This window comes from Aquila chrysaetos, chromosome 13 (genome assembly GCF_900496995.4).
Source record: "Aquila chrysaetos chrysaetos chromosome 13, bAquChr1.4, whole genome shotgun sequence".
Taxonomy (NCBI): Eukaryota; Metazoa; Chordata; class Aves; order Accipitriformes; family Accipitridae; genus Aquila; species Aquila chrysaetos.
This window is the reverse complement of record NC_044016.1, coordinates 36,024,666-36,153,019: the sequence shown is the minus strand read 5'-3', so window position 1 is coordinate 36,153,019 and position 128,354 is coordinate 36,024,666. Positions and strand designations below refer to the sequence as shown.

The 128,354-nt window shown below is 53.4% G+C and overlaps 6 protein-coding genes across 13 annotated transcripts; 5 read left to right on the top strand and 1 right to left on the bottom strand.

Annotated features, from left to right (window-relative positions):
• The first annotated feature begins 9,593 nt into the window (after positions 1 to 9,593).
• Positions 9,594 to 32,613, top strand: PLEKHA2 (pleckstrin homology domain containing A2). 5 transcript variants are annotated; one of them, XM_030034701.2, is made up of 13 exons: positions 9,594 to 9,708; positions 14,409 to 14,572; positions 15,716 to 15,772; positions 17,789 to 17,837; positions 18,746 to 18,843; positions 22,754 to 22,900; positions 25,955 to 26,101; positions 26,283 to 26,351; positions 26,514 to 26,584; positions 27,588 to 27,651; positions 28,509 to 28,586; positions 29,000 to 29,391; positions 29,432 to 32,613. In XM_030034701.2, exons 2-12 carry the CDS (start codon positions 14,432 to 14,434, stop codon positions 29,342 to 29,344), a joined length of 1,266 nt encoding a protein of 421 aa, XP_029890561.1. In that variant the 5' UTR covers positions 9,594 to 9,708; positions 14,409 to 14,431; the 3' UTR covers positions 29,345 to 29,391; positions 29,432 to 32,613. The 5 variants fall into 5 exon arrangements, with proteins under 5 accessions (XP_029890561.1, XP_029890560.1, XP_029890564.1 ...); XM_030034700.2 differs by having other exon boundaries at positions 29,000 to 32,613; XM_030034702.2 differs by lacking the exon at positions 9,594 to 9,708 and adding an exon at positions 10,251 to 10,544 and having other exon boundaries at positions 29,000 to 32,613.
• A 2,361-nt stretch (positions 32,614 to 34,974) lies between these two features.
• TM2D2 (TM2 domain containing 2) lies at positions 34,975 to 36,355 on the bottom strand. Its single transcript, XM_030034705.2, has 4 exons — positions 36,085 to 36,355; positions 35,900 to 35,987; positions 35,681 to 35,796; positions 34,975 to 35,504 (listed from the first exon to the last, which is right to left on the bottom strand). The coding sequence occupies exons 1-4, from the start codon at positions 36,288 to 36,290 to the stop codon at positions 35,291 to 35,293; spliced, it is 624 nt and encodes a 207-aa protein (XP_029890565.1). The 5' UTR covers positions 36,291 to 36,355; the 3' UTR covers positions 34,975 to 35,290.
• A 330-nt stretch (positions 36,356 to 36,685) lies between these two features.
• Positions 36,686 to 72,431, top strand: ADAM9 (ADAM metallopeptidase domain 9). 3 transcript variants are annotated; one of them, XM_041128261.1, is made up of 22 exons: positions 36,686 to 36,858; positions 51,661 to 51,758; positions 53,187 to 53,251; positions 54,371 to 54,449; positions 56,381 to 56,457; positions 57,223 to 57,412; positions 58,216 to 58,281; positions 58,728 to 58,799; positions 59,557 to 59,726; positions 61,000 to 61,081; positions 61,856 to 61,989; positions 62,209 to 62,380; positions 62,502 to 62,594; positions 62,829 to 63,024; positions 63,507 to 63,612; positions 64,375 to 64,558; positions 65,218 to 65,298; positions 66,234 to 66,339; positions 67,952 to 68,090; positions 68,575 to 68,677; positions 69,298 to 69,425; positions 70,202 to 72,431. In XM_041128261.1, exons 1-22 carry the CDS (start codon positions 36,696 to 36,698, stop codon positions 70,314 to 70,316), a joined length of 2,619 nt encoding a protein of 872 aa, XP_040984195.1. In that variant the 5' UTR covers positions 36,686 to 36,695; the 3' UTR covers positions 70,317 to 72,431. The 3 variants fall into 3 exon arrangements, with proteins under 3 accessions (XP_040984195.1, XP_029890559.1, XP_040984196.1); XM_030034699.2 differs by lacking the exon at positions 36,686 to 36,858 and adding an exon at positions 41,657 to 41,919; XM_041128262.1 differs by lacking the exon at positions 36,686 to 36,858 and adding an exon at positions 49,553 to 49,631.
• On the top strand, positions 72,264 to 96,488 carry ADAM32 (ADAM metallopeptidase domain 32). The gene is made up of 27 exons (XM_041128244.1): positions 72,264 to 72,345; positions 72,657 to 72,733; positions 72,975 to 73,036; positions 73,436 to 73,514; positions 73,661 to 73,737; positions 73,913 to 74,105; positions 74,468 to 74,533; positions 74,800 to 74,871; positions 75,826 to 75,992; positions 76,482 to 76,563; positions 76,732 to 76,868; positions 77,429 to 77,615; positions 88,663 to 88,752; positions 89,272 to 89,470; positions 90,005 to 90,113; positions 90,527 to 90,710; positions 90,957 to 91,037; positions 91,636 to 91,744; positions 91,907 to 92,063; positions 93,179 to 93,257; positions 93,994 to 94,070; positions 94,181 to 94,358; positions 95,121 to 95,186; positions 95,433 to 95,504; positions 95,653 to 95,819; positions 95,913 to 95,994; positions 96,268 to 96,488. Exons 1-27 carry the CDS (start codon positions 72,264 to 72,266, stop codon positions 96,406 to 96,408), a joined length of 3,072 nt encoding a protein of 1,023 aa, XP_040984178.1. The 3' UTR covers positions 96,409 to 96,488.
• On the top strand, positions 77,731 to 82,266 carry LOC121233742 (disintegrin and metalloproteinase domain-containing protein 32-like). 2 transcript variants are annotated; one of them, XM_041128324.1, is made up of 8 exons: positions 77,731 to 78,005; positions 78,351 to 78,549; positions 79,351 to 79,459; positions 79,788 to 79,971; positions 80,299 to 80,379; positions 80,930 to 81,047; positions 81,159 to 81,294; positions 82,061 to 82,266. In XM_041128324.1, the coding sequence occupies exons 1-8, from the start codon at positions 77,904 to 77,906 to the stop codon at positions 82,152 to 82,154; spliced, it is 1,023 nt and encodes a 340-aa protein (XP_040984258.1). In that variant the 5' UTR covers positions 77,731 to 77,903; the 3' UTR covers positions 82,155 to 82,266. The 2 variants fall into 2 exon arrangements, with proteins under 2 accessions (XP_040984258.1, XP_040984257.1); XM_041128323.1 differs by lacking the exon at positions 77,731 to 78,005 and having other exon boundaries at positions 78,021 to 78,549.
• Positions 96,489 to 96,659: 171 nt separating the features above from the next.
• On the top strand, positions 96,660 to 116,045 carry LOC115349879. The gene is made up of 18 exons (XM_030034707.2): positions 96,660 to 96,846; positions 97,668 to 97,757; positions 99,025 to 99,223; positions 100,184 to 100,289; positions 100,673 to 100,856; positions 101,108 to 101,188; positions 101,660 to 101,768; positions 104,476 to 104,600; positions 107,738 to 108,139; positions 109,163 to 109,258; positions 109,892 to 110,011; positions 110,212 to 110,330; positions 110,690 to 110,704; positions 111,175 to 111,274; positions 111,485 to 111,602; positions 112,086 to 112,137; positions 114,020 to 114,168; positions 114,895 to 116,045. Exons 1-18 carry the CDS (start codon positions 96,766 to 96,768, stop codon positions 115,263 to 115,265), a joined length of 2,517 nt encoding a protein of 838 aa, XP_029890567.2. The 5' UTR covers positions 96,660 to 96,765; the 3' UTR covers positions 115,266 to 116,045.
• Positions 116,046 to 128,354: the final 12,309 nt, after the last annotated feature.

Below are 128,354 nucleotides of genomic sequence, written 5' to 3'. Positions count from 1 at the left end.
GATGGAGACCGCCCTGCCCAGCTGAGGGCTGGGGAGTAGGTGAGCGCAGGGACGACTCCGCTGGGCTCCCAGCCCCATTACGGGTTTTCGGTTGTTCTCTTGCACTTCTCTTCTGGTGGGTTGGAAACTTTGGAGGGTTATTCCCCAATTTGGCCGCTGCAAACAGCAAGAAAGGGGTTATTCACTGGATGGAGCAGACGGGCTTGGGAGAGATCTTTGAAAGCCAACCAAGGTAACGTGTCTGGAGATGGAGAGGGTTCCCAAAGCAGGCACCGGCAGGACGCGGAGCAGAGCCTAGCCCGGCAAGCGTGGGCAGGTCCGGCCACCTCCACCGGCACCGTGCCGGTGCTCTGCCCCAATCCCATGCCCCAGACCGGCCCATGCCCTTGGGGAGCCACGTCCCGTCCTCCCCTGCTAAGATGGCATTAGCCAGGGGCTGCAGTAAGTGTGTTATCCCCAGCCCAGTGATCCAATCACCCAAGCAGATTAGCTGTAAGACCTTAAGACAAAACAGAGGCTACGCGACCCGTGCTGCACACTGCTGAAAATGTCCGCCCTGAAGACCCTCCTGGCCCTGGCCATCGTCACATCCCTGGCCGGAGAAAGTAAGTGTCCCGTAGCTCAGGGCAGTGCTAGGTGGGGTAAATGGCTGTAGCTGCTCTTCTGCTTGCTGGCTGCCCCCATCCCTGCCGCCTGCCCGCAGGCTTGCGTGTGCCTCTTGTGCCCGGGTCCGATGCTGCTCCCGTCCCTGCAGAAAAATGGCATTGGGGGGGGGGGGGATGGTGGCTTTCTTCTCCTAGCAGCACCCAGAGGAGCACCCTGCTCCTCGCCTTCTCCGGCGCTTGCACAAAGCGCAGGCATCGGTGCCCGGCAGGGACCGCGGAGCCTCCCGGTCTCCATCTCTGATGGAGCCGAGGAGGTACCTGAGCCAAAGAACAGCAGCTTCTCATCGCTAGAGCGGTGTTTCCCAGCTAAAACTTGGTTCCTCAAAGGCAGTATCACAAAAAGCCATCTTAAAAGGCGGGAAGGTGGTTGTGCTGCTCAGCAATGCCATGAAGTGTGGGCAGGTCGGGGCAGTTTCAGGATCTTTGCACCAGGGGAAGATGAACCCCAAACTGGTTTTAGCTGATGGTAAATGAAAGGTTGTACCGTGCTGCAAAGAACCACAAAGGAGAAGTTTGTGACAAGCAATCCCGGTGTGGAAGTCGGGGGCAGTGCGGGTTAACGGCAGGCATTTACTGGCATTTGGCCCCATGAAATCCCTGTTTTCCCCGAGACACTGGTTTTCTCCTTTCCCACGCCATGAAGGTGGGAGCTCTGGCCTCCTGCAAGATCCATCCTGCTGACCAGGAGCTGGGCCCTGCTTGCCACGAGAGGGCTCTGCTCAGCCAGCAAAGCAGATACCAATTTGACTCCCAACATCAATGGTAAATTAACCATCACCGTCAAAATCGAGTATTCATAATTTCAGGCAGGAGCAGGATCTTCAGGTTTGGTTGGGTTCGGTTTTTTGGGGGGGGGTGGTGCTTTGTCTGCAGGTATTTAAAACAGTGCTGTTTGTTAGTTAAAAGGTCTCTTATTGTCTCAAAGTGATAATAACGCTTTCACATTTGTTCAGCTGGTTCCTAAACTGAGCTGGCACCTCCGGCAGTTGTGCATTTTCCTCTCCTAAAGGGTCAAACAGCTCTTACAGCTATTATCAGCTCTGATGCACAGGGCGCCGGCGGAGGGTGAGGGGCTGGTTATTACCTGACATGCCTGTGGCCTCCTTCAGAGGACAATTTGGAGACAATTTGGAGATGACTCGTCCTTCCCAACACAGGAGCCTGCCCGGCACTTTGCTGCCTGTCACTGCACTTCTTCCCCTGGGCAGTGTCTTTGGGATGCACTTTCTGTGCAAAATGTTGCACGGGGGAGCTGCTGGAGTTTAAAGACACACAAATGCACAAAACCTGCTTCCACAAGTTAGATGAATCCTCTGTTCTCCCCCAAAAATGAGCATTAAAATGAAATTTGGCACAAGAAGACAAAGATTTAGTTTTGTTTTGTTTTGTTTTTTAATATTGTGTCTACCTATTTTTACTGTAAAGGGAATTACAGGACTCTCAGTGTCAGGAATTTTTTCAGAGCAAGGACTCAGAAGAGCTAGCCTGCCCAGTTTAGCTCGCATCATTTTGAGTCGCACTTGGAAGAGTTTTGGATTAATTTCATGGACAGGAGGCACCCGCATCCTGAAGCCTGCTGCGTGCCGTGGTCTTGCCGATTCCTGGCCGGCAGAGCTGCTCGGCTCTGACCGGTGCTAACCCTTGCCCGTGACTCCCTGCCCCTGTGCTGGGGGCCACCAGTGTCCGTGGAGACCCACAGACTGCAAAGGGCACTCGGGGCTCCAGGGCAGCACGTCACCGCCACTCTCACTCCTCCTCCTCCCCGTCTTCGCGCAGGTAAAGCCCTGAAATGCCACAAATGTGTTGCATCCAACGAGAACGACTGCAACAAGCAAGGCTCCCACAGCTGCCCCCAGTACGCTGACGCCTGCTCCACAATCACTGCGCCGAGTAAGTCCCTTGGCTGAGGGGACAGGGGGTGCTGGGGGGGACTGGAGGGGCTGGGGGGGGACCAGATGTGCTGGGGGACCAGAGGGCGAGGAGAAGCAGAGGACCTGCTGGGGCAGACCAGGAACTGGCTTCCTCTTGTCCCCATGAAGCAGGAATGAGCCACCTGGTTTTTTCCAAGTTTTTAGTCCTCAGAAACATGCTTTTGGTCTGAGATAATTCACGGCCCTTTCCTGACATGAGGGACATCCTTCTTGGTGGCATCTGCTCCCATCCACCAGAAATGCTTCACCACCCTCGGTGCAGCCTTGCGGCTGCAGGGCCAGCAACATGGACAGAGATGGCTCCCCAAACCAACCCCCCCTCCTGCCTTGGCTTCACTCTGTAGTCTGGGCTATATATATTTTCACATGTGGCTATAAATATGTGGTCACTATTTCACCGTGGAGCTGTGTGACGTGCTCTGCAGTGACTTGGAGCGGTGTGACCATGGGGACATCCCTTGGCCACCAGACCGCTGCTCAGCTCTCCCAGCAGTCCTGTGGGCAGGAGGGTGACCCTTTTATTCCACATCTGTAACGCAACGTGCTGGGACATGGCTCTGCTTTCCCCCTTTCCTCCCCCAGCTTAGCAGGGGAGCAGCGAAACCCCCGATGCCTGGAAGTACCTGACCCCCCCCCCCACCACGTTGCGCGTACCTTTCCTTGCAGACAGCGTCATTAAATCTTGCTCCTACAAGTCCTTCTGCGAGCAGGCACGGCGTGGCGGCTCCGGCGCGGCCACCCTGCAATGCTGCTTCAGCGACGACTGCAACGGGCCACCGCGGGGCTCGAGGAATGGCGGGGGGACGACGCTGCTGCACCTCCCCAGCCTGCTGGCCACCACGCTGGCGGGGAAGATGTTGCTGAACTGGCTGTGAGGGTCCCGGGCGAAGGGCGGCCAGCCCGGGGTAGCTGCTTGCTGCAATAGTCTAGGGATGCGCGCAGGTCAGCGGCCGGTGGGTTTGCTCTCCGCTTAAAGCGTGGGAGAGGCCAGGCCGCCATCAGGCAAATAAACGCTGCTGTTGAAAACCGTGTTCGCAAGCCACTGCTTCTCACTTACAGGAAAACCGTAACCTCGCGAGAGAACGGCCCGAACCAAACCGATTCGGCTTCCCGGCGCTCCCTGTGGGAATGGGAGCTCATCCGAGCGCAGCCACCCTGGGAGGCTTTGCCAGGCAGAGCCGGGGGGGGGCCTGGGGCAGAGCTCCCTCTCCCAGCACGCTGCCCCAGCAGAGATGCTTTTGGGCTGCTTTGTGCTAACTTGAGATTCATGGCTGTGGGGAGCGGTTTCTTTCCTCCTGTGGCTGCAGAGATAGGGACCTGGACGGACTATGAATATTTTTGGTGTGAAATATTGACCGAGCCTGTTCACTGCAGCTCTTTGCGCTGCTCGGCGGGAGGAAACCATCCATCGGGACCCCCTCGCCTCTGCAGCAAGCCCCAGACGCACTGCACGGTGGGGTGGGTTTGTTCCTAGACAAGCAGCACTATGTGTCTGCGGTTGCAGAGAGATCAAACTTTTGGGTGACTAATTCATCCCCTGGCTGTTACCACCACCTCCCGGAGGGAGATCTTGCTTTTCCTATTTCCACCAGGTTTTTCCTTTGAACGCCCTCATGATGGGCTGTGTCCCCCAGGTGCCCATTGTTACTACCTGCTAAAGTGTGATTTTATGTAGAAGTCCTCCTGCAGCTCAGAGACCCCCTGGGGCTGGTCTAATGCAGGCATGGGGGTCTGGCCCAGGAGATTCTGCAGTCTAAGGAGAAGAAAAGCGAGAGCCTGGTTGAGGTAAGGAGGAGATGAAATGTGTGGGCTGGCTGGGGAGGATGCAGGACACAGGGGACTCCGGCTGAGCTGCCCTGTGGGAAACTCAGCTGTATGTTGGGATAAGAACAAAGCTCCCGAGGCTTGTGGAGAGCAGACGGCACTCTGGTGGCACTGCGGGATCCAGGGCCAGGCAGGAGGCAAGCAAACCACTTTCCCTGTTATTTTCAATATATGATGCTTATGAACGTGAAAGCATCCGCACTGAGCAGGCAAATGCCAGTGCTCTGCTTGCCGCGGTGGCCGAGAGCACGTGGAGGAAAGTTGTCCAAGGAGCCATCGGCCAGGCGTGGGGAGGGTCCTCTCCCCCCACGCAGCTCAGCACAAGCTGGCCAGCAGCGGTTTGGGGCCGTTGTGTGCACGGGGGTGTCTTCGGGGCAGTGAGGTCCCGGGTGACGCTGGCACGGGGTTTGCAGAGGGGAGCGTCGATGTGGGGTCTGCTCTGTAGTCTGGGTGGCTGGAGTTCACATAGCTTGAAGCTCTGCTAGAAAGACCCCCCAGGAGAGCTCGGTGCTGCTTTGTTTTGTAAGGGAGAATGGTAAAGCGAGTGAACAAGAATGAGGAGGAAAGAAAGAGGAATGATGAAGGGAGGAGAGAGAGAAGGATGGCCAGGAGCATGGAGAGGCGAGTGGGAATTTGACTGCAAGAAATATAATGCAGTGCAAGCTAGCAAACTGCTGACTGAAAGCCCAGCCGCTGCTTCTCCAGCAAAGCAATCTGCTGGGAGTTTCCCATAGTCATATTGCAAGAGAAAAGGGAACAGGTACTGAAACCAAAAAGAGCAAGGTCGAACAGAAGAAAAGAAATAATTCCGCATGCTCAGATCCAGCCGTGGAACTCCCTGCTGCAGGATGCTACTGAAACAGAGACCTTGGTGAATGCTGGAGGGTGAGAGGGTCAAAAGTCCTGGAGAACATGGATATCAAGTCTTGTGAGGGTTAACACCAACCGAGAGGGATTCTTGGCTGCTGCCACTAGAGGGGAGACGTCCAGAAAGCAGATTATTTTGTGTCTGCTGTGGGCCCTGCTCCTTCCCCTGGGTACACGAAGGATGTTTTCCTGCGGGGGACCCTGGATGCTGGTGGGACCTCTGGAGGCCCTGGGACAGAGACGGGCCCTGCTCTGGGAATCCCCTCATGCCCCTACGTCTGCTAATGGGCCGTCTCTGTGAGTTCAAGGGGCTGCTGGCACCCCCAGGCAGGCTACAGCAGCAAAATATATTGAAAAATATAAGAGGAGAACTGAAAGGCTCTCCGAATAAAGGAAGAGCAGCAGTGTGACTAGCTGCCATGTGACTGTGCCCATAGAAAACGGAGCTGCTTCAGAGCCGGGCTCTGGTGCAAGTCACAAGGTCTGTAAGAGATGCCCCAGTATAAAAATACTCTATGGAACAGTTTAGTCTTTGCAAAGCAGGCAGGGATGGGGAGGGGAGGAAAAGAAGACGGGGGTTCACAGAGCAAGGCTAGAGAGAGCTCCAGCGAGAAATGCTGGGAGGCAGGCAGTGCAGCGAGCAGTGGGAAGGAGAGGACACGCGTGGGATGGATGAGGGTTGCGGGTACGTGTGGGTGAGGCTGGGCTGAAACCCCAGCGCTGAAGCTCTGCATCTTGCCTCTGCTGTTATACCCACATCTCGGTGTGCGTGTGCTGCTCCCTGCATGTGGTAACACCGAGCCTGTTCAGCCCAGGCGCAAATGTGGGTTTAAGCGGGCAAGCGCTGCAGCAGGCTGGTGGGTATCCACTGCTGAGACTTCCAGAGCTTGCCTGGACATGGCCCTGTCCTCACCCGATGGAGCGGCCAGCCCTGCTTAGAGGCAGGAAAGTTGCTTTTCCAAAGTCCTTGTTTTCTCTTTGTTTTCTTTTTTTATTATTATTATTCTAAGTATAACCCTGTTGCTGTGGCCTGCATTTCCATAACTGGTGGTTTTTCATGCTTCAGGTTTTGGTTCCCTTAAAGCATCTTCAAAAACTCTACAGTGAGCACTTGGCACTTTCAGACCCTGGCTCCATCAGTGTTTGCAGCTGGGTGAGGATGAGCTTTAGGGTCTGTGGCCATCTGTGTGCTTGGGGAGATGGGCAGTGCAAGGAATAATGCACCAGCTGCATTGAGGGATGATCCTTCCCTTAAAAGGCACATGAGGGGCAATGCCAAAATCCTGCTCTGTCACGCATAACAAAATGGGCTTCCAGGCTAGAGTCACCCTGGGTGTATCGGCTTGCAATTATACACGGTCCCGTCGGGGCTTTCTGGGAGCATTGGCAGGAGGAGATGCGGAGGGAGGTCATCACTTCTTTTCTCCTGATGTAATTAATAAATGATGCATTTTGGGCTGCAGCTTCTGCCTGGGCGTGGGGCCGGACTGTCCCCCAATGGGGAAACTGTGGAGGGATGACAGCGGGGAGGGAAGCTGCTCCTCCGACACGTGGTCACAGGCAGCTGGCAACAGTGAGGAGAGCAGCCGCGACTGTGGAGCGGGGCTGTGCATTTATTTAATGGTGCTGAATGCTGTGCTTTGAATGAGGATCGATGGGGTGAACCTGTCAGGGTCCAACAGGAAATTTCTGGAATAAAAACAGCCTCTTGTGCAAAATGCTGGGAAAGCATCACTTGCACAGTGTCTCTGAGAGCAAGGCTCCCCGTGCACCCTCGGCAGTGCCGGCAGGGCCAGGATCGGTTTCACCCCCGCTGGGAGAAAGTGCTTTGGGGCCAGATGCAGCTCCAGAGAGAAAGCAGGGACTTTCCGAGGGTGAAGCCGCGGGGAACCCATGCTGTCCTGGGTGGCACAAGGGGGAAAGCGAGTGTTTCCTGCTCTCCCAATCCGCCCTGAACTTTCCCAAGCGATGCTCCTGCAGCAACTGTGACCTGAACCGGGCGACTCATCTCCATTTAGTGCCACACTCCAGCACATGCTTAAAAGCCTGGTGAAAGCAGGACCCTCCCCGGGCCCACGCCTGCCGTGCTCCAGCACGTTCTATCTGTGATGGGCTAAAGGCTGCTCTCTGCTGTGACAGACTGTGGTTTTGTCTGCTCCTCGGGCGGTGACATGGGCCCGGAGCAGAGTCACACAGAAATGAACACACATGGTTTCAGTAACAGCGTTTGGGCAATCTTCTGCAACATGGAAGGGGAAAAAAAACTTTGTTCTAAAAATGACCCAGGCCATAGGAAATGCTGGGGGTTGAGGCAATGTGTTTACTTAACAACATTTTGTACAGCAAGTGCTGAACAGCGTGCAATTGCTCTGGGAAAAAAAAAAAAAAATCTTCAAACGAATAGCACTGGATCCTCAAAACTAGAGTCTTGCCTTAAAAAGAAAAAAGGAAAGCCCCCCCCCCCCCCCCCCCCTCAATACTCCAGCAGTGAGGGGCACAGAGCTGGAGGTTGGGGTCATTTGCATTGCCTGGAAATGAGCAAAGCTGGTGACAGTTTCTAGATGAGGACTCTGCAGAGCCAGTCCCTGAGGGGGGGGGGAGCACCACTCACCTTCTGTGGCTACATCGGCTGAGCCAGGGACCCTTTGGGTGTGGGTGATGGGCTCAAGCTAATTGACTGACAAACGACTGATTGATGCAACCATGAGGTTTTCTGGGTGATCGGGCAGCGCCTGCAAGCCCTGTACATGCCTGATTGCCCTCGGCTTTAAAATGAGGCGCAGCTTCCCCACGGCACCATGCAGGAGGTTCGTGAGAACGGCAAGGACCCTGAGACCGTATCACAAAAGGGAATAGTGACTCGCACGGCTTTCAACAGTCTGCCCACTCAAAACATCAATTGTTAACTCCAGGCTTCGCTTTTGCAACTTTCTCAGGTGCGGAGGAACCACAGGGTTGTATGAGCCCAGGCGCTGTAGCACACCAGTAACTGTTTACAGATTTCACTGCTCCCTCACTGGAGACCTCACCTGCTGCGAGGGTGTCTGCAGTGTTTTGGGGAGCGGTGCGCCATGGTTTGGGCACCCAACGTGACCGCCGTGTTACACGGCAGGATTTACCCCTCTCACCCTGCGAGGGTGATGTGTCAACCCCATCGGGTGCTTGCTCTCTCCCAGCAGCGCTGCTGTTAGTGCCGTAGGGTTTTTGCAAGGTCCGGGCTGGGGCTCATCCTCTCCGGCCTCGCTCCCTGCCTGCAGTGCCGGCTCTGAACTCCGCAAGTCTGTGTCTGTGCACAAGCAGAGATCCGGGTGCATCCTCAGGCTGGTGGGAAAACGTGCAAGCACTCAAACTGTCACTCAGGGGGAAAACTCCCAAGTGCGGTTGGGTTGACAGGACCTGGATCTGAACTACTAACAAAAATGGTGGTGATCGGTCCGAGCCCGACGCAGAAGCTGGGGCAATTAACCCCAGATGCACGCCGCTCTCACCTGCTTGCTTGTATTTGCTCCGATGCTGCCGTCTTTGACATTACACCCCACAATAAGGCCATGGGAGCGGGGAAAGGGTTTGTAAAGCAGTAAGGACGCCCCACCTAGTTTGGAAGCCCCGGGACTTTGTCTCGATGTGAGGATTAACGGTAGAGCAGGACCACTGAAGCCTGCCTACCCTGAAAAACTTCTCTTGCGTGAGAATCCACTTGCTATTTTGAGCATCTCGGCTAGTGGCACAGATGCTGCTCGTCCGGCTCTCGCCCCGGGGCAGGGTCTCGGTCGGGGTCGCTGCTCTCGGGGGTGGGGGGAGATGCAGCCGTCCCCGGGGGAGGGGGACAACCCGCAGGACGGGCCCGGTCCCCGCTTTGCCGAAGCGTCCCGGTCCCAGAGCAGGAGCTGTCTGGAGGACGTTGATTTACCGAGCGATTTTCTTGTCGGGTTTGGGGAGGGGGGGGGATTTGCCAGGAAGGACCCGGGACCGGGGGCTCTCGCAGGAGCTCTCCCCCCCCGCGGCGAGGCTGCAGGGCTCAGGGCGGGGACCGGGACCGGGCTGGCCCCAACCCCGCTCCGCGGCGGGACCCCCCCACACCCCACGGCGGCTGCCCCGGGCGGGGGGGGGGGACACACGGAACGCGGGTCCAGCCGGCCCCGGGACCGCTGCAGGTGCGTGGGGAGTGTGGACACCCACCCGCCCGCCCCTCGGGGACTCCCCCCCCCCCCCGGAGCCGCCCCCGCGCCCCGCACTCACATCCGGGGCCGGGTTTGTTAATGGCAGACGTAATTAACCCGGAAAAAAGCGACGGCGGAGCCAGGGGCACACCCCCTCCGCCGCCCGGCCCCCCTCCGCCGCCCGGCGTGTACCCAGAACCCGCAGCCCCCAGCCCGCTCCGCCGGCCATGCGCGGGGGGCGAAGCCCAGGGACGCCGCGGGGTGAGTGCGGGGGCCACGCGTGTCCGTGGGGGCCACGCGTGTCCGTTGGGGGACGCCGTCCCGGGGCTTTTTCTTTGGGGACCCGGCGGGACGGGCTTGGGAACCCTTCGCTGCCCCGTCCTCCCTCCGTCCCCACCCGCGGGGGCTGGCCGGTAGGACTCCAACCCCCCCACACCACACACACACACCCCCCCCGCGAAGGGGCTTCCCCAGCCGCGGGGTGGTGGCGGCTGCGAGGCGGCCGTGCCTGCGGGGCCCCGGGGGTCCGACCCCGAGTGGGGGGGAGCAGCCTCCGTGGGGCCGGTTTGTCGGTTGCAGGGATGCGGCAGAAGGTGCCGGTTCAGCAGCTGGAAGCGTCCGTGCCTCATCGGGTGGGAAGAGGCCTCGTTTGCAGCGGTGCCGGGCGCTGCTTCTGCTCGTCGGTGCTTGCAACGAGGGGTGGCGTGGGGATGGGGGGAGAGCTGGAGGTAGCGAGGGTTGTTCCTGCCGGGCTGGCCCGTGGCTGGGGAACGGGGTGCCCGTGGGAGATTTAGGGGTGCTGCGGGCACCCATCTCCGCTTTGGGTCTGCGGGATTGGTAGCAAACGCGCGGGGAGGGTTTGGGATCTGCAGCTATCCGGAGTGTGTTCCCCTGACGGTTTTTTTCTGTGGTGAGGTGAAGAAACGCATCCTCGCTGCTCCCAGCCTGCCTTTCAACAGGTTAATTATTTCATTAAGGCAAATGTCTGGAATTAGCAGGAGTTAGTTGCTGGGCTCTGCCTACACCGTCTGTCTCGTGTGTCAGCCGCCGGATAGACGTCGGCAGGGCGAACTCTGGAAACTCCTTTGCAAGACCAGGTAAAAGGAAGTGCTGCTGCAACCGCCGCGGCTCGCAGCCATCGCCCTTTGCGGCCGGGGCTGTTTCGGAGCTGCGTGGGGGCAGTGGGCATCGCAGCTCGGAGCCCTCGTGAAATTCGGATAATCATCTTGCGTGCCAACCGGCACCGGGGCAGCTCGGACAGAGAGGCGTGAGAGGAGGAGGAGGAAGATGCTGTGGCTGCCCGCAGGTGCGATGGGCTGTGCTGTGGAGTGAGGTGCCGAGGAGATGCTAGCGCTGCTGCGATGTTCTGAATGTCAGGTCTCCCGTTGCCTTGGCTTTTTTTGCTGCAGGGTGTCCCTGGGTCACGCTCCCGTGGCTGTAGCTGTGCCGGGAGCAGGACAGAGCAGGGCACGGGCAGCCGTGATGGTGCGGTGAAGCGCAGGCGTCCTGGGGATGCTTCCTGGAAAGTCTGGCTGTGCGGCTGCCCACGAGGCCCTTGAGCCAGCAGTGACGGCAGAGGGGGGCTTGGGTGCCCTGCACCTTCTGCCTGTCTCTGCGACGCGCTTACCTGTATCTCAGGAGGCAGGCAAGAAGGTATTTTTGCTGTAAACCTCCTTCTGTAGCCTAATTGCTCTTGTCATCTCATTAACCGAGCCAGAAAAGGGTTGTCCTTTTTGGTGGGATATTACGACTGAAAAGCTGGGAAGTCAGTTGCTTTCAGAGGTAGGGTAGAGCCCTGGAAGTCTCCAATGTGCTTCGCTACGAAATGGCATAAATTCATAAACAGGATCTGTTAATGAGATCCTGAGGGTCTGATTTGGTGCGATGCTCGGGAAGTTCAAGTTGTCGTTGGATGGCAGATGAGCCCCCGTGAATCAGGCGTGGGCATCATCCATGAATCGTAGCTCCATGTGCCCGGCGCCAGTGTGATGTCCATCACGTTTTCATAAAGGATGTCCTCTGAAGCGCCTCTTCGCTGCGAGGCCTTCGGGAACTCATCTGCGCTTTTAAATGATGCTGATTTTCTGTGAGGTCCCTTGTACTCTCCCCTCTCAGGTTTAGTCTTGTGTCCTTCCTACAGCAAACACAAGTTTGGGTCTGTCATGGAAATATTTATGACTTGGAGTTTACGAAGTGCTGGGTAAATAGTAAATGTTAGTGCAAACTGAGCATTTTTTGGCCCTCCCAGGATTTCTGAGCAGGGGGACCAAATACCCACACGCTGATTGGGCTGGAGATGCTGCTTTTATCCTTTTCCTATGGAAAAGTGCAATTCTCAGTGGCTGCAAGGAGACAGACAGGTCATGCCCTGCAGGCAGTGGGATGTGAGGGAACAGGCAGCCTGACCGGCTGGGGGGAGCACAGTCTGCAGGGCAGAGTTTGAAGCAATTGCAATTTCCTCTGCCCAAAGGTTTTTGCATATCCAAGTGCAATCCGAGGTCAGCTCGCACAGAAGAGTTGAGCTGGTTTGTGGGCTTTCAGCCAAGCCCGTATTAATTAAGGATGGCAGGGGGAACATAGGGAGTCCCGGGGGGTGTCCCGAGGGGCTGGGGGCTCATCCCTGTGCTGCCTGTGCCACACTGTGGCTCTTTCTCATCCCTCTCGTAAGCAGAAATCTCTGGACTTTTATTAGCAGCAGGAGGAAGAGTTAATTTATGAGGCCTGGTCTGAATGTGTTGGTACGGTTGAAGGTACTTGGGAATCTGCTTTCTGCGTGCTTCCCCCCCGCCCACAAAAATAACCCCACAAAAAAGCAGTAAAATGTGAGGTGCCCACATAACCTTTGCATCGGGGCAAACGTGTTGTTTTAGAACAACCTCTTCTACCGAAGCAGTACGATTTCCCTCTTAGCAAAGCCCTGATACCCATCTCTGAAACACTGGTGATAAACTCTGAGATCCTGACAACAGGTTGACTTGGTTTCTGCCACCTCTACCTTTGCAGCTGCACCACAATTCTTGCACAACACTTGCCTCTCAGGGCCCCACTCCACTGCAGCTATTCAGCTCAAAAATAGTATTTCCTCCTTTTCTGCATGAGATCTTTTATTTGTGCAGCCTCCACTTCTGGCACCTGCGCGAGTCACCCCTCTTCTACCGGACAAACCACACCGGGTTCAGCTCGCATCCTTTCGGTAACCGCCGCCTCCATCCCCGCCCGTCCACCCTGAGCCGTGGTGCGGGGGCTCTGCCCGGGCAGAGGGACGTGTCCTGCCCGCCCGCGCCTCTCCGCGCTGCTTTCGCTCCCCGTGCGCGGCTGGAAGCGACGGTGCAGAGACCCGCTCCGCTGCGGCAGCCCCGTTGCGGGGGTTCTGGGGGGCTCCCCTCCCCGTGGCTCTGCGGCGGGCTCTGCTGTGCAAGGTGGGCGGGAGCCGCTGCCGAATTAAAGCGGTGGCAACGTGCACCCACTCCCGCTGACTCAAAGCGGCCGCTGCTCCTGCCGGGTGACCGAGAGCAACGTTCGGGCTCCCCCACGTCTTGCGCCCACGGCGGGACACAAGCAAAGCCCATTTACGGGCACCGCGGCTGCCGTGCTCTCCAGTCCGGCTGCTCAGGGTCGTCGTGCCCGTGTCGTGGCAGGCTCAGCGTGGCGTTTCTCCCTGCTTCTGCAGAAGGGATTTGGGTGCCCGGGAGGTCGGTGTTGCAGCCCAGCTCTGCTCCTCTGCAGCTGCTTGCGGCCGAGGTGATCTCGGAGGTGACCTCCCGGCTCTCCCTGGCTGGCCGGCAGCACCGGGGAGGGTCCGTGCCCGCGGCAGACCTGGTGACAGGGCTTGGCCCCGCGGCGATGGGTCATTGTTTTCCCTGCTGACTCGGCATCCTGGCTGCACAGATTTTCTGCTGGAGTTGCAGATTGTTTTCCATTTCCTGGGAGTGTGCTCGGGCTCTCTCTAGCGCGCAGTCTGCTTTGGGATTATTTTTTGTCACGGTTCCCAGGGACCTGGTGTCTCGCGTCAAATCCTTTGTGGCTACTTTGTCCTCTCTCGGTGGGCCAAGCTGTGGTACGGCGTTGCCCCACATTGCTGAGCTTGGTGGGACGCGACCGCCGCTGTGACAGGGGCGGTTTGGGGCTCAGGGCTGTCACTCGGAATCGGTCTGTCGCTGCCCCGGGGACATCCCGGTGGCCGTGGTGCTGCCCTGTGCTATGAGTGGTCTCGGAGCCGGACCGGCGAGCTTTTGTTTGGTGGTGCACGGCGATTGAGTCCGTCTGCAGGTCCCGGGTTTCCAAAGTCCTGCAGTTCCTTGCTGAGCCGTTTTGGTCCTGCTCGCTGGTCTGATCCTGCCTGCACCCGGGGCCGTCACGCTGGCACCCCTTCTTGTCACAAAGGCGTGCTGGGTGACGTTTGTGTTTGGCAGCTTCCCCACAGTGCGAACATGCGGCGGTAGCAGTTTGACTTTTCTTTTTGTGTGTTAAGCCGTGGGCTGTGGAGGTCTGGGAGAGGCAGCAGGAGGTTTGGGCAGGTTGGGAGATCTGACCTGCAGGAAGCTCGGCCAGCGGCCGTGGGACGTGGTGCGGAGGAGGGAGCTGGATGGGGAGCGAAGCCCCAGCCCCTCCTTTGAGCCTCGTGCTTTTCACACCTTTTGAGCTCCCTGGCTGCAGTGGGGTTGGCGGCTCTCGGGGCGGGGGAGTGATGTGCACCTCTGTGGGGAGGAAGATGTTTATGAAAATGCCTCATTTTTCAGCAATGGGAGGCAGCTAAAGTGTTCCTTTGGACCAGCCCTGGAAGGTTGTCCCTTCCCTCTCCCTGGTGTGAGCTCAGATGCAGGCTGAGCGACTGCGCTGGCATCCCGGCACGTCTGGCACCGATGGGTTGAGATGGCTGTAGGTGCAGGAGCAGCTCCGCGGGGAGCTGGGGCTGCGGGATCAGAGCACCCACCTCTCCCTGCCTGTCCTCTCCTCTGCAGGGTGATGTGAGAAGGAGCCCGGCATGCCGTACTTGGATCGACAGAACCGTATCTGCGGGTTCCTGGACATTGAAGAAAATGAGACCTGCGGCAAGTTTCTGCGGAGGTATTTCATCCTGGACACCCAGGCCAACTGCCTCCTGTGGTACATGGACAACCCCCAGGTAGGCTCCCGTGCTGGTCCCAGCTTCACGCTGGGCATGTTCATGGAAGTTGTTAGCCAGTCTGTGGCACATCCCGGCCTTCCTGGGCCACCCTGATGGAGGTGTCTCCTCTGGGTCCCCGAAGGAGGACACTGTCTGCTGCATCGGTTGTCTGTCGGGGTCTCCCGTGGCTGAGTGTGGCCACGACCAAACTCCAGCAGAGCAGCCCCCCCGCCACTTCTGGGGTTTCCAGGACTGTCCCAGCAACGTCTCACACCACCAGGAGCCATTGACACCTTAGAGGAGCCTATAGAAATGCTGTGCCAATGTGAGGTGTTACATCTCCCTAGAGACTTAGTGTAGAGACAGGGGGTTGTCAGACATTGGAACAGGCTGCCCAGGGAAGTGGTTGAGTCACCATCCCTGGAGGTATTCAAAAATCGCGTAGACGGGGTACTCCAGAACATGGTTTAGTGGGCATGGATGATGGTTGGACTCGATGATCTTGAAGGTCTTTTCCAACCTAAATGATTCTATGATTCTATAACATGAAAGAGAAGAGGTTAGACCGGGAGCCGGGCGGCTGGGGGAGGTGGAGCCTGCCCATGTTGCGCCCGATGCCTCTGGGAGCTGCCCCAGTGCTTGCGGTCAAGCTCAAAAGAGCAAAAGGCAAAGCTGAGCTCTAGGAAGACCCTCCTGGAAACCTCACAGTGCTTGAGCACTGCTTGTAGGCTGGGGAGGCACCTGCCTTCCTGAAGAGCATCTGGCAGCAGATTCTTCATTGCCTTGTTAAAAGGGGAAGGGGAAGCACCCGGCCACCCGCCCGCAGCCTCTTGGCCAGCGTTAGCACAAACTCCTGCTCTCTGGGCCATGCGGGGTGGGAGTCGGAGCCCGTCTTGCACCTGAGGTGCTGCTGCACGGGGCGGTGAGCGGGGCAGGCAGTTCAGAGTGGGACCGAGGAGGGCACGGAGCTCGGGTGCAGCGAGCGTGGCCGGTCCCAGCTGCTTGTAGGGTGCAAGTGCGCAGAGAAGGGAAGCGGCCGAGGCTGGCAGCGTGGCTGCAGCTTTTGCTGCCTGACCCCAATGACACCGAGTGACAGCCTGACTCACCTCTTTTGCATTCTCCCTGTCATTTAACTCCCATCGCTCATTACATGTTTTGCAGAACCTGGCTATCGGTGCGGGTGCTGTCGGATCTCTGCAGCTGACCTACATCTCCAAGGTAATGTCGGGGTGGGGTGGAGAGAAAATGAATGCTCCGTGTTGTCCCCTTATCCGTGCGGCTTTCCCGGGAGAGGCGATGGCTCACCCCGGCAGCACCCGAGGCGAGGTCCTGCCCGAGCCCACGCCATCCTCCCTGGGAGAGGAGCCGGAGCGGGTCCGTGGGAAGCGGGGATTGTCCCTGCAGCGCGGCCGATCCCGGCACTGAGACCGGTGTTCGCCTTCACCCGCGGACTGGCACGGGACGGGCTGCGAGGTCGGGGTGCAGGAGGAAGAGGAACTGTTCTGCCATGAGGAAGGACACGGGGTGGCCGGGGCCGAGCGGGGACGGGAGCGCGGTGGTGGTGCGAGCAGGACGCGAAGCTGGCAATCGGCACGGCGTTGCTGCTCCGGCACCCGGACCGAGCAAGGGTTTGGGCTCGTAGTGTGGTGCCCGTCTCGCTTTGGCACTCGGTCCCCATAACCCCGGCACGGTGCCTCCCGCTGCGGGTCCTGCTGCAGCCCCAGGTCTGCGGGAGGGTGCTCATCAGACCCAGCGAAGATGGGGAGGTAGAGACCGTCCCTTTTGTGATGGGTTCAGGGGCACCAGTAGCTCTCCCCTTCTGCTTAGAGGGCAGGATGAGACCTTCTGGAAACTGAGCCTTTTGTGTGTCTCGATGGCATTATCCGGCTTCCACGGGAAGGCAAAAATAGTGCAATAAATGACAACTGTTGCAGGGCTGGTGACTGGAGTGCATGGAGCCGTGGCTGCGAGCGCGGCCGGGGAAAGCGGAGCTGCAACCGTCCTTCTGCCGCGAGCTGCCCCTCGGCTGCTGCTGGGGGGAGCGGGGGGGCTCGCGGCCGCTGTGCCGGGCTCAGCTCCGAATTGGAGCTGGATAAAGAAACGGACAGATCTCTCTGTTCCTGCTGAATCATGATTTATAAATTAAGCGCAGATGAAGCAACACTGGGAGGTTGAGCCTTCCCCATTTCGGAAAGAGCCTTACTTCTAAATTATATACGTTTTAGTCTAAATGAAAATTGCTGTAGGACAGCATTTGGTCACAAACTGCAGGACTGGGTTATGCCAGCGGCTTTAACTACCAACGGTAAATATGCCAGAAAAATGGAGGTTTGCTTGAGAAAACATATTTAAAGCATTATAGGCTGGCTCCGAAGGAGGAAGCCTGTCAGAATAAATACTCCATGAATGCTGTGCTTGGAGCCCTGGGGAATATTATTCTTATATAAATGATTCCTACTCTTTAGGGAGAAACCACTGCTATTTTCCCTCAATTTTCTTAATTGCTGACAAGAGCGACTGCGTTAGTCCAGCAGAAACTCGCGTTTTCAAGGCCTTTGAAAGCTTTCCGTTCTTTGCTTTACAGTGCAGCCAGCGCCGGGGGGGACAGCGGGAGATGAAAGCCCCGTCTCCGCGCTGACCTTCCCCTGGGACCGCGCGTTCGTTGCCGCATGTGGTCTGCGTTACGCCTGACACGGGCCAGTTCCCGAGAGCTCGCGCGGCTGCGCTGCAGCTCCTGGGCTCGCGCCGTGCGTGTCGTCCCCGTGGGCACGGGACGTGCCAGCGTCCCGAGGGATGCGCTGCCCCTCGGCCCAGCGTCTGTACTGCTGGGGGTCCTGCCCGGCCAGTCCCAAAGAGCCTGGGGTGGCACGCAGCACGGGGAAGACGTGCCCGCCGGCCACGTTCATTTTTCCCCTGACTTGAGCCGGCCGGCTCTCCTCCTCGTTTGCAGACGGGGCTAATTGCAGGGCTGGGGAGGGCAGGCGATGCCTCCCCTCGGGCCGGCCAGCGTAACAAGGCTGCAGCCGCATGCTCGCTGCTCGGCCCCGTGCTCTCGCTGCAGCATCGGTGCTCGACTGGGGGCTCAGAGGAACTGGGAGCATGGACTGGGTTGGAGCCTGGGGAACACCGGCTTCCTCTCCGCCACGGGCACGTGGATGGAAACTTCCAGCTCTCGTGCATGCCGTTAGCATGTGCTGTTATCTTTAACTTTTTCTTTAATTTGCTCTGTTGCAGGTTAGCATCGCCACCCCGAAACAGAAGCCGAAAACTCCGTTCTGCTTTGGTGAGTGAGGGGGACCGTGCCCGGCATGTCATGCCAGAGGGCCGGCGCAGGGCTAGTGTGAGCCACAGCCCCGTATGGTGGTCCTGTCACTGCGACCCCCAATGCGAGATGCACGGGCAGAGCTTGGTGAGGGAGGCAGGACACTGTGGGTCCTATCCGTGATGGTCCCCTGCTTTTGCTGTGCTCCTGAATCCTTTCCACGTGTCCTGTTGTGCTGCACTACCTTGTGCAATACAGTTTTTTTTTTTTTTTTCCTTTTTAATGCCTGCATAAGCTTCTGCTCCTTTTGGTGCAAGGAAGGGGTGTTTCGTATCGAATTCCCCCCCACCCAAATGGCCTCAGCCCAACCCGGTCGGCCTCAGTGCCTCACATGTGAGCCATGAACTCAGGTTTAAAGCAACAGAAATGGCGGCACAAGCACATACTTGTCCCAGGGGAATGGTGTTGCCTTTGCAATATTTTACTACAAAGGATGTAGCCCAAGACAAAGACCGGAGCGCACGGTGCAGCCCCACACGGGGGCTCGCACCAGCATTTCGGATAAGAGTTAAAACCCGAGCGCTGAGCGAAGGAAGTCCCAAGGGGCCCTCAAACGCCCCATGCAAGGGGCTAACTTCAGCACTAGATTAAGTCCTAGTTTGGGCCATGCCACAGCCTTGGTTTAAGCCTGACTTCAGCCCTGCCCTCCCTACGCTCTGGTGCAAGGATGCATCCAGCTGACCAGCTGCCACGTCCCTCCTCCACGCCCCTCGGCCGCTTTTCCATGCGAGAGGTTACGAGACCGCTATCTGCAAATCGCTCTGGGACTGGGAGTTGAGGGATGCTGTCTTGTTGATTTGTTGTTTAATTTATTTTAATAATGCTAAGCACTGTTCCCTAACTCTTCTTTTCATTCCCTTCTTTGATAGTTATCAATGCTTTATCTCAGCGCTATTTCTTACAAGCCAGCGATCAGAAGGACCTGCAGGACTGGGTGGAGGCACTGAACCGGGCCAGTAAGATTACGGTAGGTTGCATTATGCTCGTCTCTGGTGTTGCTGTGTCCTGCCTTGATGGGCCGCTCGATAAGCGTCTGGAAGAGCTGTGTTTTTCCTTCTCGCTGTGCTCTCCTCCTCCGTCGCCTTCCCGGTCCCACCTGAGGAGCAGCGATGGTGGTGGCCGGGTTGTCCCCGGCCAGGTCTGTGCCAAACTTGCCAGGCTTTCTTCTGGGTTAGTGCTGAGGCTGCACTGGGGAAGGAGGGAAGCACAGCTCTCGGCTGGTGGCTGCAGTGTCTCCTCCTGTTTCTGGAGCCAGCTCTGCTTCTGGTGCATCCCTTGTTTTGCTGTTTGATCAGTCATAGTACAGGACCGTAGCTCCCAAAACCCCCTCGTTCCCAGGGGAGCGTGCCGTGGTCCCCGGGACGGCCCCGCGAGAGCAGAGCTCTTACACGGACACCCCGGGGGCTGCGTGCGGTTCTGCCAGCACGCGGGGCCGAGCTGGTTCGGATCTGAGGGAGAAATGCTGCGAGCCGAGGAGGGACGTGCTGGCGATGCAGCCTTTTAGCGTGCAGGGCTGGACGGCTTCGCCGTGTCCCTTCGCAAGGCCAGAGCTGCGTGGTGACCCATCTCAGGAGTCTGGCTTCGGACGGGAGACGTTCCCTCCACCATCACCAGGGATCCTCCTGGTCTGGGTTTATTTTGCTGCTGTTTGCTCATGCGTCTTCACCCTCCCTGCCCAGCTGCTCTGGGGGACGGCGGCTGCACCCTGGGGAAGCTCCTGCGGGAGCCGTCCCAGTCCCTGCCTGCTCCGGGGACGTTTCCCTCCTGTCACTCCTGCTGGCTGGGATTGTGTGTAACCGACCAACTCCTCGCCGCGGCTGTCAAAGGGCGTCTTTCTTCTGCTTCGATAATTTATTTACTCCATTTTTATTCTTCCTGGAACGCCGAGTCTTGTGACGAGGCGTAGCAAATGCCCTGCACTGCAGGGCATCGCGGGGCGGGTTGCGCCTGGATCCGAAGGAGTTTGTCTGCCATCTCCTCTCATTCACTGTTGTGTTCATATAACCGTAAATTAATGGTCACTGACCCAGAAACCCACGAAGTCTATGCTCCTCAGCTGCCCGGCGCTCCTGGCGATGAGCGATGCTGCTGTGCTCCCTCTCTCATGCGGCGGAGCAGGAGCATCGCCTGCGCGCTGTGTGGCAGTGCCCGTGTGCCGGGACTCCTGCGTTAGGTGTTCGCAAGACGGCTTCTTTCTGGCCCCGGGATGTGGGGGATCCCTGCGAAAGGGTCAGGAGCACTGCAGGCTTCTGTGTGCCTGGCATTAGCAGTATGGCTGATGTTTAGTGCTAGCAGGGTTTTACTAGGTCATGCGCTGATGCATGTTGTTTGTGGTTTGTAAACTAAATATAAGGAAAAATCATGATGAACAGTTTAGGAATGGGTCCTATAAAATAACCTTTTTTTCCTTGAATTTTATGTTTCAAAATCACATGGAGTGCTGTGTTGTGTCTGTGGGAAACTCACCTACAAGACCAGACCTGGCTTGTATTTTCTTTTTATATCTGCAAATACATTAAATGCGACAACCTCTGTGCCTGAAGCCACCAAACTGACTGCACAGGCTCTAGCTTGTACCTTCTCTTTTATGGGTACAGGTGATATTGGCCACAAAAAAAACCACCTCCAAAACCAGGCAGGAGTTGTAACCAGAGCCTGCCAGTGACATTTGTCTAGCTGTGCCACCAGGGTAGTTTCCTCCAGGGTAATTGCCTGCAGGCAGCCCGCATTGCTGATTTGCCAGGCTGGCTGAGGTGGGAGCTGGTGCGGCGGTAGGAAGAGATGCATCTTCTGTTTCTGCAGTAAACCACGGTGATTTTCATACCCTGATGTTGGCCAGCCCTTCCCGACTCTGGCTGTGTCCCGGCTGGCCGACCGGCTCATCCAGCCCTGCAGGGAGGAGTTCTCGCAGGCTGGCTGGGAAACACGGGGCTACCTGAATGCGGGTGACACGGCCGCTCTGCCCTGCGTGGGAAATCCCTCTCCCTGCTCTGCAGCTTCCCACAGGTCTCCATTTGTGCCTGGGTGTCCTTGGGCTGCTCTGAGTTGCAGCAGCTTCATCACCTTGGTGTGGGTGGAGGGGCACAGAAGGGCGTGGGGAGACGTTCTGGCTTTCGGTGGGGTTTGGACCCTTACCGGCCTCTGGTCTCCGAGAGGTTTCCCTCTTCCCCTGGGCTCTGCAGGGCTGCTGGGCTCTTGGACGTGGGATGCGTGGCACCAACCGTGGTCCTGTGTGCTGTATGTTCGGTGCACGCTGCTGCCGCCTGAGCCGCTCGCTGCGGTGGGACGGGAAGGATGGGGCGGCGGTTCGGGTATTGCTCCCGGCGCAAAGATCCAGGTTCAGCTTCCGCTTCTCGCGGAGACTTCTCTGCTCTTGGCAAATCGCTTCCTGCGTTTCTTCACCTTGCACGCTGTCTTTGTAGCCAGGGCCTCGGCGGTTGAAGGCTTGAGGTGTGCAGCGGGCCGGCGTGACCGTGACGAGGGGCTCTGCTCAGTTCTGCGCGAGGAGGCTCGAGCTGGTGGCAGCGCTGCCCCGTGCCAGGCGCCGAGCAGCACCTTCCCCCTCGCGTCGCCGCCCGCGGAGAGACGCGGCCCCTTCCTTCTGCCCCTGCCCCGCTGCCCGCGCGCGCAATGTCTCCGCATCCGCGTTGTGAAACCGTTTCCTCTGGCCGGGTGGCCCGTGCTGGCTCCCCAGCCTCGCCGTGCACCCGCCTCGTGCTCGCCCGCGTTGCCGGCGCGGGCAGCCGGTGCGTGCCGGTGCCCGCGGGCGCCGGCGCTCGCGTGCGGCGCAGGCGTCCGGCAGCCTGCCGCGGTCTGGCCGCTCGCTCTCGCGGCGACAGCGTTTCTGAAGCGGGGTGCGATGGCACCCGAACGTGTCGCTGCTGCCTGCTCCCTGCCCGGCGCTGCCTGCCCCATCAGCTGAGCCTGGCTTTTGGAGAGCACCCAGCAGGCACAGGCAGCGGGGCCGTGGGGTGACCGGGATCTCGTCCTTGGCCCTTCCTCCTCTCCTCCCTATGGGTTTGTGAGGTCTTAGCACAGACCTCTGCCCCGCAAGACTTAAGCCAGGTCTCAGGTTGAACACCAGTCCAGCCGTCTGCTTCGGGAGGGACTTTAGAGCAGCTGAGAGTTCTGCTCTGCCCAGCCGGCAGCCGACGCGCGGCGCGGTTTGCACGGAGAGGACCGCGTGTCCCTCCCTGTGCGCTTCGGGGTCGAAGGCAGGAGGGTGGGTTGGAGCCAGACGCCCCGATTAATGGCATTAGAGAAGTGGAAGTGCGGACTTGGGAAGGAAAACTTGGAAACCCGCCTTTCTGTCCACAGCCAGGTGCTGGAGGGAAGGAGCTGGGAGGGGGAAAAGGAGGATGCCGGCGCTGGGTCCCTGCGGCGTAGCCTCTGCCCGGTGATGCGGAGCCGCTCGCAGCGGAGACGCGACCTGCCCGGCCGCGCGTTGGTGCAGGACGTGCAGGCGTTTGGCGTGTAAAATAGCGCCCGGCCATCTGCTGCGCCCCTGCGGACGTGCTGCAGCTCAGCCTCGTTAGGCAGATGAAAGCTCATCATTAAGCCTAGCTGTAAGTAGAGCGGGGACAATTAAAGGAGCAAGTGTCCCACAAACGCATTGGGCTGCAGAGGCGAGTCACAGACTCATGTGAGTTGATGCTTAATTATTCACCACCTCTCATCTCCCATCTCAGTGCCTCCTGCAAACCGCCTGGGTGGGGCCCACACCCTCCTTAATTGGGGTGGCTTGTTCATTTATTATTTTTTAAAGGGACGTTGCTGCATTTAGGCTGGGAGGACAGAGGCGATGGTGCCCCCGTGCAGGCGTAGGGCTGCCCAGCATGGTCACGCCGGTGCCCTTCACCCCTTTCTTTCTCCCGTAGGTGCCAAAGGGCGGCAGCGTCCCACCGGCCGCGGAGATCGCGAAGCCTCCAGTGGTGCCCCAGGCCCAGGAGAGAAAGCCCCAGGTGGCCTACAAAACCGAGATCATTGGGGGGGTGGTGGTCCACACGCCCATCTCTATCAACCAGGTGAGCTGGCAGGATCCGCGCACCGGGTAAAATCCCTGCGACGTCGGCACCCCGCTTTTGGTCTCTCTTCTCCCCGTGTTTTAAGAGCAGCTCCTAATGGGGATAAGCAGAAAAGGTGGCAGCTTTCTCCGTGCGTAGCTGGGCGAGGGCATCCCCGTCACACCCTGCTTTGATGTTCCTGCACCTCGCTGCCAGGAGCCCTTCGGCGCTTGAGCCGGGCTTTGAGGGGTCCCTGCCTGCTGGCTTTTGTGTCTGGCTCCTGCCGCTGTCCTTGTCCTACCAGCAAGGGTGTGCTGCCTTCCGAGTCGAGCGGAGTGAGGGTGGCTGGGTCTGCAAATCGCTTTTTGCAAATGATATTCAGATTTCTGCTTTAGGAAGGGTGAGCGCAGGGAAAGCGAGTGTCGGAGCGTTGTTACTGCTTTAGCCCTCCAGTATTGAGCAGTGCAATGGGTAGAGAAATACTGTTAATACACAGCAGCGATGGGCTCTGTCATTCTCTAACCCGCGTGTCGGAGCAGCAGAGCTCGTGGACGTGGGTCTGCTGGGCTGGGGCATGTGTTCCGGGGGTCTGGGGAAGCTCTGGGGGTCCGGGAATGTCCAGCCGTGGGGCTGGAGGCAGTTGCTGATTTGGGCTGTTGGGGAGGCTGGTTTGCACTTTCATTTCTGGAAACCAGCTTGGTGCCTGCAAACCCTTCCCACTCAGGGATGTATAAATAGCTGCACTTAGCACCCTGTAGCACCTCTCCTTTGTCTCGCTCTGAAGTGTGATGAGACGAGGGGGTGTGAGGAGGAGGAGGCTATGAATCCGCTCCCCTTCCCGGCCATTCCGCACCATTCACCCGCATGTCCTGGGTCCAAATCCCCCATCGAGGTGCCCGGGGCAGAGGGACCCGGTGTTGCTGCCCCCATCAAAGCGGCCGAAGGGACTGACCCATCCCGGAGGCGGTAGCCGGCCCCGCTTGCCGTGGCTCTGCAGCCCCTTCCCTCGGCACGTGGCCGGGTGTGCACGTGGCCATCGGTGTCTCCCACTTTTGGGCGCTCATCCGGCTCTGGGTCTCACTTCAGCTCTTATCGGTGGCGGCACTAAAAATAGAGCAGAGAATTAGATCATTGGAGCCTTTTTTTTTTGCTGTCAGGCGATTTTAACGCTTCCCTGGCCGCGGGGTTTGTTGGGGTGCGGAGGCATGCGAGGTCGGTCGGGCTGGCAGCCGTCCCTTCCCGGTGCCGCTGCCCCGTGGGATGCTGCTGGACCCTCAGCCCCGTGCGTGGGGTGGGGAAGGGCAGGGAAGGGACGGCTGTGCCTCCCCCCTTGCTTCCATGCAGCCGGGGCAGCCTGTTTGCAAACAAGTGGGAGCAGCCAGCCCTGTGAATTTTCTTTTTTGTTTCAGTGAGTTAAAGCTGCTCTTTCCTCTTGACTCTGCCTGCCTCTCCTCCCCTGCCACCGCCTCCCGAGAGCCAGGAGCTCCATCCTCAGCCCTCGCGCAATTTCTTTCTTTCACTGAGGGGTTTTTTAGAGGTGGTGCATCAGCTGCTGGACCATTTTCCGTGCTCTTGCAGCTCGCCCCGTGTGTGAAATGGCTATTTTTCCGCTGCAGCTTCCTGGGCGCGTCCGTGGTTTCCTGGCTCTGCCCTGGCCGGCCGGTGCTGCCCCGCAGCGGCTCTGGGACCGCAGGGGGAAGCCCCACGCTCCGGCTGCACCCCCAGACTGGCCAGCAGCATCACCCCGGCTCCCGGGTGTAACGCTCCCCATCGCAGCAGCATCCCCACCTCTGGTTTTGGACACGTACATCCGTAACGCTCGGCAGAGCCGACGCATCCCCCAGGCGAGGGGAGCGGGCAGCCTCCCCTTCCCGGCTGGGCTGGAGCTCTGCTCCGCCGCTCTCCAGAGGTTCTGGCTGGCAATTTGGGGCCAGCCAAATGGCTGCTCGTCTCTGACCTGGAGAAACCAAAGCAGCCTCTCGAAGGTGCTGGAAGGAGCATCGCAAGCAGGTTGCTGGTTAACCACACCGGCAGTCGCACCGGTGCGGGTGCCATATAAGGCTGGCGGCGATGAGAGCCACCCTGGCTGCCATGGCAATTCTCAAACCTCAGCGCGGGGCTGGAGGAAGGGGTTGGAGGGATGGGGGAAGGAGATGAGCACAGATGTTTCATCTCAACCATCCTCGGCGCTGCCAAGGGGGAAGGGAGAAGGGAGGGTGCTGCCCGGGGAACGGAGCGGGGTGCGGAGGAGGGAGGGGGTGATGCCGGCAGCGGGGAAGGGTCCGGCCCTCGGGATGCGCTGGGAAGCGCTCGGGGTGAGCCAGGGGATGGGTGCTGGGCGCACGGCCACGTGCACAGCCCATCCGCGCTCGCAGCAGCGAGCGTTGGGCTTGGGGGGAGACAGCTTGGGGCCAGAGGAAGCACAGTTTTTCTACCTGAACTCCAAACCTCACAGTTTCTTTTGGGAGAATTTGGCTGTGAAAATGTGGAGTGGAGACTTTACAGCTCTCCTGAGCCGTTTATTCCCATGATATATTGCCTTCTCCAGTTGGAAAGCATGCCTGCCTTCTAACTTGGGTTTGTCTGGCTCCAGCTTCCAGCTGGTGGTTTTTGTTTTGCGTCCCTCTGGCAGGTGAAAGAGCTCCTTGTACCTTGCGCTTACTCCGGCGAAGGTCTGTGGTGCAGTTGAGTCACCTCTCGGTGTTTGATAAGCTGGGCAGATGAGGTTCTTTAACTTCCCTGCTGCAAGGGATTTTCTTCAGCCCTCGGATTGCTTTTCTGTAGCCTTTCTAATTTCTTAACGTTGTTTTTAATGTGTGGGCGCCAAAAAGGTGGCTAGCACTCAGGCAGCAGTCTGAAAAGCTGCATGCAACGGATAAAATCAGCTCTCGGCTCTGGTTCATTCCCCTCCTTGTGTCCAGGCATTGCAATTAGCCCTTGGCGTGCAGCGCTGTGCTCAGGGCTGGCTTCGGGTTGCTTTTCCCTCCAGCTCAAGGTGTCCTGCCTTCTAGCCGGGAATTCCCCCCACCCTTCTCTCTCCCGGCTCCCCAGTAACTCTGTGCTCTCCGCTTCCAGAACGGAGGGGACGGAGGGGAGGGCAGCGATGTGGCCGCCCACCCGCTGCTGCGGCGCTCGCAGAGCTACATCCCCACCTCGGCCACCAAGCCGCCCGCCGGGCCCCCCATCCTCAAGAGCGGCTACTGCGTGAAGCAGGGGAACGTGGTGAGTACCGGGGGTCCCCTGCGCCGCGGGGAGCGGGGCGGCTCAGCCGGGTGCGTGGCTGTGGGCTGCCCACTGCCCCGTGGGTTGGGGATGCTCCAGGGATGCTCTGGATGCAGGACCACGACAGCGTGGGGAGAGCGCCGGCGCCCAGCACCGAGCTGTTTCCTCCTCTCTTTTCCAGAGGAAGAGCTGGAAGCGCCGGTATTTTGTTCTGGATGAATTTTCCATCAGTTACTACAAGTGCGAGCAGGTGAGCAGCCCCTGCCGCCCCCCCGGCCCCCGCCTGGGACCGACTGCTCCCGAGCAGAGGTCCGGAGCTGCTGCGCTGCCGTGCCGGCATGGGAGGCACATCCCAGCGCTGCCAGCCCCAGGGGCCAGCCAAGCCCATCGTCGTCTCCTCTCGTCTCCGCAGGACAAGGAACCCTTGCGCTCGATTCTCCTGAAGGATGTCTGCAAGACCCACGAGTGCCTGGTCAAGTCTGGGTAATGCTCCCAATCCGTGTTTCCCTGAACTGCATGCAGCTCCTGCTGTAGCCCCGGGTTGTGCCGGGGCCGGAGCAGCTAACGGGAGCTCCGGCTGCTCCGGCTGCTGGTGGGAAGCGGCTCCCCGAGGAGCTGAACCGGAGGAAGGCAGGAAGAAAACCCAGTTCCTCCTTCGGGGAGCCCAGAGGGCCCCGAAAAGCAGTGACTGCTGCCGCGGGCCAGGGCCAGGCTGAGCTGTGCTGCCGCTCGCTTTTCTTTTACGACCCTGTAACCCAAATGTCTCCTCTTTGTTCTGCTTTTAAGAAATTTCTTCCCCTTCAGCTCCATGAGCAGGTTGGGGAAATGTGGCTGGATGCAGGATATCGTCCATCCTCTGTTCTCCTGGCACTGATAGCCATCTCTGTTGGGCAGGCGTGCTCCTACAGCTCTCTTATCTCCCTAGATTAAGGAGTGTGGGGCCCTGCACAGTAAATGGCATTGTATGACGGAAGAACAAAGGTGTTCATAAAGCTGCTGAAAGCCGCATATAGGTGTTTTCCTTAAACTAGCACAGGTGGCCACACAGTGTCTTGGGAACAATTTATTGCAGCAAATGCTGATAAAATCAAAGTAACTTGAAGACTTGCAATGAAAAATGAACTAAGAAAACAAACCTCATTAGCTAAAGTAAAAATATAATTTATTAATATATCTTTGAATTGTTTATTCTTAATAGGTAATAGAAAGCTCATGAACTGTAAATGAGATGGATTATGGGTCTGGGGAGGGGCCGGGGTTTGCCTGCAGATGGCAGAAGCTGGAGTGTGTGTGTGTAGCTAAAGGTCTCTGGGGAGCTGGAGTCATCTTCTCAAAATCCCGATGAAATCCAAGGTTTGCCTTCAATATGTTTTTCACCAGCATAGTCTAGAGATGAGGATAAACACAGATTTTTTTTTTTTTTTTTTTTTTTTTTCCATCCATGATGACTTCTGGGTAGTGACCATCTTTTTCTCGCTGTTTCTAGTGACCTCCTGATGCGGGACAACCTCTTTGAAATCATAACGAGCTCCAGGACCTTCTACATCCAGGTGAGGCAGCCGAGGCTGGTTTGCTTTTCTGGGCAGTGAGTACAATCCTGCAAACAGGCTGTTCCCCAGCAGCCTCTCGGCCAGCAAACGCGAGCAGATGAGTTTGTAACAGCTTCGCCTGGTGTCGGGGCACGGGCAGCGAGGGAGAACTGCCGGGCGGTTTCACTTCTCCCCTTGGGTTTATTTATAATAGCCACTATTTGTGTGAGCAGGAAAAAGCAGAGACAAAAGCACAGGGCGATCCGACGAGCATCCCGAGTGCGTGGGGCTGTGTCTGCACCTTCCCTGTCCTGCAGATTTGGCCAGCCCTCTTTGCAACCTGCGGGGATATTAAGTAATTCTCCCTGTTGCATCTGAGCTGGGCAGGAGGAGGCAGCAGGCAGGGGATGCCATGCACGGGGCTGTCGGCACGACCCCTCAGCACTTGTGAGTCCCCGAAGAGCAGCCAGCACGGCGTGCCGTGCCGTGGATGCTCATCCCCACGTGCACGGGCAAAAGCCCCGAATCCTGCTGCCCAGAGAGCACGGCCCCGGGCACGCTCGTGGCGAGATGCAGACCCCCGACCGTCTGCCGCTGCAGGGCCAGGGCTGGTCACATCCCGACAATTTTTTGTTCCTTAAATGCTTTATCTATTCCTGATACAAAAATGCTGCGATGTGGAGAGTGGCTCCCCTTCTGCAGGGGATGATAGGGTGGTGCAGTGATTTTTGAGCAAGAATAAGTTAGTAGCAAATATCCTGGGAACCTTGGTAGCCTGTCCATCTGCGTGTCCACGCTTTGCTGTGGCGGGGATCAACTCTGGCTGCACCGGGGGCTTGCAGAAGGCAAAGTCTGTTTTGGGCTGGTGTGTTTTGCAGGCAGACAGCCCTGAGGACATGCACAGCTGGATCCGAGTAATCACAGGGGCAGTCCAGGCCCTGAAAACTCGCCCGAGGGTAGGTCATGTCCTTTCTGCTTCATATATAGTGTCAAATGAAGATTATGCCAATGTACAAGGTATTTATTTAGTGGCTTGTGTAAGCGCTCAGTTAGCCCGTTTCCAGGATGAGATCCCTGCCCTCTCTGAGTTTGTTTACCAGTCGCTGGAAAAGTTTCCCTGAAAAGATTGAAAAGTGAGATTCAGCCATCGAACTGGACCTGCATGAACCCTGCTCTGCTCCGAGGCACAAGCGAGAGCCTGACTGATGGCAAAGGGCCATTTAATTCAGACTTTCAGTTTGCTTAGGGTTTTGCTTTGTTTTTTTCCTTTCTGCAGAGCCTGGTCCCCAGAGCTTTGCAAATTGCTCGCAGCATTCCATGCACGAAACCCCAACCTCAGCCAGCGCTCACCCTGTGTCTGTCCTTGCAGGAAATGTCCTTCATGAGATCCACCTCCATGGTGAAGCCCGGGGGCTCCTCGGCCCTCTCCCAGCAGAGGCAGGCGGCAGAGGAGAGGAGAGCGCTGTGCAAAGCCCCTTCCACCTCCTCCTGGCAGCCCTGGACGCCGGTTCCGCAGGCAGCGGGGAAGCAACCGGTGCCGGAGGAGGTGCCCGCGCCGCTGAGAGACTCGGTGTTCGTGCCGGCCTTCACGGAGCGCGACGCCGGCGCCGTGCTGGGCAAACGCGTGCGGCACAAGTCGGAGCCGCAGCATCTCAAGGAGAAGCCGTTCGCCTTCGACCTGGACGATGAAAGCATCCGGACCTCCGACGTCTGACCGGGCACCGAGCCATCCCCCGGCTCCGCGTGCCGTTTCTCCGGCTGCCGGGGGTCCCCGCGGGGCGGCACGGGGCGCGCAGCCGCACCGTGTCCGGGACGGTTGGTCTCCGTGTATTCGCTCAGCGCCTCGGACCGAGCTCACCCCGTCGTCTCGTCGGGGGGTGAGGTGGCCCCTTCCCTCCACCGCTGCTCTTCCCTGCGATACAGGATCCGGCCGGACCCGCGTCCCGGTGCCTTGCTCTGCCGGGAAGCGGAGTCCCTGCCTGCTCCTGCCTGCATTTTGCCCCGGGCGGCTCCGTGTTTTGGAAGCTGCCTCCGGGCAGGGCGACCTGCGGGCACCTCGCGCTGCCATCGCTCGCCGTGCAGGGTGGGAAGCGCTTGCTCCTGGCACGGCTTGGATGAGGGGGCATCCTCCTCTGCAGCCGCATAATTTGCCCCCAAAACCAAGCCTGGAGGAAGCGGCAGGAGGTCTCGGAGGCCTGAAGGGGAGCGTGGCCTTTCCTGTGATTGGGAAAACATTTTTCTCCCCTTTCACGCTGCTCAGCCTTTCCCTAGCAGCTGGGCAGAGCCGGGGAGACGCCAGCCCTCAGCTGCCTGTACAAGGGACACGCTGCAGCTTCCCGTTTTGATGACTTTTTCCCTAGGAAACCAGCTCTTTACGCTGCCTGACTAATGGCGTATCAACAAATCCGTTGGCTTTTAATTATGTCTTTTTATACCTGTAGCCACTGTTAAACCCCGGCACTGGCAGGTTCCCCGCTCAGCCCCTCCGAAAGGTTTATTGGTACTTTCTGAGCGTGAGCCTGGGCAGGCAGCCGGTGCGACCGTGGCTCCCAGGGACGGGAGGATCCTCAGGTACGGTGTTGGTTTTGCACTGTGTACATCTGGGCACCAGAAAGCCGTGCCCGGGTGGTGAAGTGCTTTTAGCAAAAAGCAGTGAAAGCCGAGCATTTAATGAAACTGGGAAGACTCGTCCAGCCAACTTGCCTGCTGCCTGCCTTGAAATGAAAATGAGTGGAAGTTTTTAGAGCAACGAGAACTCGTCATTTCCATAACCAAATAAGCTCCTGTAGGAGTTGTGATAAATAGCGTGTAGAAAATTCAGGTATTCCCTAGGCAGCGAGATCGTCTGATATCCTCACCCCGAAATGTGTGTGTAATCCTTGGGTACCGAGCGAGGACACACCTCCCCGTCCTTGCTTGCTGTCAGCAGCAGGTTATGTCGGTGTGACTTTGTGAGAGCAGCAGCAAGCCCATCCAGGCGTAGGTGCTGCTTCACCCTTCGTTTGAGGGCTCTTACCCAGACCCAAGGTGGCAGAGTGAGGAGCGTTGGCTGGGGCGGTGTCCGTGCACCATGGAAAGCAGCACGTGTTTGGGTAGGAAAGCTTTCGTCCGGAATTGCGTTAAGCTGAAACCAGAGCAAGCGACGGCATCCCTGGTATTGAGCTGCTGTGCTCTGCCGGCAGCCCCGGCTGCGGTGCCCTGCGGGCAGGAGGCAGCAGCAGCAGTGCCCTGGCTGGGCACCGCAGCCCCGGGCAAGGCTGCAGGAGGTGCCCGGGGCTGCCCCTGGCTCTTCTGATGGGCACGTGGGTTTTTAAATGTGCTTGCTTTGGCCCAGCTGCACTGCCGTGTCCCGTGTCAGACACAGGCACGCTCTTTGCCATCTCAGATGTACTCCAGCTGATAAATCTGGCTGGCTGGTGTGGGAATGGCATTGCAAGCTTAGCAGCGCATGGAGTGGTCTGGAGTTAACAAGGCTTCTCTCTATTGAGGACTAGTTACTTGTTCTTTTTCTTCTTTTTTTTTTCTTCCTTTTTTTTTTGGCATTACATGTTCCTGCTCTGCAAAATCAGCTCAACGTGCTCCCCAGGAGCAAAAAAAATCTGGTTTGTCCCTGCCCTTTCCAGCTCTCCAGCTGTTTGACAGCTGTGCTTCAGCTAGCTCAGGCTCAGCCTGGGGATCGAGCAGAGCTTTATCGGTTGAGCTCCAAGGCGTTGATTAGCCCAATGGATCTTAACAAGATTAAAATTGCATCTTCCTGCATCGATCCCCTCCTGTGTCGGAGGGGCTGCTCCTCCAGCTGGGCTCCGCGGGAGCCCGGGGCAGGCGCAGCCGAAGGGGCCTCGGTGCAGCCGGGGGGAGGCGGTGACGGGACCTCCCAGGTTTGGGGCTAAGAGTGGCTTCAAGGGGGATGTGTGGAGATGCTGGGGAACACTGAAACTATGAAAACCAGCGGGAATCGATGCAAACGGTACAGGGCGAGTGTTAATATTTGTTATTTAACTGTAGAAACCTAGATCATGCTGTTCCTTTTCCTTCTTTTTGCTTTATTTGCACTAGTGTTTGAAATCTTTTTTTTTTTTAGGCTGACTGTTTGGCTCATAACATGGGGTTTCAAAAATGTTTTAATAGTTTGGTAAGCCTATCAATCATAGAGTCACTGTATTTGGTGATAGCGCTCTGACCTCATTTCTGGAGAACATCAAATGCAGAGAGACAATGGTTACTTCGTGCAAGGCTTCAAAACCATGGAGTACCAAGTATTTTTGTTGCTTGATAATTGCAGTTTCCTCGGGCCTGGGATGGTAAAGCAGAAGCTGGTTGCACAATTAGGGTTAATTATCCAGGAGGAGAAACTACGAGTGGCTCCAGCACTATTGCAACATTCCTGTTTCTCATTCCCACCCTCCCTGCATCCCCAGGACAGCGTAAAGGCTGAATGTGAGACTGAAACAAGTGTGTTCAAAGTCAAGCTGGGCTCCAGACCCATCCGTGATGCAGGTGGTGTTGTGGGGAGGAATTTCTCTCCCATCCCAAAGGACCAGGTGGATGCAGCCAGACCTTGATGGAACTTTGCAGCAATTTTTAAAGCAAACTGGTATCCCCTTATCTCTGTGTTTGCCGCCTGGCTCTCCCGCGTGGGGATGAACGATCCCCCGTAGCTGCTTGCTTTTGAGAATGAAGCGTGTGCTGCGAGTTTCCCTGCTTTCCTAGAGATGCGTGCAGGTTCGAGGTATCTTCTGCGGAAAGAGTGGTGCGAGAGATGGGTGTGCTCTTTTCTATGGAAAATCCCAAGCAGTTTCAGCTGTTTCTGTGAGTGCTGGCTACGGATTTCAAGTGCTCTTAGGGCCGGGGTGCCTCGTGCGGGCGATGCTCCCTGACTCCCATGGTGTCGGTTACCTGCCTCCCACCCCTCGCCTGTAAATGCTGGCTGCAGGAGATGGAACCCCTTTTCCCCTGTGTTTTTAAATAAAGAAGGAAATCCCAGTTGCTTTCCCAGGCTGTCTGTTTGCATGGTGTATTTTGGGTAATGATTGCCAGGGAGGGTTGAACGCCGTCCCCACCAGGGCTGGGAGACAGGGCACAGCGGCTGGGGGGGGACCGCGGGGTCCACTGCCGGGTGCTCCCCCCACGTGCGAGGGGAGCAGCCCATCATGTGCTGGGGGAGCTTTTAGGGATGCTGCACTGAGCTGCCAAAGCCCAGCCTGGTGTCTCTTGTGCCACACTTATGGCTGGAGCCCCTCGGAGGCCCCCGCTGCGGAGCTGCAGCCGGCTGGGCTGCCCACCCCACTGTATCCCACCGGACACCCTGGCCCCCCCAGGCAGCTTCAGCGGGAAAGAGCACCGAGGGGAGGGCAAAGGGCCATCGTGGCCTCTGCTTTGAAGAAGTTTTTGATCTTGTTTGTCACTGCTAGAAAAAGAGGGGACAGAGACTAACAGGGAGAGAAGCATCCTTTGCTTCCAGGGCGTGTGTTTGGTAAGGAACATGACTGCTTGGAGCAGAAATCGTCCATCTCCAGGCGGTGTGCATCCTCCCAGCCCGAGGTGCAAGTTGAATTTCATTGCTGACAATGTTAAGACAGCTCTAGCTATTGCTCATCTTGAGCCCTTCCATAGGTAAGCGTGTCCCAATAAAACTCTTGGTTTAAACACTTTGTTACTTTTCTTTTTTTTTTTTTTTTGCTTTCAGTGTCGTCATATTTTCCAGTGAGAACTGGCTGAGCACACTTCTTGTGTGAAGTAAGCACAGATGCTGCTGCCCTGCACACAGGTCGGTTCTGGGTGTGAGAGGGGGTGAGTGCATGGCGGTGGCAGGGAAGTCACAACTATCTTTGCCTTTCTGGATATGTGGGCTGGAGGAAAGCTGTCGGACCAATACCCTGGTTTTCCTCAGCGTAGTCCATGACTGCCTCGTACACAGAAGGAATTTGAGGTCCTGCTGTTAGCTGGCAGCTGCTGGGCTGAGGACATGGGGAGATGTTAATGACGATGGGCTTTTGCACATGGGATTTTTTTTTTTCTTTTTTTTCTTTTCTGGCTCGCTGCATAATTCCACCCTGCCACCCGCCCCCGTGGGTTTTTCAGCCCTGTTGTTCCACTGGTCTGAAGAATGTGGTAGTTTCACGATGAAGCCTCCCCGCCACCCTACTGCCCTGAGACCTATTTGAAGCTGCCAAATTCAGATTACTTGTGACCGAAATGGGATATAAACCCCATTCCCCGAAGAGGAGGAGTTGTTGCAATAAACCACAAACCAAAACTGGAATAGGCAGAATTCCCAGCCAAACTGAACCCCATTGCAGTGCTATTGGAGGCAGAAGTAGAAGTAATGCAGGCAGAAATTAGCCAAATGGAAACAGCTGGAGGGTCCTCGGTTTGCAGAACTGTGTGAGAACGGAGAGTGTATGGTTGCTGTATTTTACGTCAAATGCGACTGGACTTTTGCAGATACGGATTTTGTGTCTGCTTCTGGCTGTGACTTACTGCAGCTTCCTTTTCCCGTTTTTATTCAGCTCGGTAAGTTTTCAGACTGCATCTGGTGGGGCTTCCTCTTTTGGGTGTGTGGTTGCTTGAAGCTCCCACTCATTTTGGTAACGCATGCGCCCCGTGCTGTGGGCTGGAGCCGGAGAGGTGACCAGCACGTGGACAGGAGTTACCCCTTGGCATCTCTGGCCCTTTCCCAGCTCTCCGACGGGTCCCGTCTGTTCCCTGCAGCTCGGGGTGGAAATGAGGCTTCCATCACTAATGAGGCAAGGCTGGTATTTAACAGTTTTGTAAAACACAAATGGTTGCCACTGAACGGTCGTGACTTTAAAGAATACGACTGTCCGGCAGCAGGGAAAGGGAATGCAACCTGCTGCCACGGGCAGCACAATGGAGTATGTTTTGGAAAGCATGCTTATTTACTAGGTAGGGCAGGGGCCAGGAGACACAGGTAGCTTTAAAATAACACATAGAGTGGTTGCAGTGTCATACAGATGATGTTTCTGTAACATGTGCATGGCAGGGAGACTTACATCAATAGACGCAAGTGCTTCTTTGGAGAGGCCTGAATAGTAACTTTACCTGCTGCACTGTGACTTTCCCTGCCTGCGAGAGGGGAAAGTAATGCTCTCCAAAGGGTGCAGTTTCTCCTAAATCTAACCCAGCTTCCCCTGCAGCCAGTGAACACAGTTTTAAACAAATAATGTAGAATTAGAGCTCGTGGCTTCGCCACAGAGTCTTTGTAACATTGTGTTGGTTTACTCAACCTTAAAGGTTTACAAAGTCTAGTAACACAAAACCACACGCTGGTGGCCTGCGTCTGTGTGGCTGTATGTACCCTACAGATAGTGAAAGTACGTGGAGTCAGCTCCTTCCAGGCTTTATTAAGATTTGTTTGACCACCTCTGTTCGCAAGGTCTGATTTCTTAAACTGTCCCTGCTTGGGGCAGGTGGAAATCCAGATTATTTTAAACAAGCAAAGTATACACCGAACAATTTTGCATCCAAGGCTTGCACAGAGGAATCAACAAGAACGACTGTTCCGCGCGTTAAGTTACAGCTTTGTAAATCCACGTTTGCGCAAGGCAGAAGTCCGCTCTGGCGCTGCAGAACAAGCGGAGGAGTCCGTCTCCCCTCCTCGGCGAGGCCGTCGACCTCCGTGGGGGCCAGCTCAGCCCTCTCAGTACACCGTGCACCAGTTGCTGCCGTCGCTGGGCATCAGCCCGCCGGTGATGAGGAGAATCAGATCCACGAACCACCAGATCCCCAGTCCTCCCAGCGTCAGCAGTTTCCCCACGGCGGTCCCGGTGTGGCCCAGGCAGAACCGATCCACTCCGAAGCAACCCAGGAAAAACGAGTAGAGCAGCGTGGTTATGAAGTAGTGCCCAGTGTACCTGCAATGGAAGGGGTCGGGGTGGGGGGGGGTGCAGGGGCCCGGGTAAGCCGCCGGTTCCTTACAGCGGGGCTCCCTCCCGTGGGGGCCGGGAGAGGCGCAGGGACCGGGAGGAGGGGATGAGGGGTTGTGGGGGGGGAGAGGAGCCCTCCCGCCCCCCCGGAGAGCTCATCCTACTTGACGCAAGGCCTGCTGCCCCGCAGGAAGCTCCGCGGCTCGGCGCACTCGATACCGTCCAGCGCTCGGCACTGCACCCGGGTACGGTCCACCTCGCCGTAGGCCTGTCCGCCGAACTGCAGGCAGAGCGGGTGCCCTCAACCGAACGGCAGCGAGACCCGGGGACCAGGCCGAGCCGTCCATTCCCCCCGACCCCTTCCCGCCCGCCCGGCTCCGCACCTTCACGCAGCCGTGACCCAGCTCCTGCTGCGCCGTGGCGTTCCCGCCGTGATCCACCGGCTCCTCGCACTCCACGAACTCCTCGGGGCTGAGGGGAAGGAGGGGGAGCGGTGAGGGAGGGCGAGGCGGCCGCTGCTTCCCCGTCCGCCCCCCGCCCCGCCGCCGCCGCCCGGCCCGGCGCTCACAGGTAGGTACAGAGGACGAGCGGCGCCCGCGGGTCGGTGTAGGCCCAGATGGAGGCGGGGGACCCCGGCCCGGGCGCCTCGGCCTCGGTACCGTTCTGGGGGAGGCCGCGGGAGGAGCCCTGCAGCAGCAGCAGGTTACCGAGCAGTAACGCGACCTGCCCGCCCAGCAACGCGTAGCCCACCGGCCCGCCGCGCCGCGGCGCCATGGCGGCGGCCGCTGCTGCTAGGAAACGCCTCGCCCGCCCCGGCCTAGCGGGCCGTCCCGCCGCCGCCAGCCAATGGGAGACCGCCGCCTCGCCCGCGGCCAGTCAGAGCGAAGGCGGAAGAAACTGCGGGGAGAGGGCTGCGAGGAGAAGAGGCGGAAGAGCGCGCCAGGTCAGGAGGCGATTGGCTGCCGGGGAGGCCCGCCAGCCTATGGGTGAAGGAGGGGGGCGGGGGCACCGGTGCTGGGCGCGGCTCTTCCCGGCCCGGGTCTCGCCTCAGGGGCGGCCGCCCGCCCCGCCGTGAGGGGAGACCGGGGGCGGCGGCGGTGGTGGTTGCGCCGTGGGGGCTCCGGTAGGGAGGGGGCTCGGGACGCCGCGGTCCCGCTTGGCGTGAGTTGCTGGTTGGCGATGGGAGCCGAACGGCGGCGGCGGCTCGCCGCACGGGAGGCGAGCGGCCCGGTTGCTGGCGGAGCGAGGCCTCGCTGCCTCTCGGCCGCCCCTGGCCCTCGCCCCGTGCCCGTCGGAGGTGCCGTTGGTGCCCGTCCTGGTAGTCGGGGATTCCTCCCTACGGGTGGGCGCACGCCGTGCCCTCCCAGCCGCCGCTACCGGGAGAGCTGCTTCTGCGGCGGCCGCTGCCGCCTGCTGTCAGCAGCGGGGAAGGCCTCGCCTCGGGCTCCGCTCCCGGGCGTCGGAGTGTTGCTCGGTAGCAAGCAGAGCGAGCTCGGCCGAGGGGTTCGCAGCTTCCCCCGGGCCCGGGCTCAGCCCTGGGGCAGCAGCTCCGGCAGGTACGGAGAGCCGCTGCTTCTCCCCGTGCACTCGGTGGGAGAAAGGGTTTAGGCAAACGGCTCCCCCGGGGGATTAGGCCGAAAGAGCCCCGTGTGCCTGGTGCAGGGCGATGCCACCTCCCTGAAGGAGCCGTGGCTTGGCCTTCGTCGCTGGCGGTTCGGGCTGGAGAGCCCTCTGTGGTACTGCTGGAGCCGGATTTCCCCTGACCTGTGGCAGGAATGGGTTGGTCCGTTGGATGTGATGGCCAGCTGTCTCATTAAGCCCTTCTGTAATGATTAAGAGGCTTCCAAGCAGCTTTAGAAATAGCTTAAAGATTGCATAGCATGTGGGCTGGCTGGCAGTGGATTTGGTTGGCAGCGCTGAGGAAGGCAGAGGAAAGATCACACATCGAGTGTGTGTTTTACTCGGGTTTCACACCATTCTGTCAGTGTAAAGCATCTTGGAAACGGGTGTAAATGAAACTCATGCTTTAGGGCCTGATGTTTCAGACTTTACCACATTAATTGCTGGGGGAAAGGTCATGTCTGAAGGGGCTGGGAACGCTGTTGCAGGCGAGAGGCGGCAGCAAGGAAATACCAGCCAGGGCAGCAGCAGGTCACGGTCCGGAGGGAGCTGCACAGCCAAGTGCTGCTTGGAGCAGGCTTAGAGCCAGGAGGGGTGAAATTGTGGCTCTGTTCCCTTGAGCTCCCCGAAGTGTGACTCTGGAAGTCTTTTGAAAATAAATGGGTCTCGACCCCTTGAGCAAACTTCCCATTAACAGGAAAACAGGGAAGGGATTTCAAGAGTTGTCTAGACCATGTCCCTGCCTAGAGGAGGAACTAGTCCTGCTTGGATAGTCAAGTAGCAGAATTTTTTTATCCTAACTGCCCTACCCCTTGTACAAGAGCTCTACCTCTGAGTGCTTTCTGGATGAGACTCAGTGATTAATTGAAGAGAACGGCGCACTTGGCTATATAAAGGTAGAGGGTTGGAGCCTGGGATCCTGCTATTGACCCTCTACATCTGGACAAGCTGCTGCCTGTTTCCATCAGTTTTCTTCTGCCTCATTTTCTTCTACCTCATTTAATGCCCCCCACAGTGTCCTGAGGTCATTAGATTGGAAATGCCAAGCGCAGCTGGAGACAGGTACGTGGCAATCATTAAGTCCAGCTGGAAGCCAGGCAAAACATGTAATTTGATAATCATGCATTTGGGAAAGAGCCATTAGCGGGATTCGTAGGTGCCCATCAGCCAGCGATCACTGGTGCAGTGTTAACGAGTGTGCTTCCTAAGCCAGCTGGACTGTTGCTGGTGATGTCAGTGAAGTCCTGACTGCATCCAAAATCCTTAATCTGTCTTATTTACAGTGCTTATAAGCAAACACCATGCACGTGGTACGTGGAGAGGATGTAGGAGCCAGCAGGGTTGAGGTTGGAGGGAGAACATGACACGTCTGACTTTGCTATTTAAAACCACTGTTACATGCTCAGCCAGTTTAGTTGGAGCCCTCGTACCCTTCAGTCTGCCAAAGGTAGATGTTTGGCATTCACTAGAAAAGGGAGTGTAATGGCCAGCCCCATCATGAGGATTTCTGAGAAATTTCTTTTCTTGCTGATTCTACAGCTTTGTTACAAAGAATTGTGAAAATAACTGACAAACAGTAGATGCCCTTGGGGAATTCACTCCGTATCCTCTCCCCTGCCCTCACTGCTCGAGCGCAGTGTGGCTCACTAAACCACAGCCTGGCAATGTCTGTCGTCCAGCTCACAAAATGTCAGTGAACTCCGTGAGCACCCACACGTACAAGATTTACGCTCTGATACACTGGACCGTACTGCTGCTCATGTTGTACACCGGCCTTGCTCCCTTTAGAAACCAGTCTAAATATCTTCTAAAGCCTCCAAAGGGGATGGGCAGTGCAAAACGCAAAGGAGGAAATGCCTCTCTGTGTGGGCTTTCCTTACTGCTGCAGAGGAGATGCAAAGGTCCCAGTTCTTTGCTGGTCATTACATCTCTGGTCCCATACCATCCCCTTCACCGTGTTTCTTAGGAAATGGGGCTGCTGTCCCTGCTCTGTCAAAGGGTGATAGAATGCTTTTCCTTGAAAAAACACCAATTTTTACTCCTTTCCCCAGGCATTGAGTGAGGTCCTTTTCAACATCTACCACATAAGCTTTGTTATCACACTGGATACTGCTTTGCCTTTGGTGTAAATAGTTGGCTTTGCATTTTTTGGCTCAGCAGCCACATCAGCGAGTGATTTCAGCTGGCCTGGCAGCTGTATTGCATGGCTTACTCTTGTATTACCAATGTCCTGTGCAAATGAGATGTCCAGCACACATATTTGGTTTCCATTTGTGTACATTTTTTCTTAGTAAATTTACTTTGAGATATTTCCTGTTTCTGCCTTTTATGCCTATTTAAGAGAGTATCTCTTATTTAAGCCTTTGAAAGAATGAAACATCCTAATTTTAATATCAAGTAATCTCTAAGGCTCTTGCCTGCAATGGGTTTTCTCACTTTGCCTTTTTCTAGTCATAAAGTCTGTGCTGAAGACAACTAACGGCCTGAATCCCAGTGCTTGCCTTTGAGGTTTCAGTTGTGGCTTAAGACATTGCAGAGCTCCGGGATTTATTGGTTTGTTTCACCTGGTTCTTCTCGAAAAGCATCCTCCACCGTGTCTGAGCGATAGCTCTGCTGATGTGGGCGTTTCAGGTGTGTTTCAACTGGTTGATCGGATGAGCGGTTCTCCAGATTTTTTGTTTCCAAAGTTGGCAGGTTTGCATTTGACCCAAAATGTGGGTTCAGAGGCTGTCCTAGCTTTCCAGCCTCGTTTCTGGTTCATTTCCGGAGCTTTGAGGTATGTTGTCTTCAATTCCTTGTACTGCAAGGCTGCGACAGTGGCGGTGAGTGACAGGAGAGGCCAAGGGAGATGGATATGGCTCTTGCTAAATACGGACCTGGGAATCTCATGCCCCTCAGGCAGGAACCACTTATTCATGGGATGATTCATGTTTGTGTGTTATTTCTACAGTGCACAGTGGTATCCATACTCGATCCATGATATTATCATCATCCATGGGAAGCCTCCTGTATCTTGGGTAACGCCCAGCTTATGGGAAGCACAAGGTATGACCTGACTCAAAAGCTATGTGCAGCTTTCATAAGGGTTGGCGATACATAACCTCTGTGTTGTTTCTAACATCAGGTGGGAGTAAAATCCCCTGTCTCACCTTGCAGTATTATACAATTTAGTGTGCCGGCTTCTTGCATAGCTTTGTGATTTGGTTTGTTAGGATACATAAAACTGGCTTCATAGAGTTGAGTTGTTGCCTCCTTCCAACAGGAACAGGAGGTTTTCTGGTTGCTGGAGGCTGCGAGGGAGGAAACCTGAGTTGCAGGTCGTCTTCCTACAGCTCCTGCAAACGTGGATGCAGAGTTTTGGAATGTGAAGGACCAAACGGCTCTTTCCTCTAATTGTTCACCGTAGCGACAGCAGTATGAACCTCTTACAAAATCTTCAAGACCTCATCGTTGAGGAGAGGGGGAAGACTTGCGCCAATTGCTCAGCCTGTTAGGTGTTTATTAATGGCATCTTTTGCATTATGTGCATTCAAAAGCAATTTCTAAAACATCGTAGATATCGGTCAGACCCCTGTGAGTGAGCACTTGGGTGTGTACGGATGTTTCTGGCTGATAGTGCTCAAAGGCCTCTCATGTCCTGTTGTCTGTTGTTTGTGCTGATGAGCTGTGTGTGGCCTTTGGTGTAGGTCTGGCTCTGCACCCACGGTGAGGCATTTTGCTGCATCTGTTTTGTTCAAGAGCAGCCACTTGCCAGGGAAAAGAATGTGGACGCTCAAAAATCCCTGTGAAGTACCACACTCAGAAAACCGAGAAAGGTTATCGGTACCTGAGCAGTTGTTGGTAAAACTGGGTCTTATTTGTCTAGGCTCTTGTACGTTGCTTATCGCTATAGCATGAGGGTGCTTCTCCATCACCCCTTCAGTAATGTGACTGATGTGTCACACGTTGTTTATTCCTCCTTCTCCCGGAGGAAGACGCCGTGCTCCACGGAGTGCCTTGGCAGGGCGTTTAATGGGTCAGAGCAACACGTATGACGCTTGGAGCGGAGGGTGAAGCCTGCAACGGTGTTCCGTTCTGGAGAGTTTTTGTCACGCTCACCTGTACCCTGTGGTGTTGCAAGGCAGAGTGCGAACGCGAAGTTGTATTTCCATGCGCTTCAAATCCGTAATGTGGGGTTTTTTTCGGAAGGAAAGGCCAGAAGAGTTGTGGTTGTCTGCGGTCTGTGCTGACACCAGTTCCCTTCGGCAAGCTCTTTCTTCGGGACTTGCTTGCTCTCGGGACTTTGCTGCTTTCCCTCTAAAAAAAAAACCCTTGGAAATCCTAGGGCTGGCTCTCATGAGGACGTGGTTCGGCTCTTTCTGGAGCGCGGCCCTGCCCCGACCGCCCCCCCCCTCCCTCCCGCGGGGCCGGGGCGCGACGACATGTCTCGGGTGGGCTCCGGCACGGCCACCTCTCTGCGGCCTTGCGGCCCGTTGATGTCCCGCATCCGAGGGCCCGCCGTCGGGGTCAGCCGGGCCGGGGACCGGGACCGCCGCCTTGTCCGCGGTGCTGCCGGGCGGGCGGAGCGGAGCGGAGCGGCCCCGCCCCGGGGCGGCGGGCGGCGCGGCGCAGGCCCCGGCCCGGCTCCATAAGGCCGCGGGCCGCCGGCCGGACGCAGCGCCCCAGCCGGGAGGGGCGATGCGGACGCGGAGCGCCATGGCCTGGGCCAGGGCCCGGGCCCGGGCGGCGCTCAGCTGCCTCTGTCTCCTGCTGCTGGCCGCGCCCGGGCAGCCGGGCCGTGCGGGTGAGTGCGCCGGGGCCGGGGCCTGCCGCCGGTACCCCCCCCCTCCCTCCCTTCCCTCCCTCCGGGCCCGGGCCGGGCTGGCAGGCGGCCTCCGGACCCAATTCCCGGCCCGGGCAGAGCCCCCGGACCCCTTCCCCGGCCCGGCCGCGAGGATCGGGCCCCCCTCCTCATTGCCCCCCCCCCCCCCCCCCCCCAGGGCTCGGCCTGGCCCTGGGGGCCAGCTGAGGGGGTCTGGCGGCCCCCGTCCCTTCCTCGGAGCTGCCGGGGCCCGGCCTGGCCCCGAGGGCTGGCAGGTGGGGTGGGAGACACCCCCCCTTCCCTTTGCTAGAGCAGGGGGTCCTGCCTGGCTGTCCCCGTCTGCCCCCCCCCGCCAATGCAGGGGGATTTCCCCCTGTACGGGCAGCGCTAGCGGTACACGGTCCCGGCGCGGGGGTCACAGGTGTCGGAAGGAGGGTGCTGTGGGGGGTGACAGCCTGGGCCCTGACCGGGACCGTCTCTGCCAAAATGTGCCTGGTAAATGTTGTGCGTGGTCAGAGCGGGGCCGAGAGGACAGCAGGGCCTTTGTCTTAACCCTGAAACGCGAGGAGGCAATCTCGGCCGGTGAGCTGGGGGGGTCCCATTACACCTGCTCGAGTTTGCAGGCGTCCGGGGAACGCCGTCGCTTTGCTCTCCAGCCCTCCTGTGCCAGGCTAGGCAGTCTGCTCTCCAGATGCTCTTCTTACGAGGCAGGTGGCAATCCACGTACAGGAAAGCCTGTAAAAAGTGCAGTGGGGTTGGCAGCCTGTTCACGGGTCTCCCAGAAGTTTGTGCGAGCAGATCCCGGGTACAACCGTGTCATTTCCCTGCCCGGAGGGTGTTGCGTTTCTCTCTTGAGGTGACAGAACACCCACATCGTTTCCATTGCTTTTCAAGGGACACGTGCAGGGACCTGTGTCTTCCCCCTCTCTCTTTGGGTGACCTTAGCCATCATGGAGCCAGAGCACTGCCTGCACTGGCAGAGCCAGGCACGGGGCAGGACCCCGGCCGGCTGTTCTGCCCCAAGGAGGATGGAGGCTGCATACTGGGGCAAGAACTCGGGCACATCACGGTGTCATTGCTAACGGCAGTGAACGCACACCGTGCTCTCCTTATGGGCTTTTAATGAGTTGACACTGTGCTGTCTTTATGGGCTGTTCGTGAATTGAAACCGTTCTGTTTATGGGCTTTTATGATGCTGATTCTGATGTTAAATATACATGATAGGCAGAAATGTCTCCTCTGTTGTTGTTTTCCTCCTCCTGAAGGGATATATGGGCTGTGTTAAACTTCTGTGTTTATCATTAATGCATAGTTTTATAGTCAGGACTTCCTAATTGAGGAATCTTTTCTAAAACTAATATTGATGCTTTAGGCTGAGAAACAGTGCTCTTGTGGTGGGTGTCTCTCCCTGAGGGATTCTGTGCTGCGAATCTCTTGCCTCTCACTTGGTGTGTTGTTACTGGCAGTTGTGAGCTGTGCGCTAGACGAAAGCCAAGCTTTGAAAGGTGGCTGTTGGCTTGTGGTGGAGGTAGCACGGCATGTTGGAAACTGCCTTGCCAGAGCACCGAGGAGCAAAACCTTAAGTGACGCATCTCCAGGATTTTGGATGCTTGTGCTTCCAGTGAACTGGTCAGTGTTTTCAGGAGTAATATTTTAGTTTCTACCTGTGGGTGGGAGGAGACGCAGGTCACTGAGTTACTGATGGTGGGTGGCAGTTTTCCTCTCTGCCTTCTCAAGTCTCTGTCCCAGCTCATAATGCCAAATCTGTGATGAAAGATAACAGGCCTCCTTTGTCTCAGGTCTGAGCATGAAGGAGAGGGGAGAAACAAGTCACCTCTTTCAGTTTATCCAGGAACTTCCAACTTTTGGGTTAGAATATAAGTGCTTTGGACACTCCCCAATTAATAGGGATATGAGGCAGAAATGGGGTGTTACAGGAATCTACTAATTGAAAATTCCTGAATGAACATAATCTTATAGTGATGTGTAGCCTTAAGGGATTTGTATAGTGTAGATTTTCCCCTCCTGTTTGTGTCCGTAGGAGGCCTCAATGTTTGGCTGTATAAATTCATAAAGAAACCATCTGGCATTGCCATAGGCAGGAACTGTGTTTCTTGCTATATGGTCTCTTCCCCGATACTTGGTGTCATACACACACCAGGATGTTTTAGCCACGCTTTACCAGTTTTTAAAGGAATTCTTAAAGTATCTAAACACTTTGGTTTGAATTTCTGGGGAGATGCAGTGTTTGGTTAAGATAAGTCCTTTGTTCAGCTCATGAAAAACACAGCACTGCCTCACCCATATTTCAGCAAATCTGGGACAATCGTTCAGCAGAGTAAAGAGGGTTTTTGTGGTTATTTCCTCCATGTGAGAATAAAAAGAGGAAAGAAATTTCAGTGTAGCTAATGTTGCCTCTTGTAGTGCTTTGTTTTCAGAAAAAGGAAGTTTGAAACATGACTTTGTAGTTTTTGCATGTCTTGATCATTCTCAGTTCTCAAGCTAAAATTAAAAAAAAAAAAAGTTTATTTGCTCAACTCTCTGTGATTGAATTTGTATTGCGTGGTTTCCTTTGGCGGCCAAATTTAAAGATAGCAACATCTCCAAAGAGAAGCATTCCCACGAACCTCCACTGTGTGAAGTGAGCTGACATCTACACAGCTGACGAGACGTGGAGGAAGTGAGTGGGCTCTGTGTGCGAGGAGCTCCTCTCCATGGGCAAGGCTGTCATGGATGGGTGGGCAGAGACTCCAGAGCCATTGACACAGGAGGAAGGATGTCCAGGTGAGATTAATCATCTTGCACCCAAGGATAGTGTGGCTTGGCTCTTTTTCTCCTTGTAAGAAGGTTCCAAGGTGGAGAGGATGTTGTGACAGTACCAGAGAACAAGAACCATAGTCCTTTCTGTGGAACAAGAGTAGCTGTTGTCTTGCAGACAAATTAGTGTGGCTTTAGAAAGGGCAGAAGGAATAGTAAGAGTCTAGACAGGAAACACTTACAGCATAGGTCAGGATTTCAGCAAGAGGGAGGTAAGAATATTCTAGGAAATATTGCTGTAGAAGAGCTCAATGTCCTCATTAATGTCCAACACCCCCAGTAAAATACTAAGAGAAATTACATTAACCATTCTTGCCAGCTTTAATGTTAAACAAATATTCCAGGTGAGCAATAAATCAAGTAGATGAATTTACTTCTCTTGCCATGATAGTTGGTCATCTTTTCCTACCTTCTAAAAAGGCACTGTGACACAAGGAGACCCGCTTGGTCTGAAGATTTAGAGCAAGGGAAGGAGGAGACAGAAAGAGAAGTCACGAGGAGGAGTACCCTGTAGAAGAACAGCTGGCCAGATGTTCCCGGGTGCTTTGGAGATGGAGCACTACCAAGGCACTCTTTAGCGTTTGAGGTATGGGAGGAACTGAAACTGCTGGCTTCATAGGAAATGTTCCTACTTTTAGCAGAAGATGTGTTAGCTTGGTGTTTTGTATAAATCTCTAAATATTTTTAAGTGGACTTGGATAGTATTTACATAGTGAAAGTGAAGGAGATTTTTGCTTCCAGTAATCCAAAGAGTAAATCTTACTACAGCTGTCATCTTAACGGACAGGTCAACTGCACCTAAAAATGTTTTTCCTACTATGTAATCGATTGGAGAAATACACTGAAGAAGTAATAAGTGGTTATGTGTCATTCTGGAAGGACGTCTGTAAGCCAGTTCACAGAAGTTTCTCCTCAAACAGATCCTGCTTGGCAAAGTCCTTTATGATTTTGAAAATGGGATATAGAGAATGCATATTGAGTTTGCAGTTGGTACCCTTCCAGTCAGATAGGATTCAGGCTCCTTAAATAAAGAGTTAGCAATCCCAGTAATGTGGACACATGAGAGAAATATCTGGCAGAAAGATGCAGCTTTGAAAGGACGGGTGCAAAGTGTTCTGCTGAGGTGGAAATAATTGTCTGCACAAGTACAAGAGGGTGAAAAACAGGGTGCAGGAGCATGTGGGCAGGAAAGGAAATGAGTGTTAGAGTAGGTTAAATGACAAGTGAATCAGCCATGCTGTCTGTTATGGAAGAAAGATTAACTTGTGGAGATACATCAACACACAAAGCATGTGAACCTTGATACTTGTGAAGCCTCGCTGGACTGTTGTGTCCTGTTTTGGATCCTTTTTCAGGATAGGTGTGGTCTAACTGGAGAGTAGAGCCAGTAGAGCCTCATGTGAACAGTCAGAGATCTAATAGGGTCCACAAGGAAATATTGAATATTGGCCTTTATTTAGATGAAGGAGAGGAGAGGGGAGTGTGACAGCATACTTTGGAAATGTAAAAATTTCCAGCCAGCCAGGAGTAAATTGTCCACCTCCTTTGGGGATTAGAGATACGGCTTAAAACACAGCGAGGGAAATCCATTGGACATGAGGGACGCTTGTTGGAGATGCTTTGTGTGAAATTGATCCCACCCTGGGACCCAAGGAGGGACTAGATGGCTGCGTAAAGCTTTTATCACTTCTTCTAGTGAGCAGTCTGCTGCCTAAGCATCAAATGACTGGCGCAGCTGACCTCATCTATTAATTGTAATCGATTATAACAATGGTGAATTTAATGAGTTTGTGTATTTAATGCTTTAGCAATGTGCATCTTTTGACTCAGACATGCACACAGCTAATAGAAGATTAAAACTCGTTGCTGCTAACTGATGCTCTAGGTTTAATATGGTTGTGGTTAAGCCTTTACATTTATAGTAAAACGGCTAAAAGTTGCTAGGGTGGATGCACGCATGGAATAAATCCGAAGAGAACGTTAGCAATATCTTACTTCTGTGCAGTGCTGATTTTTTTCCTGGCTCTGTTTCCATGCTCACTTAGGGATTGAGTAAACTGAAGTAGGCAAATACGAGTAAATGGTCATGTTGGGTGTCCTCTCTCCAAGTTTCGCTGATAGACAGCTGTGAACAAATTTGGGTAGTATCAGAGGATTTTTAGTGTTTTGCTTATTGTACAGAATGATGCTCTTTGGTATCATTTGTGATGCTGAAAGCAGTGGGGGATCCGAAAGGGGTGATCATAGCAGAGATCGAGCGCTGCAGCCATTGCTGACAGTCCCAGTGCACTGCTGGAGCCTGTGATGCTGCAGGTGGGATGGTTTTGAGCCTTGTCTCCGCAAATCCAGTCCTCTTCGGTGTGGGAAGGGTGGTTTTTTGCATGTTCCTTGTTAGTGTCTGTCTGCAGTCTGTGCTGGTCACATGCTGATGAGCTTGTTTTTATGAAATGAGTTTTTGTGGTGCGATAGGAAAGTTTAGGCTGTAGCCTATTTCTCTTTTTTTTTTTTTTTTTTTTTTTTTTTTTTTTTTGGTTCTGCTGAAGAGTGTATCTTTGACCTCACTTTAGTAGGCTTGGGAAAGAGTCATGGTAAAAGAAGGGTGATAATCGGGGCGAACTGTTCAGTGTGGGTGGATGTAGCTGCATGCTGTATTTCTGTAGCTGAGCCAACAATCTGCAGGCGTGCCAAGGTCTATGAAGACCGGAGATGCAGCTTGACTTTTGCTGAATATAGATCTTACCTGTCGGGGAGTGAATACCCTAACAGCTTACCTCAGCGTCTGGAAAGCCGTAACGGCTACAACACGTTTCGATGGTTTTCAAGCTCCTGCACGACATGGAACGTACATGAAATTCCTACTGTGGATTTGGGGCGGGGAGGGGAAGATGATTCACATCTTCCTAGTTGCCTCCAATGCTTGGTAATTAAAGGCAGTCTTTAATAAGACAAGATAAATACAGTGGATGCAATTGTTTTTTTTCTCCTTGGAAATACAATCTTAACTAGTGCTACACCCAAGAATGAACGATAAGAAGCATATTCTCAGTAGTGACATGTAGCACAACCCAGATAGCAGCCTTGGCCAGTGGCAGGAAGCACCTGAGTACAAGAAGTCCTGTAAGTTACTGAAAAATGTATTGCAGACTACTGTGCTTGAGAACCATACTTACTATATTGCAATGAAGTTTCTCAAAAGGGGGTGGAGGAAAAGCTACAAAAAATAGCGTATCTTAGGAAAACAGAATATAAATATCTTCTAACGCCTTACGTGGAAAACAGCTGAGTATCTGGGTTGGGTTTTTGCTGTCACTTCTGCCTTTCCTTAATTGCTATGAATTAAACCACCTTTACTTTGTACTGAAATTTATGGGTGAATTCTCATGGATAGTAACCATCTTGACTGGAGGGTAGCATCTTAACACCAATGTGGTTGCAGGAACCTATCTGATAATGCCTTCACAGCATGCTGGAACCTAGTGCTTATCTAGACTGCTGCGATAGCTGCAGACTGCCTTGTCCTTGCTAGAATTTCACCTAGTGCTAATCAGGTCAGGCTATGTTTTTCTTCACTGGGTGAGATAAGGTCTGAACGTGTCAGTCACTAGAAGGAGCATTGGGTGCTAGGTGGGACTAGGGTGGCTGGCCAGTGTATTATGGGATTAAGGACATATCTCTCAAGATTTGTGTTTCTCGGTAGGAAGAAGGCCTGTCCCCTAGTAACTAGCCTTTTTAGGAGGAAGATTTAGGAGCAGGGTTGTCTCTTGCATGTTCTAATTTCTGCTTCGTTGCACTTGTCCCTTTCATTGGATTTTTGATTAATTAGTCTGGTGCCCTCTTTGAGGGTTGCTAGTGATGCGTGAAATGTTGCATGGGACAGTCAGCATGGCAATAGGTTCTTTATAAAGTGAGGGTCAATGCCATGGAGATACCTGCCAGAATGGATGCTTTTGTCCTGGGCAGTGCCAGTGAAGCGGTGTGCTGCACTTTCAGCCACTGCAGAGCAGTTTTGTCCCGGTGAGAATCCCACAAAACAAACTCTTCTGTACATCAGCGGGCTTGTTGTCAGTTTGATCTGTACTGAAACGTGGGGTGAGAAAGGACATCTTTGCCAGAAGAGGAAAGAGAACTGAAAGTTAAAGGGAAAGCTGTTTGCATTAAGTTCAAACTTTTAATGTGAAGGCTGCTTTTCTCTTTTTAGTTCCACTAGAAAGGAAGGTGGTGCCTTCCTACCCTTATATTTTAGCTTGTAGTAATCGGAAGCACTTTGTTAATCAAGACAAACACGCCCTCCTCCTCTGATGAGTTGTGCCCACAATGAAGGGAAGAATAAGGCATTGTACCTGAAATCACCTCCCAAACGGGTGGTAGTGAAGGGAGGGAAGGAGAGCAGAAAGTGGGGGGAGAAATGTCAGAGTATTCAGAGAGTTGAAAATTGTACTCTTTCAGTGCCGTTTCTCTAAGAGGAAGCCTCTTGGTGTTGCACTCTTCCCAGAAATCCCTCCCAGTTTTCCTAGCTTTGTATGATGATTCACTCCTTTGTCTTCTGCTTCCAAGCTGCTTTTGGGGAGGCATGCCCCTTTCTGAGCGCTGCGAAGATTAACCATGCCCTGCCGTTTCTGTAGCATGTGTCCCAAGAGAGTCTCCAAAACTCTGTCCAGATGTCACCGGGTCACATCCCCCCCTAATAAAGGCACTTCTGGATGGCAGTGGGGAAGTAACAAGTGCAGAGCAGCGACGTGCAAGAGCTCGAGACCGGATACGAGCGAAATATGTCTTTGGAAATGACAAATGTAGAGAGGTGATTTGCTGGAGTATGTACTTTTGGTGGTTCATCCCAGGGAAGGAAGCAGCCCTTCCCCTGTTTTCAGGCCAAAGAGGTATTGACACTGTACTTTCTGTAGCCTGTGAACATAAGGCTATTTTCAGGAAGTTTCTCTCTGCTTTTTTAATACCTTTTTTTCCAACAATCACAGTAATTAATGAAGCTTCTGCTGCAGTATGTGTACCGTGATATTTCTTGAGAAATAACATAGCTCTGCCTGTGCTTGTGTGACAAAAGTGCTGTATTACAAGTAGGTGCACTGCAATGCATCTGTGTTCTCCAAACGGATGTACATGTGCACTGTAACAGGAGAGAAGTTGAAAGCTGAATCTAACTGCTTTTGCTTGCTCTTTGGGGATATCGGTGGAAAAAGTGCAGAAGTGGACCTGCTTTTCTTTGGGCAGTCACTTACCGGGATGCCCGTTTGGAAATGCTGACCCGAGGTGACGTTTGTAGCGTTGAGGTTGCGCGGCAGCTTGTGCTGGGGATGGGAAGAGGGGCTGCAAAAGCATCGGCAGGAGCCTGAATGTCACTGCAGCTTGACGGTGCTGGCTCAGGGAGGCTTTTGGGGAACCCATGGCATTTAAAGCCTGCGTGGGGGCTCTTGCCTGATTCCCAAATGATGGAGCAGGTCTCCCACGGAGGCTTCGAGCACACAGTGCCTTCGTGTGACTTGCGAAGCCACCGCCACCTTTGGAGTTGCAGTGTGAGTTTTGGCATTTTTTTAAATGAATGGAGGATCTTGGTCCCACTCGGAGAGTTTTTGGAGGATCTCAGAAACTAAACACACCGTCACCACCCCCCAGATTTGGTGATTGTTTCTGGAGACAAACGGTGGCAAGGAAGATAACTGTTCCCTTCCCCCTACCTTTAGGTCGGGAAGCTCAGGCTCCTCTGATGAGCTCACTGATTCCATTGCCATGAGCTAGTAAAACTGTTGCTATTAATCCTGCCTGCAACCCTGGGCGACCAACCTCCTGCTTCCCGGGGGAGCAGCTCCTGAGCCAGGCACAGGCAGACAACGGCTGTTGATGGGAAAAGTAATTTACATGTGCAATTTATTATTGTTTACATGGTCAATATAGAACAGTTGCTTGCAAAAACTGATGCCTTATAAAGGAAACTTGGACCGTAGACTTTTGTTTGGTTCAGAGATCTGTCTGACGTTGCATATGCAAATAATTTATAAAGTGATCTGCAAAAGGGCACTTTGTTGCATGCATTTGTTTCACCTCATTTGTTTTTATAAGGTCCTTAAGAGATCTCTAAGAACATAATGAGTAGTACTGGCCTTGTGTCAGAAGTTTGGCTGTGATGTGCAGGGCGAGGGCGTAACGCTGAGCTCTGCTGGGCTGGCTTTGTGCCGCCGTGCCATTAGGTAGCACAGGAACTGCTGGAGCCCCTGGGAGCTAATCTGGAGAGGCTGCATGGTCGAGCTGGTGCGGTTCTGCAGCTTTGCAGCGCAGGACACCTGGTTTTGACACTGTCTTTCTGCATGTCCTTGAACAAGTTCTCTCTGTGCTGACCTGCTTTGTTAAATGCTCTGATTCCTGCTGATAAAAAGTGGTGGTGTAGGAGATAGATACTTGTAAGACAGTAATTGGAATGTGAAGCTTTCAATTTGAAACCTTCTGGAAAATTTGGTGTCTTCTCTGCTGTTTGTGTGTTGTTTTCTCTGGCCTTTTACAAGGCAATCCATGTGTGCTTTGCTCTGAGATTTGCTCTGTGCTCTCCTGTGTGCATCAGGGCCTTTGGCTTTTTCTGTTCGGGTTACAGCTCTCTAAATACATATGGTGCCTTCTTGGCAATGTGGTGCTATGCTGTCTCTTAAAAGTAGAGCTTGTAAGTATGCGATAAGAAACGATGCCAGTCTAGTGGCAGAGGGATCTGCTCTGTGCAGTGCTGCAGATGCGTACTGAGCAGCCCAGTTTCAGGCGTCTGTGATAAGCTGGAGGCTTAAACTGGAATCACAGGCTGCCTCGTTCCTACTGACGGGGCTTTTCCTGAAATAGTGTTTTCTTCCTTGTGCCTTGTCCTTCTGATTGCTTTGTTTCTTTAGCCAGTGTTTCTGTTCTGCCTTCTAGGTTTCCAGCAGGTTTCTCTGTTGTCTTCCTATGAAGTTGTAATCCCGCAGAGGTTAGGAAGAGAACGGCGAGAGGCTTCCAATGTCTCCTCAGTACAGGTACTGGGCAGTCTTAAAAATGCCTTCAGTTTAGTATCTGCTTCCTAATGAGGTCCACCCAAAACTGACCTGAAATTCTCACAAAGCACTATCAGACTCATCTAGCAGCAAACAAGTATCCATCCTTACAAAAGGTATTACATCTAGCATTGCCTTTAGCTGAGTTACGGTAAATACCTCCCTGCTCCAGAGGTTACAAGTTGCTGCAATGGATTTTTGATCTGGGTCTAAAAGTTGTGTAATGAGAGTTTTTAAGCACTGGAACGAGTTTCTGAGAGGTGGTGGAATCATTCTCCTGGGAGATGCTCAAAGTCTGACTGGAGGAGGCCCTGAGTAGCCTGGGCCAACTCTGTAGCTGGCCCTGCTCTGAGCAGGGGTTCAGATTAGACAACCTCCAGCGGTACTTTCCAGCCTATATTATTCTGCTGTAGCCATGTAACGAAAGACTGCATGCTTCAACGTATTTGGATTAGACCAACTGTGTTTAGTCACAAATCTTGTAAACGTTGGCAGAACTTAATATTAACAAAAATGCCTTGTGGTTTATTGCAGTCGTTGACTAGTACTCCTGCTGGGATATTTAATGTAGTGGTCAGGCGATTCAGCTTATCCACTTAATATTAAGGACCCTAGTTGCTGTCTGTAGCACTTGGCTAATGCGAGGCTGTGGAGGTACTGGCTCACTGTGAATGTTCAGTAATAAAACTGTATTGTCCTTTTCCAGCTGTAACTAATGTTTTTTCTATGGAAGTCTTAGGAACAAGGGATAAGAAAACCACAAAGCTATTTTGAAATAGCTTCCTTCATGTGACTTTTCCCCAGTTACACAGGAAAGGATGCCAGGTTCCGGAGGTAGGGACAATTATAAAATAGGTTTCAGGCTCACCCACATGTGGTTATTCCTGGTCTGTTGCAACTAGTAAGATTTAAGAAGGAAAGTTTATTAGCTCAGTATCTGGCAATTTCAATGTGTGGACATGGCAGTCGTTTTGTCTGCTGGATGTCAGGGAACCAGAGCAAATCGTGATGGCTGTGGTCAGCTTCTCATTGCAAAGCCTTGTGGGCTCAGTGAAGTCGGCTAGGAACACAAGGAACACCCCCTCCCCCTGACCGGCGTTGAGGTACCAGCAAGAAGTGTGATGGCAGAGGCCGCTCAGATCAAAAGAGTTCTGCATCCCTCTGGGAGGTGGTTTAAATTTTGTTGGTATCAGCTGCATCTCCAGCAGGGTCTTTGCTGCCACAGCTGTATCTGAAAGGGCTAAGAGCACAGACTAGTCCCAAGTTACGGAAGGTGACAGTAGTGATTTGAATGCTATAGTCGTAGCAGTAATGAAACTCACAGAGACTGTTTTCTGCCAAACTTTTGTTGATTTCAAAGAATGTTTTATTCATTAACATGAGTAAAATTCAACTTTTTTTTATATTCAGGACAAGGTGTCATATGCTATTGAGATAGAGGGAAAAGAATACACGATTCATCTAGAAAAGAACAGGTAAGTGGCTAATTTCTTTAGATTATTAAATTCCATCTATTGTGTCCAAATAACAAGCTGGCAGGTAGCACGCGAGTTCCGATTCTTGAGGTTGTTTGTGAGAAGTGCGGTTACATGCTAGCTCTGCAAAATCTGCAGAGAAGGACGGCGAAAGTGGATTGAATTACAGAGTCTTGGCTATCAACCAGAAGTTTTGTTGAACTCCTGCAACCCTGGTGATCTCCTTTCAGTGAAGGAAGCAGTAGTTTGCTCGAAGGGAATCTGGGGAATCGTTGAAATGACTCTCTATTCACATCTAAAAATAAACAAACTGAACTATATTTCAAGTAAATATTTTTGCTTTCTTCTGGGTTTTGTTTATTGTTTCAGGGGTTTTTTTTTCCTGTCTCAGTAGCACAAGAATACTAATAAATGAGGAAGCTGACTTTATATCCAAGGCTTTAATACCCATAACTTACAGACAATATAGATGTTGTCTCTCTTGAGTTTAATTTTTAAAGGGCTACTTGCAGCAACAGCAAGTTACCATTTATCAGGCTATTGCTTCTTAAAACTACCCTCATAATAGAGAAAAGAGACAGAACTATTTAAATGTAAAAGCCCCTGGGGATCTCTAGCAGCCAGTTGCCAAGACCCTGACCCTCAAAAACATGGGAATTCAGCTATGCCGCATCAAGGGATTTACCAGTATGGGTCAGCAGTCTTAATCGTGGGAGACTTTCCCAATGCACTTCCTTCCAAAACTGGGAAAGAGAAGTCATATGCAGCAGACTGAGTGCTGTGGGGTTTTTTGTTTGTTTGTTTGTTTTTTATTCTGCATGAAAGCAAGCTTTTAGCACAATTTAATGGGTTTTGATGCTTGTTTTACTATTCCAGGGTGAGGTGGTTGATTTGATTTCATTAACGGTTCCACCATTCTGATATCTTGGATTTTGCTGTGGAAATGCACAATTTCTGTGCTAATTTGGGGGGGGGGGGGTGTCCTTTTGAATGTTTCCTTATTTAATTGCAATTTACGTATTTGTGACGCTTTTGGTTAGGATCATCTTACTGCCCTGCTATAATGTCATAATCATTTCATGAAATTCCTCTTGTATTCCTTCTCCCCTTTCCTTCCAGAGAACTGCTGCCCAAAGATTTCACAGTTTATACCTATAATAAGGAGGGGAAGTTGCAATCTGAACATCCAGATATACAGGTAGGATTTCTTTCTTTTTATACCCTTACTGAAGGTGACTTGAACACCGAGCATCTACAGGTTGAAGGAGTCGTGTTGCAAAATGATAGTTGTATTTTTCGCTGGGCCCCCTTCTAATCCCATGCATGCACTGCACTCCTCCTGGAGAGCAGTCTTGATTTTGGATAAGGCTCTAGCCTGGAGCTTGTAATAGACCCGTGTTTTCTTATATGGAGGTGATTGCTCTCTGATTAAAAGCTACTCTTCTCTGAAAAGGAAATGCTTTTCTTAGATATCTTATCTGAGAGTGGTGCTGTCCTTGCCATACAGCACAGCGCAGTGTTGGTATCGCTTCTGGACACAGGCCTTGCTTCTCACGGGGACCAGAACACGCGGAGCAGAACTGGGGTGGTCTAGTAACTGAGTATATAGCTTTTACTTTTACACACAATGGTCTTCCAGATTGGTCCACAAGTCAAAATGAACAGTCAGCTGCTGACCCATCTTTTCACTTGTGTGAGGCTGTCTGTCAGTGACTCTAAGAATTTTTGAGGGTTGACAGGCTATCTGTTAGTCCAGAAATTTGGGAACTACTAGAAGGAATGGAGGAGATCAAGTCTGGAGGACCTTTGAGAGGGATGCTATCTGCGTAGCATTGGAGTTTTTCCACTGAAAATGCATTTGCAGCCCTCTTTTTCTGTACAGGAAGGCTGCCTGGTAGGTTGCCTTTGAAAATTTAATTGCTTCAGTAGAGTAAGAATAAAGAGCAGCTTGTGCAATACAAAAAGGATGAGAGTATTCCTAATGGTCTTACTCTTCTTATGTATCAATGTCGTTCCTTTGAAAGGGAAGCGTTAGTCATATATGATTCATAGGATCTCATTTTTGAAAATAGAGCACCTGAGTCTGTCTAACTTCCTAGTTAAAAGTAATTGACTAAGAGGAAAAACGCTTTTTCTGCGTGAGGTTGTGAAAGTCTCAGTGGCCCTGAAGGATTAGCGCATACCTTCAGTGCTTTCTGCATTCATTGCTGAAACAACAGGCGACATAATCTACCTGACCCCTATAATTATGTTCAAAAACGCACTTGCCAGAGAAAATGGAGTGTATTTTCCCCGTACTACCCCCTTGTCTAGTTTCCAAAATATGTACACACAGAGGACAAAATGGAAATATTCTGCCATATCAGGGCTGATGAGGGGTTTAGAGCACAACCAAAAACTTCTGGCAGCACAGCGCCTGTTGGTGAGGATAGCAGGTGTTGTCCCTCTTCTTGCTAGAGGGAGGTTATGTACAAGTCAAACATTCTGCGGGACTGTTTTCTAGAAGACTGAATGGTGATTTGGCCCAAATCAGTAGGGAGGGGCTGGCCTCGAAATATTTGAGGCAGGGTGGAGAACAGAACTTAAGAGTGGGATGGTTTATGGTCAAGTTAAGAAATCCAGTTGCTAGATAATGCTTCTAAGCCCTGCTTGCCTGGTATTGATAATGTGTTGGTAGCGCTGGCTCTGAATCCAGCTTCAGGTAGAATGACTGAGTGGGTGAGTGGGATTTTAAACTGAAATCTGTAATGAACTGCTGGCCCCATGGAGCTGTGAAGAGTATCTGCTTTACAGGATAGGGAGGTAGGGATCCAGTTGGACTGCTGTGCCCCTGTGGCATCTTGATTAGTTTCATATATGTAAGTCATTGTGGCAGTAAGGCAGGTGAGGAAATTTTTAGATGCATGTTAGCAAAGAAAATGCTGTTATATTGTGGTAGAGCTAGAAGCATGTTAGAACCTACAGACTGTAGATAAAAGGCATGTGGTAAACTTAACTTGAAGCTTATTATGTTCTCAAGTTGTAACTACTGCCGGTCAGTGGCAGGCATAACAATTACACGATCAGAGACACTGGGTGTGCAGGTATGCGTGGAATATGTGTGTAATGTGCCCTTGTTTTCCCATGTAGGATCACTGCCATTATCAGGGATACGTGGAGGGGACCCTGGATTCTGTGGTTGCTGTCAGCACTTGCTCGGGGCTCAGGTAGCACAGCTCGTCTTTTGTGTCCCTGTTGTCACGTGAGTCTCGCGGCTCACTGAACCTGAAACAAAATTCTTGCTCTGTGTTTAACTACTGTTCAGCCAGGCGGGGATTCATTGTCTGGGGCCAAGCTGCAATAGCGTATGCCTTTGTGCAGTCTTTCTGTGGTATCTTTTATTCACGTGGTTAATAGATATTTGAAATACCATTAAATAAGTTGATTAATGCAGTTTGTTATCAGAGTACAGTAAGTTTTTCTTTGATACAAATTTTGGCTTATTTTCTAGTTTACATAGATGGTCTTTACAAAGAACTGTACGTAGTGCAAAAATGGAAGCTTGAACACGAGTCTGCAAATTTTACAAAATTGGCCCTAGAGCTTGTGCACTTCAAATTTCACTGGAAATTTTTTCTGCTTTGGGCTAATTTCCATATGTTTTGGGACACTGATTTTTTTGCAGTGCCAAGTTGGACACCAGAGTGGCATTAGTGTATTTGAACTAAAGCATCTCTGTTTAAGGCTTGTGATTTAATTTCTGGGGTGTTTCAGGCTCATAAAGAACATATTTAATTTACTGTATTTGTGAAGGCCATATCCAGTGAAAGCCTGCTTTTAGGCTTGAAATGAAGCATGCTGTTTTGCAAGGACTGAGATATAGACATGCCTTTAGTTATCAAAGAATGACTGTTTTTTTGTTTTACTGTAAAAATCTGGGTAACTATCCTCTGTGCTTAATGGAAGAATTCTCAAACACTACCATATTTTAGGGGTTTGGTGACAATAGGGAACATCACCTATGGGATTGAGCCCATGGATTCCTCTTCTGGCTCTAAACACATTTTATATCGATTGGATAATGTGAAGAAAGAGCCCACGATGTGTGGAGTAACCACTGAAGACCATGAAAGGGAACATACAGAGGAAGATCACCATCCCAGTATGACTCAGCTGCTGCGAGTAAGTACTCCACTGTTTTCTCCACAGTCCCCTATAATGGGTTTTGTGAGTGTTCAGCTAAGAATATGGAAGTAGCTTATCAGATTTCCTGGGGTTTAACACATACCTAAAGGTTTCTGATTCAGAGGGCTTTCTACACTGCTGAAAAACTCAGTTGCTTCGACAACGCAGTTGCAATTTCCTTCTGCTTCTGCACACAGCAGTGAGAGTTGAGTGGCTAGTTAGATTATTCATGGGCAGAGCTTTTTGGGGCTTTTAAGGGCAGGAACACTACCCTCATTGGAGAGGCTCATTAACAAAGTATTGCATCAGAAGCCAGGAGAATATTGTGGTGTTTATTGCACCCTTCTAACCATCAGAATAACAGTTTGCTGTGAAGGTCCCCCTTGTCGTTTAAAGACTGGCTGTACAGGAACAAGATTGCAGTAAAAGCAGGAGAATGAAAAACATTGTGTTTCACTTCAAGGTTGTTGGCATTTGCTTGTTAGTATCTTTCTGCTCCTTTATAAAAGTGTATACTGCCTTTCCAAAGAAATCTGTGTGAAAAGTAAAGTTCTCTTGCTTTTGAAACACAACGAATCTTTATGCGGCTAAATTTTAGTGTAAAATACTTGCAGACAAATTGTCATTGCATTGGATTACACTTCTTGGTTTTGGCTTGTTTTTGTCTTGGCACAGTGTGCTTTGGGTGTGCCTCTCAAACCACTAGCTGTATGAAGTGAAATATGACAATGTCGTGATTTTTTTTGTTTGTTTACACTTGAATTAATAAAAATGAAGTTGGCTAAAACTTTTTTCCGCAGAGAAAGAGAGCAGTCCTACATCAAACAAGATATGTGGAGCTGTTCATAGTTGTGGATAAAGAAAAGGTAGGGATTGTGTGTTGCTTTCCCTTCCTTCTCCCCAGGAGATGGCTTGAAAAGCCCTCAGTCTTCGTTACTCCCAAATGGATTGTTGAAAGACACTGACACTTTAGCCGAGGTTATGTAAATATGCTGACCTAAAACTGAATAAGCATGTTCTACGCAATACTCTTCAGGAAAAGAGTGAACCGTCAGACATGGAGAGTTTCTATCAGCAAGGAATCTAATAATGTAAGGAAAACACATGGCAAAAACTGCCTTTGCTGTTTTCTCTTGAATATTGAGCTGTCGAGCCATAGCAATGAAGATGCTGCTGTCTTGATTAGTGTCTTCTTGACAGGAGATTTGGAGCCAGGCAGAAATGTTTTTCATGTTAATAGTCTGAAAAAGTATTGTTCCTTTTTCTAACTCTTGTCTTTATCTCTTTATGACTAAGTTTCTTTGTCTTACAGTTTGAAGATTTTGGGAAGAGCGAAACAGAAGTAAGAGAACACATGGTGCAGCTGGCAAACTTCCTTGACAGTGTAAGTTAAAGCTACCCTGAGTGTAAGTGGGAATGATGCTGTGTGCAGCAGCCCTGCAGCTCTGTTTACCTTTGTAAAATTCCACCTTGGTGTCTGTTCTGTTAACACTTTGGTGAGAATGAAATAAAGGTTTTTATCAAGCCAGGAGCTAACCTGTTCCCTCGGCCATCATGTTGATGACTGATAGAACTCAGAGTCGCGCCTGCACGTTGTGCTGAAGGAGTGCCAGAGGAGCAGGGGCTGCAAAGCGATGGCAGTAATTATTGACAGTGGGTTTTGGTGAATGCATCACTATGAAAGCTTCTCCACCTCTAAATTCATCTGCAGTCATCACTTGAGAATTAATTTAGGGAACTCTTCCAGCCTGCATTACATACAGTGAGAGACAGGACAGATTGTTGCAATTATTGCAATTCTTAAGTATTTGTCAAGGTTAGAGAAAAAGCATGTCTTTGAACTTAACTATTTCAGACAACGCTATTTGTCAGGATTGAGACTCCTTTTTATTTCTGTTTTGGCTTTTCTCATTGATCCTGTAGCTAATGAAAGTCTGAATCACAGGGAAAATGCATTCTGGTGATTTGAATTGTGTACTAAATTTTAAAAAAAAACAGCCAAACAAACAAAAAGCACACAAAAAACCCCAAACAAACCCACACAGAAAGAGTAGATTCTTGCAGTAAGATAAATAACGCCAGACCACTTGTTCTTATCTGAAGGCCTTCAGAAATACTTCTCCTTTTTTTCTCCTGCCCAGATGTACATCATGTTGAACATCCGCATTGTGCTGGTTGGTCTAGAGATTTGGAAGTATGAAAACGTAATTAGCACAGACGGAGGTGCTGGTGATGTGCTGGCAAATTTTGTACAGTGGCGAGAGAAGAATCTTGTTTTGCGCCGGAGACACGACAGTGCCCAGTTTGTTCTGTGAGTTGCAGTTCCCTCCCTTTGACTCTTAAGAAGCTTATTCTTTTCCCGTCTGCTCAGCCATGCTCTAGTATCAAAAGTAGCTGTTGTATTTCAGCAGAGAACCCCGTGCAATCTGCTTTGTTTTATGTACTTGTTAAAACATTCCAAGTCAACTTAAGCATTTTTAAGAAGGTTTCTCTGGTCCTTGAATTCAGTGTCCTCTCTGACAGGTATATTGCTAAATAACAATTTTTTTTTTTTCCTGTCCTGCATGTCCTGCAATGTTATATGTTATATTTTATAAAGTTTTCTTTCAGATAATCCTTTGTCAGGTTGTACACCAGTTAGACTTGTAACCTAGGGCTTTTTCCACATGAAAATTAACATAAACCTGGTGCAGAGAGTTGCATTTTAATGCAGAAAAAGTTGTTTCTGCAGTTGGTATCCAGAAGCTAGCTACGTGGTTTGAGCTTTGACACGTGACGTTAACGTGTCCGTCCCTACTGCCTTAAACTAGCACAGAGCTTCCTGAGCTGTCGTTTCTGCCCCGCTTCCAGGATGCCTGCCCCTGTGCACTTCCCGCTCCTGGAGATAGTGCAGTCCTTAGGAAGTCACTGCCCAAAGTAGAGAGAGGGCAGAGGCGAGAGCACTGCTTCGCACGGGACAACAGCCCGGCCTGCCCTTGTGCAAAGCAGTAGCTCCCCTTCCTGCAGGAGCTGGGAGCCTCTTTTCCTCTGAGGCAGAACAGCACCGTTCAGGTGATGAAGGTGATAATGGCTGAAAAAATATTAATTTTTAAAATTCTTTTATATGAAGTAAAATGTGGTGCACTGTGCTTTTGCACTTCAGCTTTAAGAACTGTGTAGAAACAAAATAAGAGAGTAATGAGAAGGAAGTTGACAAGGAAAGAAATTTATGGAGTTTGGCAATAATAGAAAGGCAGCTAACAGCCAATTAAAACAAATGATTTTAAGGGTGGACCACTTAGCTCTTTATATTTAGAGGGAAGATGTGGAAGAGGCTAACTTTCTCTGCAAACTCTTGTCTTAATTTAAAAAAGAACCATGAACAGAAAGATAAAGCTGAACTGGTAGATTCATGCTCACAGTCAATAATAGCGCTCCTAGCAGTGCTCCTTTGTTAGCGTTGGAAGGCTGGAAAAGCAGGATTTTGTGCTCCACAAGCAGAAGTGATGTATTGAGTGGCTGTACGGATGGGCTGTACTGTTGGCGGTATTGTGTGTCTGTACAGTTGGGATGATTGCCTTTCCTTTTTCTCCCCATGGCTGTAGGAAGAAAGGGTTTGGTGGCACAGCTGGAATGGCCTATGTTGGAACAGTGTGCTCCAAGAGCCACGCAGGAGGCATTAATGTGGTGAGATATCTTTAGTGATACTGTGAATGTGATCAAGATAAAGAGTTTTGCACTCCAGAAGTCTTCGTGGAAGTGCAGAATCTTTAATAACAAAGCTGAAGTGGCTGAGTGGGGGCTTTTATGTGGTCCCCAACCATTTCTGGCACTTCCATGATATCTGGATCACAACTTTTCTGTGGTCTTGTGCATCCTCTGCTCAGCGTCCCCTCTCCTCAGTGTGCAGCACTCATGAAAAAGGAGCAGGCTTTCTCTGCTGACATTTTAAGTGCCCCTGCCTTATAAGTATGTGGGAGCTGTGGATGTTCTCAAGTCTGTCGTCTGGTGTCTGCTTGACCTCCACAGTTGTGAACTCCTAGAGCAATGCCGGTTCACTGCCCTCTTTATGTGAAATTGTAGAGCGTTAACGAACTGAATTGCTGATCTCGGATAACTGGCAATTCCAGCAATCTTGTTTTCTTGGACTAGTGACACAAGTACTGGAATTTCAGTTTGCATATTTAAGGAGATTTGGGCTGGTGTGGAGAACTGTAGTTTTTGTGTTAATATTGCAGCTGCACTGGAAAGTAGAGGTTGTTAGGTTGTGTCCCAAATATGTTTATCTAAGGGCTCTTATTACTAAGCAAATGACATGCACTTGGTTGGAAGGCAGGCACAGTTGGTCTGAGAATCCTGTTAATGTAGAGACAGAATGACAGAAGTGTTTTTTTGGCACAGAACACTGACTTTCTCAATATAAGCTGTCTGCTAATTTTCTTCTGGTTTGCTCTTGTGCAGTTTGGAAGAATCAGTATACAGATGTTTGCATCAATTATGGCTCACGAGCTGGGACATAACCTGGGAATGAACCATGATGATGAACGCGTCTGTCACTGTGGAGCAAGCAGTTGCATTATGAGCTCTGGAGCATCGTAAGTGACTGACAAAAGGGAATGCATTTTCTGAGGGTCAAAACACCCCACCCATGCGCTTAGTTTTTACAGGTTGCTTTCATTTTCAAAGTACTCTCACAAAGAGTCTTGTCACACTTGCAGCTTATGGGGAAAGTAAATGTTACCCTTGTTATACAAACTGAGGGAATGCTTGTGGGTTGGCTTAGTGTAAAGATAAGCTCATGTTCTCTGTTGCAGGGGATCGAGGAACTTCAGCAGCTGCAGTGCAGAAGACTTTGAGAAGCTAACTCTCAACAAAGGTGGAAGCTGCCTGCTCAACGTTCCCAAGCCTGATGAAACCTATAGCGTCCCATACTGTGGGAACAGGCTGGTAGATGCTGGGGAGGAGTGTGACTGTGGTTCACCAAAGGTTGGTAGCTTGTGTGTTTTACAAATGGTGCCAGGGTAGTCTTGCGTGCCTCTCGCTGGAGAGGGGACTGTGCATGGCGGAGGCTGCGATTTCTGGACATTCACAGCGTTTCTGTTTTCAGGAATGTGAAAGTGATCCTTGCTGTGAACCAGGTACTTGCAGACTCCGATCCGGTGCTGAATGTGCTTATGGCGACTGCTGTAAAAACTGCCGGGTGAGAGACTCAAGCGTATTATTTGGAAGTGTTCTTCAGTGGTTGAGAAAAGGAGAGCGTTGGCCTAGCCAGTGCATCTGTGAGAGGGAATTGTCATGCATGTACACAGCACCCACCGAGGGCTTCAGATCAATGCCCTTTTTGGGGGGGCATGTTGCGGGTCAGGTGCAGTGTTTGTCTCTGCTGTAAGGTTTCTATTTTCTGACGCAGTTTCCCCCTCCCCTCTCTCTTTAGCTCCTTCCTGGAGGAACCGAGTGTCGGGCGAGTAACAACGAGTGTGACCTTCCAGAGTACTGCAATGGCACATCCCAGTTCTGCCAGCCGGACTTCACCGTTCAGAACGGTCACCCGTGCCACAACGAGGAAGCCTACTGTTACAATGGCGTTTGCCAGTACTACGATGCACAGTGTCAGGATATCTTTGGCTCAAGTAAGGAAGAGCACAGTGTTACAATTTTTCTAGGAGATGTAGCTAAAAGAATAAGTTTATTTAAAATATACTTACTTGTTTTCCTGTAACAAAGACCAGCTGACGTTCTTACTTTGTTACATTTGCTGTACAATGCTGTGCTGGTGATTCAAGTAGTTATTTTCTTGCACTGATCATTCCTATTACAGTGGGGCTCCTGGTGTATAGGGCTGTAAAGAAGTCATGAAGAAATATCAAATGGTATAATTGACTCAGTGTTAAGTGACTATTTTTCTCTCTCTCTTTTTAAACTTGCAACCTTGTAGTGCTGACATTTTCACCTCTTTATTGTTTTGATGGGGTTCTTAAGCTCTCTGTGCTGCATGGAAAATACTACGTGTAGCAGGATAATTGCTCTGAGTAAAGGAGACATGATAATATGAGATGTTTCTGTCCCTTTGTAACTTGGTTCCTCTGTCTGGGGGGTGGGCTGTTGTTTGCAGAAGCCAAAGCAGCCCCCAACATTTGTTTTGCTGAGGTGAATTCCAAGGGTGACAGATTTGGCAACTGTGGTTTCCATGGCCATGACTACAAGAAATGTTCCAGCTGGTGAGTTGAGCCCAGTGCATCAAGAAGTTCCTAAATGTATCACTGAGAATCCTTATTCGGGTGCTGTAGTATTAGTTTGGGGTGTTTTAGCAGGTGGACTGGGGAGATGCATGTTATCCCATAACTAACCTTACTGACTTGTATGTATCATTGTGAAACCACGGTGAGATAGCTTGGGAAAGATATGTTTTATCCTAATTTCTGAAGCTGTTATTAGCGCTTAAAGCCCCCACACTTACGCAGTTCTAAGTTTTGTTGACTTTTGTTTTAGATTGTCTGGGTTTAACTCTTGCACATAATAGTTGAAATGAATTTGAACGGTCAGGCAATTCTTCCCTAGCTGGGTTTGAAACTTTCAGGCTCGTGCCACGGTTTCCTGTGCGTGTGGTGTTCTGTGGCCTCAGTGGATCTGTGCATCACGCGTTCAGACGTGGGGCTATGGCAAGGAGAGTGTGTCCCACATCTCCCATCGTGGATTGTTCTTATCCTAAGGTGTTCACGTACAAAAAAAACCAAGTAGCAAATCGTCATGTTTTCTTTAATGTAATGATCCCAAGAGCTTACAGAAGCAAGGGATAAATCCATACTCTTGCAGCATTGAAATGAAGCCCAGCTCAATTTTGTTTGGCGAGTTGCCTCAATTTTATTTTCAAGTAGTGTCTTCCAGTAGAAAGAAAAGATCATACCAAATGCGTGATAGTTAGGTTTTTTTCTCAGAATAAATTCAAGTGTCACTGCAATATTCATGTGTTGATGTTGTAGGAATGCCATGTGTGGGAAGCTGCAATGTGAAAATGTGAAAACTATGCCTGTTTTTGGAATTAAGCCTGCTATTATCCAGACTCCTATTAGAGGCACCACGTGCTGGGGTGTAGATTTCCAGCTAGGCTCTGATGTCCCGGACCCAGGAATGGTGAATGAAGGCACCAAATGTGATACTGGAAAGGTAATTAACAATTAAAAAGTGATTTCTTAAAGTAATAATTCGGGGGTTTCATGTGAATAAAATTTTCAGCTGCATTGTTTCATGAATATTTATGGCCATTAATTTTTTTTATGCCTGTAGTTAATGCAAAACTGAGCGAGTCCATTGGTTCCCCAAGCTGCCTAGTACTGCAGTGCATGTGCATAAAAATGTAATGAGCCTTTCATTTATAGATGAAGCAAAAGAAATTAAGTTTGTTGAGAGCCAGAATCTTTGCTCTGTCAATGACCAGGAAGAGCTAGGCGCACACAAATGCCTTTAAGACAACTTTGAATTAAAATCCAACTCAACTAAAAAGCCTAGAAGCTTAGCCCCAGCAGAGGAATGTGCATTCCACATACCCTTACTGTGCACAGTTTAATTGCTATTCCTTTACATTCAGACTAGAGACAAAAGACTTCCAGTGACAGTTCAGACCCCATACTGAGAAGCCTTTTGTAGAACAGACGTGTTTCTGTAGAGTTGGGGTTTATCACGTAAGAGTACGCGACTTGCTTTGTGGTCTGTGAGCAGAGCCGTGTGCTGTGGAGCGGGCAGCCAGGGGAGCGCGGCAGGGGGAAGAAGGGGTAAGCCAGTGAAATACCATCTTGCTTCATTTGTGTGCATCTCTATTCCCCTAGATCTGCAGGCATTTCCAGTGTGTGAGTGCCTCTGTTCTGAACTACGACTGTGACGTGGAGAGGCAATGTCATGGGCATGGGGTAAGCAGCGCAAGACCCTCCGCTCCTACTGGTAGTCCACTTAAAATGAACACTAAGTCTGTAAGTTGTGGTATAAGTGGCAGTATTTCTACGTGAGGACCTCTGACGTCTTTGTTACGACAACACTAGATTTTTAGAGCCAATGAGTGTGCAAATATATAAACAAACCTTTTTATCAAGATTCTCAGTTTGAGCCAGGTACACTGTAATTGTGCTTAATCAGTAGTGTCTATATACTAGTCTTTTTTGCACCTAGGAGGTCTTTTGCCCTTCTCTGTTTAAGGCTGTAACTAATGTGAAATAAAGTAATCGTGATGCTAGGTGCAGTGATTAAAAATATTCTGTCGGGTTCTTGAGGGTCGGTTTTGCTATTAAAAGGTGCTTTTTGGTACTGTTAGTGAGAAAAGTGCCTTTAACAGTCAGCAAAAATTGGACCGAAGTTATGCAAGTTGAGCAAGTTTTAAAATGGTGGATATTGACTTAATTTTTCTGTTTTGTTTAACTGTAAAACTCTCTATAAAATGTCTCTGGGCAAGAGAGCCTATAACAGTATCAAAAAAATCTTTGACAAAAGCTCTTAAGATGGTATTTTTTTTGCCAGGCAAGAAGAATTCCCAATTCCAGTATTACTAATGTAACTTGAAACTCTGCATCTCACAAAAAAAAAAAAGAAAAAGCCATGCTCTTTAAGCTGTTGGGATAGCTAATCTTTGGAAGCTCATCCTGAACAATGCTGTGCTTGCTCAGTCATGTGAAATCTTGAGACGTCTGGCCAAGGACTGTTTAGAATTGACATGGGAGTTACCGGTTAAAGTTCTCCAGGCTGAGTGATATGGAAAGGAAAGAATAGACGGTCATGGCTACTGCATGCTGCTTTTAAATATATGGAAACTTAAGTTACTAAATATCGTGATGTTTGTGGTGTTTAAATACAGGTGTGCAATAACAACAGGAACTGTCACTGTGAAGCAGGCTGGGCCCCTCCTTACTGTGACACTAAAGGCTATGGAGGAAGTCTGGACAGTGGACCGCCTTATAATGGCAAGTAGTTGAAGTGCTGGTGGTTGGCCCTTCACCAGCTTTCATTTGCAAACAATTCTAGTTAAGGTTTTGGGCTCAAGATGTTGCACTACTCTTTTTTGGGATGTTGGGGATCTGTAAAGAAACTGGGCTGGTTTAATTGCCTTCAGGTGATTTCTGCCATCTTGGACCAAGATCTTCTTGGACTTCTCTGTATCCAAGCTGGGAACTGAAGTCCCTTCCATTCTTAGATCCAAACAAAACATGAAATTTGGCTGAGGATGTGGGTTCAAATCCATGGATTTGAATTTGCATCTTCATAAGGACATGGTGCTTCTAGCAGCGGTGGCAGAGATGAGTAGCTGCCCTGTTCTGGTATCTGCAGGTAGTTGCATGTGCACCTGCAGTGCAGTCAGGACTAACATCTGGCTGAGGTGGGTTAGGGCAATGCATGTTGACAAGTCACTATTTTATTAATGTTTGTTATTTGAGTGCAGATAGCATGCTTCATTTGGTAGTGAATACAAATGTAGTCCCTGCCCCAAACAGCTTATGCTATAGAAGAGGTACATGATAAAGAAATGGGGAGATACAGAGGTTTGTGACACTGTATTGTTTGCAGACTTCCGGTTTGCTTTTTTTTTTTTTTTGTGGAGGATAAAGATGGGTTGGGGATGGCATTTTGTGGATTTTTTTCATGTAGTTTTTCCTCCAGGAAGGTTACTAGGTCAATGTTTGACGTGGCAAGATGGTGTATCTGTGTACTTTCAGGATATATGTATCTATGTTTGAATGTGAAGAGTGGGAATATGGTGCCTGGGACAGGGGAGTACAATTCATGCATGTGAGAAAGCAAACTGAAAGAGGCTGTGAAGCTTACTTTTCTCACTGACAGTTTGAAGATGAAATAGGAAGCCAAATCCAAGCTGTAATTTGGAGAAAACTTGTGCAATGCCCATGTGGAGTATATAAAGATGGGATTGATGTAGTCCCTTCTATGAGCTGCAAGAATGATCCTGAAGACTGTTTTTCATAAGATGGTGTGGGTTTTGGGGGAAGATAGACACTATGTTGATGCAATAACAGACTGGTGAATCATGTTGGAGCATGAACAGATGCCTCAGATCATCAGACAAAAAAATGGGAAAGGGTTTTTTTGTACAGCCTGCAGTGGAGAAATTTGCTGCATATAAAAGTGTAGAGATTGTTAAGAACCTGAGTTCTTTGCCTACAGCAAACGATGGTAGGAGAAGAGGAAGATTTAGGATCAGACCAAAGGGCAGAAGCTCAGTTTTCCTCTCTTTCAGTTGAGCTCATAAGATCTTCACAGTAATGTAGTGGAAGAAAAATTAGGTATTGATCTAGTAATTCAATATGCTGTTAGAGCCCAGGGTATCATGGCACACACAGTTCTTTCATCTTTGACCAGACAATCCCTCTGAAAAGATAATCAGAAAAGAATATATTTGGGCATATATCTTGCAGTCTTACTAGATTCTTTATTTTTTTCTTCTATGAAAAATGGAAAATAGTTGTAGAACCAATCCTACCAAATACTCACTGCTACAATGAGTCAAGTGGTGGTAACGCCATGTAATACTTTTTTTCTTCTCCATCGTTTTGTCCCCATCAGACAAAGACACCTCACTGCGAGATGGCCTGCTGGTATTTTTTTTCCTGGTCCTCCCACTCCTTATAGCTGCTGCTCTGGCATTTGCAAAAAGAGACAGACTGAAGCGATGCTGTAGAAGATTAATGTCACGCTGCCATTCGTAAGTACATTCTCCTTTCACCTTCTCCTCTGCCCTTTTGAAGTAGTCCGTAGACGTTTGTTTACACAAGCCAATGCCAAAGTATGGAGACATATTCCAGTCCCAAGATGTCAGGCAAAGGCCCCTGCATCAAATGATGCATTTAGCTTGCCCCAGGCAATGACAGAAAAGATGAATTTATCTTAAATTGAGGGAGCAGAGAACTTTTTTTACCATTATTTTTTTTGTCGTGCATTGGTGATGGGTTTTATATTTTTGGGTCCCACCTTTGGTATAAAGTGGGAAAATGAAGCTGTCATAGTCCTAAACAGAAAAAGGGTTATGTTGTTCATTAGATATGTGGCAAATACTATGTTCCTGACATTTGATATGTGCTAAGATAGTATAAATCCATCTAACGGGTTCAAAGCACTTGGATTCATAGCCTGCATAGTCATTCTGTCAAGTTTATATGCTCACACAGTCCATATCAATTGGATTTCAGGTCACTTCAGTCACCACCTCCTAGAACAGAAACCGAACCGAGAGACTACCACCACAGAGGCTTTTCGCACGGCATGCCTTATGCTCCCAGAGGTGTTCCCATGGTAGGAATGACCCACTTTTCATTACTTTATTTGCTATCTGTTACTCTAAAGTAACAGGTGAAGGCAGTTTATATAATTTTTGCCCTAATAAAAGCTTCAAAGTTACTTTATTTTTTCATTTCTGCAAATTGGGTTTTCTCTTTGCTAGGAGGCAGAGAAGAATTATTTCCTAGGGTGTGTGGGGGGAACTCCTCAGTTTCCCACTGTTTAAGCTTCTTTATGGGCTGTGCTTGGCTTGCCAAGCAGTTTACCTGCTTTGCTACCCCGCTTCCCCTTACACTGGAACTGCCTGCCCCACCCGAGGAGGGGAGCAATCCTTGCCAGCTTGTTAGCCCCACTCCTTTGCAGGTCAGTTATCTCTCCGAATGCAGTAACTAGCCAAAGCACACTTGCAGAACAAATCAAATGCTTGTTGTGATCAGCCTTTCTGTTTTTCCCCAAACATAGTACTTTTCAGACTGCTGTTGCTTCTTTCTACTGAGTTTCTCAGAAGGAAAGAGCAACTCTGACGTTTCCAGGTTTGTTTGCAAGTGGTCTTAAATGTCACTTAACTAATGAAACAAATACTGCAATTCCCTAAGTGCAATTTTGTGAATGTTCTCGTTATGTTGTCTTCGTAGGGTGTGGAACCAAATACCTTTCCTGTTCCATCTTACCCAGTTAACCAGCATCCTCAGCAGGCTTACCACCAGTCTTACTACCCATCTCCGCAATACCAGGCACTGCAGCCACAGAAGCTGCCGACAAGGTTGGTTGAGTTATTGCAAATAACAACTGGCAGTTGCGCTGATGTATATAGATTGTCATTGCCTTCATCTCCGTAAGCATTAGGGTATTTCATCATGTATTATATGCCAGCAGGACTGACCTTTTATTGAAAGAAGTTTCTCCTTCATTTCACACTGTGGAACTAAAGTGCTATTACCCATAGCATTCATTTTACATACTGTCAAAGCTACATTTTTGATTAACAGGTTTCAGAATGCTTTTCTGGGGCCAGATTAGTCCTGCATACAGGTGAATAAAATGCTTCTCAAAACAGGCAGTTTAAAAAGAAATTACTCAAAAATCTGTCACTTCACTGATTTGTGAACGTTATTGCCAAGTACGGGATCATTTCTCATTAACTTTGAACAGAAAGTTTTCCTTTATTTTTCATTTTACTTTTTAATTGTATTTCTAAGATGTAATGCCTGTGCCATAAAAAATGCGTATCCAGAAAGTGTGAGGTATCGAGAGTGAGTACTTCAAAATAGCTTGTGTTGGGGGGAAAAACTCATGGGAGTCTTTATTTTGGGAAAAATGGCGTGTAACAAACTGGGGTTCCCTGAGGATTTCAGGCAATGGAAAGCAGAGTCTGACCACAGCGTGTTTGAAATGAGTCTTCAGCGTGGAAGCTGAGATTGCGAGAAGCAGCGTAGCTGGCCGGGAGGAGTCTCTGCAGTGGCCGCAGGCGAGAGGGAGAGGGACATGCGTATGGATGTAGTCACCTGGACTGACGATGGCTTCTCTGTCCCCTTGTAGGCCGCCGCCTCCGCAACAGAAATGTGCACCTCAGGGACCTCCTCCGTCACAGCAAAAATGTTTACCTCAGGGACAGTATTTTCCTTCTCGACCGGCACCTCTGCCTCCCAAATAGCTTTTGGCTTCTTTGGAGCCTTCACGTGAGCTGACCTGTTCACTGAGACAGAGCTGAAATTGCAGTTATCCTTCTTGCATTGAGTGGCCCATGGTAATCCTGGAAAGCCTTCCTTCTGCAGCCTGGGATAAGGCAAATGAGATACTGAAACGAGGAATGTAAAACTTTAAACTAAATACCTCTACCAAAGCTACAGGAACTGAAAAACATCTAACCTATTCTTAGATCTGAGTATTGTGGCTTTGTAAACTGCAGCAGGGCTGTCCAGCTGGAAGTGGAGCAGCCTGCAGTTAAATAATCTTTAAATACAGCACTTGGGAGTTACTTTTGGTTTCCCCATTTCTGCGATGAGCCCTGATAACAAAATTGTCTGATTTGTTGTCGTCTTTCTAAATGTACGGTGAAGAATTGAAGTAACCCATACCATTTTCAAAACAAGGAAATCTGGCCAATTAATTCAAAATTATTTTGCATGGACTGGAAAATGTTATCCATTTACACATTAATGGCACAAGTGAAATAAGGTATCAGTGTACTTTTTCAGAGGAAGATAAATATACTGTAAACATGTTTATGCATGTATATATGTCTATTGATGTGTAATAATGCACTTAAATTCTTACTTTCATGCTGACTGACACTAAGCTGTGCTATATGAGCACTAAGTTTAATGATTTTAAATTAGTAATTGTGAGTTGCTAAATGAGAATCCTGTACTAATTTCCACTAATATCATGAATAGGCAATGAAAATAAAGGTACGAAAAGACACGGCCATATTTTGGTTTTAAAAAACGGGGTGCTCTTAGATTTTAATTTGGGTCTGAAGACTGAGTAGCAGTCCCTGCAGAACAGTGAGAAGCAAAAAATGTCTATCTGCCTAGATCCCCTGAGCTTCTCTGAGCACTTTAAACAGGAACCTGTTGACTAATGCAACCCTTTCACCTAACCCTCAAGCCTTTTTAGTGTCAGTCAGGATGCTTACAGGCTAACTTGCATTAGATCGGACTGCCATCCATTTCGACACCACTGACTAAACTAGATTTTAAAACTGTTTCTGAGAAGCAGTGGGTAGCATTTGGTGTGCTGGCTGAGGAGAGGAGATCTGTTAATGGTGATACCGTTGTGCAGTGGGCAGAAACGGGATGCTGGCGGTCACAAACAGAAATCTGTTGCACAAACCTGCTAAAAGTGAAATAAGTACTGAAAAGAGTGCTTGGCTTTTTCACTTTGTGCTAGCCACTGAGTACAAACTCAATCTGTAAAATCCCCCATAATATTGCCAAAAAAACCCCTTTTCCTCTGTATATACATATATAAAAATATATATATATATATAGTGTTTGCATTTGCAGTAATAAAATACTTGAACTCCTGTGGTTTCCCATAAACTTAGACTAAGATTTATAACACTATTAAAATATGTAAAATGTCACCTAGAATATCACCAGACCTATTTGTGGGGGTCTTCTGTTTGTTCCAAGATAATCACTTCCTAATTCTTGTTGTATTCTGCTCAGTTTGGGCTGGCTGGCTGTAACAGTTAGGTTTGCAGCGGAGGGAGGCAGGGGTCCGGGGGAGCCTCTCCAGGCAGCTCGGGACTCGAGTTTGGAGGGTGGGGATGAGAGGAGGGAATCCAGGGAATGAAGTCATCCGAGAGAGAGACACGTACTTAATTGTATTTGAAGCTGTATGTGTGAACTAAAACTATGCTGAAAATGGTGCCTTTTAACAGATAAAAGAGTTTTTATACTTCCAGCATGCTCGTTAGCAATATTTGCAGGGTGGTGGCGTAGGGCAGTGAACACGCGGTTTTTAGAAGCGATCCTAGGGAAAGGAAATAGCTCAAATTTTACATGTGTTGAACACTGAAGATGACTACTGACTTTCTTTTTTAAAGTGTACGCTTATCCCTGTCCCCCGAGTAGGTCTGGAGAAAGCGGAGGCGATGTCCCCGTCCGACCCGCGTTTAAACCTCTGCGCTCCGCAGAACCGTCCCCGCTCTCTGCGCGGCGACGCGCGTCGCTCCGGTACCGTCGGGCTCTGACGAAAGGGCTGTTACCGACCCCCTTTGTAAGAAACAAACGAGCAATAAAGATGCCGGTTTTGTACAAGGCGCTTTCGTCCGCCTCTGCTTTCCGCGGCGGGGCGGGGCCGAACCGGCGCGGCGGGGCCGTTACCGGCCGGGCAGATGGGGCCGCGCCGGGCGCTGCTGCCGCTGCTGCTCTTGCTGCGTGAGTCCGGACCGGGCCCCCGCTCCCGGTGCCCCCCATGGCCCTGGGGGTCGTCCCGCATGGCCGGGGGCTGGGGTCGGCAGGGCGCGGGTCTCTCTCCCCTCCAGGCTCGCAGGCGCTGGCCCAGATCACGGTCCCGCTGCGGCTGCCGGCGAACGCGACGGGGGAGGCGGCACTTCGGCAGGCACGTTGCTCCAGGGGTCCCGGGACGGGGTTGCGGAGGAGATCGTGGTCTCCAGCTGTAGAGGAGGAGGGGTACAGCTGTGCTGGCAGCTGGAACGGAGGCACCACAGGCTGTGCCTGCTCCCTGGGGAAGCGCCGAGCCCTTGTGCTTGCCCTTGGCATTTGAAGACTGCCCTCGGAGCGTGCTTGCCCAAAGCCGGCGTTCCTAACTCTCCCTTTCTCTGCTTTTCTGCACACGCAAGGACGAGGTGTCCTACGTCCTCAGGATAGAGGGGAGGCTGTACACCGTTCACCTGCAGCAGCAGTAAGTTGGCCCTGGCGTTGCTTCGTCTGACTGCTGCGGTGCTCTGCCCCCAGCACAGGACGGTGCGGGGCTGTGGGGTGATCCCCGCTGTGGGCGTTGGCACTGGCACCGCTCCCTCAGGCTCTTTCCAGCCTCTTTCCAGCTGCCAGGATGGTGCCCTGCTGCAGGCATGTCCCAAAGCCCCCAGGGAATGTGTGCGTGTGTGCCAGGTGCCCGAGTGCTGAGGGGTGGCAGAGGGCTGGAGGAGGGTTTGAGGGATGTTTGTGCCTGTGAGCCCCGATGCCAGCGGGTTCTGGATGGGCCAGTGCAATAGTGCAGGCTGCAGGACCTGGAATAAGCTCAAGAAACCAGGTAAGAGATACTGCTTTAAGTGCTTCACTTTACACCTTTCTTCTGTAGCGTCTTTTTATCTGAAGATTTCAGGATTTACATGTCTGATGAGAAAGGATCTTTGCGCTCTGATTCAACCCCTATCAAGGTAACCTTGGATTGCTTTGGTGGTTTTGTACCGTGTTGCAGTGTAGAGCTGCTGTCTAGTACGTGCAGTTCATCTGTTTGGGCGTTGGGTGAGGGAATTGCCTTCGTGGCCACAGAAGGGACTCCTTGTCCTGTGTTGTGATGTAGGGAGGCTGCCACTACCGGGGGTACATCGAGGGCTTCCCCAGCTCGGCAGTGACCCTCAGCACCTGCTCGGGGCTCAGGTAACGAACCACCACCTCCCCGCGCTGCCCTGCCCGTTAGTGCCGCCGGGCACGGCCGGGCCTTTGCCGCGAGGGAGCCCAGGGACTCAAGGCAGCCGGGGTTGGGGCTTGGGCAGCCTCCCCGCCGCGGCTGGCAGCGCCCGGTGGCAAATGGTGGGTGCCGTCACCTTGGCAGGGGCTTGCTGCAGTTTGAGAACGTGAGCTATGGGATTGAGCCCCTGGGTTATTCTCCTGCGTTCGAGCACTTTGTGTATCGAGTGAGCGACGAGAGGACGGCAGGTTCCCTCTTGGCCAACAGCCACCCCGAGAGGGGGCCAGGCAGGCTGATAGCAGGGGAGGTGTCAACCAAAGCACGTGGAGGTGACAAAGTGAGTGTGTGCCTGTCCTCTCGGGGGTGCTGATGTCCCCGTCACGTGGGGAGGGGTCCGATCCCGCAGGAAGCTTTGGCCGGAGTCGTCTGGGGGGAGGTTTAGGAGTGCCTGTGCTTGCGATGGGGTGTCGCGTGGATCGTTACTGATCTAGTGCCTACGAAAGGCATCGCCAAGGTAGAACAGCTTCTGAAAAAAGTCAGAAATGGCTAAGTTGGAATGGCTTCTTACCTGATGCTAATTTGGAGACAGCATCAAAGCATTGCTTTTGAATGGACACTTGAGTAGTGTAGCAAACCTCAGGAATAAGGTGACTATAGAACGAAGAAATAAATAGCATTGGAGACCATTTTCTTTTTCAGCCACTATCAGCTGCAGCACGATCTCCCAAATACTTGAAAGTGTACGTAGTTTTGGACAAGGCTTTGGTAAGTCTGTGCCAGTCATTTTCTCCTTGTGTTTGCCTGACTTCTACGAGCATAGAAATGGTGCCATTTCACAGCTGTTATATGTATTTATTTTCCCTTCTGAAAAGTTAAGTGTATTGTAGGTTTTGTAGGAAAGAAAGAATGAAAATTCGTAGCTCACATTTACATGACTGGATGTTGGCAATCATTTCAGCGTTTCAACATCGTTCTGCTTCATCGTGATAAATGCCTTGTCTGCTCTTATGTCCTCTTGGGTTATTTTTCAGTACAACTATATGGGTTCAGATACAAATGCTGCAACACAGAAGATAATCCAGGTCTTCAATTTAGTCAACAATGTAAGTTTTAAAGTCTGGTTTGTATTGTAGTAAGATGATGGGAGGTTGATGTTAGTAATGGCCACCTACTGCTGCTTTTGGTCACAGCTTGCTTTTTGGCCACAGCTGCTTTTGGTTTTAGGAGGAGGCTATGTAAAAAACTCCAGGTCTTGGCTCGCAATATTCTGGCTGTGATGGCAGGAGCTCCTAGCTTCTTGGCAGCCTGGTCCAGACTTGGTCAGAGGTGGGCAAGGGGTTTAGTCCCAGTGGGCTAATACAAAGGTTTGGCTTAGCAATTGTGAAAATACGCTCTTTCGAAGCTGTAATGGCTCTACTGGTATGGTCTGTGCTAGAGTTATGGTTAGCTGCTTGGGGCAAGTCTTGAACCGTGTCAAGTTGGTATCAAGGGAAGTGCTGTTTAGCAGAATGGAGTAGGAATTTGCAGGACCTGGCCACTGTCCCCCATTGCCTTTTCACAGGAACCGGGAGTAAGCTGTCTGGTATTTATAGCCTGTAAAGTGTTTCCTGGGGAGGTTTTCTCCAGATATGTCAATCTGCTACAAATTAGCATCCTTCCATATGTGGTGGCAATGTCTCATGCAGATGTACAAAAATGCAGGCAGTTTGCCTTCAGGCAGCTGACGTCCAACGTTTTGAGGCTTCCTAGATTGTTCCCCTCTCCGTGCTGCAGATCTTGTCTCACTGATCAGCCGTACAATTAATCTGTTTCCACTCAGGTGCTTATAAGCAACTTCTAATGGTGTTCGTCACTCCACTGGTTATTAGGCTTTGATCTCGTGCCTCTGGACGTATCTTTCTATTTTTTAGGTTTGTTCATTCTATTTGTCATACAGATGTCATTCAGTGACTGACAATAGCAATTGGCTTTTCCTACGTGATTTTTTGTGTATAGAGCTGTAATTCTGCTCAGAAGGAAAGGTATGTGAGCAGGCGTTTCCTCTGTTATGCTTTCAGATGTTTAATCCTCTTAATGTTACCATTGTGCTGTCCTCCCTGGAGCTGTGGACAGAGGAGAATAAAATATCGACAGCAGGGGAAGCAGATGACCTTCTACAGCGATTTTTACAGTGGAAACAGTCATATCTCGCTCTGGGATCGTATGACATAGCTTATCTATTACTGTAAGATAAAGGTTTCCTTACTCGTTAAAGGTTACATGGTAGAAATCAGTTAAACCAATGTAGGTTGAACTACAAAGATTCCCATGAAAAATGCTTTTTTTTAAAGAAACATATTTCTTACATATTTCCTAATTCCTTAATATTCTGAAAGTATTTCTTTCAAGACGTACCTTCTAGCCAGCCTTTGGTGATGTAGCGTATGCAGTTGTGCCGCCTGTCCCTGCAGCCTGTGGCTGAGGAGGGGCTCCACTGCTGCCCTGGCAATGGGACGGCTGCAGCCCCGGTGCCTGCCTGGCACTTGGCACCGGCACCGGCCGGCACACAGGCCCTGCCAGCGGCTCCCCTGGGCCGGTGGGGGCACCAGGGGACAGCGGGGCAGCCTGTGGGGACCGAGGGGGACTCAGGCTGTGCAGACCCGGGATCCCCCACTTACCCACAGTGACCGGGGTGTCCCGGGCCGGGTGGCCAGTGTACGTGCGTGTGTTTCAGGTACAGGGACCAAGCAGGGTTCGTGGGCACAACGGCTCCAGGAAAGGCGTGTCAGAGAGACGCTGCTGGCGCAGTGGCTGTGGTACAGTATTGCTGGTCCCCCACTGGCCCATGTGTCCGTGAAGTTGGAGCTTGCCCACGGGCAGCAGGGACGGGAACGGGTGGGAGCATCCGGGGCCGGAGCTGGGGTCCGCGGGGGTCTCCGCAGGGAAGGCACCTCCGCGGCAGCCCTGCTCTCTCCTCCTTCTAGTACCGAGGGGCCGTGACGCTGGAGTCCTTCTCCGTCCTCCTGGCGCAGCTGCTGGGACGCAGCGTGGGCATAAGCTACGATGACTCCCGAGACTGCCGCTGCCCTGGGCGCGTCTGCCTCATGAGCCCGGAGGCACTGTGAGTTGGTGGGGTCCTGTCCCTGCCCGCGGCGTTGCCTGTGCCCTGCGGGGGCTGCGGTGGCTGGGGCAGATGAGGTGGGTGGGCGGGATGCGCTGGGGGAGATGGGGAGCCGGTGCCCGTCTGGCTCGTGCAGCCGCGCGTCACCCCCCACCTGGCCAAGCGGTCGCAATTGTGTGGCGGGGATGATCGCGGGGCATGCTCTCATCAGGGGCGTCCTTGACGAATGTCATTCTGTTGCAAAAATTACAACAAATCGTAAATACCTGCTTTTATTCCTTCAGGAAGGAAAAAAAGAATACTTAAATTAGTGACTGAGTGCTTAAATTGAGAAAAGAGAGCTTTTCTTTCCAAAAGCAAGGTATTTCTGAATGTTTCTCAGCCTGTGTTAATAATGCGTTGTAAAATGAGGTTTGGCAAGTGAACTGAAAGACACCCAGGGGACCATTGCGCCTTGTTCCAGTATCTGAGCAAGTCCTGGAATTGCACAGAGATTTTGAGAGAGTGAACGGCGGTAGATGTGTTAACACAAACAAGTATGGATAATTGCTTTATTTTAGACATGTCAGCGGGGCAAAAGCCTTTAGCAGCTGCAGCATCGGGGACTTTGAAACCTTCCTGAAGCACAATGGGGGCTCGTGCCTTTTCAATAGACCGCGCTTGACCGGACTGTCCTACCGGAGAGCGGCTGTCTGCGGCAACGGCATCGTGGAGCGCGGCGAGCAGTGTGACTGCGGGGCGGCAGAGGTGGGTGCTGCAGGAATTATGGCTAAATACGTAAATTTGTACTGTTCGTATGTTTAGAGTAATGAACCCTCGAAACTAGCGGCAGAGCTGAAGCAGAGGCTGGCCCAAGAAGGATTATGTTGGGTTTTAGATCGTCTCTATGATGGCGTCGATCTGATGGCAGCTTTGCCCAATTTTTTATGCTGGATATTGCCCACATGTAGCTTTTGGGGGAGAAGAAGGAGGAGAAGAACCTCTGACAGTAAAAACCTCTAGGGGAACAAAGAAATAGAATAACATGGTTTTACAATGTGTCCCCAGGCATGTTTGAAGGATAAATGCTGTAATAAAATGTGTCGGTTTAAGCCAGGAGTGAAATGTTCCTCTGGATTATGTTGTAATGAATGTCAGGTAAGGCATTTTTTATCATTATCGCAAGATCATTATTTATTTTTGGAGAAATAGTATGTTCCCATGCTGAAGGATGGAGACAAACTTAACAGTCAGAGTGCTTCCTGGGGAAGGGCTTTCCAGCTCAGCTCCCTGAAACCCGCGGGGGGAATATTACTGGGGGAAGAGCGTCCTGGACAGCGTAAGGTGCATGTGGTGACCCGAGTGCCTCAGAGGTGGTCCCGAGGGACCGGGGATGTGTCTCCGGACAGCGTCGGGAGGGGCTGCGTGGGGCCTGAGAGGGGACCCCTGCGCCGGTGGGTGCGGAAGGATGGGGAGAAGAGTCCTTTCTGCCTCCTCTGCCAGTTCAAGCAGAAAAACTCGCCGTGCCGCCCCCCCGCCGACGCGCAGTGCGACCTGGCCGAGTTCTGCAACGGGTCCTCCGCATCCTGCCCCCCCGACCTGTACGTGCAGGACGGGCACGGCTGCGAGCACGGCACCGGCTACTGCTACAAGGGACGCTGCCAGTCTCCGGACCTGCAGTGCCGGCGGCTCTACGGGAGAGGTAGCAGAGGCTGCTCTGGTTGCACTGGTACTGCTGGTACTGCCCAGGTGCTGGAGGTGGCCACAGGAGTAACAATGCTCAGTTTGCATCTTTGCTCTTTAATGCACCGATCTCAGGTCGGCCTTGTTGTGTCTTTTTAGCCTCGTTTCGGTGGAAATGAGGGTTCGTGGTTGGTTGGTAACTCGTTTCTGATACTTCCCTCATGAGCCCGAACCCAATTTCAAGCACCTGTTGAAGCAGGAGGGGTTGTAGGGACGGCACTTGCACGTTATCTAATAGGAGTGATGATGCACAGCGCTCTGTGCCTTGTGTCCCAGCTTCTCCTTGTGCATGCAGTTAGCGGGCAGGAGGGAGAGCAGAGACTGTGGTGCCTGGGAAGGGTAGGTGCAGTACCCGAACGGAGGGCAGAGGGGTGGAGTGGGGGACCCGAGGAGGGAAGGACACAGCTTTAGGAAAGCATTTCAAGCTCAGTTTTGATTCTGGTAAATATGCACTTCAGTAGCCTGTAGTTCTCCCAGTTCTTCAGAGATAACGATGAAAATAACAACAACAAAAGCAAATTATTATCTGTGAACGAACTTAATCAGAGAGCTAACCTACTGTTTGCTAATCCTGTGTTTCTGGGGTTCAGGACTGCTGAGGGTTTGGCAGTTCGGGGACAGGTATTACATTTTCTCTAACTAGTGAACAGCATCTAAGTTCTGCTATGAACAGGATGAAAAATTAAGAAGTTATTATATACCATAGTATGTCCCTTTGTGTTCCTTTAAATGATAATAAATATTATTGCTAAACTTGTAGGTTCAAAAAATGCTCCTGTGGCTTGTTACGAGGAGCTCAATAGTCAGCGGGACAGATTTGGACACTGTGGGTTCCAGCCCAGACAAGGCTATAAGTCCTGTGCTTGGAGGTACGCTCTAGGGAAAGGGCGCTTGCTCTGCTAAAAATGCATATTTAATTGGGACTTTACAGTCAAGGAAAGTATCAAGACTCCAGTTGATAGTAAGATTTGTGAAGCAATAAATAGACAGTTACATGTGAGTTCTTCTTGTTAGTAGTATGGTGTCTCTCCTTATGTCTCAGATCGTCTCCTGGACTTCCCAGTCCTGCTTATTTTTTCTTATCATGCAGTGCTCCAGATTTGTGTTCTGCTGTTTAAATGTTTCTAGCGTTTCATCAGGGAGCATACACATATATATGTGTGCGTGATACACATCCTATGCAAATTGATTTTATAGGAATCTCAGATGTGGAAAGTTAATCTGCACGTACCCGTACAGCACTCCATTTCCATCAGAAGCTGCTGCTGTTCTTTACGTCCAAGTGCGCGAGCATTTATGTATATCTTTGGATTATTTGAATGCACCAGCAAGGCTGGATCCTCTTTTGGTTCCGCCAGGTACAAAGTGTGGTTCTGGAAAGGTGAGAAAACATTTTATAGTCATCTAAAATGCCAGGTATAAATTGTAAATATTAACAAGGTTTTAGAAATATGTGCTCCTTTGCAATGTAAGTGTACTCGATATTTACAAACACTGTAAAAACATGCAAACATTACATTAAAGGTTTGGCATGGTGTGAGCATTAGACATAACCCAACCCCAAGACAGTAACGAGCTTTTTAAAAGCACCATTGTTGTTTTTTTAGAAGTAGTATGTTTTCACTCCCTTTTGGCACATCAGACTGATGGGCCGAGTGCTGCAATGGCAAAGCAATGCTGAGCCGGAACTGCTTGTGGTTTTTCCTAGGTGTGTATAAACAACACTTGTCACCCACATTCGGTCCTGGGATATGACTGTGACAGCAAAGTGAAGTGCCACGGCCACGGCGTAAGTGATTCCACGCAGCGCGCACGGTGCTGCGGAGGGCAGGTGGCTTTGTCGTACAGATTTGCTGGGGCTTCTATGGGAACTGATGGAAGACCCATTTTAGGCTGATAATCAACAAAATTGTGACCTTGTCAGCTAATACACAGAGTAAAACCATTTAAACTGCTGAGGACAGCGGAGGTAGTGTAGATAAAAGATGTCGCGTGGTGGTGCGTGGAGCGCTGCTGGGCTCTCCAGACCACTGCCTGGCTCTGCAGTGCTGGTGGCTGGGGCGAGCCGCTCCTCGTTTCTGCTTATCAGAGAGAAGTGCCCGTGGGTTTTGCAGGAGGGTGATGTTTTATGCTTGTTCGATGTCTCAAGGCTCTTAGAGCCTGCACTTTATGGTGCGTTCCTCGTCTGATGCGCTTCCTAAATTGCCGGAGCGCCACTAAGCGCGCGTAGCCTTGTCCCAACCCGACCAGCGGCAGCGAGACTGATGCCGGTCTGGGCAGGAGCGTCCGTTGCGTCGAATTCATCGCAAACTTTTACCACCCGGCCCTGGGCTTTTCAGGTGTGCAATAATAAGAGACATTGCCACTGCCACCCTGGCTGGAAGCCCCCCGACTGCCTACGGAAGGGATCCGGCCCGGGGGGAAGCGTCGACAGCGGCCTCCAGCTGACGGACGGCGGTCAGTACCCGCGGCGGAGGTGGGGACGGGTGCTGGGCTGGGGTCCCTGGCGCAGGCAGGGAGGGTGGTGGTGGTCCCATGGCCCCCGCCCGCTGGGCTGTCTCCTGCCAGGCCTCTCCCTGCAGCGGGCGCTGGAGGACGTGACGCTGGCCTGGCCGGTGCTGGGCTCCTGCCTCCTCCTGCTCCTCCTGACCGGGGCCGTCTGCCTCGTCCTCCGGCGGCAGGCGCAGCCCCCAAACACGGAGGGGTGAGTGGGGTCCTCCCTGCCACGGGATCCCTGGGGGGGGACTGGGGGGGGATGCGGGATGGGGCCACGGTGTTCCCCCGGGAGGGCTGAGGTGATCCCCAGGGCTGAGGTGATGATTCCTGGGGGGGGTGTGAGGTGATTCTTGGGGGGTATATGAGGCGATTCCCAAGGGGGATATGAGGTGACTCCCAGGGTGGGATATGAGGAGATTCCCAGGGGGCATATGAGGAGATTCTTGGGGGGGATATGAAGCGATTCCCAAGGGGGATATGAAGCGAATTCCCGGGGGGTATATGAGGCGATTCCCTAGGAGGGGATATGAGGAGATTCTTGGGGGTATGTGAAGTGATTCCCAAGGGGGATATGAAGCGATTCCCAGGGGGGGATATGAGGTGATTCCCAGGACGGGGTATGAGGCAATTCCCGGAGGGGATATGAGGTGATTCCCAGGACGGGATATGAGGTGATTCTTGGGGGGGATATGAGGTGACTCCCAGGGTGGGATATGAGGAGATTCCCGGGGGGGATATGAGACGATTCCTGGGGGGGGGGTATGAGATTCCTGGGGCAGGATATGAGGTGATTCTCAGGGGGGATATGAGGAGATTCCCAGGGGGAGTATGGGGTGATTCCCGGGGGGGTATATGAGGCGATTCCCCGGGAGGGGATGTGAGGAGATTCCCCAGGGCCGAGGTGATCCCCGGGGGGGCTGAGGCGCTCCCCAAGCCAGGCCGGGGCTGAGGCACCGCTCCGGCTCTCCGCACAGCCCCGCCGCCGAGGAGGGCAGCGACGGCCGGGACACGGACGTGGACACGGACACGGACACGGAGCCGGGGCCGGGGCCGGGTCGCGGGTGTTAATAAAGGCGTTGGGCGGAGCCGCGTGTCCGCGCCCGTGTGCGGGGGGCGGCGAGGCCGTTACCGGCCGGCGGGATGGGGCCGCGCCTGGCGCTGCTGGCCGCGCTGCTGCCTGCGCTGCGTGAGTGGGAGCCGGGCCGCCCCCCCCGCCCACCCCACCCGGGGCAGCACCCACGGCCGGGCGGGCCCACGAGGCACCCCCCCCCCGCCCCTCACCTCCCGATCCTGCCGGTGGGATCCTTCCCGGCCGGGCACCCAGGGACCTCGCGGCCTGGGGACCGACATGTGCTGGAACCTGACCTCACGCCCTGGCGGGTGATGTCACACCCTGGAAGCTGACATCTTGTGCTGCAAACTGATGTCATGGCCTGGCAGCAGCTCCCCCCCCCCCCCCCAGGCCCGAGCCCCCCCCCCACAAGCCCCGGCCGGGAAGGGCCGCCGGGCCCGGGGTGAGGTTTGCTGGCGTGGAAGCCCGTCTGTCCCAAGGCTGGCGTTGGGCCGGGGCAGGGGGAATTTTTCCTCCTGGCTGCTTGGCGGGGATACACGGGGATGGTTTTGTCCTCCCGGCACGGCACGCCATCCAGCAGGAATCCCGTGGAAGGGTTTTAGGCTTGCTTCGTGTTAAATCCTGCTCGCGGGGGCTGAGGGGCTGCAGCTGTTGCGAGCACCTTTTTTTTTTTTGTGTGTGGGCACGTTGTGGTGGTTGGGTTTTGTTGATCTGCTAAGTGCGTGAAGCTGCGTGATGTCGGCAGCTGCACGGTGGGGACGGTGATGCTCGTGGGGATGGAGCAGGTCTTGGGGCTCTTTCTGAAATAGGAGTTTATTGCGTGGTTGTGGATGTGTGTCGGTGACTGGCCTCTCTGAGCCCGATTTCGGTTCCTGATGCAAGGTGGGTTGTTTCAGCCAGAGCTTGCTCTCATGCTCCCATCATACAGTGTTCGTATTCCTCGGCTCTGATCCAGCAGTAGTAAGTGCACATAATTTTGCTTTTTCTACATAGGTGTCTAGATACTTTAAAATAAAGTGTGGGTGAATGATAGGGTAGAAAGTAGAGTTGGTGAACCTGTGCAGGAAGAGACCTTTATAGCCACATGGACAGATGCGGCCCCTGTCACAGGCATATGCAACTCTGACTGTGGCTGACAAGCACAACCGTGGCGATGATAATTTCTAATTATAACTAAGAAACAAATTCTTTCTTTAGGTTCACAAATGCTGCTGCAGATCACAGTTCCCCAGATGTTGCTCTCAAAAACAGCTGGAGAGACGGTACTTAAGTAATCAAGTTAACTTAAGCAATCAAGTTATTTGGTGTTTGTGTGTGTGTGCGAGTGGCTATACACACGCAGGAATGTGATGTGCAACAGCCAAGGTGTGACTGGTAGAGGGACAGTTTTAGGCAACCACGTTCTGCCTGTGCAGGTGATGGGGGGACCATGCTCTGCTGAGCCCTTGTGCTTGCCCTTGGCATTTGAAGATTGCCCTTGGAGCGTGCTTTCCCAAAGCCAGTGTTCCTAATTCTCCCTTTCTCTGCTTTTCTGCACGCGCAAGGATGCGGTGTCCTATGTCCTCAGGATAGAGGGGAGGCCGTACACCATTCACCTGCAGCAGCAGTAAGTTGGCCGTGGCATTGCCTCTGACCGCTGCGGTGCTCTGCCCCCAGCATGGGATGGTGTGGGGCTGTGGGGTGATCCCCACTGCGGGCGTTGACACTGGCACTGCTCCCTCAGGCTCTTTCCAGCCTCTTTCCAGCTGCCAGGATGGTGCCCTGCTGCAGGCATGTCCCAAAGCCCCCAGGGAATGCGTGCGTGTGTGCCAGGTGCCCGAGTGCTGAGGGGTGGCAGAGGGCTGGAGGAGGGTTTGAGGGATGTTTGTGCCTGTGAGCCCTGATGCCAGCAGGTTCTGGATCAGTCAGTGCAGCAGTGCAGGCTGCAGGACATGGAATACATTCAAGAAGCTCTGGGTGGGACCATTGCAGAGCATTTTCAGAGGATTTTTTTGTTTTTCTGCTCTAGATTCTTTTTACCTGATGATTTCAGGATTTACACGTACAATGAGAAGGGATCCTTGCGCTCTGACTCGCCCCATATCAAGGTAATGATGACCTGCTTAGTGTTTCTGTTGCTACGCTGTTCCAGGGTAGCCTTGCTGTTTGGTATTTTGGGGGATGTCATTAGTTACTGCAGGGGAGCAGTGCTTCCCCTCTCTCCGCCTTTTTGCTTCCTAATCACAGCAGGAGGTGCTGGGGTGAAACAAAAATTTTCCTTGCAAATGCATGGTCAAATTCATGTTTGTGAAAGTTTTTGGAGTCGCTGAGTTTGCTTGGTTCAAAGCTTGTAATCCTGACCATGGCTACCCTTCCTGACGGAGAGACCAGGAGAAGAGCCCCCACACCCAGCAGTGTGGCTCGACACAAGGCAGGGCAGTTCCTTATCATAAGGATGCCACATCCTCACGCTAGGATTTTTTTTTAATGACTCGGGCCAAAGAGAGATTGTCCACAAAATCCTTGTTGTGCCATCATTTGACGGGGTTGCCTTTACAGCCACAGAAGGGGCTCCTTGTCCTGTGTTGTGATGTAGGGAGGCTGCCACTACCGGGGGTACATCGAGGGCTTCCCCAGCTCGGCAGTGACCCTCAGCACCTGCTCAGGGCTCAGGTAACGAAGCACCACCTCCCCGCGCTGCCCTGCCCGTTAGTGCCGCCGGGCACGGCCGGGCCTTTGCCGCGAGGGAGCCCAGGGACTCAAGGCAGCCGGGGTTGGGGCTTGGGCAGCCTCCCCGCCGCGGCTGGCAGCGCCCGGTGGCAAATGGTGGGTGCCGTCACCTTGGCAGGGGCTTGCTGCAGTTTGAGAACGTGAGCTATGGGATTGAGCCCCTGGGTTATTCTCCTGCGTTCGAGCACTTTGTGTATCGAGTGAGCAACGAGAGGACGGCAGGTTCCCTCTTGGCCAACAGCCACCCCGAGAGGGGGCCAGGCAGGCTGATAGCAGAGGAGGTGTCAACCAAAGCACGTGGAGGTGACGAAGTGAGTGTGTGCCTGTCTTCTCGGGGGTGCTGATGTCCCCGTCACGTGGGGAGGGGTCCGATCCCGCAGGAAGCTTTGGCCGGAGTCGTCTGGACGGACAGAGATGGGGGAGGTTTAGGAGTGCCTGTGCTTGCGATGGGGTGTCGCGTGGATCGTTACTGATCTAGTGCCTATGAAAAGCATCGCCAAGGGGTACAAGATTTATTGATGGATTTGTAAAAGCAGGGGGTTTTCTCCCTCCAGTTTGCAGACAGTTGGCAGCAATGTTCTGGCTACTTCAGCCACGGGGTTCATGTGAGTGTCCCAGGGCCCCAGTGTTCATCTTCGCCGAGAGCCGTTGTTATTAGTGAAAGTCTTCAGCATTGTCCTAGGTGTTAATACACAGCTTTTGCTTCCTGCCCTGAAAACAAAATCAGCACATGGCGATGCCTTGCAGAGGGTTTAGTGTCTCAGAAAAGTCAGCATTTCTTATGCCTCGTGACTGAATTATTAACAGTGAAGGATTTTTTTTTTCCAGCTAGTGTCCAAATACCAGAGAGAGATGGCACTCCACATAGTTTTGGAAAGGGCTTTGGTAAGTCTGTGTCAGTCAGTTCCTGTTCTGTGTTTGTTCTATTTGTCCTTGGTCGAGCTGCGATAAACCGTTGCTGTGGTCGTCTACATGGTCCTGCCTGGCTCCGTACAGTCTGTGCCTTGTGGCCATGTGTCAGTGGGTGGAAGCCACTCTGAGAAAGATCACGATAAGCCTGTGTGCTTCAGCGTGGCAAATAACATAGATAAAATCTCATGTCATTTTTCAGTATGACTACCTGGGTGCAGACGAATATGTTGTGACACAGAAGATCGTTCAGGTCTCCAGCTTACTGAGCAGTGTAAGTTTTTCCTGGTTTGTACATACCGAGATGGAAATTTTGACACCTTATTTCAGCCAACTAATGGCTAGGTATTGGTAGGATTTGTCTAATTTTTGAGAAGGTAATAATTAAATGTGCTTTCTGGAAATATGGAGTCTCAGCTTGTTAGCTTCTGACTTTTTGGTTTACTCTGTCAGAGCTCCAAGTGTGTCTAGGGCCTGTCCAGACTGAGGTAGGAGATGCGGAGGGGATTTTACACCTTGCTGTCCAACACAAACACATGCTCTAAATCAGTGCTGCTCTAGAGTCCAGCAGTGCCTGTTCAGAAAACCTCGGAGATAACATGCTGTCCCACAGTACATGCTCCACCAAGGGGCCATCGTGTGCTGAGACAGGTGCCAGCAGCCACTGCTGCTCGTTTCCACCTCTCTGTCTTAAGGGAGTGATTTTATTGTTTTCCTGCCTGTGTAGTGCACAGCTGAGTGAGCGTTTGACTTGAAATCACAGGGAATACTGTTTCTTCCTGGAAACCTAAAAAATGCAGACAAGGGCAAGTTTGTGTATTCTGTATGTTTAATTATTTAATGTCTCTATTCAAGCTTAGGTTGTCTTTGGGTTTATTGGATCCTGCTTACTGAACTAATTTTTCGTGCTCTTTTGGACACACTTCTGTGTCTTTCCATTTTGTATTTCCTACACCTTTTTCATGACACACATACAAAGCAGTCATCAGTTGCCAACTGCTTCTGTCTTTTCCAGAAGCAGCGTGGCTGCTAATAAGAGCAAACATTTAAACAGCACTTGAAATGAAGCATATGGGAGCAGCCACTTCTCTTGTTAAACTTTCAGATGTTCAGCTCTCTTAATCTAACAGTTATGCTGTCCTCCATGGAGGTCTGGATGGATAACAGTACATTGAAGACAATGGGGAATGGAGAAGAAGTGCTGGCGCAGCTGTTGGAGTGGAAGCAGACCAGCCCCATTCTGCAGCCCCACGAAGTGCCATATTTGCTCCTGTAAGAATAAATTGTCATCGTTATTTAAGAGAAGACGGTAACAACCTGCTGAATGCATGTACTCTTGAGCAAAAGGCTTTGCTATGACTGTGATGCCTCTTGTAAAAATTAAGTGAGAATGCAGGCCGGTATTGCAAACATAAAGTGAGCCCTACCCAAGCTTGGCATGATCAGCGGGCTCTGGCCGGGCCGATGGGGCATCCCAGGCTGGACAGCCAGTGAACATGTGTGTGTTTCAGGTACAGGGACCAAGCAGGGTTCGTGGGCACAACGGCTCCAGGAAAGGCGTGTCAGAGAGACGCTGCTGGCGCAGTGGCTGTGGTACAGTATTGCTGGTCCCCCGCTGGCCCATGTGTCCGTGAAGTTGGAGCTTGCCCACGGGCAGCAGGGACGGGAACGGGTGGGAGCATCCGGGGCCGGAGCTGGGGTCCGCGGGGGTCTCCGCAGGGAAGGCACCTCCGCGGCAGCCCTGCTCTCTCCTCCTTCTAGTACCGAGGGGCCACGACGCTGGAGTCCTTCTCCGTCCTCCTGGCGCAGCTGCTGGGACGCAGCCTGGGCATAAGCTACGACGACTCCCGAGACTGCCGCTGCCCTGGGCGCGTCTGCCTCATGAGCCCGGAGGCACTGTGAGTTGGTGGGGTCCTGTCCCTGCCCGCGGCGTTGCCTGTGCCCTGTGGGGGCTGCGGTGGCTGGGGCAGATGAGGTGGGTGGGCGGGATGCGCTGGGGGAGATGGGGAGCCGGTGCCCGTCTGGCTCGTGCAGCCGCGCGTCCCCCACCACCTGGCCAAGCGGTCACAATTGTGTGGCGGGGATGATCGCGGGGCGTCCTCTCATCAGGGGCGTCCTTGACGAATGTCATTCTGTTGCAAAAATTACAACAAATCGTAAATACCTGCTTTTATTCCTTCAGGAAGGAAAAAAAGAATACTTAAATTAGTGACTGAGTGCTTAAATTGAGAAAAGAGAGCTTTTCTTTCCAAAAGCAAGGTATTTCTGAATGTTTCTCAGCCTGTGTTAATAATGTGTTGTAAAATGAGGTTTGGCAAGTGAACTGAAAGACACCCAGGGGACCATTGCGCCTTGTTCCAGTATCTGAGCAAGTCCTGGAATTGCACAGAGATTTTGAGAGAGTGAACGGCGGTAGATATGTTAACACAAACAAGTATGGATAATTGCTTTATTTTAGACATGTCAGCGGGGCAAAAGCCTTTAGCAGCTGCAGCATCAGGGACTTTAAAACCTTCCTGAAGCACAACAGGGACTGCCCTTTCATCAGGCACGCTCTGCATCAGCCTGCCTACCGCGCGGCTGTCTGCGGCAACGGTGTCATTGAGCCCGGCGAGCAGTGCGACTGCGGGGCGGCGGAGGTGGGTGCCACGCTCTGGTGGAGGGCTGTGCTTTCTTCTGGTCCTGAGAGCGGGTGGGTGTAAGCTAGAAGTGGTCTCAGGTTGTGTATTAAGCATTTCTGCGGTAAGGCACGGAAGCACAGCGTTCCTGCTCTTCCCTCAGCTCCTCTGAGGTGCACTGTTTGTTAAGAGGATGGGGGTCAGGGCAAGCAGTCATCCTGCAGATGGGGAAATTTGCAGAAAATAATGATTTCTGGTGTGTTTGCAGGCCTGTGCGTTAGACAAATGCTGTACTCCCCAGTGTAATTTCAAACCAGGAGTGAAGTGCTCCTTGGGATTGTGCTGTGAAAATTGCCAGGTAAGGTGTGTTCATAATTATCAGAAGTTAAGGCCATTTCTAAACCTTGGAGCAGTAGTAGCACTGTCAAACCAGCTTTCTGGTTTTGCTCAGACAGGCATCTCCAAAAAAATTTAATGATATTTGTGCTGCATTTTGTCTCTTCTGGTTTTTGTTGTAATGGCATGTTACAGGTAAGGCATGTTTTTATCATTATCGCAAGATCATTATTTATTTTTGGAGAAATAGTATGTTCCCATGCTAAAGGATGGAGACAAACTTAACAGTCAGAGTGCTTCCTGGGGAAGGGCTTTCCAGCTCAGCTCCCTGAAACCCGCGGGGGGAATATTACTGGGGGAAGAGCGTCCTGGACAGCGTAAGGTGCGTGTGGTGACCCGAGTGCCTCAGAGGTGGTCCCGAGGGACCGGGGATGTGTCTCCGGACAGCGTCGGGAGGGGCTGCGTGGGGCCTGAGAGGGGACCCCTATGCTGGTGGGTGCGGAAGGATGGGGAGAAGAGTCCTTTCTGCCTCCTCTGCCAGTTCAAGCAGAAAAACTCGCCGTGCCGCCCCCCCGCCGACGCGCAGTGCGACCTGGCCGAGTTCTGCAACGGGTCCTCCGCATCCTGCCCCCCCGACCTGTACGTGCAGGACGGGCACGGCTGCGAGCACGGCACCGGCTACTGCTACAAGGGACGCTGCCAGTCTCCGGACCTGCAGTGCCGGGCACTCTACGGGAAAGGTAACAGGCTGCTCTGTCATCACTAGTACCAGCGTCAAGCTCCAGGGCTGGTCTGGGGCAGAAGGCGGTATCCGAGCATGATGGATGCCTACCCTCTCTCTTATATGAAATTGGGGAAGCTGGGGACTGCTGGGAGTATGCAGGCTAGGGAAGGGCAGAGGCAACCGCGGGATGGATTTCCCACACTTGCGGAGAGGGGAAGGGAATGGGCCATCAGAGGAAGGTGACAGTTTCCACGGGGATTTCAGGCTGAATGTTGACACAGCCAGTCATGCACACCTCACTGCCTCTCAGAGAAAAGAATGAGCCAGAAACATACCCTGATGCTGTTGTGGAAGGTGTTTTGTACTGGTCAGACCATTCCACTGTCTGAGGGATCTGTCCCACAACCCAAACAGAGGTTGCTAGTGATGGGACGAGCAGTAGCCAAGTATTTCTCTGTCAGAGGCCAGAACTGATAAGTGTTAAAGACAGCAGAGGTATCTTAGTCTGTACTACCCTCAGTGGTAACCAGTATTATTTCTAAATTTCCAGGTGCAAAAAATGCTCCTTTGGCCTGTTATGAAGAAGTCAACCATCAGCAGGATAGGTTTGGACACTGTGGCAACCACCCAAAGGATGGCTATCAGCCCTGTTCCTGGCCGTAGGTTTCAAGGGACTGCAAAGTGTTGAATTGGGAATATATATTTAATTTATGCTTCCCTTTGCTGTCGCTGCAAAGTAATAATCTGTGAGAAGGTTGCCTTTAGTATGTTTTTCTTTTACTGGGCAGAATTGACTTGCAGTATGAGCTCTAGGCATTCTGTAGAGAAACTGGAGACTTTCGATGGCAACCTCAGCACACACCTGCTTGTGCAAGTGTTTCATGTTCTGATGGTTCATAGGATGGCTTCTCCCCTGGTATCAAGGATTCAACTCTTCTGAAACAGCACATGCTTGTGTTTTTATTTTGTGTAAATCCCCCTCCCCGAGTTGTGCACCTCAACGTCTCCAGCACTGTGATAAATCAGACGCTGTGTGTACTGCTCTAATTTATTGTGCTAATGAATTTTTTAGGAATCTGGGATGTGGAAAGTTAGTATGTACATACCCGAATCGTATTCCCTTCACAAAAGTCAAGGGTGCCATAATTTATGCTCAAGTGCAAGAACATCTGTGCGTGTCTTTTGATTTTATGCGTGGACCCACAGCGCCTGATCCTCTCCTGGTGAAAGAAGGCACAAAATGTGGTCCTGGAAAGGTAAGAAATAGTGCACAAGCATCTGGAAATAGCATATAATTATCACGACTGTAACAGTTTTAGAAATAGTTGCCATTTAGCCTCATGAGTTAAAGGTGGTCTGTACTTATGTTTTTAGTGATTATTACCTGTGCTATTGAATTTAATCGTTCTTTAGGGCCAGGAATCCTTTTTAGAGTTATGGCAAGCATGGTAAAGGCTGATGAAAAAGTGCCCAGCGGGATTTTTTTCCTTTTGGTCTTTCAGGTTTGTATGAATGGCACGTGCCACCCACATTCAGTCCTGAAGTATGACTGCAACGTGCAGAAAAAATGCCACGGGCATGGAGTAAGTAACAGTGATGCACTTAAGTTAGTGTTATTGGTTTGACGAATATTGCTGAAGAAGAGAGAGTGGTTCTGTTAAAATGCCCACTGGGGCTTGTCTGTGAATTGCCTAGACCTATGTTTTGGGCTAACACTTTTTCCCTGCAATCATCACGCAGTAACGAGTTACCGTGGGAGAAATTAAGTGAGACCACCCAACTTACTTTCTGACCCAAGCGAAAAATAAGTGAGATAAAGGGGCTTGGAGTATTTGCTTGTCTAGATTAGCAGAAAACTGGAAAAAGAGTATCTAGAGAGGATTTAACTGCACATAACTGAAATAGTGTTGGAAACGATGAGCGTAGCTGTGCAAGGCGAGAGGCAGCGTGGTGAACAGTGGAGTGGGAGCACAGGGGAAGGCCGAGGGGCCTCTCGCAGAGCGGTGTCTCGCGGTGCCGGCAGGCTGGTTGTGACGGCAGTGTGGGAGCAGGGCATGCGGGGGTGTGCGGAGGAGAGCAGGGGCGGGTAGGAAAGCAGCAATCCTGGTGGAGATGGAGCACTGTTCCTCAGTAGGGGTTTTTACAGTGGGGGGTGATTTCTGCCCACCCTGGTGTCGGCAGGTGTGCAATAACAAGAAGAATTGCCACTGCGATCCGGGCTGGAAGCCCCCCCAGTGCAAGACTCGAGGATCCTCTGGAGGCGGCAGCATCGACAGCACGCTGGGCCGCGGTGAGTGCTGCAGCTGGGCTCTGGGTGCCCTGTGGCTTTACCGGGTGTAACGGCGGGTCCCACAGCCCTGCAAACGGCCCTGTCGAGCTCACAGCTGAGCAGATGGCCCATGGCATCGCCTGGCCCTTACCTGGAGCTGTACCTTTGCTTCTCTCGCCCTAGATCATACCGCCAAAAGCTCCGTCCTGGCCGTGCTGAAGAACCGGCTGCTGCTGAGCTTCGGCGGCGTCTTCCTTGCCCTGGCCTGTGGCACCGTCATGATTATGAAGTGGAGCCAGCTGAAAAGCTTCTGTGCAAGGAGAGCATCACAAACAGATGGGTGAGTTGGTATTAGTTACTTAATGGAAATTCTCCGTTCTGGGTGCGGGAGATGGGCAGGGAGCATGGAATTACTGGAAAAGCTGGTGAGTGGGATTTACAGCCTGGGCAGAGCAGGGAAAGTGGTGCTTGGGAAACAGTAACCGTTTGTTGGTAAACTGGGAACTGTTTGTTGGTCATCAAGGGAAGAAACTAGCAAACAGATGTCTAAAATATACAAATGTAGGAGAAGCAAAACTAAGGGTGGATTTCCTGGCACCAAGCACACTGTCTGTGTGCAAGAGCTGGAGGAAATAGGTTTCCTTTTGCTAATTCTTGGGGAAAGCAAACCGTAAAAGGGGAAAAAGGAAAAGGATAGAGGAGAAGCTGCCAGAACCAGGCAGCTTACTCTGTCTGATGTGGAGGAGGAGAGCGGGTGGGAGACAGAGCTCGGGGGAGCAGGGCTGGCTCAGAACACCGGGGGCGTCAGGGCCGGCAGGGCCGGGGCTGAGGCACCGCTCCGGCTCTCCGCACAGCCCCGCCGCCGAGGAGGGCAGCGACGGCCGGGACACGGACGTGGACACGGACACGGACACGGACACGGAGCCGGGGCCGGGGCCGGGTCGCGGGCGCTAATAAAGGCGTTGAGCGGAGCCGCGTGTCCGTGCCTGTGTGCGGGGGGCGGCGGGGCCGTTACCGGCCGCGCCCTGGGGCCGTTGCGGAGGCGATGCGGGCGGCGCTGGGGCTGCTGCTGGGGCTGCTGGCCGCGCTGGGGCCGCGGCGGGCGGGGGCGGGCGGTGCCCCGCAGGTAGGTGCGGAGCCCGGGACCCCCCCTACCCAGCTCCGCGCCCCCGGCCCCCGCCGGCCCCTAACGCTGCTCTCCCCGCGGGCAGCACGCCCGGACCTACATCATCCCCATCGAGGGGACCCCCCGCACCGTGCGCCTGCGGCAGCAGTAAGTGGGGGGCAGCGGTAAGTGGGGGGCAGCAGGCAGGCAGCGCACCCCCCCCCCCCCCGGGTCCCTCTGCAGCCCCCCGGGGCTGCTCAGGCTGGTGGCCGGGGACCGGGGAGGGCCGCTGCCTCGTGCGGTGGCCACGGTGTCGAATGCAAGGGGGTCACCTCTGGTTTGTACCGTAGAGTGTTTTTGCCGGAGGATTTCCGGATCTATACTGATGGCCGAAGGGGGCTTGCGAAATCCGAACTGGCACATATCGAGGTAATAGTCATGCCCTGCGTGCTGCACCCAACATCCCCGAGGACAGAGCAGCTGTGGGAGCGCTCCAGGAGGAAGGTGCAGAGGAGAGTCCCCTCTGCAGCAGTGCTCTGCAGAGCCTTGCTCTGCCCCAACACGGTGCCAAGCAGGAACTTTCTTAAGGCACCAAACCCATTCCCTGGGACCACAGGTAACCAAGCCCGTGGTGTTCAAACGTTGATGTGGTTGGTACTGTGTGGAGGAAGGTGGGCAGCAGCCAGCCAGCAGTGTTGCAGAGGAGCAGGGCTGTGGGCTCAGCCTCTAGCTGACGCAGCAATGCAAGCAATCTCACCTCCCGTGGTGGAGCCTGTCCTACAGCGTGTGGGCTCGGGTTGTCTGGGGGGCTGCGGCTGCTGCCAGGTGAATGGCCGCATCACCCAGCCAGCACACCGTTTGGGAGGACAGCCGCGCTGAGGGCATGCATCGGCTCGCACCCCGCCGCAGCGAGGACTGATGCGGGGGCGTAACGGGTTCACGAGGATGGTAGGGACAAAGACCAACCGGGGGTCAGTGCAGGTGTCCGTTCCCAGAGGAGGCCGCAGTGCTGTGCTTCTCCCACATGCATTGTGTGTCCATCCTCTTGCGGGGACGGGGACCACAGTGCAGGCGGTAGCAAGGTCTGGTGCCTTGCACGCTGCAGTGTTCCCCAGGTCTCTCGGGAGAAGGCACCGAGCCGTTGATACGGCTTTACTCCTTCCAGCGCGACTGCTTCTACGAAGGCTACGTCGAGGGTTTCCCTGTTTCACTTGTGGCACTTAGCACCTGCTCCGGCCTGAGGTAAGGTGGTTGCCTTTGCGTGGGGGACAAGCGTCACTGTGAGTGCTGGGCGGTGTTGGTGCCATCCCAAGGAGGAGCCATTCCTGCCGCTCTGCACCTTTGCTTTCCAGCGGGATCCTGCAGCTCGTGAATGCCAGCTATGGGATCAAGCCTCTGGAGGCTGCAGCTGGGTATCAGCATCTTGTGTACCCAATGTGGAATGAAAACGTAGAGACTCAGCTGTTCATAGAAAACAGCTCTCTCGCCTGGACTGTGGAGGTGTCACTGAAGCCAGAGGATGCAATAGCAGTGAGTACACCTCCTGGCTGAGTGGTCTTTGGTGGGATGGTAGCCATAGACCTGGGAAATTTGTAGCTGAAGGATGCCTCAATTTGTGCAATAGTGTGTTGTTTCAGAGCTTATTTGGTACAGAGGATGCTAAAGGGCTTTGTAACTCATCTGTGCTAAGGATGAGGTCTTTGCCTGTGATGGGTGGGAGCTTTGAGGGTGGTCTGAGGCTGGGTGAGCAGGAGAGGGGTTTCTCGGCAGTGGTTATCATGCAAGAGTCGACCCTGCCTGCTTATTAACAGGGCAGAAGACAGCTAGGCAAGCGGGAAGGGCATGTTCCTTTGCTGGAACTTACCCGCTGGGCCAAAGCCACCGTGGTGTGCAGTGCCAGGAGGGCAGTGGTTGTGGCAGGCAGCTGATGTGTGGTACTGCTGGGCAACTGGGTTGCAGAGCTGTTGTGAATGGGCAGGAGTCAATGCTTGCCTCTGCTCTCTGTTATAAGTTGCTTTTTTTTCCACTGGTCTGTGGCCTTGCCAAAATGTCTGTTGTTGTAAATATGGCTGGAATCTGTGGCTGAGGATGTCGTGTTGTAGATGATGTAAGGACTGTTTTCCTGGGAGTCTGGGGCTGCTCATCCTACAGCTCCAAATGGCCGTGAAGTGCAGTAACTGACCCTGGACCCAGAGGTCTCCTTTGCAGAGCTGCTACGAACTGCAGAAGCTCTGCAGTAATGTGTGCGTGGGTTGTTTTTGTTGTTTAGTTTGCTTTTTGGTTTTCCTATAGAGTAAGCAAGCTGTCCGTAGATCCTCCCGGTATCTGGAAATGCACGCAGTTTTGGACAAATCTTTGGTAAGTCTTTGCATCCTCTCTGCTGTAAATTGTTGCCTCTAGAAAAAAAACTTCTGCGTGCAGCAAGTCTGTAGCTACACAAGAATATCGAGGGCAATTTGCATGGGGCTTGAGAGTCTCCACGCAACGGGAACAAACTGCCTTGGGCATGTACAAGAATATGTTGTGGCAGGGAGCACAGCCAGTGCTCTCAGAGAGTTTGCCTTGCACGGTGCCCTGCGTGGTCTTGTGTTTGTCTCCTTTCAGTATGACTATATGGGAGCAGACAAGGATGCTGTGACAGCCAAGATAGTGCAGCTTTTCAGCTATGTGAACAGTGTAAGTTGCTTTTGGTTGCATCCTGAACATGTATGGGAAATGTGTGGTAGCAGTATGGATAAGGCCCTGTAGCTAAAGAAGTGGGAGGCTGCAGAGCAGCAGGGCTCTGTGGACCAGCCATGGTGTCTGTCTGTCTGTCTGCCTCCAGATGTTTGCTCGCCTCAATCTGACAATAGTACTGTCTTCTCTGGAGCTTTGGACACAAAAGAACAAAATCCCAACCACGGGAGATGTTGAGGAGTTGCTGCAGAGATTTTTGCAGTGGAAAAATGTGCATCGTGTGTTGCGGCTGCAGGACATAACGTTCCTATTTGTGTAAGATGAGGATGGCTGTGTCAGCGTGGAAACAAAAGGAAGAGGAAGGTGCCATTATACAGTGTGTTGGACTGAGTCTGGTCTGTTCCCCAGTTACAGGGAGCAGTCCCATTACGTGGGGGCATCTTCTGCGAAGAAGCTGTGTCTCAAAAACCATGCTGGAGGCGTTGCCTTGGTACGGTACCCCTGAGCTGTCTGTCTGTCCCCATAACCTCCCATGCCTGCAGGTAAGGTGGTGAGCGGTGCCTCAGGAGCTAAGCCCCGTGCACAGCCCGAGGCCGAGGAGCCCCCAAGCGAGGCAGCAGAGGTGCCAGGGGGGTGCAGACCGGGTGCCCCCCCGGGCTGTCGGCGCAGGAGCCCTCACACCTGCCAGAGCCCCGAGGAAAGGAGCTCAGGGGTGGCAGTGATGGCAGGCTGAGGCCGGTCCTTGTGTGTCCCCCCCCCGCAGTACCAGAGGGCTATGACGCTGGAGGCGTTCGCAATTGTTGTGGCCCAGCTGCTGGGGCTCAGCCTGGGGATGGCGTACGACGATCCGGGGAGCTGTCATTGCGCAGGAGCCGCCTGCATAATGCAGGCCAGCTCGGTGTAAGCCTCCCCCTGCCCCCTCGGCACGTTGGGTGGGTTTCGGTGTGATGGCACAAGTGGGACACGCTCCCGCCGGGTGTGCGGGGTGCCCGTCTGTGCGACGCTGCCCGCGAGGGGCAGAGCAGGGGCAGACAGCGGGCAGCTCCTGGGGGTGACCGCAGTGGAGAGCAGCTGCCCCGTGTTACGGACGTCTTCTACGGGTGGGAAAGGCCACGCAGCCCCAGACACAGACTGTGGTAACGGCAACCTTCTGACTTGCAGACGCTCGGCCGGTGTGAAAGCCTTCAGCAGCTGCAGCGTAAGAGATTTTCAGCGTTTTCTCGCCACTGGGGGAGGGCAGTGTCTGCTGAACAGGCCAGCTATGGATACAGCATATAAAGCTCCCGTGTGCGGCAACAAAGTGGTGGAGTCGGGAGAGGCTTGTGACTGCGGTACCACCGAGGTTAGTTGTGGAGCCTTGGTACAGCAGGAAAGAGCCAAGCCATGTGTCCCAGGGTGGGAAGAACAATCCCAAGAGAGCTGTGAATTGCTCCTGTACCCTCCAGACCTCTGTGCAGGGCAGAGAGAGCCCAAGGCTTTATGAAACCCTAAAGCCATGCAGACACTTGGCTATGCTTGCCACCATGGCTGGAGCGGCTGTCATAGAGGGATGTTGTGTGGTGTTGGCAACAGATGGATGGAGGGAGTTTGTAAGCAGTTGTAGTTGTAAAGAGGGGCTGCCCCAGCCCCTCACTGCAGGGACAGTTTGTGGGGAGAAACTCTGTGATTGCAGCCTGCCAAAAAGGCAGGGGTGCTGTAGCAGTCCTGTGGTTTGCTGGCAGGGCATAGGCAGAGGTGAAGGCAGCAGGGAAGGTCTGGTAAAGGAGCAGTATTCCTGTTGCACAGTACTGGGGAGCAATGGGTGAATTCCTCTGTCTTGCTAGAAGCCCGCTGGTTTTGTGCTGTGCATGCGGATCTGCAAGCAATCTCTGTCCCTGCAATGCTGCCAGCACCGGCAATGGCTCCCCCACAGCCGCGGCCACGTATGGTTTTGAGGGCAGAAAATATGGTCTTGCTGTGGGAGCATGGATGGCTGGCAGCAGCCAGCGTGGCAGAGGGCTCTGCCTGGGCACCCTGGGTGCCACCGTCCACTGGAGAGCCTGGAGACGGCTGCCTCAGATAACAAGGGCTGCTGGAGGGAAAGGCCAAGCTCTCTGGCTTGTTCCCTTGTCATCCTTGGGAGAAGTGGAACCTTGCCTGACTGTCCCTGCCGGTCACCTCCAGGAATGCCAGCGTGACCCATGCTGCACCATTGGCTGCAAGATGAGGAGAGGGGTGCAGTGCCTGTCGGGACCGTGCTGTCGGAAATGCAAGGTAAGGCGTGTGGTGGGAGCGGGCAGGCTGCGTTCCCTAGGGATAGAGAGCCCTTGCGCCGGCATCGTTAGCGTACATGCCTAACGTGAAGCGGGAATGTAATGGGACCCAAGGGGGAAACAGGGACTGTGCATCCAGCCAACGGTACTGGCTAGGGCGCTGATGTGGACGGTCAGCAAATGTTGGAAAGTGAAGTGAGCATTATGAAGTGCTGGTGCTAGTTAGGTGCCTGTGTCCCAGGAAGGTTATTTTTAGGGTGCAGGTACTGTGCCTACTCCCAAAGTCCTGAGGTGAAGGAGATGCCGACTTTAAGGCTACACGCAAGGCTCATAGTGGCATTTCCCATTTGGCCTTCCCAGCTGTGCAGTGCAGGCTGCACGGGGCCGGGTGACTCCTGTCACTGGTGGCACATCTGTCCTCTCACCAAGAGCCACACAGGCTGCAAGGGAGGGCAGCGGGGCGCAGGAGCGACCCGGGGCCACAGGAGCTGGAACGAAGGCAGAGCGAGCAGAAATCAGCACATGAGAGTCGTGCCGTGTTGGGCTGTGTGGGTGCCAACCGTGTTGGGGGGGGGCTGCAGCTGGAGCTGGGGCTCCAAAGTACCGACAGCTTTGGTCTTGCAAATGTACAGAGGGGAAAGGGTGCAAGTGTGGTCAGGAGCCAGAGGAGCTGAGACTTCCCTTTCTGGGGGAGAGCCACTGTGGTGTCTGGAAGGTATGTATTCTACCTATTGTGCAGATCAGGCCAGCTGATGTTACGTGGGAGAAGCTTTGGATGTCCTTTTGTTTGTGTCGCTGGTTGATGCAGTTGTTGAAAATGGCAGATAGAGCGGTTGGTCTGAAATCTCTCCCTTATGGGCCTCGATTCCAGGCAGTTGGAAGCTGTGTGGTGGAAGCAGGGGGTGCTGGTTGGCAGCAGGCTTAACAGGAGCCAGCAGTGTGCCTGAAGTGGTCAGGCAGTTGGATGAGATGATCAGTGTAGGTCCCTTCCAACTGGAAAATATTCTCTCTCTTTCCTCTCTCCCTCCCTTCTCCCTTCTCCCTTCTCCCTTCTCCCTTCTCCCTTCTCCCTTCTCCCTTCTCCCTTCTCCCTTCTCCCTTCTCCCTTCTCCCTTCTCCCTTCTCCCTTCTCCCTTCTCCCTTCTCCCTTCTCCCTTCTCCCTTCTCCCTTCTCCCTCTCTTTCCTCCTAATTCTGTTGTAATCTGTTCTATTGAAATTCTGTTCTACTGAAACTCTATTCTAATCTAATCTATTTTCTTTCCTCTAGTTTGTGAAAAAAGGCACGTTATGTAGAAGCAGCTCTGAGGATGAGTGCGAGTTGAAGGAATATTGCAACGGCACCTCTGGGGAGTGCACACCTGACCTCTGGGTCATGGATGGGCATCCCTGCAGCAGGAACACCGCCTTCTGCTACCGGGGAGTCTGCCAGACAGCCAACAAGCAGTGTCAGAAGGTCTTTGGACGAGGTAAGGGTGATGGATTGCAGGAGAAGGGCTGGCTGTCGTGCGGGGAATGCAAAGACCTGGAAAGGAAGCATTGAAGTGGGAAACCCTGGCAGCCCAACCCATGTGCGCAAGTAAAAAGGGACAGGAGGCGCAGAGGAAAGGGAGGAAGCGTGTTGGGTGTCTGTCTGTCGGTGTGTTGCTGCCATGCAGGGTATTCTGGGGGGGTGTGTAAGGGACAGAGCCCCTGTAGCTAGAGTGGAGATGTCAGTGGGAGAAGAGATCTTGTGGAAGTTGATCCAAGCTGGGTGAAAGAGCAAGCGGCTGAGGGGCTGGTGGAAAAGCCCATGTGAGCACCACGGGAAGGGTGTCCAGGCACAAGGGTGAGCAGCTGGCCTGGCTGTGACTGGAGTAACTGAAGTCGGGGTGGCACAGCGCATCTGCCAGGAGACATAGGGCTGCTTTGGCAGCACGCTGTCAGGTACGATGCACTCGTGCATGTCCTGGGCACCTCGAGAAATGGCTCGTAATGAGCGTCTGCCTCGTGACCCCAGGGCGATATGTGCACATGTGGTGTTGCAGCACTGATGCTGTTCCAGGGAGGCTGGCAATGAAGGAGCAGTGTGTAGTTGGAAGTGGCGATGGGAGCAGTTGGTGGGGGACACAGCCATGCAGGATGAGGCTTGGCTACCTGTGAGCAATGTCCTTTCCAGCCAGGTGGTTGGTCTCATTCTCTGGGAGGTGACTCCCAGTGCGGAAGGGAGGCAGCCAGAGCATCCCACCAAGGCAGGCTGTAGGGAGCACGAAAGCAAGCAGGCTGGGTCTGGGCTCCTGCACAGCCATGGCTCCAAATGCCTGTGAGCACGCAAGTGGCCCCGGGCATCACCGAGTAGCGTGTGTAGTGTGTGGCCTAAGTGGTGATGCCCAACCCTGAGGTGGAGTCAGGCTGTTGGACAGACCACGAGTGTCGTTATGTGTTTGCAGGTGCCAAGAATGGGCCCTTGGCCTGCTACGAAGAAATCAACAGCCAAAGGGACAGAATGGGACACTGCGGCTCCAATCGCCACGGTTACCGGCATTGTGCATGGAAGTAAGTGCTGTAGCAAGGGTGCTGGGGTGCTCTGGCTGCAGCGTGGTCTGCCACGGAGCGGGGAGCCTGGTCCCACGGCGGGGGAAGAGGCAGAGTGCAGATGGGCTCCCCGGCTCAGCCGCCCATCAGTGGAGAGAAATATGCCGTCCTGGGGCTGGGTGAACAGGGGCACTGGACATGTCCGTGCAGAGCTGGTGAGCGCACGGGCTGGGAGTGGGGGATGCGGAAAGGGCCTGTGGTGGACATAAGCGTGCCGTGTCCCTGTGCTGGGAATTGGGCATTCGGGGTCCAGTTTCCAAGCACTCGCTCGGTGTTGGCAACAGAGCTGAAATGGAAGGATGAAGGTGGCTGTTGTCAAGTCTTTGCTCGTGATGCCTTTGCAGGGATCTCCGCTGTGGGAAGCTCGTGTGTGAATATCTGGGCTCCAAGCCCTTTACCAAAGAGAAGGCTGCGGTGATTTATGCTCGGGTGCAGAACACGCTGTGTGTAACGTTAGACTACATGAAGCCTCCCACGGAAAGGGACCCCATGCTGGTGAACGATGGCACCGTCTGTGATGACCACAAAGTAAGCAATCCTCTGACGTGTAGCAGCTCCCCTGGGAGAAGGGAGCACTTGTAGAAAGTATTGCTGTCATCTCCATCCTGAAGGAGTTGGGATAGATGTATGGGTGGTGTGACCCCCTTCAGATGGGGTCTGGCCCAAAGCCTGATGCTCCCTTGTGAGTTCCCAAAAGATCTGCAGCTCTCCTGAGTTGGAGCTGGGTGCGTAACTGCCCGGCTGGCTGACCCGGGGTTGCCTGCGTGCTTGTGCTGTAGATCTGCCTGAACCAGCAGTGTGTGCCTGCCACTGTCCTGAACTATAAATGTGAGATGAAGACAAAGTGCCACGATCATGGTGTAAGTCACGGTGCTGCGCATTGTTGGTTGTGGTTTGTTCAACTCTCTGGAGATGTGGCTCACAAAAGTGGCATCTCGGGTCGTATCTCTGGGGAAGAGCAGCCAAGAGGGGCTTGGTGGTGGAAGTGCCGGACCATCTCTCGAGGCTGCATGCATAGCACCTCCAGCATAGCTTCCTCGTGGAGCCAAGTGGCTTCTCTTTGTAAATCAGCCAAATGGAAAGGGTCTGAGCCTCCTGGAGGCTGGAAGAAGTGATAAGGACAGGGAGAAGGCAGTGCCCCGGGAGGTAACAGCCAGCATTGACCAAGGCAAAGGGCCAGCCATGGGAGCCTTGGGCGAGTTGTGCCCAGGGAGGCTTTGCCTGGCGCGAGGTGCCCTGACGTCTGTGCCCAGTGTCTGGTGAGTGAGGACATGTGGGCATGATCCTCTGCAGCTGGCTATAAATCCTGTCTCTCCCTGTCTGTCATGTAGGTCTGCAATAACCAAGGGAGCTGCCATTGCCATCCTGGCTGGAAACCACCAACTTGCCAGGAGAAAGCCGGGGCGAAGGGTGGGGGTAGCAGCAGCCCGTCTGGAGATGGTGAGTGGTGAGGGCAGCGGGTGCTCGGGTTCTCACGGGAAGAGGTGGTTCTGGGGCTGGGGCGACGGAAGCCCATTCCAACACTGGCTTGCCAGAGCAGAGCTGTGTAGGCAAGTGTCTGGGTCCTGTGGTGTGTCCCAGGATGGGCTCAAAGAGGTTGTTTTGTTTCCTGGGCCTAGATGAAGCAGATGTCAGGAGCAAGGGCTTGCTGAAGCTGTGGCTGCTTCTGACCTTCTGCCTCTTTGTGCCTGTTGCCGTTGGGCTCGTCCTCCTGGTGCTAAGGAGAAGTGGCCTGAGGCACTGTCTCGCCGTGGAGGAGTTGGATGAAGACAAGTGAGTCTGTTCTCTGCACCAAAGGGTGTCAAGGTGACGGTGTGTAGGTGACATGGAGGTGGCTGTAGGCAGCAGGAAGGCTGGAGCCCGGACAAGGACTCTTGCCATGCAGCACGCCCGAGGCGGGAAGAGGAAGCGGGAGCGATGCATGATGAAGGGATGAGGTGGCGGTGCTGCCATGGGGCTGGCGGCAGTGCTGGGAGAAGGTTTTTTGCTCCTTGCAGCTCTAGGCAGCTCTGTGACTGACAGGAGCTGCCTTCCCGGTCCCACTCTAGGTTGGGAGACAAGGATTGCGTCAATGAGGAAAGAGGCGTGTCAGATGTGTAGCTGCATAGCACGGAAGGACATTGAAATATAAGTCATTGCCCAAGTGGCTGATTGGTTTTTTTTGTGCTGGGCTTGTGCACGGGTGCCAGTGGAGCTGGCAGGGGAAATAGGGGAGAGGGAGCCATTGTGTGTGCCTTGACATTGGCAGGGAAGCGGCCTTAGTGTCAGCATCGGTGTAGGGGTCAGGGCACCGCAGGCAGTGCAGTTGTTGGAGTCACAGGCGGGCGGTGGCAGGGTCTCTGTGGCATGGTGGCTCCCAGATGCCTGCAGATGTGGCCAGTAGAAGCCATGGGAGTCAGAGCGGGTGGTTAGGAGGTGGCAGGTGGCCAGATGTCCCGGGCATGTGGCAGCAGATGACAGCCTGGCTGGTGGTGAGTTACCGTGAGCTCTGAGCAGTGAAGCTTAAAAGGTGCTTGCTGGGAGAAGGTGCGTGAGTGCAATAGGAAAGTAGGGTGGAACAGAGTGGAGTAAAGTAGCATAGAGTGGCATGGAATAGTGGAATTAGTTGGAAGGGACCTGCTGTAGTTGTTGCAGCTTGTGGGGCAAGTCACCGTAATGGCTGTTGGCATGATGCACCAGCAGGCGGGTCCCAGGATGTGTCCCAGCAGTGCTGTGTAGAGGCCAGCCAAGGGTGTGTGAGAGTTGGGTGCCATGGCCAGGGTCAGTCTCGGGAAGGATGCTCCCCAAGGCTCAGTATTGGGGTCAGTTCTGTTTAATATCTTTATCAATGATCTGGACGAGGGGATTGAGTGCACCCTCAGTAAGGTTGCAGACACCACCAAGTTGGGAGGGAGTGTTGATCTGCTGGAGGGTAGGAAGGCTCTACAGAGGGATTTGGACAGGCTGGATCGATGGGCCGAGGCCAATTGTATGAGGTTCAACAAGACCAAGTGCCGGGTTGTGCACTTTGGTCACAACAACCCCATGCAGCGCTACAGGCCTGGGGAAGAGTGGCTGGAAAGCTGCCCAGCTGAAAAGGACCTGGGGGTGTTGGTTGACAGCCGGCTGAATATGAGCCAGCAGTGTGCCCAGGTGGCCAAGAAGGCCAATGGCATCCTGGCTTGTGTCAGAAATAGTGTGGCCAGCAGGAGCAGGGAAGTGATCGTCCCCCTGTACTCAGCACTGCTGAGGCCACATGTCGAATAATGTGTTCAGTTTTGGGCCCCTCACTACAAGAAGGACATTGAGGTGCTGGAGCGTGTCCAAAGAAGAGCAACAAAGCTGGTGAAGGGTCTAGAGAGCAAGCCTTATGAGGAGCAGCTGAGAGAACTGGGGTTGTTTAGCCTGGAGAAAAGGACATGGTAGGAAGGTGGGGGGGTCGGTCTCTTTTCCTAAGTAGCAATGGGATGATAGGACGAGAGGAAACAGTCTTAAGTTGCACCAGGGGGGTTTAGCTTGGTTATTAGGAATAATTTCTTCACTGAAAGGGTTGTCAAGCATTGGAACAGGCTGCCCAGGGAAGCGGTGGAGTCACCATCCCTGGAGGTGTTCAAAAGGCGTGTGATGTGGCACTTAGGGACATGGTTTAGTGGTGGACTTGGCAGTGCTGGGTTAGCAGTTGGACTCGATGATCTTAAGGGTCTTTTCAACCTCAGTGATCCTACGGGCGGGCGGTTTGTCAGGGGGATAGGGGAGGACTGCGGTGGCAGAGAGCGTTGTCCAAGTTGGGGAGTTGTTGGTCTTGGTGCTCACGCAGGGGCGGGCGGCAGCGACGCGCGTTTGGCGAGGATGGTGCGGGGGTGCCGAGCGGCTCTGTGCGTGGAGGTGCCTGCCCGTGCAAGCAGACTCGGCGGGTGAGGTGCTGAGGGCTGTCCCTGTGGTGGGCTCTCTGGAGAGCTAGCTGGGGTGCATGTGGTGGGACCGGTCCCCAGACGGGGTCCATGTCTCTTGGCACGTGAGCCTGGAGAGTGGCAGCAGCATGCGTGGCAAGCTGCCTGGGCAATCCCGTGCGAAGCAGCCCTTGGGTGGGCAGGGACCTCGGGGTGGCGGTGGCTGGAGGTGGGTGCTGCCCAGAAATGATGCCTCTGTGGTGTTTCCTCTCTGGCAGCGGGTGTCGGAGTGCAGTCCATGGCGAGCACCGCAGGGAGGACGTTGCAGTGCAGCACGGCGGTGGAGACGACCGCAGCCCCAGGCTTGGGAGCAAAGTGGCCCGCAGCCTATGTCACGATCACTGTAAGCGTGTGTAGTGTGTCTCTTGTTGTGGTGCTTGTTGTTCAATGAAAGGTATCTACGATCTCTGAGGAGTTGTGTGATCCCTGAGTGGCACTACGTGCCAGAACCGTGCCTGGACTGGGAGGCCCCTAAATGGGTGGAGGAGCCCCGGCTGTGTGCTCTGATGGTGCGGGCAAGGGCTGCTCCTGCCCGGGACATGGCCAGGAGCTGCAGCCAGCCCTGACTGGCCTGTGCCCAGTGTGATGGCAGCGATTGACAGATTGACTGAGTGAGAGGTGCCTGCCAGCCATGGCCCTCGTTGGACTTAGAGCTGGCGAGGCAGGAGGGGAGCAGGCCTGGCCACATGTCAGTCAAGCAATGGAGCAGCCACAGAGCCCCTGAGAGCCTGCGTCACCCTTTGTGCCCGAGGAGCACCCATGCTGCGAACCTGCACCCTTACATCTCTTGCCATGGATTTCACTGTGGAGGAGCTGCTCCTCACCTCCCACTGACTATGCCCTCCGGGATCTGATGGGACATTGCCCGCCCCAGGCGCACCCTGTCCTCCCCTCGGATGCTGCTGTTTGGCACCCAGGGCCTGGGAGCTGCCTCTGCATGCCTGGCTCTGGCCTTTATCCAAATAGGATAGGTGGGGCAGGGGGAGAGCAAGGACGTGGCACGGCTTGGTGCTCCCCTGCTCCACTCCTGCACTGCCCCAGCCACCGTGTTCCCATGCAGGGCAGAATGGGGATGCAGCTACACAGCACCGTGCCCAGCACAGCAAACAGAGTTGTACCCTGCCAGCCCTGCCCCTGCACACAGAACCCCCGCTCCTACCCTGTCTGCCCCACTCTGGTGGCCCTCATGGCCCCCTCCCATCCCCGCACTGCGACCCTGGCCCCTACGCTCAGCCACCCTGACCACAGCACCCACCTCTCCTCCTGGCACCACTACCTGTTGAGCCCCAAACCCATGGTGGGTGCTGGGATGTTGTGCCAAGCCCACGGGCTGGTGCCATCCCAGCCCGTGCAGACCGCCTCTCAGCCAGCCAGAGAAGGAAGGAATCCGCACAGGCTGGCAGCGCTGACAGCTTCAATGCAAACAGGACAGACACAAGAACACTCACTCCTGTCCTGACCCTGCAGCCGTGGCTGGTCCATAGAAGCAGGGTCTTGCACTGTGCTGCACACTGAGAGCATCTCAGAAGAGCTGGAAAATTACTACTGCGATCCCAGAGCATCACCTACCTGACCCTGGGGACACCATTTCATCCCACAGGAACCTGGATGCCCTCCTCTCCTTCCTGGGTGGGGACAGTGGCATGAGCTGCTTCCTCGGGTCCCTGCTGGTGTGGGCAGCAGTGGCAGCAGCTGGAGTCGAGGTGTGGGGCACTGGCAGTGGCACGGACCGGGTGATGCTTTCTACCCAGCACATCTGCCCTGGGACCATGGCTTTGCTTGGTGCATTCAGGGATACAAGGACTGGCAACAGTTTTGTCCCTCCAGCATCTCTGCCAGCCGGGATGGAAGCACGTCTCCTACAACCACACCAAAACTGCCTGGGGCAAAACATCTCCACTTGAGGAACGAAGCGCTTTCTAGGCTGAGGCTGCAGGGAGATTATTAGTCATACAGACAGGCAACGCAGCCCAACACTTCAGAGCATCCTGCCCTGGGAGGCTCCTGGGGTCTGGTACCACTGTACTGATGTGCTGTGCCAGTGCACATTTTCCCCCAGGAAACCAGTGCATCCTGCCAAGCCCCCCTCGGATGGGGGGGGACCCACCAGCCTGCTCCGGTGACCCTCAGCCATGGGGACCCTGCCCTGCCAGGTGCCGGGCTGGGGCGGCTCTCGGCGGCGCCGGGGGGGCTCACGCCATCGCGGCCGACGCGCAGGAAGAGCGTGGGGCGGATGCACGGTCCCCGCCGTGGCGTGGCTGCAGGCTCCTTCCCGCTGGCGTGGGGCCGGTGGGAGGGTGGGCTGGGGCAGTGGCGGCGGAGGAAACCTGACTCATCAGAGCAGGCATCACGCCAGGAGATCCCCTCGTGCCCGGCGGTCCCCTCCTTGCTGTGGCTGCAGCCCCTGGACAGGCAAACCACAGCACTCACCCTCGGACTTGGGTGGGCTCAGGGTGCCCTGCCCAGCACTGGCACACCGTGGCACACAAAACCCTCCAGCCTTTCCACGAGAAAGACCTGCACTGTTGTGTTCCTGTGCATTGCAATTAGGTCAGAAGCCTGCAGACCCTCGTTGCAAGGAGGTCTAATTACCCTCTGTGCATCACCGTCCACTCAGCCTCCCTGGGAGTGGGTGTGTGCAGATGCGAGGAGAGCACGCTGGTGCTCCGGTGCAGGCACGCTACCAGCCCACCATTCACTACTGCTAATTAAAACTGTCATTCTGGTCTTGCACTTTGTTTGGCACTGGGAATTTAATGACACCATCAGCTCACGTTCAGCCATTAGACAGCTCACTGGAAATGCAGATAAACTCTTATGTGACACGAAATGTGGATTAGGGAGTTTCGCTCCCTGCCATGCAGCACTTACTTCTGCAGCAGCTGCTTTGGATGTGGCTCCCATTAATTTATTTTGGCTGTGCTGGGCATACTGTTAGTGCATACATCAGCGGCACCTCATGTGAGCATGGGGCTGAGGATACAGTGCGTGCCTCATATATCGCTCCTGCAGGGACAACGGTCCCTGGGCTCTGGCACTTGGGGGGTGTCACACAGCCTGCCAGGAGCTGTGGGCAGCTCCCAGAGCCACCCACGCACATCTGCCCTGCTGGGCCATACCCGGTGCCTGTAGTGGCTGCAGGTCCGTGCTGTGGTGTGGGCTCCATGCTGCACTCACGGTGTACCTGGGCTCTGCGGTTTCCAGCAAGATGAGAACAGTCCTTGGTTCTTGCATGGTTCCTGCAGACCAAGCACAGCCCACAGGACATGAGTTTGGCATTGCCAGGATCCTGGGGAAACCCAGCTGCAGAGACAGCATCCCTGAGCTGCCGCCAGCCTAAAGCACCCCAGGCTGCTTTGCTGCAGCCTCCCATGGGAGCCTGGAGCATGCCTGCGGTTCCGAGGGGAAGTCCTGGCAGCGGGGGAGACAGCTCACAGCCCCTACCCGGGTCAAGGGCGCTTCCCCGAGCCTTCCCCATAGGTGGATGCCCACAGGGATGGAGATCAATGTTTGCTGCGCGGCAATGCCTTATCGGCAACCTTTAATCTTGTTTGCTCGGACCCTCTGTCCATTGGGCAGCCAGGCCCCGGCTCCCCCCAGGACAAGGTACGCGACCGCGGCACACGGTGCTGGCTCAGCACATACCGGGAGCGGGGCAGCCGGTGCGTCTCCGCCGAGCCAGAGCACGTCCCGACCCTACAGCCAGCGCCAGGCGATGGAGGCTGGCGAAGGCACAGAGGAGACCCCGCTGCCTCTGGTGCTGACACGGTTTCAGCTCTCCGAGGAGTACGGCTTCCTTCTTCCCGATCCTCTGGTAGGAGACGGCTGTGCCACCGCGTCTGCATGCTACAGGAGACAGAGAACGGGAAAATAGAGGGGTTGGTGAGCGGCTTTCTGGTTGGGTTTCAATTCAGTGCTACTCTTAACAGTTTATAAAAAGCAATGAGGAAGGCACATGCTATTTTGGCTTAGACAGTTTCACAGGACAAACCCCTTGCTTTAAATATTATTAAACTGGCTGCAGCAAGGGGCACAGGGGAGAGGAGAAGGAGCTTTGCAATTCACACATTGGCCTTGGCTTTACAGGATTTCAGGGAGTACAAGGACAGCAGTCAGACTGCAGATCTCCTGTGCTGAAAGCAGTGCCATTTATCACTGGGCTCACCTCGCAGTGGGAGCGCTGAGGGACAGGCAGATACTTGTTTATCATCTATTAATTCGCGATCACGCAGGCTGGTATTACAAGAGGGGGAACCAGACACAAACCATTAGCCACAATGTGCAAGGCTGGATGGATGCTGGGAGCTGGGGCTGTCGGCGTCCGCTCGCCTCCCTCTCCCCTGCCAGTGCCCCAGGAAAACCTTTTCGCAAACACAACAGAGCAGGACGGTGAAAGCCCCCCGGCTGGGCAATGTCCAGCACAGCCCTCCCAGTCCCAGCGGCAAGTCACAGCCCTGCTCCCGCTCCCATCACTCCAATTCCCTTTTCTCCCCAGACCCTATGGCTCTTCTGCATTACAGCCAGAGCAGGGACTGGAGCAGGAGAGTTTGGGCGTTGTCTCTCATCAACTCTGAAAATTTTACCCAGGGCTAGGCTTATCTCCGAGCCCTCTGTTCCCTCCTTTGCGAAGGACGACAGCAGCAGCATGTCCCCCCCGCCCAGCACAGCCCTGAAGTGTTCTCTTTAGAGGAGGGAGCTGCACTCTCCCCTGAGCCTGCCCCTGCTTCTTGCACAGCCCCACAGCCAGCTCTGCTGACACCACATTTAACCCCTGGACATATCTTGCCCTGTCTCAGTCCTGAGCTGCTCAGGAACCAGGGGAAGAGATGAGACGCAGCCTTATGACACCCTGTGCGGCCAGACTCTGTGCGTTAACAGCCCTCCCTCTCGCCTCTCTCTACCAAGACAGAGCTGCCGGCGCCCTACGGTCCCTGGATGGAGATTGCCCATGACCTGCCTCAGCTGATCGCCAGCCATCGGCTCCGCTCACAAGTTCACCAGGTACCTGTGTTATCTTTCCTGACTCTGGAGCTCTCTCAAACCTTGGTCTGACACAGCAGTGTCTGCAAAAAAAACGCACGGAAAAGCAAACCAACAGCAAAGCCGTGTCCTCAGCAAGGACTCACGCAGACAGAACTAATACTGTGCAAAACATCGGCACAGAAATAAGTCCTACGGCAGATCCTACAGCGCACCGGCCAGCCGAGGCAGCGAGGGCTGGAGCGTGTCGAGCAGCATGCGGTGGCAGGGGAAACCCTCTAGATGTCACGAGAGCCACAGCTTGTCCTGGCCGTGCTCCCCACCGAGGATTCCAGTCGCTCCACGAGCCCCCTGGCCTGGCCGGACCCCTCCGGCACACGGGGATCGGCCGCTCTCACGTGCATCCCAGTGCGAGGGAGAGGAACACCTTTTGGAGTAAAATCCCACCGTTTACTGTCCATGCTCACGAACCAGCAACGGCGAACCAGTCGCAAATCTTGCAGGTGTGGGAGGGAACGGAGGCTTGCAGGGGGAGGGCGAGGGCAGGGAGAAGCACTAGGAGGGTCTCTCCCCGGCTGGCGGGGCAGCCCCCCACCGCGGGGGGCCCTTGGCATCGCCTGCGGTGCCCCTTGCTTCCAAAGGTCTCCCTGGCAGATGCCGCAGCTGAGCACCCGGCACCTCCGAGGGCATGAGGAGCTGCACTTGGCGCATCTGGTGCTCAGCTTCATCACGATGGGCTACCTCTGGCAGGAGGGCGAGGAGGGCACCATGAAGGTAAAATCAATGTGGAGCAGGTTCAGCTGCTCCTTGGGATCTGGGGCTGATGGTGCTCCCCTGGGACTCATCCCATGGGAGCAAAGCCTCTTTCCTGAGGCTGCCCGTAGACCCCTCCTGCCTGGTTGGGTGCTTGTAGACAGGCACCTTTCACCAGCCTGACAGTGTCCCCATCTTCTTCTGTGCTTTGTGCCCTTCAGGTCCTGCCCCAAAATCTCGCTGTCCCCTTCTGGGAGGTCTCGCAGGCCCTCGGCCTCCCCCCCATCCTCAGCCACACGGACTTTGTGTTGGCCAACTGGAGGAGGAAGAACCCCAACAGGTAAATGGGCAAACACGGGTGGATGGAGGGCAGCTCCTCCCGCAGTCGGGGCAACCGTGATGAGCCTGAGCAGGTCCCATCCAGCACACAGGACAAACGGTTCCCAAACCGCTCCTGTTCTGCCAAAAACCATTGAAAACCCACCATCACTGGGGGGCTGTCTCATGGGTGCAGACGCAGGTGCCCAGTGGGGAACTGGCTGCCTCTGGGAGCATCCCCGCAGGGGACGGCGCTTCCCATGGGCCAGCGAGCTCCTTTGTCTCCCACAGAGCACAGTCCATTACTGAAACAATTTATAACGTCTCTCTTTCTCTCTCCTTTTCTTGTGCATTTGTTGGCAATAACCGAAATGCCTTCAGGCCTCTGGAAATTGAGTAAGTATTTAAGATGCTTATTTATTTTCTAACAGTATTAGTTTTGTTTGAATTGGCTTAGCACTCCAACACTGCAGGGCTCTGCTTAGCTTGAACCTATCTCTTGATATATGAGCACAACAAAAACAGCTCAGTCTTTGGCACGCAAATACCACTGCAACAACAGCAAAGTGCCATGACCGCAGCTGAACCGTGGGCTGCTCTAGTCCGTGCAGAGCCTGCCTGTCATGGACCAGACTTTTAGCCCAGCGAGTGCATGGGGAGGGTCACGGGTCCCTCAAAACCAAAGCAGCCCCTCTCCCCTTTTGCTCTGTGCCAACTCATCTCTGCCCGTGATGCAGATAAGAGGCTCTGCAGCTGGGAGGGTTTTGCTCCAAGGACTCAGTGGGTCCCGGGGTGTGCGGGGAAATCCCGAGCAAGCGTCCTCCTAACCCCCGCGCGCTCGGCCGCTCTGCCCATCGCCCCTGCAGGAACCTGGACACTATCATCTCGCTGCCCGGGGGAGAGAGCCTGCGAGGCTTCATCCTCGTCACCCTCCTGGTTGAGAAGGCAGCTGTGCCTGGGATTAAGGTAGGGTACCGCCGTGCCCCGTAGCTCTTTGCTCGCCTGGAAAGCACCCACAGGCGCAGACCCACGGGGTGTACCCGTCCCCTGCACGCTTGCTCGCGGGCTGGGGGAAGGGGCAGAGCTGGTGTGGGTGGCAGCGGGTATGCAGAGCTGCTGTACACAGACATTCCAGCCTCCTCAACACTTTGTGCTCTCCCTCCTCTCCTCTCGCAGGCAATCATTCAGGCCATTCGTGCCATCCTGCAGCTTGATGAGGAGACCCTGCACAAAGCCCTGCAGGAGCTGGCAGAGGCCATCGGGGACATGAGCAAGGCTTTGAAACGGATGCATGGTAACAGCAGCCTTCAGCTGGAGGGCAGCTCATGTCCTCACATCGCTGTGCACGCTTTAGCTTATAGGATGCATTAGCGTAAATGCGCTTGGCCCATAAAGCGTCTCTGGAGAGAGCGAGCGGGAGGATGCAGGAGCAATTCAGGGGAAGCTTAGTGCTCCCAGGATGATGCATAGTGTTTGAGCACCCAAACGGGCCCGGGGTAAAATTATGGGGTGTTTTGGGGCTGAGTATAGCTCTGAGCAATGCTATACTGAGCACAGCAGTGCCCCAAGGAGCCCGGCTGGGGGAAGCCCACCGTGGGGAGGGAGCACCAGCACCGTGCAATGCACCGGTCCCTCCTGCCGGGTCCTTCTCGGGGCACAGATTCGGGTTGCCTCGGCTGTGGCGGAGCAGGGAGCACTGCCACACGGGAAATGCCGACGCGGTGGGAACTAATTGCCTTTTGCCCGCAGTAACATCTATGATCTGATTTCCTCCTAGACTATGTGGATCCAGCAGTATTTTATGCTGTGATCCGGATCTTTCTCTCCGGGTAAGTGTGGCACATTTCCTCCCAAAGCCACCGTGTCGGCAGCTCCCGGGGCTGGGGGGAGCAGGGGATGCGCTGGGAAGGGGCAGTCCAGATGGGGCACGGGGTCCCCCAGGCAGGATAGGAACCAGCGCTGTGGCCGGCAGTGGTGGCTCTGAGGGTGACGTGGTCCTGTCCCTCTTGAGGGATGGAGATCCCAGGCACTTGATCCACCTGCATGGAGCTGGAGCTGCTGGGCAAGGACCGTGGCAGAGCGCTGGGGTCTGCCTCCCCACCAGCTTCTCTCCATCCTGAACTTCAGCTTGGCTCCGGCACAGTCTCTGTGCTGCAATGGCTGTAATTGTGCAGAAATGAATCATTCCTGCTCTTGGCCCGAACAGTTTTGACAGGAGACTTATTTCTCTTTACTTTGCACACTGTACACACAAAGCTACGAAGCCAAGTGGGGTCTCTTCCCCCTGTGTGTTAAAGAAACATCTATAAGAAGCCTCTTGCTGTTGCTCCCTTACCATTCCGTTAACTAAAAAAACCTATTCCCCCACAAATACTGAAAAAAGTCCATTGGTCAAGGCAGAAACATGGCCATGAGAGCCCAGTGCTGTTGGTATGCTATCCCTCATCTTCCCTGCGGGTCTGCGAGCATCCCCAACTGCTCTGCTCCCGGGCTTCTCAGGGGGTTTCTATTTTTATTTCTCTTCAGCATATCTCGGCATTCCTAAGTCAAGAGTCTCCATGCATCCTGATTATGTTTCTCTCATTTTTTATCCAAGCTGACCTTGTCTTGATGGTCATCAGCCTGGAAAAACATGCCTTTTAAATTCTCTTCTGCTTATAAGAACTTCCCACTAGTAAAGGTTACTATAAATACATCCCTGGGAGAGCTAAAAATATTACAGTATTTGATAATGAATCTATTTTCTCTGCAGTTTGTGCAAAATCTGCTCCAGCAGTCAAACAGCCTTAGCAGCCAGCACCGAAAGCTTCATGAAATGGTGCATTCTTCAGAAGGTCAAGAGATATTTTTGTGCCAGGCACATTATCTCTCTGAAATTATAACTGCTCCTTCCATTTGTGAGCAAGCATTTATCCATTTTTGCACAACAGGCGCATAAAGCCAGATGACAGGGGCTGTGAGTTAATGGTGTATGGGGGGGAGGCACCGACGCTGCCCAGTTCCCGGGCTTGCCGAGGACGAGCAGCTTTATGAGAGGGAGGAAATTACATTACAGGCTTGTTCTCTGCTGAAATAAATAAAGGCAGGCTGTCCTGCGCTGTCTTTAAAGACATCATCTCAAGAGCAACAAGAACAGAGAAAAATCCAAAGTACAAACTTCAAGGGCTCAAAAGAGCATTTGGGCGACTCTATCTGCCGCAGAGGCAGCTCAGCTTCTCCTAATGGCCACTGGGATTTCAAGGAATTAATGTTAAGTGCCACTATTGCCCAGATAAGTGCCTCCTCGCCTCTTGCACACCCGAAGCAGCTCTGCACATGCAAACCACCCTGTGGCACCTGCCGGAGCCGGGACCCGAGTCGGGGACGGAGGTGCAGCCAGGCGGAGGGCAGGGTGTCCCTGCACCACGCCGTGGGGTGCTCACCGGTGCGCGGCAATCCCATAGAACCATCCCTAGCTCCTCGGCAAAGGATAACTAAGGATTTCTCCCTACACCCATGACCTTGTCGTGTGCCTCGACACAGTGTTTGATTTCCAAGTTTATCTCGCGTTTGAGGAGAGCTGACAAGGCTGAACGAGGAGGAGATCCATGGGCCAGGTCAGGAAGGTTTCACTCAATCTTGCCGGCCCAGGGTCCCTTCTCACAGCATCCCCCCCTGTTATCAGCCACCCTGCGGCTGCTCCCTGCCTGACTTCCATGTCTTCCCACTCAGCTGGAAAGATAACCCCGCCATGCCGGACGGGTTGATATACGAAGGTGTATCTGACGAGCCCATGGCGTACTCGGGAGGGAGCGCGGCACAGAGCACCATCCTTCACGCTTTTGATGAGCTCCTGGGGATTCGCCATAGCGAGGAGAGCAGTAAGTCACACACTTTTTTCTTTTTCCCAAGCAAATAAGGTGCGGGGGAAGAACCGAGCCAGAGCGATTCCCACAGCCGTGGGACGGCTGTGTGTGCCAGTCGACAGGACACGTGCCCATCTTGCCCTCGCAAAACCCTCGCAGAGCCCAGCTGGGACGAGGCTCTGCCCAGTTCGTTAGGGAGGAAGTCTATAAACGAAGCTCTGGCAGGCACTTCCTCAGTGCTATAAATTCCCAGATGGACAGACTTTGCTTTTTGTGTGTCAGCTTTTTACTGAGGTTATATATGGGTACGGAGAAGAGGGAGCAGAGTGCACCAGTATCTTGCCAGTAATTTAGCTCATCCATTCACATAGTTTCGCATTAGTCTGGCCCACAACAGAATGTATTTATCAGAAATTAGCAAAACCACTCTAATAGCAAAAAAACCCCTAAACAACCTGAAACCGAAAGACTGAGAGCAAGGGCTAAAACCTGCCTTTTAGGGTTAAGACCAAGCCTAATGGAGCGTTGACCTAATATGGGTTTTCTTTCTCAATTAATTGGAGGCACAGAGACAGAACAGCGGAGGGCCGGAGGCCGCGCAGGCTGTCGGGTACCACCCAGCGCAGTGGTCCCTGCAGACCACGCCAGCACCGGTGCTCCGGTCTGGCCGCTCTTTGAGAGCACCAGGGTGCTTTAACCTACTTGCCCACAACTTATTTACCTTTTTCTGGTGTCTTGCAGCTGCCTTCCTGCACAGGATGAGGGACTACATGCCCCCACCCCACAGAGCCTTTGTGGAGGAGATCCACCGTGCCCCCTCCCTGAAGCAGCATGTGCTCTCCTCTGGAGACGCACGGCTCTGCACGGCTTTCAACCGGTGCGTCTCAGCACTGGCAGAGTTCAGGTCCTACCACATCACCATTGTCACCAAGTACATCACCGTTGCGGCGGCCAAAGCCAAGGCTGGGCAGGCAGACGCGGGTGACAGGGCTGGCCCCTCTGCGGTGAAGCCCCCGTCCGCGCTGGAGGCCAAAGGGACCGGCGGGTCCCACATCTTCAGCTTCCTGAAGAGCGTCAGGGACACCACCAGGGAAGGGATGATAAGTGCCTGACTTGCCCTGAGGGTTTGCAAGGCACTGCTGAAAGCGGGTGCAGAAGGCCAAACGGCTCCAGCGCGTGTCTGCGGCGCACGAGCCAACATCCGACCACAGCGACCTTCACCGAAAACCTCCTCTCAGCAGCACCCTTCCCGCTTGCATGCATCTGGGACATGGGGAACGTGCTCTGGGTTGTCGAGGGAGGAGAGGACTGCTGCTGATAACCCCCCAAAGGCACACAGTGAGCACAGCATCCTTCCGCGGCACCGGGATGGGCACAGCATCCTTCCACGGCACTGGGATGGGCACAGCATCCTTCCATGGCACTGGGATCAGCACAGCATCCTTCCACAGCACCGGGATGGGCACAGCATCTTTCCACGGCACCGGGATGGGCACAGCATCCTTCCACGGCACTGGGATGGGCACAGCATCCTTCCACAGCACCGGGATGGGCACAGCATCCTTCCATGGTACTGGGATCAGCACAGCATCCTTCCACGGTACCGGGATGGGCACAGCATCCTTCCACGGCACCGGGATAGGCACAGCATCCTTCCACAGCACTGGGATGGGCCCAGCATCCTTCCATGGCACCGGGATGGGCACAGCATCCCTCTCTGGCACCGGGAATTGCTGTGTCCCTCCAAGCCCTGCTTGCTGCACCCCCCCAGGCTCTCTCTCTGCGACCCCCCCCGGGGGTCGGGGCTGCCGCTCCGCTGCGGGGACCGCAGAGGGGGGCTGGAGGTGGCTTGGGGTTCCGCGACCCTAATAAAGCAGCGGTTCCCAAACCCAGCCGTGCTGCCGGGCCCTGTGTCCATCGCGAAGCCGCGTTCCCCGGCCGGCCCATCGCGACATCCCAGCGCTTCTCCATCGCGAGGTGGCGACAGAAACCTGCTTTTGGCTCCGCCGCAGACGGGCTCCCTCGCAGCAGCGGAACGGCGGGGGAGCAGGTAAAACAAAACACTAGTGGGGATTTGGGAGGGCTGCGGTGAGTGCTGGGGGCTGCGGGGTGCGAGATGGGGCTTCCCAATGCGACCCACAGCCCTTGGTACCCAGACACGGCTCCTCTCCCCCCACCAACCAGCCCTGTCGTTTTAACACCGGGACACGACGTGTTTCTTATGTGCCCAGGGCTATCAGGCCCCTGTGGGTCCCAAAACACCGAGGCAGTGTCCAGTCAGCAATTGTCATCAACCTTTTCAGCCTGATCCTGATACTTGGGCTGGTAACAGCAAGCAGTCGGGTCTAAAAGTCAGATTCTTGATTGCCCGGCATTTCACAGTTACTTGTTTCTGTACAAGACAGTTTTGTCTGCTGAAATCCCTGCTCCCAGTTTGAGTAACAGGCAGAGATCTTGCATAGCTCATGTGTCTGCAGCGGGACCACAATTACTCACAGGGGAAGTCTGCTGACAAGCACCAACTCTCCAGTCATGGGAATGATGCTGAAGTCACTCAAACCCAACTGAGAGGCGAAAGTGGATGAGAGAAGTGAGCAGAGCATGTGGGAAAAACGCAGCATGTCAAGGAAGCTGGTGTTCACTTGGAGATGCTGCATTAAGGTATAAGGCTTTACTCTCCATTGCCAACTTCATTGCAGGTCCTGATTCATTAAGGGCTCAGGATGTCACACGGGCAAAGCGGCAACATTTGGGCACACAGAGGCTTCACTTTCTTAAGTCTCAGTGAATGAGCAATGCTGTGCTGTGGCAGGATGGGGGGGACATACGGTTTCCTCGAGGGGCCGGTAAGGGAAAAACAGCTCAGACAAACCCGTGGTCCTCACCGGGTATCTGCGGCAGACCAACACCCGGCTTGATGCTGGGTTCAGCCCAGGACCTAACACGCAGGTTCCTACGATACAGAGAGCGCAGCAGATGAAGCAAGAGCAGCAAACAACCCTGCAGCTCGGCATAGCTGCCAGGGCTCTTGCCTGCTCCCCCATGCATCGCTCCCCGGCCCAGGGCGGTAGGACTGGGCTCGCCTCACCCCACCGTGCTGGGGAAGGGTGGACAGATCTTTGGGCCAAGAGCGGTGATAAAGCTTTTTTCATAATGCCAGGTGCCCAAGATGCCTTTTTACGGTGAGAGAGCACCCCCAAATTCCTTGGAATCGGCATCTTTAGGGAAATCAGGCCATATGCCTCCGTGTTTTGCCTGCCCAGGTTTTGCTGGCATGGCCACCAGAGACAGGTTTCACACCCAATCAGTGTCTCGGTGCAAAAATAGCTCTGGCAGTGCCACTTCTCCTGCACTATCAGAAGACAGTCAAGGTCCTTTGAAATGAGGCTTTGTTCCCATAAGGGCAACAAAAACCTCAGCACACAGCAGCTTGAATTATTAAAGCTCCTTGCTAAATTTTATTTTGTGCCCTCTTTTGAAAGGCAGTCTTAAAACTGGGGCTTAAGAGAAGATATCTTCAGTAAACAACCTATGGGAATGTGTCAGCACCTTTAAATCTTTGCCTGGCAGCCCTCATTCCACTCGATCTTCATTTCTGAATAGCTGCTGCATATTTTATGTAGGAAATATTTCATTCTGGTGATTGTCTTGGTCTATTACATTTCAGACCATTTCAGGAAAACAGCAAACTTACTTTGAGGGGAAAAAAAAAAAAATCACTCCACCTAAATGAAAAATACAATCGAGACTCGCAGGGAGCTGGCACAGGCTGGCACTGCAGGGGAGACGCGTGGGCTCCATGCACGCTGTGGAGTGCCCAAACCCATACTGGTCAGCAGCAATGCTGGTGCCAGGAAGGGGCAAAGGGCTCCCGGGGGGATTTTGTTGCTGCTGCAAATCCTTGTGAAGCCCCAGGGCCCTTCTCCGCACACGCTGCCCCTGCCCCAACCGGTAGGATCACAGCAATGCTCCAACTCAGGAGGAAGGAGAGCAATTTTGTGCTGCCTTGGAAGAGAAAAGGGGAGCTAGGAAACCAGAGGAGACACACCAGAGGGCTCTGGGGGTACCCCACACCAGTGGGCACGCTCACCTTCAACACAGTACTTTTGGGAGGTGAGGAAGGTGCCTAAAGAGCTGCACAGAAACAGAGTCAGACCACGGCATTCCCAGGTCAGCAAACTACATAGCAAGGACTCACCACATTTGAGTTCACTTTACCAAATGCTTTGTGAGAGACACATCCAGCGACAGCACACGCATTAATCAGATTCAGCTCCTTTAAAGTTGGATTCAGGGAGGATCCTGCCGCACTTGCAGCACCCAGACAGTGATGCACAGTGATGCACAGACCCTTCCCGTCTTCTCTCCTGGCAGGCTGGGACAGCTGCTTCGTGAGAGCTTTGATTTCTCTCTGTTTCCAAACCACTGCTGTCTAATATTGATCACAAGGCACAGACATCTAAGGTCTCAGGTGCATTATGCCTGGAAGTACATTGCATTTAAATAATTTACGCCTGCGCCTAAAAATGCCACAATACGGTTGAGAATAACACAATGCTTGGCATTCATTTTGCGTGCTGCCATCAGGAACTGCACTGCGATGCACTGCCCGCAGCCACGCAGCACGACGGGTCTGCGGACCCGAGGTCCCGCTCTGCCCTGATGGGTTCATTTCGGCAGGCGCTGGGGGAGCCCTGGACGCATGGGGTGGCACGGCCCTTCTGCCACCAAAGGCAATACGAAGAGCAAAGGAAATTCAGAGCTGTGCCACAGTCACAGCCCAGACCCCAGCTGGGACAACCAGCGCCTGCGGGACACCCGAGATGCCCTGCGCTGCTGCCTGCACTGGGACGGGCAGACTGAAGTTCATTTCTGCCCAGGCTCCACACAAATGAGACCAGGATTTTGCACCGCTTCCCCGAACCCGGCAGCATCTGCTGGGTCAGCCAGGATAGACGCCTGATGTCTGGGAGCTGATTCAACACCAAGAGGGATGTCTCAGCCCTCAGCCACAACCAGAACAGCAGCTACAGACCCAAATTAGCACCACCCACACAGAAAACTATCTTATCATTGCAAACAGAGGCCCTGCCCCTGCAGCGCTGATGCACACACATTTCCATCGCGAATCTGCGGCTCTGGAGCCGCCCAGCAGCCTCGGCACGGCACTCCCAGCCCCGTTCTGGGGGTGTCCACCTTCTTGACACCTCGTTACCCCCTTTTATTAAGCGGAGATTTTTTCCATGGAGTCTGATGGTCCGATCCATGTGATGGAGAAGGAAGCCTGGTGCACACTTGAGGGGGACGGGAGGACACCCCGCCTGGGCACACCTTCAATGCCACCAAACCTCATGAGAGCTCCGGTCAGCTGCACCCGGCTGCTGAGGCATCAACACGAAGTCCGAGAGCTGCATCCCTTTCCTCCGCAGCCCAGGCAAGCCAGGGCCTCTCTTATACCTTATCACAAAATTCCCTTCCTACTCTGCTCAAAAGCACGACGCTTTCCTTTTTGCTACAGCCTTGTGTATAGTGCACTAAGAGGGTAAAAGGAGGAAAGGTGCCTGGGTGCCCCGCAGCGAGGCTTGTTGGGTGCCCACCAGCCTGCGTCAGGGCATGCACGGGCACAAGTCCCCGGCTCCTTCGCCCAGCCATCTCTCCTGGGCAAGGGGACGTACCAACAGCAACAACCTCTGCAGGGTCCCGGGGCTGCCCCCAGACCCGGCTCAGCTTCTGCCCTCCCCTCGCAGCCAAAATCTTCCGTGGCCCCGGGGAGGGCAGCTCGAGGGACGTTGGTGCACAGGGTGTTTCTCAGCTGTAGCTCACAACAGCGCCCAAGGAAAGGCCCCTCGCTGCAGGCTCCCCAGCAGCACCCAGCACCCCACACCGCTCGTCTCTGCCTCTCCCCTGCCCGGCACGGTCCCCAGCCTGCCCGCACCTGGCTGTCACCACCCGTGCTGCGCCTAGCCCGGCGGCCGCCATCCCACCCACGCTGCTTGCTCAGACTTTCCGCTCCGCTCCTCAATTGCTTCGGCCTCCGGTTCCCTCCTCGCCTTGCCCAAGTCTCACCCAGGTCACCTTCCACCACTGTGCAAAAGTTCCTGAGATGCCTCTGGGCAGCAGCCGGGCTGTCGGCCCCGCTCCCCAGGGCGTCTGACAGCCCCCGGGCAGACAGAGCCAACCGCTTTGCTGCGATTCCTGCTACCGCTTTTGTCCTCGTGAATATTTGAAATCAAACAAGAATACAAACATTGGGATTCTAGACACTTCCCAACCCCAACCTTATTTATCATACTTGGCTCTGCTCCTGGAACCAGGGCCAGGAGAGGCTCCGAACGATCTAAGTTATTTAACATGCTGTGCATAGATCAATCTCACTCTCCCCTCTAGCCACAGGTTTCCCTTTGTGGTTTGCTGCACACTTATTATGTCCATCAATATCCAAGTAATTAAAATCCCCCATTATCTGGGTCCTGGCTGCCTTACGAGCTCCTCATAAGCTATAAAACCTTTCATGATCAACCTTCCGTAAGTGCCCGGGAGGTCCGCAGCCCCATCCCAGGATCCCCAGGCTGCTGTTATAACCCTGAAGGTCCCACCGAAACTGCCGCCTGCTCCAGCCTGAAGCGTGTCTGCCATTCCTCGCCATGCATTCCTGTTCTGTGCCAGGATTGCTCATTTTTATCCCAGTCTTTCTCTTTTTGCCGGTAAGTTTATCTCAGAGCAAGCCCCCCCAACTCCTGCTTAGCTCACATGGCTGGAGGCGAGTACCGGACCTGCTGCATTCCTGCGAGCACCCGCAGGCTGCCAGGCTCTGGACGGTCACATCCCGAATTTTGCCCTGCTGCATAATCGCTCACCATACCCTGGAAAAGCAGCGAGCCCCCAAAACTGTCACACCTGCAGCCCCGCTGTCCCTGCATCCCAGTCAGGGACCGTGCCGGGGCTTTTCTGGAGAGACGCTGGTCGGGGCGGCTGCTCACGCTGCCCTTCACGCCCCAGCTCAACCCACCCACAGCCCACCAGCAGGTCTCTGTGGAAGCGGCCGCTGACTGTCCCGGCTCGGCACGTTGCTCCGGGCATGGAGATCACGGCACGCTGGGCAGGGCGAGCGGCTCACGCAGCCTGTGATGGACGTGCGCCCACGTTGACATCTCTACAGACAAGTACTTGTCTCCTAGTCGGGCTCTCTCCTGCACAGCTCGGCCACAGGTCTCAAAGCAATTTACTAATAACAGCCAAGTTTGCTTTGCAGTTCCCCCCCTGGGAGGGATGGGAGGGCACAGAAAATAATTGCTTTCACCTTCTTTCTGGCGCTGCTGCTTGCCCGAGACCTGACGCTGCAGCGGGTGCATGCCCTGAGCACCGTATCCCTCTGAACACTCGACCTGGCAAGAGCACAAGAAACGCAGAGGGCTTTATCTCTGCCCGGGGAATTACTCACCTTGGCAGGAGTGACTACAGTCCAGATATGATTGAAGGACATGACTCAAGCCAAAAAGTGCTAATTACGGCATTGAAGGAGGAGGAGAGAGGAGCTGCTAAATTACCCCTAATATGGAAAGGGAGTTAGGAACAGATTGAAAAACCATCACTGCAGAGATGATGAATATGGGGCTGTCCCAGCTCAGGGCCACCAGCACCGCTGTGCTGGGGACATGCGGACCTGGGACCTGCCACCCCGAGCCCAACAAGCCTCGGAGGAACCCTCTGTCAGGGAAGGAACGGGTTTGTTTATGCTCCCTGTGTGACCTTCAGCATATCTCTGGGTTTCTCCTGTCGTTTAGCTTTAGACCAGCTTTAGACCTGTTTCAGACCAGGCAGGCAAATGTCTCTACCCTGCCTGCTAATGGCACAAGGATCTCTCTCCTGCTCTGCTCCACTGCCTTCACACTCTCCATCACCTCCTGCAGCTGCCTCTGTTGCCGAATCCTAACGCTTTACTCTCTTTTGCCGGCTCGTCGCTGCAGCGTGCGATCTGTACAAATGCAGTGTCAGCGCTGCGGTGGCGCTGGGGCAAAGCGACAAGGGACACACAGAGCCGCATGCTCGCTCGGCTGCAGCTCCCAGCACCTTATGTTTTTGACTGCTGGGAAGCTAAAAGGACAGCATGGCTGGTGTGTCAGACAAATGCTGGTCGTGTTTTCCCATGGACGGTCAGTGCTGGGAAACGGCACCAGTGTAAAGCGAGTCACCAGATGGAAGGATACGCAAAGGGACCTTTGGGAAAGGGCTTTATTTCAATCCCTGAAGTCCCCGATGTATGGCCAGCATTTATAAAACATTGCACTGTTGATGCTTTTTGGAAATAGGAGGAACCAGAGACTGAATCATTAGCATTAGCATAAAAATAGCTTTGCATGGGGCAAACACAGCTTGGAAACAAGCCAAAGACAGGTCCTGACAAAGGTCTTTGACCTTCCCTTTTAGGATTACGAACATCACAGTAACTGCACGCTGCTGCTGCAGCCTCCGTTGCCTGCAGCCCTGCACCGAGCTCTCCGCTAGCAACTCCAGTGCCTCAGTTGGCAGCCAGGGTTTTATGGGTTTCTGGGACACGGCAGAAATCACTTTCCTGTTCATAAAACGTACAGCAGAAACACAGTGCATGGCAGGATCTAGGACTGGGTTAGCAGCCTCGTCTTTAGGACATACATGCCTGGATGAGAGGGGTATGCTGTCCACCTTCCCCTCCTCCACAGAAGGGGGGAGCATCAAAAATACATGGCGAGTGTGGCCTAGAAACCTCTTCTGTGTTCAGGGACAAGAAACCAGCAGGGATGGCTTTAATTCCCCCTTCTGGGCATCCTTTTGCCTGCGGCGAGGTAGAGGAGGAGCCGGGATCCCCACTTGCCCCGGGGCAGCAAGGGGCACCCTGGAGGCAGCCAGGCACATGCCCCCCAGCCGGCTTGGCTCTCCCAGCTACGCATGGATGCTCACCCGCTGGCAGAGCCGCTCCGCGGCTGGTCACAGCCGAGAGGAGAGGTGATAAAATCCACAGGCTTTGAGTGCAAGCTCTCTGAGGCCGGGGCTGTCTTTTTTTTCTGTATTTACTCAGAGACCAGCACAGTGGGTTCCTGGTTTATGATGCTGTGCTAGAGTAATTTGAATAATAAATACCATGAAGAAAGTGCATTATTATGAAATATGGGTTTTTCCAATAAATAAATCATGGCTGTTATTTGCATGTATAATACCAAGAGAAGGTATCTAGGACAGTTGGTGCTGGCTGGAGCGTCTGACGCGAAGCTTTGCAATAAACCAACACCCCCTTCCTTTAGCTTGCCCGTTACTCCAGCTCCACTGGGTTCACATTTTAGGATTCGAGGGGGGTGACGCTGTCGGGGCAGACCCCATTCCTGCAAACCTTTCCTCACAAGGAAAGGAGTGCCACGTTTGCCATGCGGACACCCTGGGCAGTGGTGCCAAGGTGCCGTCCTCAAGGGCCTGACCCGAGCCCCGGCCACGGGGTGCCCGCTCGGTCTAACGAGGGGAAAGCGGGCGGACGGCTGGGAACGATTTCTCTAACGCTTGGAGCGACCGTTCACGCGAGGAGCCAGGGTTTAATCACCGCCTGCGCGGTGGCATGTCGCCGGTGCCATGCGGAGGAAGCGCCGCGTCCGCCCCGATGCCTGTTTGCAAAGTTAGTCACTGCAGCCCGCGGTTGCTAGACCGGGTAAACAAGGGCAAACAAAGGCACTGGCGTTCCAGGCAGGCACGGTGAGCCCATGAGGCAATCTGTACCCTGCTTCCCAAGAGCTGTGTCAAACTGATTTCTTAGAAAAAAAGAAAAAAAAAAAGGAAAAAAAGACAAGGCACAGCAGTAAGAGGCTGTCTCATGCTGGGCTCTGCTGCTAAATATATTCTGTGTTTACTGTACGCAAGAACAGTAGGAAGCCTTCCGAAACAGCACCAGGGTTGCTCCGATTTTTTTCGGCAATCAATCACGCTTGGCTTGAGCCATTTTTATCCTGACACAAATGGAAAATATTTTCCTGGTTTAATTTCTACTGATCAAAGACATTTCCTCAACGGAGAGGAGCCCCATGGCCCCGGGGCGGGGGGGAAGAAGTCCACAAGGAAACTATTTCACTGAGGAGACACAGGGCGCAGCTCGCTCGCAGTGGGACACCCCGCGAGCAGACGGGGTGAGTCAGGACACGATCCCTGCAAAGCCAGGAGCGGTTAGCAAGGCTATTAATCCTTTTTCTTCCCAATTAATTTGGCGAACGAGAAACTTGGTGTTTACCCGTATGCTGGCCAAAGAGTATCCCGTGCAGGCGGCGGCGATGCCGGGGCTGGACGCATTTGATCGTGGGGACGAGACCCTGGAGCTCCGGGGGGTGGACGGCGGCACGTGGGCGAGGGGCGGTGGGACAAACGAGGCAAGGGCACGGGTCTCCCCCCGAGCATCCTTCCCTGGGGCAGCTCCCACCCACCCCATCCCGTCCCCCCGCGTGTGGCTGCCCCGAGGTTTGCGTGGGGGGCAAGTGCTGTCCCCTCTGCTGCACCAGGACCCTCTCTCCCAGCTGCTGCTGCGATGAGAGAGGCCTGTGGAGGGGCAGGTTTTTGGGGTCAGATATCTGTTGGGTTTTGTTTACTTTCTTTGTAAGATTTCCCTAAACATTGTTGGGAAACGCTCCTTCCATGAACCTCATCATGGCCGGAACTGACTCAGCTTTCTGCACAGAGAGGATTCTGGAGACGAGCTCGCCGGCCTCGTTAACTTGACATCACGCTCGACACTGTTTACGGACAGACGATGTATTTTATTTCCATTTGCGCCTCACGTCAGCACGGCGCGCGCGGAGCTGCCGACGCATCCCCGCCGGCCCCGCGGCATCCCCCGGCTCCCCCAGCCCCTCTTGCACGATGCTGCCTAAAGCAGGGCTGCTCGCCCGGTCGGCGCACACCATTCAAACGGCAACTTGGGATTTAAGGAGCAGCAGCACGCACGATAATACCCAAACCTCGAAACCTTGAATTTCCCTTTCCCCTGCCCGCTGCGGGGGCAGAACCTGCACTGTCCTTCCAGCCTGCGCTGCTCCTGAAAACACAGGGCATTGCTCAGCTTTTCCTCCTTGATGCTTTCGTGGAGCAAAAGCGAGCAGCTCGGAGCAATCCAGGCACTCAAGTGCATTCAGATCATCAGCAGACAGCCCACACGAGAGCTGTTTTACCCGGCGTTCTCCCTCTAAATGGTCCTTTCATGCATTATGGAAAAAACGCGCAGCTCCACGCTGGCGTTTCGGCACATTAATTACAAGCTGCAGCCGTCGGCCGCTGTGGCGGGGGCCGTGGAAGGCCACGTCACACACGGCTCCAATGCCAGGCCAGGCAGGACGTCAGCAAGATTGAAAAATCCTTGTTTTGACCCATTTGCCTTTCAGGGTTTCTTATGTAAGAGAGAAAAGAGGGAAAGGGGACGTGGCTGGAAGCAGCACCAGGGCTCTCCCATCCACCTCTAAAACAACTTGTGTATTGACCAGCCTGCTCGGGGTGCTGGTCCGGCCCACGCCAAGGCCACGAAACAACGACTCTGAATGCAGAAAAGTTAACAGCCTCCGGCTGAGCCCAGCGCTGCCACGTGAGCTGCCCCAGCACTCCAGCCCCAGTAAAAAACCAGTTGCCACACTTGTCTGCACGGTTTGGGTGAGGCTTTGCAGCTCTGTGACCTGCAGTAAGGAGTCTGCAGTGTATGTACAAGAATTTCACCTATTAAATAATAGAGCGCAACCTACATGAAGATTTGTAGCTAAGCGGTCAGGCTTGTAAGACCTTATAGGCAGCTCAGAGACCTTTCTCTCCCCAGATATCTTCCCCAGGCTGGAGGGGCGGCTGGTATCGGTGCCGGCTCCCGCTTTGCTCAATGAGTCTCAGACAGACCCTCGTGATGGGCAGATTTCTCTCCTGAAGGCAGGCATAAAGACAAATCTGATTTCCTTCTCCCAGGCAGATGCCGACAACTTCAGAGCACAAACTGCAAACTGGGCTGGTTTCTAGTTTGACACCAAACCTCTGACAGATCAGAGCTGAAACGGGAGCAGTCACAGCTCATACTCTCAATTAGCACCTTCCTGATCAGCCGGGTCTCTGCCGGAGGGGCTGCAAAGCACTTTTTACCATACCTATATACATCCACACAGCATCATCTCGCTCCCCTTTCCTCCTTTCCTATGCAGAGCTGAAATAAACTTGCAGTTCTAGAACTTCTCTTCTGTTTGAACCGCCTGTATAAATAGCCCAATGCAGACAGACCAAAATACCCATAAACCAGCGCTGACACTTGACAGGGATTCAAGGGCAAATCTCGAGAACAAAGACAAGGCTCCCTTGTAAACAAGGCATCAGTCACTTTTAGATTATAACAATTAGGCAACGGAATTATTGGGAAACATCTAGAAGGCATCACTGCAAGAGCTAAACAAGTCTGAGAGCAGACACTGTCAGTGGGCTGCTGCTCAGAAAGCCTCGGGGGGGTTTCCCGCTCCGCGGCCGTACGGAGCAGGTCTGTGTCCCGCTGTGCTCTCGATGATTCAGGGATCACGGGAGTCATCCTGGCCCCGTCTCTTCCCGGCACAGACCTCAGCTGGGGCAGGCGATGCCAGCCCGGTGCCCGAAACCGCCAGCCTCGCCTCTGTCCTGGAGATAGATAGGCTTTACAGTCCTGCTATCGCTTTTCAGCGTGGGAGCTGACGTGCACTGCCGACTGCAATTTGCTGGGGAAAAAAACCACTGGCAGAAGTTCCGTAACCTGTCACAACCCCATGAACAGCCGCAACGGTCCTGGGAACAGCCCGAGCCCGGCTCCGGCGGCTGCACGGCTCTTAAACCCGTGCAAACCCATGCGACATCCGTGCAGCACAGCTCCCGTCCCCCCCGCAAAGCCGCAGGGGCACGGCCAGTCCTGGGTACACCCTGGGAGGATCGGCAGCAGGGTCTCAGCATGCAAAAACCACCCCTAAAAAAACCAACCCCTGCGATTCGGCCGGCCGCTGCTGTTGCTGCCGTAGGCAGGGTAAAGGCAGGGCCCTGCGGAGGATTCGGGCTGCAGAGCCGCCCCGGTGACGGCAGCGGTGACGGGAGGAGGATCGCAGAAATTGCTTTTCCAGGGGCTACAAAGCAAAAGCTGTCAGGCCATGAGAGAGGTTGATGGAGGCAAACACCATCTGTTTTCTCCAAGGAACTCTTTTGTTACGGGAGGAATGAACTACAAGGCTGATAACACCACAATTTCAAGCTAATCTCCCACACAATCTACGTATTGGTTGATTTCCTGGTAACTCTCCATAGGCGCAGGCTGGGTGTTTCCCTCAGCTCTGATGATCAGTTTTCTTCTGACAGCATTACTTGGCTACACGTCCCCAAACCTCGACTGCACGCTGTTCCCAAATACATGCTGCTCTTCCCCAAAGCACAGCCGGGACAGGAGCTACCTCTTCCACGTGCCCGTTTTACTTTGCCACAAGATTAGGGAACTGAAAACTAAATTTGCGGGTTTTCTGCTAGCAAAGCCTGTTCCTCTAAATCGGGACCCAGCTCAGCTCCCTCTGCACAAAGCGGGTGCTTCTTTCCTCACTGGGGGAAACGCTCTTTAATTTGCTTCTGGGCAGATCACAAACCAGCGCTCCATTTTGCAAATCAGAACTGAAAACCGCCTGAAAAGTGTGAGGGCTCGCTCACTGCCCATGCCCCAGAGCTGGGAAATAGCCTTATTGCTACCCAGCAATTCACTCAAAGCAGGCGAATAAGCAGCAGATGCAGATCAAAACCAGATTTCAGGCTGAGCTCACGGGAGTGAAGGTGCCTTGCCATTTTAACTAAGTCTCTTGCATCCCGGCACGGTCCCTCTGTTGGTTTCCCAGCCACGCTGGACCGCTCGCAGAGTCGCAGCATTGCACAGAGGTCACCCAGGCTTTCCCCTGTGTCATGGTCCCAGGCAGACCCAGCACCCCCGAGCCTTTGGCGACCCACTGCCAAGCCCAGAATCAGCTCCGCACCGTCACGTCCCTTACCCTGTACCGCAGATCAGCAGCTTAACACCCCCCTCGACCCCTACGTTTCCTCGCTGCCGCGTCTTGCCACCGTTCTGCCTCCACCCTGTCTGCTTTAGCATCCCGCTCCCCGAGCCCCGTGGGAGGCCGTGCCACGCCGTTTTTGCACATCTGCCTCCCGATCCGGCGCCGATCCCCATACAAAGGCGT

Excerpts from the sequence above, each read along its gene's own strand:
- PLEKHA2 (XM_030034701.2), top strand. The coding sequence starts at position 14,432 with ATGCCGTACTTGGATCGACAGAACCGTATCTGCGGGTTCCTGGACATT. Across the intron at positions 17,838-18,745 it reads GAAAACTCCGTTCTGCTTTG|TTATCAATGCTTTATCTCAG; the intron begins GTGAGTGAGGGG and ends CTTCTTTGATAG. Across the intron at positions 27,652-28,508 it reads CCAGGACCTTCTACATCCAG|GCAGACAGCCCTGAGGACAT; the intron begins GTGAGGCAGCCG and ends TGTGTTTTGCAG.
- TM2D2 (XM_030034705.2), bottom strand. The coding sequence starts at position 36,290 with ATGGCGCCGCGGCGCGGCGGGCCGGTGGGCTACGCGTTGCTGGGCGGG. Across the intron at positions 35,988-36,084 it reads CTCGTCCTCTGTACCTACCT|CCCCGAGGAGTTCGTGGAGT; the intron begins GTGAGCGCCGGG and ends CCTTCCCCTCAG. Across the intron at positions 35,505-35,680 it reads GGCAGCAGGCCTTGCGTCAA|GTACACTGGGCACTACTTCA; the intron begins GTAGGATGAGCT and ends CTTCCATTGCAG.
- ADAM9 (XM_041128261.1), top strand. The coding sequence starts at position 36,696 with ATGGGAGCCGAACGGCGGCGGCGGCTCGCCGCACGGGAGGCGAGCGGC. Across the intron at positions 61,990-62,208 it reads ATTATGAGCTCTGGAGCATC|GGGATCGAGGAACTTCAGCA; the intron begins GTAAGTGACTGA and ends TCTCTGTTGCAG. Across the intron at positions 66,340-67,951 it reads CAGTGGACCGCCTTATAATG|ACAAAGACACCTCACTGCGA; the intron begins GCAAGTAGTTGA and ends TGTCCCCATCAG.
- ADAM32 (XM_041128244.1), top strand. The coding sequence starts at position 72,264 with ATGTCCCCGTCCGACCCGCGTTTAAACCTCTGCGCTCCGCAGAACCGT. Across the intron at positions 73,738-73,912 it reads AGCACCTGCTCGGGGCTCAG|GGGCTTGCTGCAGTTTGAGA; the intron begins GTAACGAACCAC and ends TCACCTTGGCAG. Across the intron at positions 93,258-93,993 it reads CCGAACTGGCACATATCGAG|CGCGACTGCTTCTACGAAGG; the intron begins GTAATAGTCATG and ends TACTCCTTCCAG.
- LOC121233742 (XM_041128323.1), top strand. The coding sequence starts at position 78,069 with ATGCTGAAGGATGGAGACAAACTTAACAGTCAGAGTGCTTCCTGGGGA. Across the intron at positions 79,460-79,787 it reads TATAAGTCCTGTGCTTGGAG|GAATCTCAGATGTGGAAAGT; the intron begins GTACGCTCTAGG and ends TTGATTTTATAG. Across the intron at positions 80,380-80,929 it reads TGAAGTGCCACGGCCACGGC|GTGTGCAATAATAAGAGACA; the intron begins GTAAGTGATTCC and ends TGGGCTTTTCAG.
- LOC115349879 (XM_030034707.2), top strand. The coding sequence starts at position 96,766 with ATGGATACAGCATATAAAGCTCCCGTGTGCGGCAACAAAGTGGTGGAG. Across the intron at positions 97,758-99,024 it reads CGTGCTGTCGGAAATGCAAG|TTTGTGAAAAAAGGCACGTT; the intron begins GTAAGGCGTGTG and ends TCTTTCCTCTAG. Across the intron at positions 111,603-112,085 it reads GGCTTTGAAACGGATGCATG|ACTATGTGGATCCAGCAGTA; the intron begins GTAACAGCAGCC and ends ATTTCCTCCTAG.